Consider the following 123,500-nt stretch of genomic DNA (forward strand, 5'->3'; position numbering starts at 1 on the left):
ATGAACTTGCCTTCAGCAGCTCACGGACAGAGTTCCAACACAAAGGACAGTGTGCACAGACGACTGACAGCTGCAGAAACTCTGTGGTTGCACCCTGTCATTATGTGGGAGGATTTCAATGGCATTTGGTTACTAGAGGGGATATCTGAGGGAGACTGATTATTGTTGTGGGGTTTATGGTCCTCTGGTTCTCCAGGTTTTCCCTTTACCCCATTCCCATCCTTGCCCTTTTTTGTAACTTAACCCTCTTTCCTTTAATACATTTTTTGTACCTTCTTAAACATTGTCTATTCTTTCTCACTCTTGATGCCTAGAGGTCAGAGGCTAATTTATTCACACATCCACCCCCCAAGGTGCAGAACAGCCACTGAGAATCCAGTTTCACTCTAGCCGCCACCAAGCAGAAGGTTGACACTTACCAACAACAGAGGGAACACAAGGGTCCTAGGGCTCGTTGATATTCAAGATGGGTCATGGAGTCACAAGAGAGTAAGAAACGAGCCCTCTCCTACACGGGAAGCGTGGGTGCTCTGTGCATAAGCCCCATCCTGTATGGGGGCTGTCAAAGGCGGCAGCCAGCGAGAAGTTGAGGTCCCCATCCTAAGGAGGGGGAGGGAGACATTCAGCCAGCTATCTGAACACTGAGTAGGTCACTATGTTAAGCTGAAATAGAACATTTTGCCCTTTACTGCTTTCCTTCATGTTGTCCAGACAGCTTTTCACTTCAGGTACATCAAATCCTGAACTTTCTCCCTGCCCCTCTGGACACTCCCAAAATTTTGGAAGACCTTAATGGTGATCCCACAACTGCAGTGAGCTTTAGTAAAGAATTCCCAGCCCCGACTTGAAAACAGGTGGATCCTCAGGGTAGAACGTGACTGACAGTACCGTACAACATTCTGATTAAAAATTTACCACTATACAATGTACAGGAGGACACAGAAGAATTAAGAACTGGCTGACAGATGTCAGAAAGGCGTTTGCCTCTGGGGAAACATCTAATGGGGGTAGTCCTAGGGGAGTTTTACAGGGATTAGTAAGAGGCCTGACATTATTCAATGTTTTCATCAGTGATCTGGAAGTAAATATAAAATTAGTGCCGATAAAATTTGCAGATGACAATGATTGGCAGAGTGATAAATAATGAGGATCCGGATCAATTAGTAAGCTGGGTCCATTCAAACAAAACGGGTTTTAGTATAGCAAAAAATAAAAAAAAAGTTATACATCTAGGATCAAAAATGCAGGTCATCTCTACAGAATACAGACCTGGAAAGCAATGATTCTGGAAAGGGTTCAGGGGTCACAGCAGACAAACAACTGAACATGAACTCCCAGCACCATGCTGTGGCAAAAAGAATTCACGCAATTCTTGGATACATAGAAAGAAGAGAGTAAAGAGATGGTATTTCCTCGGAATAAGGCACTGATCACACACTGGAATGCTGCATGAAGTTCTGGTGTCATATTTTAGAAAAGACATTGAAAAAAATCGGATAAGGCACAGAAAAGAGCCACAAAAATGATTCGAGGGCTGGAGAAAATGCCTTCCAGCGAAAGATTTCAAGAAAGAACTCAATCTGTTCAGTTTATCAGAGACAGGTGACGGCCTTCATGGGGAAAAATATTAAGAATTCTTTAATCTAGCAGAGAAGGTCATAAGAACCAAGGGCTGGAAGTTGAAGCCAGACAAATTCAAATTAGAAATATGACACAGTGAAAGTGACTAACCATTGGAACAAACGACCGTGGGAAGTGGTGGATTCTCCATCTCTAGCGGTCTTCAAATCAGGACCAGATGCCTTTCTGGAAGATGCTTTAACTCGGTGGTCCCAACGCGATGCCCGCGAGAGCCATGGCACCCAATGGAGCATTTATGTGCCTCTGCCTACTGACAAGGGAGCACCCCGCCACCGAGGACTGCGGCCGCCGGACAACCAGCCGCAGAAATGCTGCCGAGAAGCAGCAACGCCAAGATGCATCACCGCCGAAAAGCTGCTGATTCTCGGTGGCATTTGTGCGGCGACACTTCTTGATGACGTCGGTTCTTTGCGGCATTTCGGCGGCTGGTCGTTCAGCGCCCGCCACTCTGAAAGGTTGGGGACCACTGCTTTAGCTAATCAAGTTATTGGGTTCAACACAGCAGTATCTGGGTGAAATTTAATGACCTGGGCTGCACAGAGGGGGACAGATGAGATTTTCTAAAGCAGCAGTTCTCAACCTGCGTCCGTAGCCCCCGCGGGGCCACCTCTGCTGGGCCCTGGAGTTTTTATAGCATATTGGGGGGGGCTTCAGAAAGAAGGCTGCGAACCCCTCGTCTAAACTTCCCTTTGGTCTATAATTTCGATGCCTATATCATGGGACACTACCCTCCAGTGTTTCCCCCTGTGGCACCTCAGGTGAACTGCACTGCACCCACACAGGTTTTTTCAGTCAATTACCCAGACTAAATTGCATCCGAAGAAGTGGGTATTCACCCACGAAAGCTCATGCTGCAAAACGTCAGTTAGTCTATAAGGTGCCACAGGATTCTTTGCTGCTTTTACAGACTAAATTGGTTCACAGCCCTTAGAGGTTCTGAATTATTAAATAAATATATGGAGATATACCTGTCTCATAGAACTGGAAGGGACCTTGAAAGGCCATTGAGTCCAGTCCCCTGCCTTCACTAACAGGAACAAGTACTGTCCCTGACAGTTTTTTATTAGCTGCTCACCCGATTCTCAGTCCATACAAGCATTCTGGCCAGCTCACACTGTGCTTGGGAGACCACCCCAGCCCTCTGCCTGGAGTTGGCGTTGTACTGGGTCACCTCTCACACAGGAGCCCCCAAGCTCTCCTCCTCTGAGCTGGGTTGTAATTTAGCCCATTGTAGGGCCTAAGCTTCTCCTTCACTCTTCAGGCCCAGAGGATTCAGCAGGCCACCTTCTCCTGATGTCTGCACTGTTGTGAGGGAGGAGGTAGTTCACCCCAACTGACTGGGCAAGAGTGGTAGGAGAGCCCCCACCCACTCTGCAAGGCCCATGGCCCCTATCCCATAGGGACACAGTGACAAGACTTATTCCCAGGACGGCTTCCTCTCAATATCGCCTAGGCACGTGTGTATTGGGTGCATATACACGTATCAGACCTTTCAAAATCTTAACGGGTCATGCCTTGTGACAGGGTGGGCTGACCCCCATGGGGCAGACTACTAATTCACACTGTTTACCCCACAAGCACCAAGGATGAGGGATTAGCCTAAGGAAACAAAATCCAGTATGGTAAAAGGAGGCCACAATCCTCCACACTGACAGCAACAGCTGTAATGTTACAGGATAACCAGGCAGATCCCCCACCTGCATCAATATAGAATCACAGAATATCAGGGTTGGAAGGGACCTCAGGAGGTCATCTGGTCTAACCCCCTGCTCAAAGCAGGACCAATTCCCAACTAAATCATCCCAGCCAGGGCTTTCTCAAGCCTGACCTTAAAAACCTCTAAGGAAGGAGATTCCACCACCTCCCAAGGGAACCCATTCCAGTGCTTCACCACCCTCCTAGTTTTTTCTAATATCCAATCGAAACCTCCCCCACTGCAACTCCTTGTTCTGTCATCTGGTACCACTGAGAACAGTCTAGATCCATCCTCTTTGGAACTCCCTTTCAGGTAGTTGAAAGCAGCTATCAAATCCTCCCTCATTCTTCTCCTCTGCAGACTAAACAATCCCAGTTCCCTCAGCCTCTCCTCATAAACCATGTGCTCCAGCCCCCTAATCATTTTTGTTGCCCTCCGCTGGACTCTTTCCAATTTGTCCACATCCTTCTTGTAGTGTGGGGCCCAAAACTGATCACAGTACTCCAGATGAGGCCTTACCAATGCCGAATAGAGGGGAACGATAACATCCCTCGATCTGCTGGCAATGCCCCTACTTATACAGCCCAAAATGCTGTTAGCCTTCTTGGCAACAAGGGCACACTGTCGACTCATCTCCAGCTTCTCGTCCACTGTAACCCCTAGGTCCCTAGTCCGTAGCAGTGCATGGGATTCTTCCGTCCTACGTGCAAGACTCTGCACTTGTCCTTGTTGAGCTAGGCAGCATAGTACACACACACATACCTACATAGGCTACCATATTGTTGGGATGGCAGAGAAGCTGCCATACAGACCATAACTCCACCAGGTTTGGTGTAACTCAGTGAGATACCATGTCATTAGAGGTTGTTTTTTTTTAAATGACACTACAACACAATTATAAAGTAGGACTAAATGTCCCCCTCATTTGTGGAGCTCCAACATCAATTTCAGTAGCCAGCTGTGATACCCAGATCTGACAAAAACTGCCAATTTTCTCTTTTAAAAAACCCGAAGTCAGAATCTGATTTTCCTAATATTAGAAGGGTGCAGTGGATTAGTGGGTATAATTTACTGTGCATCTCACATTTAAGACTGGTTGCGAAGTGGGAAAAACACTAAATTTGAGAAATTACTATGAAACAGCAAACTGTAAAAACTGTAAAAACAGGTTAAAATATTTTGAGGAAGAGGACCTATACAAATCAAATAGTTTAACACAGGATACCAGGCTACGAAAAGAAATTCAGTTTTCAATAAACATTTCCATCAGTGGGTTAAAGCCAAAAGAATGTTCTTAATGAACAATTTAAATGACGCTATTTGCAAATGAGAGTCTAGTATAAAGTTTATTTACAGAAACTTCTTATCTCTCCAGCAATTCATTTTACAAACAAAAGGTTTAAAAAATAAATGTAGAAAATTCTTATCATGCAAAGTGTTGCAGAACAGGTTCTTAGGAGCTCTATTCTCCAATTTCTAAGTAAATAGTCGTAACATTCTGTGTCTGCTTTTATACACCTCATTGCAGTACCCAGCACCTGACAACCACCATGATATTACAAGTCCATAAGCAATCTTACTATCTTCTTCCTATTAGACAAGCCAAGCAGACTCTCTTCCTTTTCCTCTCCTTTTTCTATATGGCTATTTTTCAATATGGCAGATTTACAACAAATGACAGGTACCTTGAACAGTTTAAAAACAAACAAACTATATATACTGCATTTTAATAATCACAAGTTTTGAAACAAATTTACCTAATTTTAGCCTTTAAAATGTCTTGAGATAGTGGTGTGGATAAAGCCAAGTAATCCCAGTTCCAAACTGAAACAACTTTTAAGAAACATCAAGTTGTGCCCAAATGAAATGAACCAACCACCAGCAATAAAACAGAAAATATACATACAATCATATTTTTATAGTAATGGTAAGTGTTAAAGATGATCCTCTATATTATATTTTCTTTACCAATAAAAACCGACTTAAGAGAAAGATAGATTTGTATTTCAGGTGTACTTAATTTATCTCTCATTGAGGTATCAGGGAGATCATGCATAGCTTGTTTTTTGAAGAGCCCTTAGTCATCAAAGGGCCTATGTACCCAAAACAACAAGTTGCTCAAAGTTAATGAAAGCTAGGGATACATTAGCAATTCAAGATAACCCCTCCGCCAAGATGGTACAGCCCACCCATACCTGGTGTTTTATGGCTTGTCATGGAAAACAGATTCTTTTTAGGATCTACGTTTGTTTACTGAAGAGTAAACAATGTGTGTATATAAATAAAATCCTTCCCCGGTAGTACTGAGGATGCTAACAGCAGCACCTCCTTGGGGCATTGGCTGTAAATGCGATTCTGTACAAGCAAGAATGGAAAGGGGGTGAGGGTGACAAAAGAGAACAAGTGGCTTAAACTGCTCACTTTTTGGCCCAAACTAGTCTATAGAAACTACCATGTTTGACATTGAGTGATAGACAGCACATGCAACATTGAAACAGTAGCTTCACTGCTATGGAGTGGGTCAACACCATTCAGCAGCTGTTTAGCTCCTTTGTTGTAACTGGACAGTTTGTTCATAAGTATCGTCAACCCATCCACAGAGCAGCCCTGTAAATCTAACAACCCAACAATATAAATTGCCACATTTAGGAAGACAAGCACAGCAAAGAACAGACACATCCTGGCTCTTGTTTTGGCAGTGGGAGGAGAGGAGAGGGGAAGGAAGAGAACGCCATCCTTCACGGACACAGGTGTCTAGCAGTTAGTGCTTTCTTATATAAACGGATGCTAAAAATTCTCATCTGTCAAGACAACTGGAGCGGTTCTAATCCTTGAGTGCTATGTACCCTTCAACTCCTGAAGTTAAATCAAGCCAATGGATGTCAGCGTCCACTAATCACCTCACCTCTCATGGGAGCCCCAGCCATCTCTCAGGATTTAGCCAAAAGTGACCAGAATCAAGTTCAATCAATATTCTTGCAATTATAACATGATCTTAAAAATAATTTAAAAAAAAAGACTGGAAAAACAGTAGCAAATAAAGCAATTATTTTTCATATAATCAAGCAAAAACAGATGTATCACTCAATCTCTCCTTACTTCCAATTAATGGAAAAGATAATTTTAGCCAGAAATCAAACCAGGCCTCCACCAAAATTATGAGGTTTTTGTTTGCCTTTTCATGACTGAGCCTTTAGGATTCACGTTTTCAAAATTTTACTCCGCAACCACAAGGGCTAGAATTTTTTTTATTAAATCAATAATCTTGAGATTCTCACTAATCACACAAATCCAGGAGCTGGGGCTAAGAAATACTAAATATTACAAGAGCTGGCAACACAGCTATCTACAAAATGGAACATTAACCAGATACTTAGGAACCCACACAGTAATTTGGTATAGCTCACCCGCACACTTTTGGCAGAAGATTCGGTCTACTGAAACATTCCACGTGATTGTATTTTTCCAGTGATAAATATGGCATTCTAGTGTTTCAGAAAAGCTCAAACGTGAGTTCAAAATAATTGTAAGGTAACTTTTTCATCTTTTTATTCAGACTTCACAAATACAGCGGACAGGAAGTCATTTTAAAATAGGTCCGTATAATTATGGACTTTTGGACCGTATCAAATTTAGTTCAAATTTAAGAGAAATACAGACATAATTGAATACAAAATATTCCATGACCAACCCACAGCTTTAAGTGTACTTCATTTGCAGAATAAAACCAAGTACTACTCTGAATACTAGTACATCCACACCATAGTCAAGATCTTTTGAGTGGGATATTACTGTTTACAGTAAACTGCAGGTTCCATCAGGGCTATAGAACCACACTGTTAACAGCACGTAAATTATACATTATATGACAACCCCCCTTCTATTCTTCCAAATAGCCTTCATCTTACAAAAGCAGCTGCTGCAAAGTTACATTGGATCAGGAAACTTCTAAACCAGTGGTTTTCAATATACAGATGACAAGTCTCAATAAGGAATTAGGTCATCAGCAGTTACCTAGGCGGAGTGGAAGGCTGGCACGATACAAAGCTACGCCATTCCATCTCCATAGTACTGAAGTAGATTTGTTCAGACAACTACTTATCCTCAGATGCTAGCAGCATGAGTTCATGTTACAGCACGTCAGAAGATGCAAAGGATTCTAAGGCAGATCTTAAGGAAATCAGTAGAGTGACGTATGGGGGGCCTGAAGTGGAAAATATTGGAGAGAAGTTTTGAGATCTGAACAGATAAATAAGGAAAGTTCCAAAACCCATCTATCCCCAAGGGAAGAGATCATCACAATTAGATGCAAAATCAATGTCTGCACATCTTTAGTGTACAAATATCTCACCAGTTATTAGTGTTGTCTTACTCAGGAACTAATAACCAATTCCAAACAGATTTCTTTTTAAACCACAAAAATAATGCAGCTCTTCTCTTATAAAGATTGAGAAAATAGGAGTCATGACATACTGATATCTAGATTAACAGGTCAGAAAAATTCTACAAAAAGTTACACTACTAAAATAATCCTTTTTTAACTGCTAAATTCACCTGATAGTACATATCAACCTGTTATTTACTGTACTGTTTGGCTCTTGAATTCCAAAACCTTTCTACTATAAGAGATACCACATCTAGAACAGTGTCAAATAAATAATCAACAAAACCAAAAGATACTGATTTTTTGTATGTTTTAAAGCATGTGGAGTGACAATATGCTATGCAAGTTAATTTGTCTCAAATTTCTGGTTTGATGGATTATGAAGCAGTACTCTTCATGAAATACTAGGCACAAGAATAACCAGTTAGGCAGCTTTTCTGCCTAATATAAGAGTCTCTAAAGTTAACATTCTTGGCAATACAACACTATAACTGATATGCCTCTCAATACTTAAGAGTCGCAAAACCATGAAGCACTGTATAAGTTTGTAGCTTTGACGAGCAGTTACAGTTCTGGACAGATTTCTTCTATGATGTGCGCTCTGTTCTCCAGCTGGTCACTAGTAGCATGTGCTGTATAACGGAAAAAAGGAGAGAGATTACAAAACAGATTTAAATATTCATGGTTTGAACCACATGCACTCACAAGGCCTTCCTCGGTTGCCACAAAGAGCAGAAGTAACGAAACATATTTGACTCAGGATATGTCTACACAGCAATGTAAGCCTAGGGTTTGAACTCAGACTCAAGCCTACCCCGACCTCTTCCATCTACATACAAATTATGATAATCCAGGGCCCCAGGACCCCACCAGTGTGGAGGGTCCGAGCACAGGTCAAGCCAAGACCCAGGTTCAAGCCCTTTTACTTTGCAGTGTAGATGCAGCAAATAAGCGTAGATTATCAAGAACTAGGTTAAGAAACCCAGGGTCTGCTAACTCAAGTTCTACTAACCCTAGGCTTACGTTGCAGTGTAGACATACCCTCTGCAACCTGCACTTTTTTCTGGGACCTCAGCCACTACCAAAACCCTCCCAAATAGTTCACTTTATTTTCATCCTAAAATGCTGAAAAAACAGCACCTCTTAGCACATACACAGCATGTGAGAACACAAGATCCTTGCTGCACTATGTGAGACCCTGATATATCCTATAAAATTTCTGAGAAGCTACACATTTGCAGAGCCCAAGATACACAATTCCTGTAACGTAGGCATACTCATCACTTTTTAGCTCAATCCTGGGTGGACCTACTATATAGAGTTTTGCAATGAAGCAGCACAGTACTATAGTGAAAGGTAATAATAATAATAGGAGATATACCTATCTCCTAGAACTGGAAGGGACCTTGAAAGGTCATCGAGTCCAGCCCCCTGCCTTCACTAGCAGGACATAAGTATAAGTTGCATAAGTATAGTTACAATTAACACTTGTCCTCAATTGCCATTTCAGCCTCACCATGCTATATGAATTAAAGAAACTAGCACATCACCCACAACTTCTAAAATTTTCCTTAAAGGTTTTCTGAATCAGACACACCCAAATTTCCGCTCCACACAATATTATGGAAGAAACTTTTGCATTAAACACACACAATACAGCAAAAGAATGATCTTAAGCCAACCCCATAAGTAACTGTAACACCATCTTGCAAATCCCAGATGGCTTAAGAAAATACCAAGAAGCAATGCTTCCCACTTACCATCTTGGCAGAATGCAGTCCTAAATAAGTATTAATTGGTTCAAAGCAACAGTCTAGTGGCTAGAACCAATAAGGAAACTTAGAACCAAGAATAAGGACTTTAGTCTTTGATAAATGATTTGAAAAGCCCAACTTAAAAGGTATCAGGGAAAGTGTCAACAGCCTCCAAATGGAGTCTAAGATACAAAGATAAAGTCTTTTGAACAATCAAATGGGGGAATGATATGATCCTTTGTGGAGCTCATGTGAAGTTCAAAAAAAAAAAAAAAGGAAGGCTCCTCTCCCTGACCCCCTTGCTACAGGAAAAGGATTAGTCAAACTGCCAACGCAGCCACATCTAACCTAAAAAACCATGCTACAGGGCAAAGCTTTCACCACAGTCACTAAACAAAATTTTCCACAGCTGCATGAATTCTATAAAATATAAATTTGTGACTTAGTCCTGAGCAGATTTTAGATCTATAAAATAAAGTTTCCTGTGCTTAATAGGTTATTCAAAACAATACAGTGGTCTATTGTAGACTGACCAGAGTAAAAAACCCACACTGTCCTTCACAGAAAAGTGACAATGCCTCCTATGAGGAGGGCCAGTTTAGCCAACAAAAGTTAGTCACCTAAAGCTTGACGGCCAAATATGCCAGGCTAATTAACCCACAGCAAGCCAGGTCAAGATGATCTCCCCCTTTCAAAGACAGGAACAATCGGACAGACTGGTATCCCACCCAGGGGCAGCTCTAGACATTTTGCCGCCCCAAGCAAGGGGGCATGCCGCGGGAGGCGCTCTGCCGGTCGCTGGTCCCGCGGCTCCGGTGGACCTCCCGCAGGCGTGCCTGCAGAGGGTCCGCTGGTCCCGCGGCTCCACCAAAGCTGCGCGGGACCAGCGGGCCCTCCACAGGCATGCCTGCGGGAGGTCCACCGGAGCCACGGGACCAGCGAACCCTCCGCAGGCACGCCTGCGGGAGGTCCACTGGAGCCACCTGCCGCCCTCCCGGCAACCGGCAGAGCGCCCCCAGCGGCATGCCGCCCCAAGCACGCACTTGGCGTGCTGGGGTCTGGAGCCGCCCCATATCCCACCTGGCCTTTTGGAAATAAGCCTATGTTGTGTAGCAGACGTAAACAGACCAGTGAGAATTGGAGCCCAAACTCAGAGCCTCAGGCTATAAACCTCAGCAAGGACAAAAGCCTGACTAGGGGCCCTATCGTTTCTACAGGGGAAAATCAACGAGCCATTGCACTGGGAGCTGCCTATATGGCACCCAGTTCTATCCAGGACTCCTATCTGCAGAAGGGAGATTTTAGAGGGCACACAGCACAACTGTGGTTTTCCCATTTTATCTCTGGTATGAGTATTTTGGACCCTGAGTCAGTCAAGCCTATAACTGACAAAGGCCACTCTTCAGTTAGCAGGACCTGGGATGGAGCTTGAGTAAGAACAATATCCCTTTAAGACCTCAGTTCTGGTGACACACTTGCCTCACTTTTTGACAATGCAGAAAAAGGACACTAGACAGGTAGGGTTAAAACTCTAGTCTCAGGATAAAACAGAAGGGCAGGAATCCACAAGGGAAGGAAGAGAGCATAGGGTGGTAGTGGTATAAAAAAGGATGACGGGATAGTCATGAACATAATGTCACGTTTGCTAATGGACTCTGCCACTCCCTGGAGTCCTAACCAAGAGGAAATGCTGAAGACACTGTTTTACTCAGCTTTTTCACAAAAGCACAGATGAAAAGTCCAGATCTTCACACCCAAATATAACTGAATCAGCTTCCTAAGATAGAGACTTTAGGCAGCCAAATCATTCCCCCAGGAGAGTAAGATATACTCCATGTTTGCACACCATGGAAAAAGAGAAAAAATTAGAAGACTCTGCTAGATCTATATGCCATCTCAGAGATATGATAGATGAATGAGAAACCTCATCAACAGACTCTCACTGGTATAATGTGAATTTAAAAAAGCCACAGGCTCAACAGAAATTTGACTAAAAGCCAACACAGGAAAAAGTACAGGATGTATCAGTTTACTTACTAGCCAAAACAGAAGATGCCTTATCAGAAACTTTGGGTGGAGACTTTATTATACGGACTCAGATCTTAAGCCCATAAGTAATTACTATGAAACTTAGTCTTACCTCCCACATAACAGGCTACAGAATTTCACCCAGTAAATCCAACAATTGAAGAAGTTAGCCTTCCATGCTATGTAAGCCTAGTATTTGTACGCTATAGAGCCTAACAACTTGCAGCTGAACTAGAGTAGATCTTTTAGAAAGACATCAATGTGGGCACTCTTTTGAAGCTATTTGGACCCTGATCCAGAAGAGCTGTGAAACACTCTTATGAGTCCAAAGATGCAGCCTTGCGAATAACATCAATAGCACTTTGATTGAGTTCCAGAAAGATCTACTCTAAGAAATAATGACCAGTTACCCAACTAAACAGCATGTCTAAAGCAAGGAGATTAACAAAGCTGGTAAAAATTCAAGGATGAAGTCTCTAGAACAGCAGCTATTTTAGCCCTGTGGAAATTTGTCCCAGATTTATGACTCTGATGCACGCAGTTTTCTTGTCCAAACACAATGTTTTAAGGCCATATAGGATGATCTATAGGGATACCATATGCAGTAGGCTCACTTCAACAACATGGGGGGGGGGGGGCGGAGAGAGAGAGAGAGGGGGGAGAGTTATTTTGGACTGAGTTTCTGGAAAAAAACCCAGTTACTTACCTATACAGTAATTGCTGTTCTTCGAGATGTTTGTACAGATATACATCCCACTGCCGATATATGTGTGCCTAAAGCACTGGAGTTGGAGGCTATTGCCAGCAGTACCACTAGGTGACGTATGCGCCACTACTCTCCTTGTACACTAAAATGAGGGCATAAAAGGGGTGTGATTGCTGCTTCCCTGTTTCCGGGCACCACCATCTATCTAAATGTCTGAAGTAGAGGGGATGATGGGAAGGTCATTGAATGTATACGTGCACACCCCGAAAAACAAGAGTTACTGTACAGATAAGTAACAGTTTTTTCTCCTTTGAGTGATTGGGCACATATATATTCCATTGCAGGTGACTCACCATCAGTTCCTTCCCAGGGGGCAGGACTATGGATTATATGAAAAGAGACAGTAACAATGCTTTGCTGAAGTGGGCATCAACTCATGAAGATTGAGTAATAGCCTAGTGTCTTGAGAAGGTACAAAATCGCCAACTCAAGTGCATTGAGTATATACCTACAGTTGAATGTATATGTCCACAATCACTTGAAGAATAACCAAGAGTTGTTGCCTGCCTGTGGACCTATTAAATCTGAAAGCCTAATTGAGAGCTGTCAGTTCTCTTAACATTAGCCTCATTGCAGACAATTTTCAGAAGGTTGGTAGGAATTTAAGACAGGGACAAGACATTTACTAACACAGGTTTGCTTAAAGTTCATTCCCCTTTTATCATTCCTGCTCCCCAAAAAACTATACATATAATCAGTTACTCAAGAGAGAACTTTCAATCCACCAGCAAAGATAAAAATGAAGAGTTATAGGATTTTCAAGAGAAAAATAATTAGGTAAACGGAGCAAAAGTGAATCAGATATTCAGCCTATTACATAGAGATTAAAAGGTGATGAAGTATTTCACTGATTAGGCAAAGTGATAGAAATGAAAGAATAAACTACACTACAGAAAGTTAAGCAACAAGTTCACAAAAAGGAAAACTCAAGCTGAACTAGTTAGGAGAGTTACTGGACTGGTAAACTGGTAAATAAAGCGTTAGAAACGTACACAGTTAATTGGGCACGAGCAGTCAGTCAAGAATTGATAATTACCAGATGCAGCTCAGAAATCAGATTATGAAGCAGGATGGAGTGATGTCAAACAGCAGAGATGGAAAAATGCTGCAAAGGCGTGCCCTTCTTTCCCCTGGAGAGTGCAGCTGGGGAGCGGAGCTGCCTCCCTGCTTTATAGCAGGGAGCAGAAAGAAGATGGCAGCTTCAAGCCATGGAGAAAGGTCATAAAGATGCCTATTGGTGTCCTCCTTTCCCCTGGAGAGTGAAGCTCTAGTAAATAGCCATTATATGTTTTAGAATTATGCATTACTAGGGCCCTGCCAAATTTACAGCCATGAAAAAACACATCACGGACCGTGCAATCTGGTCTCCCCCAGTGACAGGGCCGCCCAGAGGATTCAGGGGGCCTGGGGCAAAGCAATTTCGGGGGCCCCTTCCATAAAAAAATTGCAATACTATATTCTCGTGGGGGCCCCTGTGGGGCCCGGCACAAATTGCCCCACTTGCTCTGCACCCACAGGCAGCCCTGGGAAAAATAAACCTTCTGCATCTCAGCACAAACCCAGTTTTGAGAAAACTTCTTTACAAGATATCACTGGTTCTCAGCATCAGCTAGTGCTAAAAGCCACTAAAACTCATTAAAAGGGTTGGACAAATATTTTCCGTCAAAACTTTCTGGATTGAAAACTAGGGGTTTTTAAAAAGCAGAAAAAAACCACGGACAATGTCTGCTTTCCTTCAAAATTTGTTGTGGTTTTTTAATTGAAAAGCTGAAATTAGTCTGCCAAAACCTGAATATGGTTTGGGGTTTCAGAAGCGTGTGGCCACATATTTGCTGCTTGCTGTGTTTGATTGTTTAAAGAAACAATAAAAAAATTCTGGTGAAAAAAAATCCAAAACTTTTAAACCACCTCAGCTTGTGACCAAACGCCTGAGCCCATCCAGTCAGAGATTTTTCCAGGTTTCTGATACTCTGCTGGCTTCCTTGACTCATATCTGTCTCCATAACTTTGGGTTCACTTAGGTTAGAACATAAAAACAGCCATACTGGGTCAAACCAAAGGTCCATACAGCCCAGTATCCTGTCTACCGACAGTGGCCAATGCCAGGTGCCCCAGAGGGAGTGAACCTAACAGGTAATGATCAAATGATCTCTCTCCTGCCATCCATCTCCACCCTCTGACAAACAGAGGCTAGGGACACCATTCCTTACCCATCCTGGCTAATAGCCATTAATGGACTTAACCTCCATGCATTTATCTGTTTCCTAGAGACTGGCTCCATGGGGTCCCTCACAAACTGGAGACGGTTACTGTGGGTTTGTCTTTAGTATAGCTTATGTACATACTCCACGAACTGAGCATTTGAGCTTGTTCCAGAATCTGGGATGAGCCTATGTTGTGAAAACTGAAATGCTCAAAATAGCACAGGCATGTGAATGGACACAGGGTGCTAAATAAAATTAACCCAGGGGTTCTCAAACTGTGGGTCAGGACGCCTCAGGGGGTCATGAGGTTATTACTGGGGGTTGCAAGCTGTCAGCCTTCACCTCAAACCCCGCTTTGCCTCCAGCATTTATAATAGTGTTAAATATATAAAAAAGTGTTTTTCATTTATAAGTGGGGGGGATCACACTCAGAGGTTTGCTATGTGAAAGGGGTCACCAGCATAAAAGTTTGAGAACCACTGAATTAACCCCTCTGAAGTCTCAGGGAGTGCAGGGGGAGGGGGGTCTCCCTTGGTAGGGTTGGGAAGGATATTGCTCTTCTCATGCTCCCCCACCCACTTCCTGCCCCCTGACTGCCCACCCCCTCTCAGAATCCCAGACCCATCCTGCTCCTTGTCTCCTCACCGTCCCCCAGAGACCCCAGCCCCCACCACCACCCCAGGACCCCACCCCGGCTCCCTGACAGACCCCCGGAATGCCCACAATCCAACCCCCCCATTCCCTGTCCCCTGACCGCCACCCCCAACCTCTGCCCCCTCCCTGTGCCCTGACTGTCCCTGGGACTTCCTGCCCCTTCGCTAACCCCCCCCGGCCCTGGCCCCTTGCTCCCGGTGAGGGGGGAGCCGGGGGTATCAGTGCATCCAGGAGCGACCCTCGACAGCTGCAGCGTGGCTCCGGCAGGGCCTGAGTTCCTCCCTGCTCAGAGCCGCGTGGTAAGGGGGCAGGGCTGCGAGCTCCACACGAAGTGGAGGGAACACAGGCCCCACTGGAGCTCGCAGCCCCGCCCTCTCACCACACGGCTCTGAGCAGGGCGGAGCTCAGGGGTCCCGCCGGAGCCACGCTGCAGCTGTCCAGGGACGCTGAGGCTCTGGGAGAGGGGCGGAGACAGGGTCGGGTGGGGCCGGGGAGGGAGCCTCAGCCATTCTCGTGGGGGCCCCTGCGGAGCCCGGGGCAAATTGCCCCACTTGCCCCGCTCTCTGGGCAGCCCTGCCTAGTGAAATCTGGTCTTTTGTGTGCTTTTACCCAATACTATACAGATTTCACAGGGGAAACCAGTGTTTCTCAAATTGGGGGTCCTGACCCAAAAGAGAGTTGCAGAGGAGTCACAAGGCTATTTTAGGGGGGCTGTGGTATTGTCACCCTTACTTCTGCGCTGACTTCAGAGCTGGACAGCTAGAGGCCAGGAGCCCAGCTCTGAAGGCACAGCCACTGCCAGCAACAGCACAGAAGTAAGGATGGCCTGGTATGGTATTGCCACCCTTACTTCTGCTCTGGTGCCTTCAGAGCTGGGTGGCCAGACAGTGGCGGCTGCTGACTGAGGGCCCAGAAATGCGGGCAGCAGCGCAGAAGTAAGGGTGGCAATACCATACCACGCCATCCTTACTTCAGACTGCTGCTGGTGGCGGCTCTGCATTCAGAGCTGGACTCCCAGCCTGCAGCTGCTGCTCTCCAGCTGCCCAGCTCTGAAGGCAGCACCGCCGCCAGCAGCAATGCAGAAGGAAGGGTAGCAGTACCGCAACCCCCCATAATAACTTTGTGACCTCCCCCCGCCACAACAACTTTTTGGGTTGGGACCCCCTACAACACCACCATGAAATTTCAGATTTAACTAGCTGAAATCATGACATTTATGAATTTTTTAATTCTATGACCGTGAAATTGACCAAAATGAACCATGAATTTGGTAGGGCCCTATGCATTACCATAGAAAGCTAAACAATCAGTGGGTCTGAGAATGATATAAGACGACTCCCCAGGAGCAGTTATTGTGAGCTTTAGTCCCTCAGTAACACATACTGGTACCAAAATTTGTGATTTATAGCCAAGAATTGAAAATAGCAGTTGCCAGTCACCTTTCCTGGGGAGGGTGGGAGCCTAGACCATTTCTGTAAAATTTCTCATTTTACAAAAGACTAGTTTATCCTGTTGGGAAGAAAACCTTCCAAATATCAAGTAGATCTAAACTAATGCAGCACCTTCCAGAGTCTGACGACAGCTCTAGTGCCTCTGCTACTCACAGCTTTGCCAAGCAGCAGCTCAGGAAGGTTAAGACTTCAGATTCATGGCTACTACAGTCTTGCGAGCACCGGTGAAATGGGTGGGGTGGAACACCTCAATTTCATGATGTCCACAGAAGCTGTTTCAAAGAGCTGTGCTGCAGCAAAAGTAGGCACTATAATTCTTAATGGGGAGGACACCCCAAACACAGTTGGGGGGGGGGGGGAGGAGCAGAGGCGTATAGTAGTGCAGACAAGAAGCTTAGCGATAGAAAGAGAAAGCGTGCTCGCTCACTCTGCCGTCCCCCAACAGCTAGAAGTGGGATGAAACTTCATTATTTATAAAAAATTGCTAGCCAGAAGTTGATGCAAAGAATGGAGTCCTGAAACAAATTCCATAAACAGCACCCAGATAGAAATCACAGAACTCTTCCAGCAGGTGAGATGGCAGGGAGGCTGGGCTTCTCAGTGCAGATACAGAAATGTAAAGTCATTTTATAAAACAGAAAACCACATGCCAATGTCCTAACTGCTTAGTTGCAGTAATGTAAGTGGAAGATTTTAGCTAGTATGTTAGAGACCTGCTCTGCTCTACTCTAACACTATATTAGTACTTATGAGGTGTGGTGCCAGCCCAGTACGGCCGGCAGAGTGGCAAGCAAGTGCAAAGAGACACTCCTACATGCCCAGTGTTTATTTTAGTCATCAGTACAGGTCCTGCTCCCACCTCAGTAAAAGTACTGGCAGTTGCTGCAACAATGGTCAGCTTGCTCAGTGGAAGCAAGACTGGCTGTAGAGAACTTCTGAAGTGTTTGAAACACATGGGCTTACTTGTCCATTGTGTCACCATGAAGAACCCCTGGGTCTGAGACATCAACAATACCAATTTGGTGTATTTCTAAAGCTAAGAACCTAAATGTCAAGATGGTGCCTAGATACTACAATGATGGATGCTATATCAATATAGCATAGGGAAGGGGATATTCTCAGCCTTTGTTGCTACAAATTGAGTGGAAAAGAAGGGTAAACCCTTTTGCTTTTCTGCACTTCTGGCAGTTCAAAGGACCGCCATGCTTAAACATTCCTTTGACAATTAGTTGCTCACCAGGTTCAGGGGTTTCTGTACTCATGTTTTCTACATCTACAGCATCGTGCATCTCTTGATCTTCTTCATCATCCTCATCCTCCTCCTCACCATGTAGTTCTTTTGCAATTAGCTGCCTAGCCAATTTGATATTTCGTCCTTCGTTGTAGTGCATTTTTCTCTTCATTTCAAACTGTTTCTTTTTTTCTATGGAAAAAGCAGGAAAATATTCTTAAATATATTCTTACACTAGTTCTTTGGAAACATTCCAACATATCACTGTTTGCCAGGTAGGCGTTACCTCTCCCAGAGTGTATGTAATCTTTATGTCGTTTACGTTACTGTATGTTTTGAATTTAAAATGTTTTCTTTAAGTAATTAGTTTAAAATACTCTATGGAAGGATTCTGTGTTAGCAAACTATAGCTTAATGCTCTTCATTACTAGTCAAACTAACAATTAACAAAGTGGCCATGAAAATTTTGCCAAGTGAAAATAAGTCATCTCAGTGGAGTGGGGCACAACTTACTCCTTCATGCCCTTACTAAGGGGATCGTCTCTGTTTTGGGAAGATTTAGAGATACAGCCCCAGGAAATATGGGAAGAACAATTATTTAAGAATTAGATTTGTTGCCGCTTAATTACCCGTAAACACTTATGGAGGTGATACTAAGAAAAAAATCCTGACGTATTTTAGTCATCTTCCCAAAAGAAGGAAATCTGAATGGATTTGAGGGTGTCTTAAAAGACTGACTGCTACTCACCAAACGTAAGTGACTAAAACTGGACCAAACAAAAACACATGGGAACTCTTCGTTCAGGGAATGCAAAGGCATACCTGCCCCTATTAAGTGACGTAAGACTAACTTCTCTTTAGTCCTATAGAGAACTTGACCAAATCAATGCAGAGGCCAGCAGATTAAGCCCTAGAACTGGCTTAACTTGCTTGCCGGCTAATTGCCAAGAGGCAGCTACCAGGGGGATATTTTCCAAACGTCGAAGAAAACCTCTTTCCGCCCTTCCCTAAGATCCCAGCCTCTGAACATATGCCATAGTTTTTCCCTATGAAATAGTTGCCTGGTTAGGGTATGACAATTCACCACAACCCTATTAATCTTTGCTTCTTGGCAGCCCCAAGAACCCCTCTAGAAGTGGAGAAGTGGGACCAGAAGAAATGAGCAACAGCAATACCTCTCTGCAGTCAACATCAAACACCTGGGTTTGAAACCCAAGATGTTTTACTTCTTGACCATTCTGTTAAAATGCTATAGGTCCAACTTAATTCAGAGTAGTGTCTGCTTTGAAGCTATCCTCAGACAACCTATTGAGGAATCGCTATGGATACCCTGCTAGCTCCCTCTCCCAGCTGACTCATGGAATGACATTGGCTGGAAAGTGTAGCTGCTTTTCCTGCTCATTAAGAGGTAAAAGTGCTATATAGACAGCAACAGACAGGTATTAGTAATAAAGTCTAGGGCTGTGAATTGTAGTTAACTCAAGCGATTAACTCAAAACAAATTCACTTGATTAAAAAATTAATCGTGATTAATCAGTTTAATTGCAAATATTTGTAATAAACGATATAAAGTGAGCACTAGACACTTTGTATTCTGTGTTGTAACTGAAATCAACATATTTGAAAATGTAGAAAACATCCACAAATGTTTAAATAAATAGTATGCTATTATTGTTTAACAGTGCGATTAAAACTGTGATTAATTTTTTGATTATTTGACAGCCCTAATTAAGTCCAACTGAAAAGTGTGGAGATTGAGGGGTAACCTTCCAAAATAAAACCATCTCTGGGTCAATACACTAGCATTTGTGGAAACTACTCCCATACCCTCGTCTTACAAGAGCTCCTGCAAGACAAGTGAGCCTGATCTTTATGAACTTTCTCCCAGACTAGTTTAGTAGCTGTAATTTAATCTAACCAAACTTGGAAGTATCCAAGTGAATAAGGAATCTAAGTCACCTCTAGGGAGCTGTTTCTCCATTTTCAGATCACCGCATCTTTCTGATGGATGATACATCTCCTCCTCCTCAGACATTTCTTACTGAAAGAAACAAACTATTCAACAACAAAAGAGAAAAAATAAAACCTACCTCGTTCTTCAGGCGTTAACTCTTCATCCTCTTCCTCCTCCTCCTCCTCCCTGCACTCTTCTTCTTGAGCTAGAATCTTGGGTCCTTTACCTTCAGCTGCCACTAACCTAATAAAAATGTACACGAAGAAGTGCTGAAGCAGAGTATCAACATCTCATAACAATTAAGTACTTAGCTTGTAGGTATACAAACAAAAAAAACAAAACCTTTGGTATACCATATTTTCCGGCGTATAGGGCGACGGGGCGTATAAGACGACCCCCTAATTTTACAGTTAAAATATAGGTTTTGGCCTATATTCGCCCTATAAGACGACCCCCCCTTCCGAGGGGGGGAGCCCAGAGCCTTTTAAATCCCAGCCGCAGCCGGGAATCAGAGGGCTCTGGGCTGCCCGCTGCGGCGGGGAGCCCAGAGCCTTTTAAATCCCAGCCGCGGCCGGGAATCAGAGGGCTCTGGGCTGCCTGCAAGCGCGGGGAGCCCAGAGCCTTTTAAATCCCAGCCGCAGCGGGGAGTCAGAGGGCTCTGGGCTGCCCGCTGCGGCGGGGAGCCCAGAGCCTTTTAAATCCCAGCCGCGGCCGGGAATCAGAGGGCTCTGGGCTGCCTGCAAGCGTGGGGAGCCCAGAGCCTTTTAAATCCCAGCCGCGGCGGGGAGTCAGAGGGCTCTGGGCTGCGTGCTGCGGAGGGGAGCCCAGAGCCTTTTAAATCCCAGCCGCGGCCGGGAATCAGAGGGCTCTGGGCTGCCCGCTGCGGCGGGGAGCCCAGAGCCTTTTAAATCCCAGCCGCAGCGGGGAGTCAGAGGGCTCTGGGCTGCCCGCTGCGGCGGGGAGCCCAGAGCCTTTTAAATCCCAGCCGCGGCGGGGAATCAGAGGGCTCTGGGCTGCCCGCTGCGGCAGGGAGCACAGAGCCTTTTAAATCCCAGCTGCCCGCTGTTTATACCCGGCGTATAAGACGACCCCCGATTTTTGGGGGTTGTTTTTTAATATAGAAAGTCGTCTTATACGCCGGAATATACGGTATATAAAGATACTTTTGTCCATCATTTAGGACTAGCGGCTCATGTTAAGTTCAAACTTATTCTGCAAGAAGTTTTGTTTTCAATGGTGTCACTTGCATAAGAAGCTACTACTCAGCATGAGTAGTCATGGCAAAAACCTGCTCTTAATAAAAACAGTAACCAAGAAATGACTCGGAAGACAGACAATTTTCAAACTGTCAATTTTCTATTGCCAGCACCACTTACTTTTTAGCTAACACATCTGCTGTTACGGGTTCATTCGATTCTGAATCACTCACTGCATCTTCATCGTCCTCTCCGACCATACTAGAAAGACAAACATGCAAGAGAATTAACTCTAAAATTATCTCTGATAAACATTTTGATCAGTAGTGCAGACATTAGACATCCTTACTTATTTCAGTTCAACTATTCCTTTAAAACTCAATTCCAGGATTTTCTTTTTCTGGTTTAAATATTTTGATGCAAACAGTTTTGTTTCCTGTTACACAGATACTAAGTCTATTCTTTGCAAGACCCTGAAGTGTAATCTACAGATAGAATTCCAAAAATGTGTAAACCTTAAACATTTAAAGCTTCTCAAAATCAGTTTATCCCCATTCAAAATGCTACAAAATATTCAGCATAAGCCTTTGTTTAAAACATGTAAGATACTACAAATGTACCCTAAGTTACTGTTATCTCATCCAATATATCACTAACTCATCACTTAAAATTCAGATGGACTACCTGAAGCCTGTCATGCAGTCAGCTATAGTTCAAGTAGACAGCTTAAGTATGCTGCTAAACTACTTAGGTGTAGTCAAGTATTCCATCACACTCAAGTTATTACTCGAGTTTACCTGTGGTAGGGAGTGCTTGGTTCATCTATTTTCATTAAACCATAGTCCTTGCCTGCTGGATGGTACGTAGCTAGGATGTTCATTTCATCCCACTTTTGGGACTTTTTACTGAAATGAGAAATAAAGAAAGTTAGTTTCCCCATATGCTAAAAGAAATTTTATTCTCTTTTGATAAGGAAGCAGAACATGCAGGTCCTCCTTTGGTTTCCATTCCCTGACATGTACAAATAGGGAAAGGTCAAGACAGATGTGTGCTCCCACCCAAACTCACACTGTTTAGACCTATTTAAATTCCAACCATACTCATGTTTAAAAAAAACTCTGTAAACACAGTAATGGAGTCCAATAACGTAAATCACCAGCATGCCTTTCTACTCATGCCCCAAACACAATCAGTTTGGTTAAGTGAGTTACCACAGTAATTCTCAGTCTCTTTAGATCGAGGAGCCTATCATTCCTCTATTCAAGCATTGCCTCAATTAATTATCCATCCACATGATAGGATTAATGATAGGCTTTTCTTCCATCCCCTCCTCATTCTCCCAGAATAACACAGCTCACAACATAGTTACAAAGACAACTGTTTTTCACTCATCTCCTCACCTGCCCAGTCAGCTGCCATCAGACTCTGCTGCAGGTCCATTGTTAGTAATCTCAATCATCCAGGAAGAAACCATCATACAGTAATATGAACAGCATCCCACCACCCAGTGGTTAACCTAAGGAGTAGGAATTTCAGCTAGGGTTGCCCAAGGATTCATATCATTAGTCCAGCAAAGATTAACATGTAGTGAGAATCAAGCCTTCAAACTATGTTCTTTAGAATTCTCACGGTTTGTACAAGATCATCATACTTTCCTGTACATGTTTAACTACACAAGCCCCCAGAAAGGCAGGAGGGGGGAAGTGACATCAGGTGGTGGACTTTTAATAATTAAAAAAAAAGTGAATCTTTTAGGACTTGTCTATGCATGGAAGTTTGCAGACAGAACTATACTAGTATAACTCCACACGTGGACACGCATTCCAGGATAAGAGTGTTCACTCAGGGAGTTGTACCAGTTTAACTATGATGGTATGATTATACTAGTTCTGCCAGTAAATTTGCACATGTAGACAAACCCAAAGAGAGCGACTAGTACCCAAGGCTCAAGTGGAAAGGATAGCGTTACAGTCACAGTCAGCATAAAAAGGGAAGGACGAACACAGGCTCCATGCAAGGATGCACACTGTTTTAGTTTAGACTAGCCCAAGGATTTAGCTGACATTTGAATGAGTGTTTAAATAATTTGACCAGTTGGTTTAACTGGCATGAGAAATAAGTTTCATTCTACAGAAGCACATTTTCATGGAGAGTGAGAGAGGTTAGTGGGGATTGTCTGCCCTTCTCTCAGCAAGACACACTATAGGCCCTGGAGAACTCTTGTCAGTAAGCTGTCATAGACTCTCAGTATGGCCAATTACATGCTTCATGTGGCATAGGTGAAAGGATTCCAGGGTGTCCATACCAGCGGGATGACGAACGACGAGGTCTCTCACTGGAATCGTAGAACCATAGGGTTAGAAGGGATCACAAAGGTGATATACTCTAACCCCCTGCCAAGATGCAGGATTTGTTGTGTCTAAACCATTCAAGACAGATGGCTATACAGTCTCTTTTTGAAAACCTCCAGTGAAGGAGATTACACGACTTCCTTAGGTAGTTTGTTGCACTGTCCTGCTGTTCTTACAGTTAGAAAGTTTTTCCTGAGATTTAATCTAAATTTCCTGTGCTGTATTTTGAACCACTGCCTCTTGTCCTGCTCTCTATGGCAAGAGAGAACAACTTTTCTCCATTTTTATGGCAGCCTTTCAAGTATTTGAACACTGCTGCCATGTCTCCCTTTAAACTCCTCTTTTCCAAACTAAACATACCCAGTTCCTGCAGCCTTTGCTCACATGGCTTGTATTCCATCCCTTTGATCATCTTTGTTGCTTGTCTCTGAATCCCTTTCAGTTTCTCTACATCCCTTCTATGTCAGTGACCAAACTGGACACCGTACTCCGGCTGAAGCATAACCAGCACCAAATACAGCTGTACTATCACCTCCTGTGACTTGCATGCTATGCCTCTGTCAATGCAATCCAAAATTGCATTTGCTTTTTTTGCAACATCGCATTGTTGACTCATGTTGAAGTTGTGATCCACCACAACTCCCAGATCCTTCTCAGCAGCGCTGCTGCCAAGCCAGTTATCCCCTATTCTGTATTTGCACATTTGGTTTTTCTTCCCTAAGTGTAGCACCTTACATTTGTCTTTGTTGGATTTCATTTTGTTGTCAATAGCCCAGTTCCTCAATTTGTCAAGTTCCCTTTGAATTTTAGATCTATCCTCCAAAAGTGTGTGTAATCCGCACAGCTTTCTGTCATCTGCAAACTTGATCAGTATGCTAGCTATTCCTATATACAGGTCATTAATAAAAAATGTTAAAAAACAATGGATCCAGAACAAATCCCTGTGGAATTCCACTTGAGACCTCCTTCCAACCTGACATCCTTTGATTAATAGTTACTCTTTGTTTGTGGTTTTTTAACCAATTATGTATCCGCTTAATGGTAGTTCCTCTGAGCCTGCATTTCTCCAGCTTACTTATGAGAATGTCATAAACCAGGGGTCAGCAACCTTTCAGAAGTGGTGTGCCAAGTCTTCATTTATTCACTCTGATTTAAGGTTTCACGTGCCAGTAATACATTTTAACATTTTTAGAAGATCTCTTTCTATAAGTCTATAATATATAACTAAACTATTGTTGTATGTAAAGTAAATAAGGTTTTTAAAATGTTTAAGAAGCTTCCTTTAAAATTAAATTAAAATGCAGAGCCCCCCGGTCCCGGGCAGTGTGAGTGCCACTGAAAATGAGCTCGTGTGCCGCCTTTGGCACCCGTGCCATAGGTTGCCTACCCCTGTCATAGACTCATAGAAAATTAGGGTCATCTAGTCCAACCCCCTGCTCAAAGCAGGACCAATCCCCAACTAAATCATCCCAGCCAGGACTCTGTCAAGCCAGGCCTTAAAAACCTCTAAGGAAGGAGATTCCACCACCTCCCTAGGTAACCCATTCCAGTGCTTCACCACCCTCCTAGTGAAATAGTTTTTCCTAATATCCAACCTAGACCTCCCCCACTGCAACTTGAGACCATTACTCTTTGTTCTGTCATCTGCCACCACTGAACAACCTAGCTCTATCCTCTCTGGTACCCACCTTCAGGTAGTTGAAGGCTGCTATCAAATCCCTCCTCAGTCTTCTCTTCTGCAGACTAAATAAAACCAGTTCCCTGAGCCTCTCCTCATAAGTCATGTGCCCCAGCTCCCCAATCATTTTTGTTGTCCTCTGCTGGACTCTTTCCAATTTATCTACATCTTTTCTGTAGTGGAGGGCCCAAATCTGGATGCAATACTCCAGATGTAGCCTCACCAGTGCCGAATACAGGGGAATAATCACTTCCCTCGATCTGCTGGCAATGCTCCTAATGCAGCCCAATATGTCGTTAGACTTCTTAGCAACAAGGGCACACTGCTGACTCATATCCAGCTTCTCATCCATTGTAATCTCCAGGTCCTTTTCTGCAGAACTTCCACTTAGCCAGTCGGTCCCCAGCCTGTAGCAGTGCATGGAATTCTTCAGTCCTAAGTGCAGGACTCTGCACTTGTCCTTGTTGAACTTCATCAGATTTCTTTTTGCCCAATCCTCCAGTTTGTCTAGGTAACTCTGGACCCTATCCCTACCCTCCAGCATATCTACCTCTCCCCCCATCTTAGTGTCATCTACAAACTTGCTGCGGGTGAAATCCATCCCATCATCCAGATCTTTAATGAAGATGATGAACAAAACCAGCCCCAGGATGGACCCCTGGGGCACTCCGCTTGATACTGGCTGCCAACTAGACATTGAGCGGTTGATCACTACCCGTTAAGCCCAATGATCTAGCCAGCTTTCTATCCACCTTAATGTCCATTCATCCAATCCATATTTCTTTAACTTGCTGGCAAGAATACTGTGGGAGACCATATCAAAAGCTTTGCTAAAGTTCAATCCTTGAGGGGGCCACTTAGGGATCTGGGGCAAAAATCAGTACTTGGTCCTGCTAGTGAAGGAAGGGGGCTGGACTAGATGACCTTTCAAGGTCCCTTCCAGTTCTAGGAGATAGGATATCTCCATTAATTTAATTTAAAATTTAAACAAACACATCCACTGCTTTCCCCTCATCCACAGAGCCAGTTATCTCATCACAGAAGGCAATTAGGTTAGTCAGGCACGACTTGCTCTTGGTGAATCCATGCTGACTGTTCCTGATCACTTTCCTCTCCTCTAAGTGCTTCAGAATTGATTCCTTGAGAACCTGCTCCATGATTTTTCCAGGGACTGAGGTGAGGCTGACTGGCCTGTAGTTCCCCGGATCCTTCTCCTTCCCTTTTTTAAAGATGGGTACTACATTAGCCTTATTCCAGTCATCCGGGACTTCACCTGATTGCCATGAGTTTTCAAAGATAACGGCCAATGGCTCTGCAATCACATCCAAAAACTCCTTAAGCCCCTCGAATGTAGTGCATCCAGCCCCATGGACTTGTGCTTGTCCATCTTTTCTAAATAGTCCTGAACCACTTCTTTCTCCACAGAGGGCTGGTCACCTCCTCCTCATACTGTGCTGCCCAGTGCAGTAGTCTGGGAGCTGACCTTGTTCGCGAAGACAGAGGCGAAAAAAGCATTTATCACTCCACCAATCTTTGTGTCTCATCTGTAAACTTTGCCCACAATCATTTTATATTTTTCAAGATCAATAGATATTGAATAGCACTGTACCAAGAACAGATCTCTCTGGGACCCCACTAAAAATGCTGTCACTCAGTAATGATAAGCCTAAGAGGTCCAAAACCCCACAGCAATAGATTTTCAATTCAATCTTTTGTACATATATAAAATCTAGTAAAATTGCTGCAGCAACTAAAGTTGTGATGGCACTAGGGAAAAGATTATCTTTGAATGACATAATTCTCCTTTACCACAGCATCCATTATTATTCCTTGCTTCAAGCATTAGAATCTTAAGAGTGTTTTCATGATCCATCATGTATGTGACAACACTAATAACCTTTCATAAATAAGACAATGGCTAAACAGTAGAAGAACCCTACAGAACAGCTCTATGGATTGTGCATTTTTATTAATCCTTTGTTGTCTGGAATTAAAAGATACTCAGCATCAATACATGACATGGTTTCTTAAGCACCAATGCAACACCAAAAAACCTGAGCCCAAAATGTGCTGGAAAGTTCCCTAGCCAGCATATGAATCACAGAATCTGACAGGGCTGGAGTCTTCCAGGAAGACATAAGCCCAGCGGTTTTCAAACTTTTCAGGTCATTATTATTCTACCAGACTCAAAAACCTTGATTGTACCAACTACTCCCATTCATCCGTGAGCACTCTGATCCGCAGCAGACCTTGAGCTGCTCCTAACCTCAGTCTCTGTTGTAGGCAAACTAAAAGGAAGGCATCCACAGATTGCACACTGGGGCACAGCACAGAGGCACAACCTGAGAGTAAGAAGAGAGAACCTGAAGAACCAGTAGTTAGAAACGATTAATTAGAATCCAATCTGATGCATAAATCATCAAGGACTCAAAAACCTTCACTGCTGTGTACTTATATAACCTTGTCTTGAATGTCTCATAGCCGTGCAGTTATTACTGCAATTCACCAGGTATGCTATTTGTAGGATATAAAGGGTTACATTAATTTAAAAAGGAAAAAAAAGCATGTTTTATGTAGGTCTGTTAGCAGTTGTGGGAAGGCTTTGAAAGTAAATGGCTAATTGGAAAGACTGGACCTGAACAGTAACTGATAAGATAGAAAGAAGAGGAGGCAACAACTACCAGGCACAGTTAATAATAAGGAAGCATTGTGCATGTTGAACCAGCCAAAACTTTGCTTTTAGCTAAAGTTAGCAATTGGCAATGACATCACTCTATGTGTAAAATGGTATATAAAAGGGGAAACTCTTGAGGGGTTAATTGTTAATACCTGCCTGACCAAACTGGAGCCAATCAATATGGGTCTAAGCACCCCTTGGTTTAGCCCTTCGGTAAGTATCTTGATAAATATTTCTGTTTTGTTACTGTATGACTATAACAGGGTGTGTCTACACTACGGGATTATTCCGATTTTACAGAAACCGGTTTTTTAAAACAGATTGTATAAAGTCGAGTGCACGCAACCACACTAAGCACGTTAATTCAGTGGTGTGCGTCCATGTACCGAGGCTAGCGTCGATTTCCGGAGCGTTGCACTGAGTAGCTATCCCATAGTTCCCGCAGTCTCCCCCACCCATTGGGATTCTGGGTTGAGATCACACTGCATGATGGAGCAAAAACAGTGTCGTGGGTGATTCTGGGTAAATGTTGTCACTCAATCCTTCCTCCGGGAAAGCAACGGCAGACAATCATTTTGCACCCTTTTTCTCTGGATTGCCCTGGCAGACGCCATAGCATGGTAACCATGGAGCCCGTTTAGCCTTTTTTCACTGTCACCGTATGTGTACTGGATGCTGCTGACAGACGCGGTATTGCAGTGCTACACAACAGCATTAATTTGCCTTTCCAAGGTAGCAGAGACGGTTACCAGCCCTATTGCACCGTCTGCTGCTTTGGAAATTGGCGATGACGGTTACCAGTCATATTGTACCGTCTGCTGCTGTCATGGGCGCTCCTGGCTGGCCTCGCTGAGGTCGGCCGGGGGCGCATGGACAAAAATGGGAATGTCTTCCCAGGTCATTCCCTTCTTTATGTTTTGTCTAAAAATAGAGTCAGTCCTGCCTAGAATATGGGGCAAGTCTACTAGAGAACCAGAGAGCACAGCCGCTCCAGGTCAGAGCCCCAGATATCCCACAGAAATGATGAGCTGCATGCCATTCTAGGGGGTGCCCCTGCAACAACCCCACCCCTTGCTTCCCTCCTCCCACACCCCTCCTGGGCTACCGTGGCAGTTATCCCCCCATTTGTGTGATGAAGTAATAAAGAATGCAGGAATAAGAAACACTGACTTTATAGTGAGATAAAATGAGAGGGAGGCAGCCTCCAGCTACTATGATATTCCAGGCAGGACATCTCCATTACTCATTAAAAGTGGGGGGGAGAGGAGCACAGCCTCCCACTGCTATGATAGTCCAGAATCTCCATTAGGCATGAAAGGTTGGGGGGGGAAGAAGAGGAGCTCAGCCTCCAGCTTCTATGATGAGGACGGTTACCAGCCCTAGTGCACCATCTGCCAGGACTGAATCTCCAGGACACAAAGCTTAAAGAAGGGAATGACTGGGAGTCATTCCCATTTCTGCCCAGGCACCCCCGGCCGACCTCACCGAGGGCAGCCAGGAGCACTCACAGGATGACGACGAGGACGGCTATCAGTCATATTGTACCGTACCGTCTGCCACTGGGGAGGTGAGGGGAGAGGATGCTACTGTTTAGCGCTGCAGCACCCCATCTACCAGCAGCATCCAGTAGACATACGGTGACATTGAAAAGAGGCGAGAAACGATTTTTTTCACTTTTCTTTGAGGGGAGGAGGGGGGGGGGTAAATTGGCGGCATATTCCCTGAACCACTAGCGACAATGTTTTTGACCCTTCAAGCTTTGGGAGCTCAGCCAAGAACGCAAATACTTTTCGGAGACTGCAGGAACTGTGAGATAGCTCGAGTCCTCAGTCCCCCTTCCCTCCCGCCATGAGCGTCCATTTGATTCTTTGGCTTTCCATTACGCTTGTCACACAGCACTGTGTTGAGTCTCTGCTGTGGCCTCTGGAGATTTTTTCAAATGCTTTGGCATTTTGTCTTCTGGAACGGAGCTCTGATAGAACAGATTTGTCTCCCCATACAGCGATCAGATCCAGTATCTCCCGTACAGTCCATGCTGGAGCTCCTTTTGGATTTGGGACTGCATGGCCACCCATGCTGATCAGCGCTCCATGCTGGGCAAACAGGAAATGAAATTCAAAAGTTCGTGGGGCTTTTCCTGTCTACTTGGCCAGTGCATCCGAGTTCAGATCGCTTTCCAGAGCGGTCACAATGGTACACTGTGGGATACCGCCCGGAGGCCAATACCGTCGAATTGCGGCCACACTAACCCTAATCCAACATGGCAATACCGATTTCAGCGCTACTCCCCTCGTCGGGGAGTAGTACAGAAATCGGTTTTAAGAGCCTTTTATATCGATATAAAGGGCTTCGTTGTGTGGACGGGTGCAGGGTTAAATCGGTTTAACGCTGCTAATTTCGGTATAAACGCGTAGTGTAGACCAGGCCTTAGTTAGGCTTTTAGGAATGTTTAGGGTAGGGGTAGGCAACCTGCGGCACATGAGCTGATTTTCAGTGGCACTCACACTGCCCAGGTCCTGCCCACCACCCCGGTGGGTGGGGGGTGGGCTCTGCATTTTAATTTAATTTTAAATTAAGCTTCTTAAACATTTTGAAACCTTATTTACTTTACATACAACAATAGTTTAGTTTATACACCTCTACCCCGATATAACACAAATTCTGATATAACGTGGTAAAGCAGCGTTCTGGGGGGGCGGGGCTGCGCACTCCGGTGGATCAAAGCAAGTTCGATATAACGCGGTTTCACCTATAACGCGGTAAGATTTTTTGGCTCCCAAAGACAGCGTTATATCGAAGTAGAGGTGTATATGTGATAGACCCAGACCAGCTGGGAACAGCAGAGCAGTATAAGGGAGATATAGTGGCCACTGGATAAGCAGTTTTCTGTTCCCTGACTGACCAGAGCAGGGGCTGCTCCAGGCTAATGAGAACACCTGACTCCAATTAACCTGCTAAGAGTCAGGTGAGGCTGTTAAGCACCTGACTCTAATTAAGACCCCTCTGATGCTATAAAAGGGCTCACTCAGTCAGGCCAAAGAGAGCCAGGGAGGAGGAAGTGCAGCTGAAGGTTAATGAAGACACTCTCAAGTCATTGATAAGAGAGCCCTAAGGTAAGGGTGAAGAAGGGAGAAGCAGGAGAGCTGTGGGGAAGTGGCCCAGGGAAATGTAGCAACTCTAGCAGTGAAAAGGTTGGCTGCCAACAGCTGCTACCATTAGGGTCCCTGGGCTGGAACCCGGAGTAGAGGGCGGGCCTGGGTTCCCCCCAGCCCCCATTACAGGAACACCTCCTGGGAGGGAAAGACAGGCCTCTGTCAGGACAGAAGGCTAAACTGTTTTTGGTAAATTGGCGTAGGAGCAACAGAGACTGTGGGAGTTCTCTCATCAACCTCCTTTCTGGCTTATGGCGAAAAGGGCTCAGTGAGTGTATCCCTGGCCCTAGAGAGAGAAGGGCTACGTGGAGGGTTGCAGTGAGCCTCTGAAGCTAGCATAAACCGCCTGGAAGTGTGGGACCCATGGGGACAAGGTCGGAGCTCTGCCACAACTATTATAGGCTTATATAAAGAGACCTTCTAAAAAGGTTAAAATGGATTACTGGCAAGTGAAACCTTAGAGTGAATAAACGAAGACTCGGCACACTACTTCTGAAAGGTTGCCGACCCCTGGTTTAGAGCAATTGTATACATACTATTGAGACTTTGGATTTAACACAGGAAATTATGGTCAAATTAGTGTTTGGTGGTAGCCTACTTTAATGTTAATAATTCCAACATTATTGGTAACTGCAGCAGGACTCCCACCAACATTAATTTCAGTTGCTCTAAACTGTCAGACAGAAGGGACCAGTACAGAATTCTCTAAGGAGAAATTCAGTAACATAAGGGGAATAGAGGGAAGTACTTTGGATGCCTATGTAGAAGAACTCCTGACAAGCACTGCAAAGGTTACTCCTGGGGAAATTCTGCGCTACTGTGTGTGCACATATTTAATAAGCCCCGCAGCTTTCTAATTTTTCATGCAGGAAAACCCTTGTCAAAATGTTGCTGCAGTTCCGCCTTATGCCCACCAGAGGGCGCGGTGGCTATAGAACAAAGTTGCAGCTCCCTGCAGGGAGTGAGAGAGCTGCTTTCTCAGCGCTTGTCAGACCAAGTCAGCAGACAGGAGCCGCGGGGCGGGGGGGGGAAGCAGGGGGAGGGTCAGAGGGGCTCATAAGGGCTAGTGGGAGAGGACATACTAGGGCAGGGGCTGAATGGGAGTGGAGGCACAGGGTCATGGGATGAGAGAGGTGCAGAGGGGCAGAGCTACATAGGGACATGGGAGTGGCTGAGCGAAGGCACAAACACACATGGGGACAGGGGCAGACGTGCCTGACTGAATGGGAGAGGCTAGGGATCAGCAAGGGTCTGCATTGGGAAAGCTCCCTAACAATCCCTCCCTGGCCTCCACCCCCCACAAAGAACTGTTCTATACTTTTCCCACCCATACCGAACAGCCCTCCAACTTCACACCCAGACTCCTTCCCAGCAATTTACGTCCCGCTCCCTCAGCTCCTCCGTTATCCCTGACTCCCCCAAGCCTTTGCTCTGCTTCTGAGGGGCGTGGGAAATACGGTTCTGTATTGTCGTTTAAATGAATTATTACTGAGAGTTCTGTATTAATATGCCCAGTAAGGAATTTATTTGTCAAAAAACATTTCTTGAATCTTTTGTTGTCATTTGTATTGTTACAGACATACTTGCTGACAGGTATTTTGAAAGAAATGACCAAAAATAATTGAAACTGGTGTGATTATATTGTGTTATTTTCACAAATGAAATATGGAGAATTTTACAGAATTTTAAAATATTGTGTGCAGAATTTTTAATTTTTTGGCACAGAATTCCACCAGGAGTAAAAAGTCCATTGAATGGCACTGAAATTTTAAAGAACAAGACCAATGGACAACCATGGAGAGAACAATAACTGTAGCTAAAGAATGAGTACAGAAAAGCACAAAGATAAGCTCAGAGGCAAAGAAATTGGCTAAGAAATGTGTCACATAAGGAGGTATGTGATTTAAGGAAACAGAATGAGGAGTTAAAGGAAGCATTTACAGAGTGCTAAAAGGATTAAACAGATGGGTGTAATATGGATACTAAAAGCAACATTAGATAAAAAGGGAAAAAGAACAATGAAACCCAATTATGACAGGAAAACGCAGGGCAGTCATAGATTCATAGACTCTAGGACTGGAAGGGACCTCGAGAGATCATCGAGTCCAGTCCCCTGCCCTCATGGCAGGACCAAATACTGTCTAGACCATCCCTGATAGACATTTATCTAACCTACCCTTAAATATCTCCAGAGATGGAGATTCCACAACCTCCCTAGGCAATTTATTCCAGTGTTTAACCATCCTGACAGTTAGGAATTTTTTCCTAATGTCCAACCTAAACCTCTCTTGCTGCAGTTTAAGCCCATTGCTTCTTGTTCTATCCTTAGAGGCTAAGGTGAACAAGTTTTCTCCCTCCTCCTGATGACACCCTTTTAGATACCCAGCAAAACCCTTAGGCCTGGGCTACACTAGCGCTGGGGGGTTCGAATTAAGATATGCAACTTCAGCTACCCTATTCGCGTAGCTGAAGTCGAAGTATCTTACTTCGACTTACCTGGCCATCCTCACGGCAGCGAGTCGACCGCCGCAGCTCCCTCATCGACTCCACTTACTTCTCCTGCCGAGGTGGAGTACGGGCATTGATTTATCACGTCTAGATGAGACGCGATAAATCGATCCCCGATACATCAAACACTACCCGCCGATCCAGTGGGTAGTATAGACGTACCCTTAGTAATCAAACAAATTACACAAAAGGGAGGTTACGTGGTGATGACTACTACCACTAGACTGTGACTGTTCCTCTTGCTGATAATAGCCCACTTTCCAGACCAGCCTGCGTTAATGTCTGTGAAATGCCCATGGTGATCCACAAGCGCCTGGAGAACAAGTGAGAAATACCCCTTGCAATTAATGTCCTCGGTGACTAGGTGGTCTGGTGCCAGAATTGGAATATGCATGCCATCTATTGCCCCTCTGCAATTAGGGAAGCCCATTTGTGCAAAGCCGTCCACAATGTCTCGCCCAGAGTCATGGTCTTTCAGAGCAGGATGCAATTAATGGCCCTGCACACTTCTGCCAACACAAGTCCAATGGTTGACTTTCCCACTCCAAACTGTTTAGCGACTGATCGGTAGCAGTCTGGAGTAGCCAGCTTCCACAGTGCAATCACCATGCACTTCTCCAACAGCAGCTCTCATTCTTGTGTCCTTGCGCTACAGGGCTGGGGTGAGCTCATCACACAGTCCCATGAATGTGGCTTTCCTCATCCAAAAGTTCTGCAGCCACTGCTCATCATTCTAGATGTGCATCATGATGTGATCCCACCACTCAGTGCTTGTGTCCCGAGCCCCAAAAACGGCATTCCTCTGTGGTCAGCACCTCCGTGAATGCCATAAGCAATCTCGTGTCGTAGCTAGTACGCGTGGCGAGATCAATGTCACACTCCTCTTGCCTTTGTAGTTTAAGGAATAACTCCACTGCCACTCATGACATGTTAGTCAGAGTGAGCAGCATACTGGCCAACTGTTTGGGATCCATTCCTGCAGAATGAAGAGGCAGCGCGTGCACTACACAAACCACTGAAAGATGGCGCCAAATGTGGACAGAAGCACTGGGATGCAAAACAATGCATCATGGGGCATTGGGACAGGACCCAGGATGCCCTGCGACCCCCTCCACCTTTCTACAACTCTTAGAAGTAGAAAAGGAAGACATGCTCTGTGGGATAGCTCCTCAGAGTGCACCGCTCCGAATACCACTGCAAGTGCCACAAGTGTGAAGATGCTTATTGTGCAGGCAGCTGACAGTGTGAACACACAACAGCGGTTTCCCTTCAGCGCTCTCTGAGCAGCGCTGTAACTGCTGGTCCTGTAACTCTGCCAGTGTAGACGTACACTCAGGGTTAAATCTATTAAGGAAATACAGTATAATAATATTCAATTTATTTATATGCCAGTGTTATTAACTTTTACCTGTCTGCAGCCATCTAAAGAATTGTGCCAACTTGAATTCGGTCAAAAATGGTTAAGAACTGTTAAAAGAATTTTATGGAGAAAAATATAAACTTTAAAATGCATAATTCTGCTGAGATTGGGCAGCAACATAACGGGAGGAAACTTGACAGGATCAGCACAGGAGCTGAGCTGTTTTAGACTGGTATGTCACTCTGAAACCAAGCTGACACAAATACGCTGGAGGAACACGACAAGGTGTTTCAGTAGAAGCTAGCAGCAGAAGTTAGTAGCATGCACCGAATGAATAAAACCAAGGGCTCATTAATGACACTTTGTTAACTTTATATAATATACAATGTAACTGTTTACAGAAAAGTACAAGATAAAGTTAATTTGCTATCATGTAAGGTAAAAAACAAAAGCAATAACATGCAGTACAGTTGAACCCTGTTATGTCGCCGGCCTAGGGGTTTGCCAAAAAGCGTCGAGATAACCGATGATCGAGATAAACCCCTATCCACCCCCCCACCCCTGAACTCCCCTGCCCTCTCTCCAACACCCCCTCCCTGCCCCCTTACCGCGGTGCCTGCACGTGGCAGGATCCGGCGAAGCGGGACGGGGAAGCGGGGCCGGGCGGCCGTGGACGGGGACCCGGAGCCGGGCAGCCAAAGAAGCGGGACCTGGTAAGCGGGCCGGGCGGCAGGCGAAGCGGGACCGGGTAAGCGGGCCGGGCGGGCGGGCGGCAGGCGAAGCGGGGACCAGGTATGCGGGGCCGGGCGGGCGGGCGGGGACAGGCAGGGACCGGGTATGCGGGGGCGGGCGGGCGGCGAAGCGGAGCCGGGCGGACGGCGAAGCGGGGACCGGCGAAGCGGTGCCGGGCAGGCGGCAGGCGAAGCGGGGACCAGGTATGCGGGGCCGGGCAGGGACCGGGTATGCGGGGCTGGGCGGGCGGGGACGGGGAGGGACCGGGTATGCGGGGGCAGGCGGGCGGCGAAGCGGGCGGGCGGCGAAGCGGGGACCGGCGAAGCGGAGCCGGGCGGGCGGCAGGCGAAGCGGGGACCAGGTATGCGGGGCCGGGCGGGGCCGGGTATGTGGGGGCGGGCGGCGAAGCGGAGCCGGGCGGGCGGCGAAGCGGGGACCGGCGAAGCGGAGCCGGGCGGGCGGGCGGGCGGCAGGCGAAGCGGGGACCAGGTATGCGGGGCCGGGCGGGGCCGGGCAGGGACCGGGTATGCGGGGCCGGGCGGCTGGGGACACGGTGGGTCGGGGACGCGGGGAGCCGGGCGGCTGGGGAACCGCGCGGCTGGAGAGCCGGGGAGCGGGCGGCTGGGGACACGGTGGGTCGGGGACGCGGGGAGCCGGGCTCGAGATATTAGGGTTCGGCGAATCGACATAACGGATGAGAAACCCATAAGACAAAGAGGGAGTTTGGCGGTTCCACTTGTAAAACGTCGACTTAATAGGATTGGCAAGTTAACCGAGGTCGAGATAAATGGGTTCGACTGTATATGGAGGACACATGCTATACAAAGTAAAAGTCGCCTGAAGTGATACAAAGCAAGAAAAAATGCCCTTTTATCACCACAGAGAAGTAAAAATTTGGTACAAAGGAGGTGACACTAATTGATGCAGGAAAAAAATATTGAACAAGGGTCCACACCATGAAGTTACATGTGTGAGGGTGGGGGCGGACTTAAGAGTGTTACCATTCAGAGTACTGGACAGCAATACAACCCATATGGTGGGGAAAATAGTTTGTTCCTCAACTACTGCTGCAAGACAATGAGAAGGTCTGGGAAGCCCAAGACTTTTATTGCTAGTCGCACCAGGTGGACACTTATATATGTCCAGGTACAATGCCTTACAGACAGAGCTGCCAGCATGTGGGTTCACTCTGTGGAACAGTCTCACTTTAGAGAAGAGACAGGAGTCCAGGGTAATGTGCTAAAATGGTTTGAATTCTTCCTAGAGGGATGCACCCAACAAGCAGTGATAGTAAAACTGCCACTCCACCATTAGACCCCCTTATTCATGGGGTTCCACAAGGATCAAGTCTCTCTCCAGTCTTTTTCAGAATCTATATGCAATCACTAGATGAACTGATTAGACAACATGGACTCACGTGCCATATGCAGCTGACACACAGCTCTACCTATCATTCACTATACACGAGCATACCACCAGTGCCACCAAGAGCTCTGCACAATGCTTGATGAGATCAGCTGGATGACGCAGAACCGGAGAAAAACAGAAGTGATGCTGGTGGGCAGAAGAAAGAATTTTGAAGAGTTTGCAGCTATGGTGCACTCCTTGACAGAAAGTCCACACCCCCACTTGGTCAATTCAGTCCATAGTAAATAACTTTTCCTTATTCGCTTTCTCCACACCACTCGTGATTTTATAGATCTCTATCATATCCCCTCTTGGTCTCCTCTTTTCCAAGCTGAGAAGTCCTAGCCTCTTTAATCTCTCCTCATATGGGACCCGTTCCAAACCCCTAATCATTTTAGTTGCCCTTTTCTGAACCTTTTCTAATGCCAGTATATCTTTTTCAAGATAAGGAGAGCTTATCTGTACACAATATTCAAGATGTGGGCGTACCATGGATTTATATCAGAGCAATAAAATATTCTCCGTCTTATTCTCTATCCCTTTTTTAATGATTCCTAACATCCTGTTGGCTTTTTTGACTGCCGCTGCACACTGCGTGGACATCTTCAGAGAACTATCCACGATGACTCCAAGATCTCTTTCCTGATTACTTGTAGCTAAATTAGCCCCCATCAAATTGTATGTATAGTTGGGGTTATGTTTTCCAATGTGCATTACTTTACATTTAGCCACATTAAATTTCATTTGTCATTTTGTTGCCCAATCACTTAGTTTTGTGAGATCTTTTTGAAGTTCTTCACAGTCTGCTTTGGTCTTAACTATCTTGAGCAGTTTAGTATCATCTGCAAACTTTGCCACTTCACTTTTTACCCCTTTCTCCAGATCATTTATGAATAAGTTAAATAGGATTGGTCCTAGGACTGACCCTTGGGGAACACCACTAGTTACCCCTCTCCATTCTGAAAATTTACGATTTATTCCTACCCTTTGTTCCCTGTTTTTTAACCAGTTCTCAATCCATGAAAGGATCTTCCCTCTTATCCCATGACAACTTAATTTACATAAGAGCCTTTGGTGAGCGACCTTGTCAAAGGCTTTCTGGAAATCTAAATACACTATGTCCACTGGATCCCCCTTGTCCACATCTTTGTTGACCCCTTCAAAGAACTCTAATAGATTAGTAAGACATGATTTCCCATTACAGAAACCATGTTGACTTTTGCCCAATAATTTATGTTATTCTATGTGTCTGACAATTTTATTCTTTACTATTGTTCCAACTAATTTGCCCAGTACTAATGTTAGACTTACCGGTCTGTAATTGCCGGGATCACCTCTAGAGCCCTTTTGAAATATTGGCGTTACATTAGCTATCTTCAAGGCACTGGGTACAGAAGCCGATTTAAAGGACAGGTTACAAACCATAGTTAACAGTTCCACAATTTCACGTTTGAGTTCTTTCAGAACTCTTGGGTGAATGCTGTCTGGTCTCAGTGACTTGTTAATGTTGAGTTTATCAATTAATTCCAAAACCTCCTCTAGTGACACTTCAATCTGTGACAATTCCTCAGATTTCTCACCTACAAAGTACAAACCAGTACTGTGTGTGTGTGTATATGATTAAGATTGTGACCTCCTTGGGGCAGAGAACCTGTTTATGTATGTACAGTACCATGCACGCCACTGGCACTCAATGACTTTACAGATCAAGATGGCTTATAAGTGTTCACAGGGCTCTAGAGGTTCCTGGCAAGTCTTCAGTGTATATACCACCTTTACTTTTCAGAAACACTGTGAAACGAAATACGTATAGGAGTTGTTTTAAAAGGACACTTTCAGAATAAACATCATGTATTTAAAGTGAATTCTTTGCCTGTGGTACTAACACCACCTGAAGCAAGACTCCTGAAGTTTAGTTATTTATGTGGTTTGATTTTACACTTTCATCAACAAGAGCATAAAACCCAACCTAACATAAATGTCACCGGGCTGGGCGAGGAAAGCGGGCTGACTGGAGAAGAGTTCACAGGGGACAGTGCCAGCCCAAAGTGCCCACACATCAGCGCCCATGGACCATGGGCTAAGTGACAGGCACAGACTCCTCCAGCCCTCAAGGAGCAGGGGTTGCTGGCCTGCAGCGCCAGTCACACTCCAAATCCTCCAACAACAGACTGGCCCCAAGTCTGCAGCTCCTAGGATGTTGGGGGGCCTCCAGCACCCAGTACAGGCTGCTCCAGCACACCTCATCAGAGGCTGCGGGGGGGGGGGGAGCAGGAGGGGGGGCTCCCGCGCCTCTGAGGGCAGGACTCCCGCCCAGCACAGGCTGCTCCCCGGGGCGGGGGGGGGAAGAGGGCTCCCGCCCAGCACAGGCTGCTCCCTGCGGGGGGGCTCCCGCCCAGCCCAGCACACGCTGCTCCCCGGGGCGGGGACGGGCCCCCCGGCTCTCTGACCCCTGCCCTGGGCTCCCCACCGCTCCGACGGGAGACGGGAACCTGCCCGCGGCTCACCCTTGCTCGTCCTCGAAGGGCCCGGGCGCGGGGCGGCGCGGGGGCGGCGGCGGCGGCGGGGGCTGCGCACTGCTCGGAAGGCCGCCGCCGCCTGAGCCCCGCTTCTTCAGGATGCCTTTGATGGGCCCGCGCCCCGCCGCGCCCGACGTGGAGGGGGCCGGGGCCGCCATGGCCGGGCCTCTCACGCGGGGCCGGGGCCGGCTCCGGGAGCTCCGCGCCGCTTTGCTCAGTTACGGCCTACGCCGGGCGCCACAGAACAGTCGCCAGTGCCCTGCGGCCAGTGCGCATGCGCCAGGGCACCGGGCCTGCGCAACGAAGGCGCGCGCGCCGCAGCCCCCGGCTCCGTCACAATCGGCGAGGGGCGGGGCCAGGCGGGTGGGGCGGAGCTATGTGCGCTCTGACTGCCCCGATCCCGACCGAGGCGGCGCACCCCCGCAGCAATGCACCGCCCGTCCCCCACGTAGCGACCCCCCGCGGGAACGCGCGACCCCCAGGAATCAGTCACCCCTCCCCCACGAGCTGCCCTTGGGAACGCGTGCCCCCCCGTAGCAACGCCCCCCCCACGAGCTGCCCTTGGGAACGCGTGCCCCCCCTAGCAACGCCCCCCCCCACGAGCTGCCCTTGGGAACGCGTGCCCCCCCAGCAACGCCCCCCCAAGAGCTGCCCTTGGGAACGCGTGCCCCCCCAGCAACGCCCCCCCCACGAGCTGCCCTTGGGAACGCGTGCCCCCCCGCAGCACCGCCCCCCCCCCACGAGCGGCCCTTGGGAACGCGTGCCCCCCCCCCGTAGCAACGCCCCCCCAAGAGCTGCCCTTGGGAACGCGTGCCCCCCCAGCAACGCCCCCCCCACGAGCTGCCCTTGGGACGGGGTGCCCCCCCGCCGCAACGCCCCCCCCCACGAGCTGCCCTTGGGAACGCGTGCCCCCCCCCCCGTAGCAACGCCCCACCCTCCCCCCTCGAGCTGCCCTTGGGAACGCGTGCCCCCCCACCCCCAGCAAGGCAGAACTACAGGGTCTCAATGCGTGGATGAGACGATGGTGTAGGGAAGAGGGGTTTAGATTTATTAGGAACTGGGGAAACTTTTGGGAAAGCAGGAGCCTATACAGGAAGGATGGGTTCCACCTAAACCAAAATGGAACCAGACTGCTGGCACTTAAAATTAAAAAAGTCATAGAGCAGTTTTTAAACTAAGGGTTGGGGGAAAGTCGACAGGTGTGGAGGAGCATGTGGTTTGGACAGAGACATCCCTTAGAGGAGGATCTATTAATGGAGATTCTCTATGTCCCAGAAAGGAGGAGAAGATGGAAAATGATAAATTACAGGTAGGATCTGATAAGAAACAGTCAAATGAAAAAAAGTCACATTCAATTACATCATGTAATGGCAGACAGCTAAAAAGTGTCAGTTTTTTAAAGTGCTTATATACAAATGCTAGGCGTCTAAATAATAAGATGGGTGAACTAAAGTGCCTCATATTTAATGAGGATATTGCTATAATAGGCATCACAGAAACTTGGTGGAATGAGGATAATCAATGGGACACAGTAATATCGGGTACAAAATATATCGGCAGGACAGAACAGGTCGTGCTGGTGGGGAAGTGGCATTATATTTGCAAGAAAGCTTAGAATCAAACAAAATAAAAATCTTAAATGAACCAAACTGTACCATAGAAGCTCTATGGATAGTAATTCCATGCTTGAATAATAAGACTATTGCAGTATTACCGACCACCTGACCAGGATGGTAATAGTTACCGTGAAAGGTGCCACAAGACTCATTGTCGCTTTTTGCAGATCCAGACTAACACCACTACCCCTCTGATACTAGAGAGGCTATTAAAATAAATTCAATAATAATGCGGGATTTCAACTATCCCCATATTGACTGGGTACATGTCACCTCAGGAGGGGATGCAGAGATAAAATTTCTTGACACCTTACATGACTACTTCTTGGAGCAGCTAGTCCTGGAAGCCACAAGAGGAGAGGCAATTCTTGATTTAGTACTAAGTGGAGCACAGTATCAGATCCAAGAGGTGAATATAGTGGGACCGCTTGGTAATAGTGACCATAATATAATTAAATTTAACATCCCCCTGGCGGGGAAAACACCACAGTGACCCAACCCTGTAGCATTTAATTTCAGAAAGGGGAACTACACAAAAATGAGGAGGTTAGTGAAACAGAAATTAAAAGGTACAGCACCAAAAGTGAAATCTCTGCAAGCTGCATGGAAACTTTTTAAAGACACCATAATAGAGGCTCAACTTAAATGTATCCCCCAAATTAAAAACATAGTAAGAGAACCAAAAAAGTGCCACTGTGGCTAAACAACAAAGTAAAAGAAGCAGTGAGAGGCAAAAAGGCATCCTTTAAAAAGTGGAAGTTAAATCCTAGTGAGGAAAATAGAAAGGAGCATAAACTCTAGCAAATGAAGTGTAAAAATATAATTAGGAAGGCCAAAAAAAGAATTTTAAGAATAGTTAGCCAAAGACTCAAAAAGTAATATCAATTTTTTTTTAAGTACATTAGAATTAGGAAGCCTGCTAAGCAAACAATGGGGCCACTGGACGATCGAGATGCTAAAAACTAAATGAATTCTTTGCATCGGTCTTCACAGTTGAAGATGGGAAGGAGATTCCCAAACCTGAGCCATTCTTTTTAGTTGACAATCTGAGGAACTGTCCCAGATTGAGGTGTCAGTAGAGAAGATTTTGAAACAAATTGATGAACTGAACAGTAATAAGTCACCAGAACCAGATGGTATTCATCCAAGAGTTCTGAAGGAATTCAAATGTGAAATTGCAGGACTACTAATGATAGTCTGTAACGTATCATTTTAAATCAGCTTCTGTACCAAATGACTGCAGGATAGCTAATGTGACGCCAATTTTTAAAAAGGGTCCAGAGGTGATCCCAGCAATTACAGGCTAGTAAGCCTGACTTCAGTACCCGTCCTGGGGGCCGGAGCCCAGCCCAATACCAGTAAGTCTTTCCTGTTACTTTCACCCCTGCCATACACTCAGTCTGGGGGGGTCTGTGCTGCTTGTTGACAGTCTGCCCTGAGGTTGGCACTCACAGTCATGACCCAGGGTGACAACACTGATTCCCTGATTTAAGATTTTCTGCATACGTAGTACACCGCTACCCCGATATAACACGACCTGATATAACACGAATTCAGATATAACGTGGTAAAGCAGCGCTCCAGGGTGGTGGGGCTGTGCACTCCGGTGGATCAATATAACGCAGTTTCACCTAAAACACGGTAAGATTTTTTGGCTCCCGAGAACAGCGTTATATCAAGGTAGAGGTGTACCAAATGGCCATTACTTACATTGCATGGAGCAGTGCCGAGCAACCCATCCCATGCCCTAAGTCTGCTGCTTATCACTCATTATACATCGTTTACATCACAGTATGTGCCTACGGCTTCAATCAGGGCCCTGTTGTGCTGGGAACTGTGCATATAGGGATTAAAAAGCCAAGCCCAGTGTCAGAGCTCACAATTTAGATTAGACATTTGACACAACAGGATGATGAAATAAACAAAGTATCAGAGGGGTAGCAGTGTTAGTCTGGTTCTGTAAAAGCAGCAAAGAATCCTGTGGCACCTTATAGACTAACAGACGTTTTGCAGCATGAGCTTTTGTGGGTGAATACCCACTTTGTCGGATGCAAGAATATCCGACGAAGTGGGTATTCACCCACGAAAGCTCATGCTGCAAAACATCTGTTAGTCTATAAGGTGCCACAGGATTCTTTGCTGAAATAAACAAAGGGTTAGAGGACGGTGGGGAAGTAACACTAACACAGATACTTTTTTAGCACAATGACACCTGTAACTTGTGACCACTGCCTCTGTACTTCCTAGGACAACCTTGCAAAATTGTCAGGAGAACTAGGGGAGAAAAAACTGCTGATATTTTATGCACTGGCTAAAAGAAAAAAGAAAAAAAAAGCACTTGTGCAGGGGAGCCAGCAAGTGGGATTTTGTAAACCTGTTTTAGGAACCTTTCATAAACCTCTTCCTGGAACCTTTTCTTCTCCATCTCGCCTACAGTCAGTGAAGAAATGAGAGACAAGGAGCAGATGATCACAGCGTCATTTCTTACATTCATTTTTTTAAATATACATTTTCCTGCAAGCAGAGTGGGTTGCAGGCTGCTGTGCAAAGGCTTTTCATCCCATCCCAGCAGTCACTCCCTTCCCCACAGAATTCACTCCAGCTATTCCACCACTCTACTTAGCGAGGAGACCTGACATTAACATCCCTGCATGAGGATTCAGTGCTCTAGATCTCCAAACCCAGCTGCTTACCCTAACAATAATTCTGTCTGGGATGTATATTATAAAGTTTACCTGGTCTCTGGTTCAGTTTGCCCCTGCAGTATCTTTTTTAATCTTCACTCAATTCAAATCCAGAGGGAGCAGACTTCACTCTGTGTCCCCCTTGTTCAACCATGGTCTCCTCTGTAGATCAGAACCAATTCACTCTCGTATTTGCCCTCCACTGGCTCTCTCTTTTATATAGACCTCAAATTTCATATAAGAATTTGCCTATATATAACACAACAACCCTCCCTCCCCCCACTTTTGGCTCTCCTGAATCCTTACTAGATGTTCAGGAACATCTCTTCATACAGACATTCCTTACTCTGGCTGTTTTACACAAAGGATTTAGATGCAGCTATCACAATCTGGAAGTTACTGTGAAGGATTTTTGCACTGCCCAGTACTGGGTTACAATGGTGCCAATGGCACCAGGCCCACACTCAGAAGGGACCCCAGAGCACAGACCATTACCTTGCTCCCCCCCCCCCGCGCTTGCCCTGAGTCCCCACCCCTCCTTGGCCTCTCCCCCCTTAGGCTCCACCCTCTACTTGCTCCCCTTCACCCTCTCCCCTCCATGCAAACAGCAGGTGGGGTCTCAGGGGGCAGAGGCCAGGTGGGACAAGGCCTTGGGGCAGAGCCCGGGGGGGGGGGGCTCAGGGGGAAGAGGCAGAGTGGGGGCAGGGCCTCAGGGCTGAGCATGGTCAGAGTGAGGGGCAGGCCACGATCCAGGCATCAGGGCCCACAAAAGATTATTCTGGCCCTGGCACTGCCTGCACTTATACTGAACAATCGAGATGCTAACGGAGCACTCAAGGATGATAAGGCCATTGTAGAGATGCTAAATGAATTCTTTGTATTGGTCTTCACTGCAGAGGATATGAGAGCAAATCACATAGCTGAGCCATTCTTTTTAGGTGACAAATCTGAGGAACTGGCCCAGATTGAGGTGTCACTAGAGGAGGTTTTGGAACCAACTGATAAATTAAACAGTAGAAAGTCACCAGGACCACATGGCATTCACCTAAGAGTTCTGAAGGAACTCAAATATGAAATTTCAGAACTACTAACTGTGGTATGTAACCTATTGCTGAAATCAGCTTCCATACCAGATGACTGGAGGATAGCTACTGTTATGCCAATTTTTCATACAATGCACAGTCAACCTGTGGAACTCATTGCCAAGAGATTTGTGAAGGAAAAAAGTTTAACTGGATTCAAACAAGAATTAGACAAGTTCATAAAGGATAGATTCATCAATGACTATTAGCCAAGATGGTCAGGGATGCAACCCTGTGCTCTGGGTGTCAGTAAACCTCTGTTTGCCAGAAGCTGGGAATGCCCGACGGGATGGATCACTCGATAATTGCCCTGTTCTGTTCATTCCCTCTGATGCATCTGGCAGCAGCCACTGTTGGAAGACAGGGTGCTGGTTAGATGGACCATTGGTCTGACCCAGTATGAACGTTCTTATACAGACTTTAAACAAAACTTCACTCATTGCAAGTCCCTCTCCTTCTTACCTCCAGTTTTGCATTTATAAATTAGGCTCGTGGAACAGTGCTGCTTGTCACGCGGATACAGCCTTTTGTCCTGCCACATCTGTGGTCAAATGTGTATCGTAAAATCTGAAATGAAGTGGGTACCCTCACGCTAATTCCTGCTAGCCAGTCACATCTGAGGCAGCCCAGTAGGTAGGTTGTCTGTTCCCTTCCGAAAGGCCCAGGCATAGCCAGGGTGGTGACTGAGTATGAAGGTGCTTTGGTCAGAGCTGTATTTGCAAAACCATCTGAAAAGTGATGGACGTGGTCTCACAACTCTTCTGAGAAGTGGGTATATATTATCATCATCTCGCTTGTGCAGTGACTTTCCCAACGTACGTAACAGAAGTGAAAGCACAATCCAGCTCTCCTGACACCATGGAGTGGGCATCCTTTTCCTGAATAGTCGTTCTGGGATCCAGTTTGTAAATGCAGATGAATATGGCTCTAGACTTTGCATCAAGGACAGCTGTGGCAGTAGGAGTTAAAGCTTTCCTGTGATAACAGATTAAACATAGCAGGCATCTCTGATCTCTACAAGATCCCTCCCACTGGAAACAAAATATTTATGCAATGCTGGTTCCCTGCAGCGTTACCAGGACACCATGTACTCCACACCCGTCAGGGATCCTCACATAATGACTATGTACCAGCTTAGCCAGTTATAGCTGATTGCAAAGATGACAAAATAAAACTACTGACAGCTGACAGCCTTGCCAAAACAAATATGTGGGTTTGTTGGAATTACTGAGCTAATGAGTTAAGCTGAACTGCCAGGACTTGGGATCACTACAAAGATTCTGACGGCTGCCAGCCTGCGTTGGCTCAAGCACACAATTACCTTGAAATCTTGTTGGTTGCATTTAGTTTTGCTTTTGACAATAATGTTTTCTTGGCCTCTTCCTGTGTCAGGTTTCTGAAGCTGCTGCCTTCTCAGGTACTCCCCTCAATGGCGCCTGCTTGCTATATGGAATCCTCACCCACTGCCTAGCTGCAGTCCACCCTCAGAGTTTGCTATAGACCTAGCGATGCAGAGTGCTGAATGCCCTGGGTTCCCACTGACTGTGAGTGGATGATACAGAGTGCCTCGCAAGCTTGAGCACACTCATTTGTTTCTTGACCCAAGACCCAATATGTCCTGTAAATATCTCATAAGCAGCTGTGCATTAGCCCCTGTGTACAGTAGTGAATAGATGGCAAACATCGGCTGCTGCTGTACATCTTTAACAAGGATGAAGGCTCTCACAATGCTTTTTCCAGTGCACTAGCTGGTGCTAATATTTAATAGACAAGATTTCTGGAGACTAATTTGACCTGTATTGAATTTTCATTGACACTTCAGCTTCCCCAGAATTCAGATAATTGGCTGGGACATTAGTGTTTTTTCGCTCTTGTCATAGTGGTAGCTTTGTAAACGTACCCATGCTGAGCTGTAAGTGTACACACAATACCTACAGCAGACAGAGTGTGTCACAAACAGCATCCCTGCTCCCTTTCACTGTAGCGGTTCCAGGGGAGAGGCTGCAGCAGCAGTTTGTATCACATACAGTTTGCAGAAAGTCATCTCCTGCCTGAAGGCAGCACCCTGGGACAACTAGCAAAGGTTATGGCCATTTAGAGGGCAAACAGGATGGGGACTGATCACCCTAATTTTAATCTGGAATCCAGAACGTGACCCTGGTTCCCCCTGCTCCCAGCACAGGATGGAATACAAGAGGTAGCCCTTGTCTAGCAGAGTGAGCACACGACTGTCAGCAAAGAAATGTGGGGTCTATGCCTGGTATCACCACTGAGTCACAGTGCGACCTTGGTCATTTAGCCTCAGTGACCTCATCTGTATAAAATATCATCAAAGGGGAGAATTAGGCTTATCCCACTTGTGTAAAGGGCATCTATAGAGGAAACACTGTGTATAGCATTGCAATTATTATTGACAGACACAGATGCTGGGGAAGCAACACTTGGAGAATGAGCTTGAGCCAATCAGGCTGGAGGAGTCCAAGCCTTTTCCAAATACCACCCCACTACATCATCAGATAGGAGACACCTGCTTCTAGCAACAGGCCTTCTAGTGTCTGTCACTGTGGACTTGGCTTTGTATCTTTTTACGGCCAAACAGAAAGGAATCTTCACCTTGGTAAATCTTTCAGCTCCCCTGGAAAACACCTTTTGCATCCAAAGGAGACAAAGACGTAGAGCTAATGACGGCAGAGCCACATAGGAAGGGCCAGAATGGGCGGATACTGGTCAGCACTGTGCCATTATGGGGAGAGGTAGAGTCTGCATTCTTGGGAGGGACTATGCACCCCCAATTCCCCATGTCTGAAGGAAAATAAAAGTCTGTGCAGCTGTAACACAGGTACTTTGGTTTCATTTGTAATGAGCTGTATTGTTACTATGTATACAGAGCTATAACTATGACTCCTGAACATCTATCAGGGAAAAGGTGATGTCCCGGCTACCTCCCAATACAAAAGCAGCAAGCAGGATGTGAACGGAAGTCTTCCATTGACAGGGTGTTTAGGTGAAATCCTTGAAGTACAATATACTTACCAGGCAGGGTTAGGGCTCCATTTGCCTGTCACTTGCTCAGCCTCTAGCAGAGGGAAGATGTTCTCTCTCTCCCTGGTTGCTTACAGCTCTCAGAAACCGAGAGCAGTTTAGGTTAGGACACAGGATAGACGCTGCTCCCTTCTCCCCTTACGAAACTGCTTTCAATGTAGTTACAGATAGGAGAGGGCACATCAGGGCCGCCTGGGGGGGGGGAGGGCAAGAGGGGCAATTTGCCACAGGCCCCGAGCTTCACTCGCTCCGGGGACCCTGGAAAACTCTCGTGGGGCCCGGGCCCCTGGAGCTTCTTCCGCCCCGGGTCTTCGGCGGTAATTCGGCGGTGGGGGCCCCCAGCCGTGGGTCTTCGGGGCACTTCAGCGGCAGGTCCCGGGGCGGAAGGACCCCCTGCCACTGAATTACTGCCAAGCGGGGGCCCCTCACCGCCGAGGACCCCAGGCCCCCTGAATCCTCTGGGCGGCCCTGGGGCACATTCTTAGATAGGGGGGTTGGGCTACTGGTGCAGACGCTCTGGAATATATGTAGCAATCTGAGATTTGGACATACAAGGCCTGATCCAAAGCCCTGTGAAATCACTAAAGAGTTCTGTGGTCTTCGCAGCAGCTTATGCCCACACCAGCAAAGCTGTTACAAGTAAAAATATATTAGAACATAAGAACGGCCGTACCGGGTCAGACCAAAGGTCCATCTAGCCCAGTATCTGTCTACCGACAGTGGCCAATGCCAGGTGCCCCAGAGGGCGTGGACCTAACAGGCAATGATCAAGTGATCTCTCTCCTGCCATCCATCTCCATCCTCTGCCAAACAGAGGCTAGGGAAACCATTCTTTACCCATCCTGGCTAATAGCCATTTATGGACTTAACCACCATGAATTTATCCAGTTCTCTTTTAAACATTGTTATAGTCCTAGCCTTCACCACCTCCTCAGGTAAGGAGTTCCACAAGTTGACTGTGTGCTGCGTGAAGAACTTACTTTTATTTGTTTTAAACCTGCTGCCTATTAATTTCATTTGGTGACCCCTAGTTCTTGTATAATGGGAATAAGTAAATAACTTTTCCTTATCCACTTTCTCAACATCACTCATGATTTTATATACCTCTATCATATCCCCCCTTAGTCTTCTCTTTTCCAAGCTGAAGAGTCCTAGCCTCTTTAATCTTTCCTCATATGGGACCCACTCCAAACCCCTAATCATTTTAGTTGCCCTTTTCTGAACCTTTTCTAGTGCTAGAATATCTTTTTTGAGGTGAGGAGACCACATCTGTACACAGTATTCGAGATGTGGGCGTATCATGGATTTATATAAGGGCAATAATATATTCTCAGTCTTATTCTTTATCCCCTTTTTAATGATTCCTAACATCCGGTTTGCTTTTTTGACCGCCTCTGCACACTGCGTGGACATCTTCAGAGAACTATCCACGATGACTCCAAGATCTTTTTCCTGACTCGTTGTAGCTAAATTAGCCCCCATCATGTTGTATGTTTTGTTGCCCAATCACTTAGTTTTGTGAGATCTTTTTGAAGTTCTTCACAATCTGCTTTGGTCTTAACTATCTTGAGTAGTTTAGTATCATCTGCAAACTTTGCCACCTCACTGTTTACCCCTTTCTCCAGATCATTTATGAATAAATTGAATAGGATTGGTCCTAGGACTGACCCTTGGGGAACACCACTAGTTACTCCTCTCCAGTCTGAGAATTTACCATTAATTCCTACCCTTTGTTCCCTGTCTTTTAACCAGTTCTCAATCCATGAAAGGACCTTCCCTTTTATCCCATGACAGCTTAATTTATGTAAGAGCCTTTGGTGAGGGACCTTGTCAAAGGCTTTCTGGAAATCTAAGTACACTATGTCCACCGGATCCCCCTTGTCAACATGTTTGTTGACCCCTTCAAAGAACTCTAATAGATTAGTAAGACACGATTTCCCTTTACAGAAACCATGTTGACTATTGCTCAACAGTTTATGTTTTTCTATGTGTCTGACAATTTTATTCTTAACTATTGTTTCGACTAATTTGACCGGTACCGACGTTAGACTTACCGGTCTGTAATTGCTGGGATCACCTCTAGAGCCCTTTTTAAATATTGGCGTTACATTAGCTAACTTCCAGTCATTGGGTACCGAAGCCGATTTAAAGGACAGGTTACAAACCTTAGTTAATAGTCAGCAATTTCACATTTGAGTTCTTTCAGAACTCTTGGGTGAATGCCATCTGGTCCCGGTGACTTGTTAATGTTGAGTTTCTCAATTAATTCCAAAACCTCCTCTAGTGACACTTCAGTCTGTGACAGTTCCTCAGATTTGTCACCTACAAAAGCCAGCTCAGGTTTGGGAATCTCCCTAACATCCTCAGCCGTGAAGACTGAAGCAAAGAATCCATTTAGTTTCTCCACAATGACTTTATCGTCTTTAAGCGCTCCTTTTGTATTTCGATCATCAAGGGACCCCACTGGTTGTTTAGCAGGCTTCCTGCTTCTGATGTACTTAAAAACATTTTGTTATTACCTTTGGAGTTTTTGGCTAGCCATTCTTCAAACTCCTCTTTGGCTTTTCTTATTACACTCTTGCACTTAAGTTGGCAGTGTTTGTGCTCCTTTCTAGTTGCCTCACTAGGAATTGACTTCCACTTTTTAAAGGAAGTCGTTTTATCTCTCGCTGCTTCTTTTACATGGTTGTTAAGCCACGGTGGCTCTTTTTTAGTTCTTTTACTGTGTTTCTTAATTTGGGGTATACATTGAAATTGGGCCTCTATTATGGTGTCTTTAAAAAGGGCCCATGCAACTTGCAGGGATTTCACTTTAGTCACTGTACCTTTTAACTTTTGTTTAACTAACCCCCTCATTTTTGTATAGTTCCCCCTTTTGAAATTAAATGCCACAGTGTTGGGCTGTTGAGGTGTTCTTCCCACCACAGGGATGTTGAATGCTATTGTATTATGGTCACTATTTCCAAGCGGTCCTGCTATAGTTACCTCTTGGACCAGCTCCTGCGCTCCACTCAGGATTAAATCTAGAGTTGCCTCTCCCCTTGTGGGTTCCCGTACCAGCTGCTCCATGAAGCAGTCATTTAAAGTATCGAGAAATTTTATCTCTGCATTTCGTCCTGAAGCGAAATGTTCCCAGTCAATATGGGGATAATTGAAATCCCCCACTATTATTGGGTTCTTAATTTTGATAGCCTCTCTAATTTCCCTTAGCATTTCATCGTCACTATTACTGTCCTGGTCAGGTGGTCGATAATAGATCCCTGATGTTATATTTTTATTAGAGCATGAAATTTCTATCCATAGAGATTCTATGGAACATGTGGATTCGCTTAAGATTTTTACTTCATTTGAATCTACATTTTCTTTCACATATAGTGCCATTCCTCCCCCTGCACGACCTGTTCTGTCCTTCCGATATATTTTGTACCCCGGAATGATTGTGTCCCATTGATTGCTCTCAGTCCACCAGGTTTCTGTGATGCCTATTATATCTATATCCTCCTTTATCACAAGGCACTCTAGTTCACCCATCTTATTATTTAGACTTCTGGCATTTGTGTACAAGCACTTTAAAAACTTGTCCCTGTTTATTTGTCTGCCCTTTTCTGATATGCCAGATTCTTTTTTATGTGACTGTTTATCATCTGATCTGGCCCTTACATTATCCTCTTCCGTCCTCTGCTCCTGACTATAACCTGGAGATTCTCTATCATCAGACTCTCCCCTAAGAAAAGTCTGTGTCCAATCCACATGCTCCTCTGCAGCAGTCGGCTTTCCTCCATCTCCTAGTTTAAAAACTGCTCTACAACCTTTTTAATGTTTAGTGCCAGCAGTCTGGTTCCACTTTGGTTTAGGTGGAGCCCATCTCTCCTGTATAGGCTCCTCCCATCCCAGAAGTTTCCCCAGTTCCTAATGAATGTGAACCCCTCCTCTCTACACCATCGTCTCATCCACGCATTGAGACTCTGAAGCTCTGCCTGCCTACCTGGCCCTGCGCGTGGAACTGGGAGCATTTCTGAGAATGCCACCATAGAGGTCCTGGATTTCAGTCTCTTCCCTAGCAGCCTAAATTTGGCTTCCAGGACATCTCTCCTACCCTTCCCTATGTCATTGGTACCTACATGTACCACGACCATCGGCTCCTCCCCAGCACTACACATAAGTCTGTCTAGATGCCTCGAGAGATCCGCAACCTTCGCACCAGGCAGGCAAGTCACCATACGGTTCTCTCAGTCATCACAAACCCAGCTATCTATGTTTCTAATAATCGAATCTCCCATTACTAACACGTGCCTTTTCCTATTATAGATAAACATCTTTCACCGTAGAACTGCCAATGTAAGTAATAGACAAAAAGTTCTCTCAGTAGAGAATCTTGGCTCCCAAATTCTGGCCTCCCTACAGATTCCCTCTTATGTCAATAGGATATTGTTGGAGAGATGATTGCGAAGATGTAGCTCATTGAGCAGTGTGTTGTTAACAGGCATACCAGACATCAAGACAAATACGAAGCAACAAGCTTGCCAGATGCCATGAGAACAGTTTTCCCCAAAGGATATTTGTACGCTACAGCCTACATCGGGGTGGACAAACTACGGCCCGCGGGCTGTATCCGGCCCACCAGCCATTTTAATCAGGCCCTCACACTCCTGCTGGCGAGTGGGGTCTGAGGCTTGCCCCAGTCCGGCGCTCCAGCTCGGAAACAGGGTTGGGGGCCACTCCATGTGGCTCCCGGAAGCAGTGGCGTGTCCCTCCTCAGGCTCCTATGTGTAGGGGTAGCCAGGGGGCTCCACTCCGCATGCTACCCCTGCCCCATGCACCGCTCTTGCAGCTCCCATTGTCTGGGAACCACTGCCAATGGGAGCTGCAGGGGCGGTGCCTGCGGATGGGGCAGAGCGCAGCAGAGCTGCCTGGCTGCGCTTCCACATAGGAGTAACATGCCTCTGCTTCCAGGAGCAACTTGAGGTAAGCCATGCCCGGAGCCTGCACCCCTGAGCCACCCCCTCCCCGTACCCCAACTCTCTGCCCCAGCCCTGATCCCCCTCTGAACTCCATCCAGAGCACTCTCATCCCCAGCCCCATCCCAGAGCCCTCACCCCACCACTCCGCACTCTACCCTCCTGCCCCAGCCTGGAGCCCTCTCCTGCACCCTGATCTCCTCATTTCTGGCCCCAACCTGGAGCCCACACCCCCAGCCAGAGCCCTCACCCCCTTCCATACCCCAACCCCAATTTTGTGAGAATTCATGGCCCGCCATACAATTTCCATACCCAGATGTGGCCCTTGGGCCAAAAGGTTTGCCCACCCCTGGCCTACATCCTCCTGCATCCATTCCTGAGAACTTGTATTGGCCGCAGAACTTCAGAATCGGCACTCAAAGATTTCTCCTCTTCATCCAGTTGTTCACTTTCAGCCAAAGCCTATTTTACTCTGAAAGAACAGTAAGGATGGAAAGAGTTTTGGTATAATTTACTCAGGCTTCTCAAAGTACATGAGAGAGATTACACAGACAGAGTACCAATACTACTTAGCTGCTATCACACAGACATTACAGTCAGTGTTTACAAGCTACCATTAGCAAAAGACATTGTTATTCTAAATTAAGAGGTTTTAATCAACACTAATAAAGCAACAGAGTTCATAACTAGCCTGGACTTCTTCTCCTAAACAGTGGGATCTACATCTCAGGAGGACAATTCATTTGATCAGTTGGCCTAATTTTCCCAGTGTCAATCTTGTAGGAGTGGAGAAGGTTCTTCAGACGTTCCAGAGTTTCTGGCTGCAGCTGTGGAGTTCTTGACAGAATCCAGGCATATTCAATGTGGAAGAGCCAGATAAAAGTAGTGCAGGAATACACCAGGGAGTAGTTTTCATAGTCAGTGGAGAGTACCCAGTAAGGGCTAGAGGGCATGGCTAGAAAAACAGCAGGGGCATCATTAGAAAATATGATTAACCAACATTTGACTGTCCTTGGTGTATATTGAGCAGTTTGAGCAGGGACGGGAAGTCAGGACTCCTGGGTTCTTTCCCAGTTTTAATACTGACTTGCTGTGTGACCTATGAAAGGGCAGGACGTTATTATGTAGGGCTTTTATGTTACACCTGATAGATTCAAGAAAGCCAATAGAATTTTGAACTAAAGACTCAATAGTAGTTATGCTGGATGTGTAATACAGCTAATCCACAGTTAAAAAACAAAACCCACACGCATGTTGGGATGAAGGGGAGTTTGGTGCACATGGGAGATGTGTGTGTCTGTGCCTGAGAATAGACATCAAGGGTACTGGTCACATTGGTAGGCCCAGACATGACCTCACCACACCTCACACCTGGTGCCTGACCCTGCACCCTTAGAGTCACTGGATCAGACTCGCAGCTGGTATAAAGCCATGTAGTGTAATTCCCTTTTCCTGTTCTTATTTCATGAAGTTCAGCCAAAGACACTTATTGCTGTAATTACAGCTGCTGTTTCCAGAGGCAACGCGGGGTGTGGAGGGGAAATGCAGGGTCAAGTGCCCCTCCAGATTGGCCTGTAGGGAGGGAGGGAGAGGGGCTCTGTCCTCCCACTGTGCCTGTCCTCCAACACTCTCTGCCTTTGTCTCTGGCAGTCGGGCCCAGACAGGGAGCAGACAAGGCGGGACCAGACACTTCTCACCGCCAGCCATTCTGGGTCGCTGCTCCATGCAGCGCAGCAGCTGCCTGAGGAAGCCTGGCTGAGGAGGCAGTGGCAGGCTGCCCCCCACCCAGGCCCGGCTGCCAGGAACAGTGGCCAAGCCAGCCAGAGCCCCCTCTACGTAGGTTATAGTAACACCATTTATTCATTGAGGATCTGGCTGACATGCCTAATTCTGCTCTCCATTAGACTCGTCTACATTTAGATTGTTGACTTAAATGGAGTTTGAGTTAGGTCAGGTTGACATGAGTCTGATGGAGTGGAACTTGGTCCAGCGGGACGTACTCGTGAGAATACAGATTACAGGTTTCATCCCTTGCTCCAGGCCTGCTTCTCCACTGCCTTGTACCAAGGAGAATAGTAGCATGTCTCATTCTCACAGTGGGCGAGTGACGTCGTGCACGGCAGCACAGAACTAGGCCTTCCCCGGATCACTTTTTGTGAATAAGAATAGTCTCCCTTCCCACTCCATGCACACAGGAGACATCAGAGCAGCCATCAAACTGCTAACAAGGCAGCAGGAAGGAGTGAGGAAGGAGAGTAAGGGTGGACAAAGGGAATACTTTCTGAAACAGTATTGTGCATAAGGAGAAACGGGCATGTAACGGCGATGGTAGGGGCCTTGATGGCATGATAACAAGTGAAAGACAAGAAAAAAGCCACGTAATTACATTAAAATAAAACAATTGTCCAACTTCCTAGTGACCACAGAAACATTTATCCTGAACCGTTTTTCATCTGGGGGCCTTACCATGGGGCCTTGCTCTCCTCTCATTTAAATCAGTTTTACACCTAGGGGGCTCCACTGATCTATACCAGTGTGCAAGCAGAATCAGGACCCAGTTCTGGGCAGAATTAATGTTGCTACTGAAGTCAATAGCAAGACCCTAGGAGCAGGATTTGGCCCAGTGCAGGGAATGTCTTTAAAGGCTCATCCTGGAAGAAGTTTAAACACACACACTTACCCCAGTAAAAGCTGACTCTAAGCTTGGCCAGCGCACCCTCAGCCTGGATAGCCTCCCCCTCGATTTGATTAATTGTGCCATCAGAGCTAAGGGGAGAACAAGAGGTTTGGAAATTACCGACACAGGTTTGCAATCACATTTAAACAGTTATTTCCAGTAACTCACTCTCCTGGGGTGGTAATCTACATATCATTGGCTAAAATCCATAGTAAAACCCCACATAATGTGCATTCCAGTGAACAGCAGCTTCCCAATAGGCACAGAATCAACTTTCAGATGACATGTTTCAACTTCCAGTAACAGCACACTCTAGCTGCTATGCCATGCGGAGCCATCTAGATGGCAATCTAGGAACATCAGGATTGCCATACTGGGTCAGAGCAGGGGGCCACTTAGCCCAGTACAACCAACTGCCTCTTGGGTGTATTTTCCTGCTTTGTATGTTGCTGGATGAACAGCTTGTGTCAGCAAAATGTCAGGATGTGTTTTGCAAATATACACCCATGGTATGGTGTGCATACAATATATTAATATAAAGAAAAGAAATAAAAAATACCCAAATTGTCATGTAGGAGACGAAGAGAGAAAAAACCCAGGGAAGAGACTGCCCTTTTTTCTGCGTTTGTACAGTGGCTAGCACAACGGACCCTGATCCATCACAATGCAAATAAATAAATAAAATAAAATAAAATAATACTAGGCAGGAGCTGTCCTCTGGGGAAGGAAATGTGTTACTTGTTTGGCACCCCGTCCTAGTGCACAGCCCGCATGTTCTCACATTGTGCAGGGAATGTTTGAGACACATCATTTCCTATTCACTTCTTTCTCTCCGGAATTGAGATCCCAACGCCTGAGCAGGCCCAGTTCTGCTTAAAATTCAGAAATTGTCAGTGTTCTTTCCACGATCCTTCAGATTTCCCTGTCCTGGTTTCCTTACAAAGCTAACTCATAATAAATAGCCTCCAGGGACCTGATTCATAGAATACCAGGTTGGAAGGGACTCTCAGGAGGTCATCTAGTCCAACCCCCTGCTCAAAGCAGGACCAATCCCCAGATAGATTTTTGCCCTGATCCCTAAATGGCTCCCTCAAGGATTGAACTCACAACCCTGGGTTTAGCAGGCCAATGCTCAAACCACTGAGCTATCCCTGCCCCCAATGCTCTACTTCCCTATGCTTTGGGTAGTGGCATATACCTGTGCAAAAAGGGTGTAAAAAGCTACGTGTCTGGAGCATTCAGATTTGACACCACTTCACGCTCATGTTGCATGGATGAAAGAGGCACAGCACAAGGGTGCCAGCTCTCCTCTCACTCACACTGCTGTGAATATAGAGAAACACCACTGAATGGAGAGGCAGGGCATAAGATCAGCGTAAGTGAACGGAGAATCAGGGCAAGTCGGCAGCACACTTCCTCCCCAGGAGTGCTTGCACTGATTTAACTGTCAGCCCGGAGCAGCAGGGGCTGACAGCCAGAACAGACTGATGGAAGCACTGACACTGCGTTGACCTAACTACATCGACCGAAGCGCTACACCTCTTGCGGCGGAATTATTAGGTTGGTATAGTGGGTGACTTACAGTGGCGGGAGCAACATTGTAGTGAGTAGACACTGACAGAGCTAGGTTGATGTAACCGCCACAAACACAATGCCAGGCAGTAGGGATCAGGCCTCTGCTGTTTAAGGGTAGGAGATCCTGACATCCCTCCTCCAAACACCCACAGAACTTGCCCAGCTTCCAGAAATCGTATAACATGATCACACTTGTCTAATTGCCCGTGTCCTACTTAGATTAAAGCATATTATTCTCCTTGCTAATTACATGTCCCAGTTTGATAAAGTAAGATTTGTTTAATTACAGACTCTGAACTATCATCCCAACATCCTGTGGAAGCCAGGAAATAATTAACAAGGATTTGAAGGGATCTTAATGAATGTCAGTTACTTAGCATGAGTTAGGCTAGCTGTGACCCTAATGACGTGAGATTTGTAGAAGCAAGATAATGTGAGACAGAGTGAACTGTGTGAAAAGTTATTACGACCTTGCAATTCAGATAACCGAATATGCAGTCTTGCTTTTTCTTAGGAGTGAGATAAATAAGATAGCAGAAAAGCTTATGTATAAACAAAATGTATTTGTTGCTTTTTACCGTCTGTATTATTGCTAGAAATTGTCTGTAACAAAGGTATAAAGCTTGCTGTAATTGTTTACCAGTTGAGAGACCTGTCCGGGACTGGGGTGACCCTGTGTCCTATGGAACTCTCTCCCTCCATTGTAATTACTGGAGAAATAATAAAGTATTTGATTTTGCTGCACCCAAACAAAAAGCGAGAACTGAGTTTTTCTCCGACAATCCCCACTCAACAGCAAAAGCCCCTAAAACAAGAACTGCCCACTTCTCGGGGCTGGGAAGGGAGAGGTCATGTCGTCTAAAGAAATGAGCATGGGATTAGGAGACAAGAGATCCTGAGCTCTATTCCCTGTTCTGCCACTGACTCACTGTGGCCTTGGGCAAGTCATTGTACCTCCTTGCCTCAGTTTCCCCCATCTGTAAAAAGGAGAAAGTTATAATACTTGCCCACCTGCTTCCTGGGGCCATCATGAGGATTAGTTTGTTAGTGTCAGTACAGTGCTTTGAACATACAAAATGGTAGAAAATGACAAGTATCTGTTATGGTTGCTGCCTTGCCCCAGCAAGAGCAGAGGATTGGAAGAGGCTGAAGTGTGTGAGAATGCTGAGAACGTATGGGTCTGTGCAGATGGCAAAAAACTTCCCTGGCTCCTTCTCATGGCAGCCTCCTCCATCTGCCATTGCATTCAGGAGGGCTGGTGCTCTTTACCTTGAACAGCTCGAGTTATTTTGGAGTCTCAGGATCCTGAACAGAGTGAAGTCATTACATAGACCGTCATAGAATCAATCATAGAATATCAGGGTTGGAAGGGACCTCAGGAGGTATCTAGTCCCACCCCCTGCTCAAAGCAGGACCAATTCCCAACTAAATCATCCCAGCCAGGGCTTTGTCAAGCCGGGCCTTAAAAACCTCTAAGGAAGGAGATTCTACCACCTCCCTAGGTAACCCATTTCAGTGCTTCACCACTCTGAGTGAAAAAGCTTTTCCTAATATCCAACCGTCAGTCACATCACAACCTCCCCGTCTCTTGCAGTTTAATATGGACTCAATGAATTACCCTGCTGTTTGCAGGCCCTTCTTTGGCAAAGGAGGAGAGGAGACAGTGCGAAGCAGATACAGAGGAAAATGGGAACTGCTCATCTGCCAAGCACAAAGAATGGACTGCAATTTTGTGATCGGGCAATGGAACAAAGCCACCATGTCATGCCAGGGACTACAAAGAACCTTTCATTCATTCCCTCACAACAGCGTCCTGTGAAAGCTGAGACTATCTGACAGCACTATAGAAAAAAACATCCAGACCAGTCTCTGCAAAAATTCAGAAGAGCTCTGTGGGCTTGCAAATCACAAGTAAAATACAGCAATCAATCAATCTATTTACAATGCTCATTGATTTACGTGGGTAGCTATTTCTGGTACACATTACACAGCAATTACTACCAGAGCTAAGTGAATACTGCAAAAACAGACTTACAAATACTTGCTTCACTAAAAATGACCATATACTTGAATTGCGTTTGTGGCCCCTTAACTGATATTTTGGTGACATTCACCTGTGAGCAAGGGGCCAGCAGAAGGCCCAGGCACCTGTTAAGCACTAAGTGGTACAAGAGCCTTGTGCTGCCTCTGCACAGGGATGAACGTCACCCTGTGACTAGAAAAGTCACATCAGATTTAAGTCGACGAGGACTGCAGGACAGGAAGTGAGTAATACTCAGCATATTATATTTTACAAGTCACTGTATGCATTGATGTATTTCTTATTAGTTGGTCAGGCTTGCAGTGCGACAAGACATGATAGTGCTCAAAGGGTACAGCACAGAAACCAGAGACCCAAGCTAAAGTGCAAGGAGAAGGATAAAGCACGGCTGGGCCATGCATTAACTCTAACAACAGATCTCTAACTTGTCCTGCCAGCTGAGTTACTGAAACCCTGAGGTGAGTGTCCCCTCTGCCTTGCAGGGTGCCCTCTGGACATGAGATGAGGCTGCGGTGGCAGATATGGAGAAAAATTACACTAACTGGCTGCTATTGTCTAAGAGATTCTCGCTGCTCAGCTGCAAGAAAACTCAAGGCTCACTGGGATCCTGCCGCAGCAATGACACAAGCCTGGAAAAATGTACCTACCGGAGCTCTTGATTTATCACTTTAATCTTCCCATTTTCCTTCAGTGAGTAATTGGCCTGGATGCAGATTCCCTTCTCAAAGCTCGCAGACAGCTTTTCAATTTCATACCATTTCCCAACATACTGAAAAAAAGAAAAAACCCAGAACAAGCCTTGTTAGTGTCCTCAGCTTCACAGGGGTTCAATGGATGTGATCAACAGGCTACAGAGCAGTCTAGTTCATTCATTAACATTCTCCTTATTCTGCTCAGTTCAAATAAACTTTTCTACATTTGTGTGCGAAGAAATACACTAGTCCACAGAAGGGACAGAACTGGCAACCTTTAGAATTAAATGCATGTGTCCCTACAATTTAAGCTAGAAAGCCAGGCTCAGTAGGTAGGAGAGGCTGTACCAGTGTGGCCTAATGGACAGATCGCTAGACTGGGAGTCAGGACACATGGGTTCTCTACCACTAGCCTGCTGTGGGATCATGGGCAAGTCAATGCACCTTTGTGCCTCAGTTTCCCCATTTGTAAAATGGGGATATGGTACTTATCTCCTTTGTAAAGCGCTTTGAGATCTATGGATGAAAAGCACTGTAACAGAGTGCGGGATATCACTATTAGACTCATCTTCTGGGGGTGGGCACAGGGGGAGGCATAACACATGGAGCAGTGAGTTGCAGCCTCACAAAATCTGCTCCGCTGCTCAGCCGCCCAGGCAGGCTGGCTGATCTTTACACATCCTCTTTGCCTTACTTGCTTTGAGCCAGCATGATTTTAGATTTCTTCACACCTTGGTAATATCAAAGTTCTCCTGGACCGGTGGATCCAGACAGCGCCCCCAGTTGAACGTTTGCCCCTCAGTGATGTGGAGGAGACTGAACAGAACTGAAAGCAGCGCCAAAGTCCCTGGCATAGTCACGTGTGGATGCAAATGGGAACCCGACCTAAAAAGAAATAAAACATAGAACGTCTGGTCCCCTGGAGGAGCAAATCTGTGCACGAGGTGACAGCGCATTAGCGATAGGGTGAGCTTAGAACCACAGTCAGAAGAAAAGGAGCGGAAGGACAGAAACCACCAGCACTCACTGTGAAGACTGTCTTCAAACGGCCAATAGACCACTGCCTACCTGTGGCATGGCCGAGCCCCTACCCACTGCTTCCTGGTGAAGCAAACTGCCACGCCTGTCTTTGCACATGGCGAGGAGAGGAACAGCAACCTGGAACCAGTGTGTAGGCACGGCACAGCCCTGAGCAGCAGTGAGATTCAGGGGCGCTGAGGGCATTCAGCAGCTCCCAGCCTGGGCTTTCAGGCTAGTGCTGGGGTTCTTAGGACAAATAATTTGGTGGCCACAGAGTGAGGCCACCAACTCTTGCGGGTGGCCACTCTCACTCTTTTTCCTAAAATACTTAATTGGCTTTAGGAAAAACAAATAAATATGCACTTGTACATGTCCAAATCATTGTAATGTATTTATTACTAGCTAGTAAGTCTGTTGTGAAAAGTGATATTAACGAACATACAGGTATCACTTTTCACAGCAGACTTACCCAGCCCTGGCAAGTTTGGGGTCAAATTAAGCACTGGATGGGGGAGGCAGCTGGGGCTGGGCCCAAAGCCCTGTGGCCAGAGGACAGAGCCCAAAGCCATGCACCCGGAGCCTGGGGCCTGCCGCCACGCAGCCGGATCCCAGGGCTGGAGCCTGAAGCCCCGCGGCCAGATCCAGAGCCTGCTGCCCCGCCACCCCAGGGCTGAACCCCAAAGCTTGAATCCCACAGCCCCTGGGAAGGTGGGGAACCCATAGCTGCCTGCTCCTCCACCGTTGTGCCCCCAGTGTCTCCAGAGGCGGGCAGGGCTCAACCCCTGATGGTGGCCCCAGCAACCAACACCAAGGCAGCGTGTCCAGGAGCACCAGGGAAGGAGCTGCTACTTTGCCACCACAATCACAGCCCGGGAAGCTGTGGCGACAAGAAAAGCCCCTGGTGGCCGCATGCGAGAAATGCTGGGCTAGTGCCCTGCTCCAAGGGGAAGTTCACCAACATTTCGCGTAAAATACCGACTGGCGGTTAGAGAAGAAACCCCACCGCAGCCTGCTCACAGAGCGTGTCAGTGAATGACTTCGAGAGGCTGTAATGAATGGCCCCATCCTGAGAGTGGGTCTGTAAGGAGAGGGGGCTTTGCCTTTGCTGTCTTTGGGCCAGACGCAAGCAGACAGGAGAGCTAGTGCAAGAGACAGAGCAATGGGTGAATAAAGCCCACTCTTCAGTGCCACGTTTCCTGGTGTTTCCCCTCCTGCTGGCTCTAGCTGTCCCCTTGCTGGGCAGGCACCCACAGGAGCGCTAGTGTATTTCCCTTTTCTCCCTTTAACACCTGAGCACCTCCACCAGGCACTGGAGGGTGTGCATCTCACTGGATCTTCAACTCTAGACCCTCTACCCGCTGACAGGCAGACAGCCCTTAACCTTTCCTGACTGCCCCATCACACTGCCGAAATATACAGTACAAATAAATCCAACCACAGCATTTTGGGATTGCAAGCAGGGGCATGAATACAGACCCCACATTCAAGCATTTCCCCTACGTTTGTAAGGAAAGCCTGATCTCTCCCCCGCCAACAAGAGTCGCCAACAGCCCCTTATTACAAGGGACGTCCTGTCTTTGTTCCAGCACTCCTGGAAGAGATGAAAAATGTGTATAGTGGGGGTGCTGAGAGCCATTGAACCAAACTGTAAACCCTGTCTAGAATGGAAACCACTTCAAGCCGGGGGCAGCAGCACCCCCAGCACCCCTAGTTCCAGCATCGATGATGTCTTCTGGACTAGATTGGGAGTTGCTGAGTGCTGCAAAAAGCAGCAAGAAATATCCCTGGCAAATGCAGGTGAGTCCTGCTAAGGATTAATAATAAAAATACTGGGAGGGGGTAGGGCAGGGGTGCTAAGAAAACAGTCCCTTCTATTTGAAATAGAGTGTCAGCTCCCCTATCTACAGGGAACGCGAGAACCCCAGGGCACGAGAAAGCAGCTCCCATTTTATACCGATATGCACCTTCAATCAATGAATTTGATGACGTACCTTTGCTGAGAAGGAGAAGCAAAGCGCTCAGCCATGTTAATAGAGGCCTGGGCTATCAGGAACAGCTATCTAGCGAGTTGCCCTGTCTTATTTTATAAGTGTGCTGAGATCATCGTTGCTTAATGCTAGCACAGGCCACACCCTGATCCCTGACACGCTTGGTTTTTGGAATGCAGCTCAGCTGGCTTAAATCTGCACCCGATGCAAAACTGCAGAGACTTTCTGTCTTTCAGCGGCTCCCTGAAGGGAAACAAGGGACCATGTGTTTCTGCGCAGAGCACTTGCAGCTGCAGCTCGATACTTTGCAGCTCAGCTCAACTGTATGGCAAGGGGCTGTCAGCGTGTAGGCGTGTGCTGTTGGGGTCGCCCCTCTCTGGGGTGGCTGGGAGCCAGGCCGCCTCACTACACAAGGCCAGTGAGTCGGGGCATTAGCCTGGTGGAGCAGGAAACAAGCAGTTCAGGGCTCAGGCCCTCGGGCAGGGGCTGAGCAGAGAGTTCTATTCCAAGCCCGGGCTCCTGGGCCTGAGCGTCGGGGCGAGGGGGAGATGTCACCCGCGAGTGGGGTGGCAGGGGGGACGCAGACCCGCCCACTCCACTGCGTCCCAGCCCGGGGCCCTGACAGCGGCAGGTGACCTGCTGCTGTGTCAGTGGGGATCCTGGCCGCAACACACCGACATCGGCTCTGGGGGTGCCACAGCCAGACTAGAGTCGGCTGCCTCCGGACTACTTCCAACCCCCACCCCCAGCAGTACCTGCGTCTGGTCAGCATCCTCCACGGCATCGAGCACCATGGGCTCCTCGGGGTACTCTGCGAGCGGTAAGCTGGGCAGCTCCTCTGGGTCCCTTCGTACCGGTCGGCTTACTGGGTTCTCTGGCGTCTGGTCGGCGTCCGGCCTCAACGGGAATGGCCGGTCCTCGGGTTGGTCGCAGGCGGCAGGAGTCTCCCCAGCAGGAGCTAGGGCACCAGAGTCCGGCCTCTCCAGCGGCCAGGCAGCTTCTGAGCCCTGGGGTTGGGCTTTTATACTTCCTGTCCTGCACTTTGACCTCTGGGGGGCGGGCGCAGGCTCCAGCGGCTCCGCCCATATTGGCATCCGGAGGGGCTCATCCCTCTCTGGGGTGGCTGGGAGCCAGGCCGCCTCACTACACAGCGCTATTGAAACAGCCAGTTTTAAAAGGGTTGGTTTAAATGTTGCTCTCACTGGTGGAGCTGCTCCCAGCCCAGCTGTGGACTGGAGATCAGGGGCCAGCTTGTGATCTCAGTTACGCCAGAGAAGGCCAGTGCAGTTGCTCTGGATTTATGCTGAAATAACTGGCTGCTGATGTGCTGAGACCATTGCCCGTCATGCTGACCGATAATTGTATCACCATTTCCTTGTGCACCTCGTCTGTCTCCATCTATTGTCTCATGTCCTAGACCAGGGGTGGGCAAACTACAGACTGCAGGCCAGATCTGGCCCATCAGGGCTTTGTATCTGGCCCATGGGATTACCACCCAAGCCCAGAATCCCATCTCACATAAGAATGGCCATACCTATCCAACCACTCCCTGTCCCCTGACTGCCCCCCGAACCACCGACCCATCCAACCCGCCCTGCTCCCTGTCCTTTGACTGCCCCAACCCCTCTCCACACCCCTGCCCCCGACAGGCCTCCCCCCAGAACCCTGACCAATCTAACCCCCCCTGCTCCCTGTCTCCCTGCCCCTGTCCCCTCTCCATACCCCTTCCCCTGAGACCCCTCCCAGAACCACCGACCCATCCAACCCCACTGCTCTCTGTCCCTTGACTGCCCCCTCCAGAGACCCTGTCAGGGTTCCTTCCCCACTCTGAACTCTGGAGAACAGATGTGGGAACCCACATGAAAGACCCCCTAAGCTTATTCTTACCAGCTTAGGTTAAAACTTCCTCAAGGCACAGATTTCTTTCTTGCCTTGGGATTGCTGCCATCACCAAGTGATTTAACCAACAATCAGGGAAAGGACCACTTGGAGTCCTATTCCCCCAAAATATTTCCCCAAGCCTACACCCCCTTTCCTGGGGAAGGCTTGAGCATATATCCTCACCAACTGGTTACAAAGGGACTACAGACCCAACCCCCTGGGTCTTAGAACAATGGAAAAATCAGTCAGATTCTTAAAGAGAAGGATTTTATTTAAAGAGAAAACGGTAAAAGAATCACCTCTGTAAACTTAGGCTGGTAGTTAACCTTACAGAGTAGCAGAAGATTCAAAGAGCACAGAGGAACCCTCTGGCCTTAGTTTCAAAGTTACAACAAAACATGGATAAACCTCCCTCTAGCAAAGGGAAAATTCACAAGTTGAGAAAACAAAGAAACTAATACACCTCGCCTGGCTGTTACTTACAAGTTTGAAATATGAGAGACTTGTTCAGAAAGATTTGGAGAGCCTGGATTGATGTCCTGTCCCTCTTAGACCCAAGAGCGAACAGACACAGAAACAAAAAACCCCAAAGCCTCTTCCCTCCCTCCCTCCCTGCCCCACAGATTTGAAAGTCTCTTTTGTCCCCATTGGTTCCTTTGGTCAGGTGCCAACCAGGTTACTTGAGCTTCTTAACCCCTGACAGGTAAGGAGGAATTAGGCTACCCCTATGGTTATGACAGACCCACTGCCCCTTCTCCAAGCCCCTGGCATGCTACTGCAGACATGCTGCTGGCCTCACTGCCCTGCGGATCTCACAGCCCGGCCCCCGCCGTGCTGGGCTGCAGGAGAGGGAAGGAGGAGGAGGGGAGGGGATGAGCTCTAGAACTGCCGAAGGTCCCTGATGCGAGCGACCTGGCAGGCAATCTGGGCTGTGGGGGGCACGGCTGCTCCCTGCTAGTGGCACCACCGCCTTTGCAAGGCTGCTGCCCCCCTGCGTGCGCCATGCCATGCTGGCTCCTCCATGGCTGGGGCTCATCGCTGCTGCAAGCACAATGCTCTGGCTCTCGGTGCCTCCAGAAAGCGACTCCTCCCTGTCGAGCTGGGCAGCCGTGCCAGCCGCCTGGGAAGCCCCGGTGCAGCAGGGGCCTCTCGGCACCCCGGGCAGGGCACCGCTTTTTGGCACCCCCCAAACCTTGGTGCCCTAGGCGACCGCCTAGTTCGCCTAGTGGTTGCACCAGCCCTGCCCTAGCCTCTGTTCGTCAGAGGATGGAGATGGATGGCAGGAGAGAGAGAGATCACTTGATCACTGCCTGTTAGGTTCACTCCCCTCTGGGGCACCTGGCATTGGCCCCTGTCGGTAGACAGATACTGGGCTAGATGGACCTTTGGTCTGACCCAGTAGGGCCGTTTTTATGTGAGATGGGCTTCTGGGCTTGGATTTTAAATTGCAAGGACTTCAGGGCAGGGAACAGATCTCTTGTACTTTGTAAATCACTGGACACACTTATAGTGCGATAGGAATGATGCAGCATCATTGAAAAAGGTACAGTATTTCTTGGAGTGCAACTGCCTGCAGCTTCCAGTCTTGTAGCGCTGGCTGTCAAATGTGTCTAATCAGCAGACTCCTCTTTTCACTTTTCCCTCCCTCTGCAAAAAGCTTGCTGAGAATGCCTCGGTTTGGAGAACTTCAGTGTTTGGTTCCTCTTCTTTGTGTGCGCGTGTGTGTTTTTGTCTGTGTTTCTGCACATGTGGGTTGAATTGCTCCCTTGGACAGTCCTTCCCACTCCCCAAAGTGACAGCTCTGCAAGGTAGTGGCTCAGAGCAGCCATGCGAAGGCTCCCGATCCATCCTCCCCATCCCCTAAAGCCCCCCGCCTGCTGCCATCCCAGGTATCACCGCAACAGCACCGCGGTGCCACTGTTCCCTACACAGATCTCCTTTAAGCCCTGACCCACCCATGTTGCCGGCCCAAAAGGCCTGAGGCAGCAAACAGTGGTTCGTTGCCCGGTGTGCTTCGTTCCAATAAACACACCAAGGTGGAGAATGCAGAAAAAGTTTATTTGAGCCCAAATAAGGTGCAAGGGAGACATAGCAATCTCAAATCCTGCACACAGACATAAGCTGTGTGTCTCTTCTTATACATGACTTCAGCTAGGCATCTCTATTACCCCCACTACCTACCCCCCCTTCTTCCCTTTAGTCCCCTCCCATATAGTAGACACATTGTATAGCTAGCGATTACATTAAACAGGTTAAATCATCCTTGACAGCAAACAATTTATCTTGTTAGTAACTTTTCAAGGCTGTTACCTTGGTTTACTTTCGGATTTATTACTTTGCCCCCCCTCCCCTCCTCCTCCTAAGCAGATACAAGTAGGCCCCTTTTTACTATCTCCTGGTGCCAGTGTTGCACTGATAAGAAGCTTTTACACATTCCATTCTCAATTCTGACCTGTGAGTTCGACTAGAGTTTAACATAGAGGGACTCTAGACAAGCATAAAATAACGTTGGTTCATTCAGGCCTAGTACAGAAAGGCTTCATTAACACTGTGGTTTTCCACCCTCCTGAGTTACCTAGGGTTATGCTTAATGACACCAACACCCATCCCAACTGTTTTTGGACAAACTGGCCATTTGTCCCATTAACTCTTGCCAACGGATAATCAGCTGGCAAGAGCAAACAGGACAAATGCCCAGTTTTGCCAAAAAAGTGGGGTGCGACCCCTAGCGGGGTACACAGGAATGTGTGGGTGCAGTGGGAGAGAGGTAACGCCAGCCCTGAGCAGAAGGGAGGGAGGGCTCAGGAGAGCAGGCTGGGCCTGGCCAGCCCCACGTGGGCAGGTGGCTTCAGGCTGGCCCCATGCAGGGGGCCTCGGGCCAGCCCCACATGGTGTCCCATTTTCCCTTTGAGAAAATATGGTCACCTCACTGCTTGTTAAAGCTCTTTTTAAAACTCCCTGCCCCGCACGCCAGCATCTTCACAGCAATGCACCTGGAGGAGGGAGATGTTCCTACAGCTCTCCATCTGCTTCCAGGCCTGGCACTACATTACCCCACTCGGTATCTTGTTGGGTCATTTTGTGAACTGTGCGATTAATCGTCATTCATTTTTTGAATCGCTTGACAGCCCTAAAATAAACCTCTAGATATTAGATACTAAAGGACTGGCAATAGCATGATTATTGGGTAAGATCTGCATTATATATTGACCTGGGTATGGGATGGATCTTGAGATTAGAAGAACCGTCTGATGAAATTGATTTTAAATAGCCACTCATCATTACGTCTAGTGTCTGGGTTGTGGCAATGGCTGGGATTCCTAAGGATACTGCATGCCTGACTTCTAGTCAGCCAGTGCGGTGAGGCAGAAGTTTACTTTTGCTACAGGTTTGGTACAGCTTGTGGAAGAATAACCACCACTTTTGGGTGCATTCGCCCTATTTCTCAGCACTTTGTCCTGAAGCTGGCATCCTCAGCATGACCCACTGAGGCACAGTGACAACTGGAGACTGGGGAGCACAGCCCAGTCTGCTGGCAGATGGCCACTCATCCACAGCCTAGGGAAAACCCTGTCATGCCCTGTGCCTGCACACACATGCACAGGATAACCAGCCCCTGCAAACCATGTGTTGTGCCACCGCTCCCTGAGGCACACACTGAATCGCAGCCTGGCCAACACCAGCAAGAGCCAGTGGCCACACTAGTGGAAAGATCTCAGTCCTCCCATCGGCAAAGGATGGCCACGGACACCATTTAAAACATGCAGCACTCAGCCATGCCCAGTGTGCCCATGCTCCACACCCCAGCTCTTCAGCCACCCCTCATGCTAATCCTGGCCAGTTCTGCCTTATTCCTGCCTGCAGCCACCAGGTTGCCCTTCCCACACAAAGGGAGCAAACCCCTAGTTCTGCCACTGCAGTTGCCTGCACATCACAGCGCTGTGCAGCAGAAACCAGTACGCAGGCTGCAGCCCACCTCACAGCACGGCGCCTGTGCTCTGCAGAGAAGCCAATCAGGAAGGTCACCCCCCCACCCCACCCCACCCCACCCCCGTACCCGGCTGGGCCCGGCCTATGGCAGTGTTGCCGGCCCAAAGGGCCCGAGGAGGAGCAACAGCGGGGTTCGTTGCCCGGTGTGCGTCGCACTAATTAACACACCAGGGTGGAGAAGCAAACCAAGTTTATTTGAGCTCAAAAAAGGTGCAAGGGAGAAATTACAATCTCAAACCCTGCACACCCACACGCAGGTGGGGTCTCAGCATTTATACCCCCCTTGTTTTTCCCCCTTTCTCCCTCCCCCTTGCAACAGTTACACTTAACACTGTAATGTAGCTTGTTAGAACTGTTCTCATTCGCATGTTTATCTACATGCATGCAGACTTTCCTCCCCCTTCTCCCTCGTCTTACTGCCGCTTTTTGCTGTTTTGAGCTGTCCTGCAGCTGCAAGCTAAGACAGCTGACAGTTACACATTTTGCTTGCTGTTTATTAGCATCTTAGGCTGGTTAAAGTTCAGAGCATGGAAGAACTTTGGTTCACTCAAGCCTACAGTCACAACTTTGGTTCACTCAGGCCTAGGGACACCAACAGCAGTGTATGGCAACGGGCAGCTGTTTAGTTCCCCAGCGTGGGTCGTGCAACAAGGGCTGTGGCACCTTCGCCCATGCGATGGCTCTCGGCCTGCTGGCCACACACCCAGGCCACCATGGCAATTGTGTTCCCCACATCTAGAGCCGGGCACCAAAATGAAACCAGCCTGAGCTCCAGAGAAGCAGGGTCCCTGCAGCACCCGCTGGCTCCACAGGGCTCAGGGTGCTCAGCATTTGGCAATCAACATGATGCCAGACTGTGGCATCTCACTACGCAGCATTGGCCTCCTTGTGTGCTCACAACCATGGTAACGCACCCCTGCGCCGGGGACCTGCTTTGCCCTGGGCCCCTTGGGTTATGAGCCTCGTTTAAACACACACAGGTGCCTGCCAGAGCTTAGCACTGGGAGAGCCAGAAGCCTTGTCTGTGACCCGGCATGGCCCTCATGACCACTGTCTAGCGCAGGAGTCAGGAACCGAGCCAGAGGCCAGAACCCAGGTCGGAGTTGAAGGCAGAAATCAGGGAAGTGCCAGGACTGGGTTACCTGGTCTGAGTCAGGGCTCGGGACAGACAAGCACAGAACCTCTTCCAGCTGCAGCAAACACCGTGAGCAGCTCCTGAACCGCTCCTGCTTAAGAGCCGTCTGCTGCCTTCTCCAACCAACCGGCTGAAGCCAATCAGGGAGCCTGCTACAGCCAGCTGCACTCGTTAGGTGGCCAGAGCCTGACTCTCTGCTGGGCTCTGGCCAGTGCTGCCCTGCACTGCTCTGTCTGCCATTTGCCTGCATGCTGGGACATGCTGCGCCGGCTTTGAGACCCTGACACTAGCATGAACATACCTGGGACCGGGGAGCCCTGGCCGAGCGCCAGGCATTCCTGGGATCAGTCCGTCGTGTGCAATGGAGCTCCTGCCTGTGGATGTCCTCTACTGGCAGCTCATGAATGCTGTGCTGTATGCTCAGTGTGGGGCATCTGCTCTCACTGGTGCTGTTCAACGCTCTGCTCCGTGGGCTTGTTGCTCTGTGCCAGCCACCACCTGCACCAAGAAGGTGCTGTCCCGGAGACCACCACCAGCTCACTCTCTGACCACGACCCTGCCACGCTGGAGCCTGCCCCCAGCACTGTGCCGTATGCCCCTGCCGGTGCCATTCCCTCCAGAACTGCACTGCCCATGGCCACATCCTGTGTCCAGACAGCAGGTGCTGCCCTGTCAGGACCCCGTCAGTCAGAGTCACTTGTGATGGATTCCTTGGGGCTGCCACCATCCCTATATTCCCTTCCTGCATCTAGTCAGTCACATACCCCCAGGGTCACCACTGACCGCTCCGGGAGGCAGCACTTCGCAGCCCCAGGGCCAGAGTGACAGTGAAGTTGCTGCTCCAGATTGCTGCCGTTTGCTCGGGCTACAAGGCCTCCTCTAGGCCGGTATTGATATTTCAGCCTGGCCTCTCAGTGGCTGAGCCTCCTGCCACCTGCCCCCCAACAGCGCCCAGGTGTGTATGTGTTGGGGAGACACATAATGCTAGGCTCACCCCCCTGGCCTCACCCCCTTCTGCCCCACAGGGCTCTCAGCCTGAGCTGCCCATCCTGCTCAACGCAGGAGCGGGGGCTGATCTTTCAGAGGTGCTGAGGCTGTTTCACAGATGTTGCTCTTATTTGCCATCCTGGGGGCTCTGCCCTTCGAAAATCTGGCCTGAGGGCAGGATCATGGGACTGATTTACTCCCCCCATGTATCCTGTGCTGCTTCCCATAGTATGGGGCACACCGTCTGGTATGCCTTTCCATGGGCACGCAACCCCCATCAGGTTGATCCACCTCCCCACGTGGCAAAGAAATCTACAGGAGATACAATGGGGAGTAGGGGAGACACCGATTGTGGGAGTGCGTTGCCCTCGCTGCAGGGCCAACTGCTCTTTTGTTAAAGCAGAGTTCTGCTCCACTCTGCTAGAACAGCAGCTGCTTTCCAAGTCGTATTTGGGCCATGCATGCATGCTCCAGCCTCCAGGGTGCTACCTGCACATGGACAAGGATTTTGCTGCAAGCTGAATAATTTGTGGCATTCCACAAAATCCCTTTTTGTTTAGCAGCCCTGCCGCCAAATGTGTCATTAGCAGCAGCACCTAAGCCTGCATCATTTCCAGCAAACACTAATGTGTGACTTTGCCTGTGGAATCTATAACTCCCGCTGCACCAGCCTCTGAATCACACAGCATTCAAACAGCTCTGCTGTGCAGGAGACAAAGGGAAGTGCTGCATGCCAGGGATCTGGATTTGATGGGCTCCTTTGGGGAGCAGGGGAGGTTGCAGCCCTGGCTGAGCACGCATGTAAATCTGCTGAATCATACACGCTCGTTTGTTTAATGTGGAGGAGACAAAGGCGGATGAGTGTCCAAATGGACACTCGAGCTCAGAGCTCGAAGCGTGGGATACTGGGACCTGATTAGGAAACAGGTTTGTGTTCTTGGTTCACTGGATCTGGAGTGTCAGTTTGCTGAGCTTTCAGCACCTCCCTTTCCAGCTTCACACCGGCAGGGTGATACCCAGTGGTGGTGTAGCCATGTCACTCCCAGGATATGGGGGAGGGAATATCTTTTATTGGACCAACGAAGCTTTCGAGCCATACAGAGCTAAGGAAGATAAAAGACATACCTCACCCACCCTGTCTCTCGAATGGTCGTATTCATGACGTATTTTAATTAATATCTGACCTAAATCAGCTCTGCTGAATTCGGTCACCAGGGCCCCAGCTGCTCCTGGCCCCTGGGGCTGGGTGCACAGTTCACGTCAGCCAAAGAGCACCAAGCCCTCAACACGCATCAGAAGCAGGGCTTGCCCCAGCCATCATGGAAATGCAGCAGCCTCTTAGCAGTGCTCAACGTTCCCACAGCTGATACCATGCAGCCTTCTGTGAGCAAAGCCCGGTGCACATGCCCCAAGTGACGTGTGCCTCACAGAGTCACTGGGCTGCACCCCCAGGGCCTGCAGGCTGATGGCTGCAGGGATGTGCCACCAGACACTGGAGAACATGGGCTCCCAGAATACCAGCCCTTTTGTTTCCAGCTCCCCTGGCAGCCCCGGGGCCCACATCCACCACACGTGACCTAAGCTAGCCCTGCCAAGTTCTGCTTGCCTGGACTTTCCCCTTGCATCAGCCCACAAGCAGGCAGAATCTAATCTCTGCATGAGCTGCAGCAGCTGGCAGCGTCTCCCCAAGAGACAGCCACAGAGACTGGCCCCCAGAGCCAGCATGCCCGTGCAATCCTATGCTGCAGGCAGCCCTGGCTGGAGAAGGCACCTGCCTGGACTCAGAGATGTGGGGCTGAGTCAGCCCCTTAGTGAGATCCCAGCCCACCAAACCAGAGCTCACCTCACGTGGCATGTAAAGACAGTGAGAAGCTCACAGTCCCCTGTGCCAGGGTCAGTAAAACCCTCAGCCAAAGGTCACGACAGCCCCAGGCTCACCCGACAGCAGGACTTGGTGATGGACGAGGCAGGAGAGCGGGAGATGGCCGGGAGTCTGTGCACTGACTTAGCCAGGATCCTCTCTCCTTCCCCCAGAGAACCAGGGACACAATGGGGGGAGCTAGCAGCCATGGCTCAGAGCACCTTGGGGTGACCTTCTCTCTCCCCCAGCAAAGGCCTCAATGGGACCCCCAGAGCAGGCTAGAAGGGTGCAGGCAAGAGGCAGTTAACACCTGCTCTCAGCTGGAACCCATGTGGCCCAAATTAATCTCCTTGACCAGGACGGAGGAGCGGGGGAGCTGGTATGTATGCAGGCTGCCCCAACAACCCACGGGGGAGGGGCTTTATGTGCACGTGCTCAGGGTTCTCAGAGAGCGGGACAGACGCATGGCCCCTTGCTGCAGCCCGCATGCAGTGACGCTGTGACACAGGATTGGTTTTCTCACAGCCAGGGCTAGACAGAAGCAAACAGCGTGTAATGTAATATTTTTCTATATAATAGGATTTGTAGCTGTTGCTCATTGTCAACCAAAGCACCATTTCTGTTCAGAAGCCCAGAGGGTGGGTGGCTAGGATCCCTTGGTTCTGTACAACAGCATTAGATATTTGTTTCATGTTAGCAAAGGACTGAGTCCACGTAGAAGATTTCACTACTCGGAGATTCTCTCTCACTCGCTCAAATGCCTGCGTTGGACAAAGAAACACACAGTCACTTTCTTGTATTAAACCACTTCCTGTAACGCTTGAGTAATCAGACCTAGGAAGTGATTTTACATGCAGTGGGCCAAGCTTTCAGTACTGGCTCCATGCAGCGGCGGCTCCAGGCACCAGCGCTCCAAGCGCGTGCCTGGGTGGCAAGCCGCGGGGGGGCGCCCTGCCAGTCCCTGCGAGGGCGGCAGTCAGGCAGCCTTCGGCGGTGCGCCTGCGGGAGGTCCGCCGGTCCCACGGATTCAGCGGCAATTCGGCAGCAGGTACATAAAATCCGCAAGACCGGGGACCTCCCGCAGGCAAGCCACCGAAGGCGGGCGGGCGGCCTGCCATGCGTGGAGCGGCAAAAAAGCGAGAGCCGCCCCTGGCTCCATGTACATACAACAAACAGACACGATCCTTGTGCAGCCGCACGTGTATTCAGTCAGAAATCCCCTGGATGCTCTGAAACCAGAGATCAGTCACCTCCTTGAGCCAGTGCAATGCTTGTGACAGGAGCTAGGGTCCCTGAGCTGGACAGGCAGAGATCCAGAATTCACACTTTGAGCTGTTACAGTGACACTAATGACAGAGAAACCGAAGCCAGTGTCACGGGTCAGTGCAACTGCACTTGTATTCCCCTTCCATGGTATGTACGGTAATAGGGTGACCAGGTGTTTGGTTTTTTACCAAAAAGTCCAGTCGACAGTGCTGCCTGGCTAAGGCAGGCTCGTCCCTACCTGCTCTGACACCGTGCTGCGCCCCGGAAGTGGGGGGGCCACGGGGCTCCACGTGTTACCCACGCCCCGACCACCAGCTCCGCACTCCCATTGGCCAGGAACAGGCCAATGGGAACTGAGGGGGGGTGCCTGCAGACGAGAGCTGTGCAGAGCCGCCTGCGTGCCTCTGCCTAGGAGCTGGACCTGCTGCTGGCCACTCCAGCTGCTGGTGCGACAGATCAACACCCCTCACACAGCCATGGCCCTGCGCAGACCGTGCGACAGATCAACACCACTCACGTAGCCATGGCCCCGCGCAGACCGTGCGACAGATCAACACCACTCACACAGCCATGGCCCTGCGCAGACCATGCGACAGATCAACACCCCTCACGTGGCCATGGCCCTGCGCAGACCATGCGACAGATCAACACCCCTCACGTGGCCATGGCCCTGCGCAGACCGTGCGACAGATCAACACCCCTCACACAGCCATGGCCCTGCGCAGACCGTGCGACAGATCAACACCCCTCACGTAGCCACGGCCTCACACAGGCCGTGCGACAGATCAACACCCTTCACGTAGCCACGGCCCCGCGCGGGCCGTGCGACAGATCAACACCCCTCACGTAGCCACGGCCTCACACAGGCCATGCGACAGATCAACACCCCTCACGTAGCCACGGCCCCGTGCAGGCCGTGTGACAGATCAACACCTCTCACCCAGCTACGGCCCCACACAGGCCGTGTGACAGATCAACACCCCTCACGTAGCCACGGCCCCACACAGGCCGTGCGACTGATCAGCACCCCTCACCCAGCTACGGCCCCACACAGACCGCATGGCAGATCAACACCCCTCACGTAGCTACAGCCCTGCACAGACCGCGCAGCAGCTCAACACCCCTCACATAGCTACAGCCCTGCACAGACCGTACAACAGATCAACACCCCTCACGTAGCTACAGCCCTGCACAGACCGTACAACAGATCAACACCCCTCACGTAGCTACAGCCCTGCACAGACCGCGCGGCAGATCAACACCCCTCACATAGCCACAGCCCTGCGTAGACCGCACGGCAGATCAACACCCCTTATGCAGCCCGCACCAAGCCCGTGGGGGCCGAGGCAGCATATTGTACATGGGTGCTGGGCGCATGGAGGGCATGCAGGGCTCTCGTGCAGGGCGCCCAAGGCATGCAGGGGGGAGGGCCTCAGGGCACACGGAGAGCAGGTGGAGAGGCGTCCAGGGGGCCACACGGGGCTCTCATACAGGGTGTGCACGGGGGAGCTGAAGGCACGTGGGGGGCTCTCATGCAGGGAGCCCAGGGGGCTCACGCACACTGGCCATGCAGGGCTCTCTTGCAGGGACTCTCAGCAAGCTGACAGCAGGGCTTGCGTGTTGACAAGCCCATACGCCTGCCACAGCGAGTGAACCAAACCCGGCCCCTCAGCCGCCCATAGCCTACCTCATGGCTCCACGTTTGACACAAGAGCTTCTCGTGCTCAGCGGTGGGTTGTCCCAGAGACAGAGAGCGGCTGGCCCTGCGGAGACAAGACGGTGGCCGCGAGGGGAGGCCACAGGGACAGGACTTTGTGAGCGCAGAAGATGCACTTGTCAGAACGGGCCTGCGCAGCCCAGCCATCGAGCATCGTCCCAAAGCGACCGGGTTCCAGCGGACAGGAGTGGACTGCCCTGCTTCCCTGGGCCCGTCCCTAGAGAATGAGCCCTGCGTGCAGACGTGGCATGTCCCACTCACTCCGCCATGCTCACCCCGGCGCCAGCGGCTGGGATCCGACCGTGTATTAGAGACGCCCGACTGGGTGAGCGAAGGCACATTCCTGGCTTTTGAGGGACACGGGGTCTCACTCCGTTTTGTTTGGCTTCCCAGGTGCTACAGGGTCAGGCAGCTCTCCTGCCGCCGTGCTCTCTGCACTGGCTCCTGGGGCAGACAATCTCTTGGGGCAGGGAAGGCTGCACTAGCAGCACGTGCCCACAAGCTCCTTCCGCAGCCGGGGAGGGTCAGCCTAAGCCAAGCGGTGGGCAGCCCAGGCCAGGAACTCGCTCTCCTCTGCTAGCCGCACGTACCTGGAGATCACCACAGCCATGGCATAGATGTCAATGGCAGCGTCGGCCACGCGTTTCAGATGAAACTGTTGGTCTGGGAGAAGAGACTTTGGTGAGAGGGGGCGTGTGCGCACACGCGTGTGTTACGCTACTGAAAACTAACAGCAGCTCAGCAGAACTTGCACGGAAGCCAGCGAACCGGCTCTCACCACACAGATACATCAGCAGGCCAGAAACTGCTATGAAGACCCACCCACCAACTGGAGACCCTGGGTGGGGGTATGATGCCGCCAGAGCCTGGCACGGGGAGCTCATTTGGCGGATTGGCTCTAACACACAGACTCAGGGAGCGTTCTCCTGAGCCAAATGCTCAGCAGCACACTGCTGTGCAGCCCCAGCCCCCAAAGAATTAAACAAACCGACAGATCCACCAGCCAATCACTTCTGGGGCCCCTGTGGGGTCCTGGCGCTCTCGGGTGTTAATGAAACGTCATGTGCATGCTGAGGGCAGGGTATGAATAGTGTACAGCTGTTCAGGAGGCCGTCAGGATCAGGGCTGCGTGATGCTGACCAGGACACAGACCCTGGCCGGCGGAGCTTTGTGGTGGCTTTTGGCTGCAGAGCAGGCACACAGGGCCACTCGGACACCCCAGCTGCACCGCAGTCCTGCAGCCCAGCGGCGCTCCACGCTGGCACGGGGGGAGCTTTCACCCCAGCGTGCCGCAGTGAGGAGACCCACATCGATCCCCAAGGGATGCATGCCACCTAGGTCTGTATTCATAGAGCGGTGCGGTGGGCAGAGCAAGGAATTCAGAAGGGAAATGGGGAGAGAAGAGAGCATTGCAGGAGGTGACAGAAGTGCTGCTCCGGGAGCACACCCTGCCCTGGCTCAGCGCTCAGGTGACGGGTTTTACAAGTGGCGGGAATGTCCTTTACGTCATCAGGTAGCCGGTTAGAAGCGGGCTGACAGCAGCCGCAGAGGCACCCACCTATCACCTTCTCGCCGTACTTCAGCAGGAGGCTCTCAACAGCTTCACCAAACAAGTCAATGGCCTTCGTCACCTTTACACGGACACAGAAGAGCAGTTTGTTTCCTTCCCAGGACAGCTGTAGCCTCTCAGCAACCACGGAGCCTGCTGAGCCCTCTGGGGGTCGGGGAGCAGCGCTGGGGAAAGCGCGTCCAACACCGGGCACTGGGCTGGCTCCTGGGGGCCAGTCGCGGGTGCTCGGACCTGGAGGCGAATTGGCACGAAGCCACTTTCCAGCCCCAAGCTTGGAGCTGGTTCAGCCCTCAGCACAATTTTGAGCAGCCTCAAAACTGCCCCAACTTCCACTGGCAGGACTGGCCTCCAGGGGGCACTCTACCAGCCGGGGATTGCTGGAGCGCGAGGTGCTCCTGCCCCGCCCCGCCCCCATACCATGAGGGCTGGGAGCACGCGGTATGACGCCAGCTACAGCTGCTCTACAACACCCAAGGATTCTTTTGGCCAAGGCATTCCCCAGCCGCGCCCTGGAGCAGGCCATGTGCTTTATGCTGCCTGAGCGACACAAAACACCCAGGCGGGCGCTGGGGACTGGCTCTCTGGGTGTCACTGAAACTCAGAAATCAGGCTTGGGCTGGGGAGCTAGCACTCAGGAACCAGCTAGGGAGAGCCCTAGCTCTGGCAGTGACATGGGACGCCAAGCTGCTGAGGGGTTTGGGGTCCTCTGCAGACCAGAAACCACCATCACAACTGGGCCCTTGGGGAGATGCTCAGCAACGAGGCCTGTAAAGGAATGGCCCATGGAGACAGAAAGGCCATCTCGCCCCTCAAGGGCACAGCTCAATCACTTTGGCAGGGAAGTATGCACAGGTGCTGGAACTAGGGGTGCTGGGGGTGCTGCCACACCCCCTGGCTTGAAGTGGATTGGATTATATAGAGGGTTTGCAGTTTGGTTCAATGGCTCTCAGCACCCCCACTGTACACATTGTTCCAGCACCCCTGGCAGTACATGGGGACGCTTGTCTCCTATACTGGCAGCTTTGTCTTGTGGGTCTCCGTGTGCGCTTTGCCTACAATTTCTTTTATCTTAGATGAAGGGAAAACAACAAGAATGAAGTAAAGCAAAACCCCCAGGAGAAAGTACAGCCCCTACAAGAAAACAGAGAGAGAGAGAGAGAGTGTGTGTGTGTGTGTGTGTGTGTGTCCACATTCATGTGTGTCCATTTGTGTGTGTATCTCTGTAGCACTGTGAGTGATGTAATGTGCTTAGAGATCCACTGATGTCAAATGCTACTAAAAATGCAAATTATTATTATTATTGTGCCAGAGATAACAAATCTGACAAATCAGAAGGAGTGAAATGACAGCTGGGCAATGGTATTTTAAAAGTGAAAATGATGTTTCAGGCTGAATCGGAAAGTTCACATTTAGCAAAGCCTTTTTACAGAGCTAACACTTCATTCAAAACAGGCTTTCAGGTTCATTCCTAACTGTAAGCTAGAGAAACATTCCTTGCATGAACTTTGTCTAAAGCAGATGCTAGACGAATGCTGTGAATCACAAAAACATCATCATTGATGAGCAGACTCTGTCATGAAAATTATTTGCTTTAAGGCTAAAAATGCAAGAAACATACAAAAGAATTCAGATCTCATAAAACAACAGACTATGTAAAGGTCAGGCCCTGCAGCACTGGAGATGACAGCAGTTTTACCAACAACTCCAGCAGCTGCAGGGTTGGGCTCTGAGAAATAAATCTTTCAGAAAGAATTCCCTTACCAGGTATGCACTGTTGTCCAGGCCTGGGTGAACGATTCCCTCCAGAGACAAACCAGTGGGAATCCCAACTTTACTGCAAAGGGAGAAAAGATGAGCAAAAAAGTGAAAGGACAAAGGGTTTAAAACACAACTCAGCAGCTCATCCAGGAGCACCTGCACAGCAGTCACTGGGGACGACTCTGCACTACGAAGTTAGGTTCGCTTAACTACCTCACTATGGGCAGTGAAGAATTTACACCCTATGCGATGTAGCTAAGCCGACCTAAGCCTGGTGTAGACAGCGCTAGGTGAAAGGAAGAATTCTTCCATCGACCTAGTTACCGCCTCTCGGGGAGGTGGATTTACTACAGCGAGGGAAGAACCCCTTCTGTTACTGTAGTATGTGTCTTTATTGATGCTGCCATGTTCCTAGTGTAGACAATCCCTGGCGCTGGAGGTAAAGCAGGGATGAATCTGGCCCAGTATCATTTCAACAACTCATCTCTAAGGGTAGGTCCATACTTACCCGCCGGGTCGACGCGGAGAGTTCGACTTCTCGGAGTTCGAACTATCGCGTCTAATCTAGAACTATCGCGCCCCCCCCCCCCCCCGTAGTGTAGACCAGGCCTAAGGTTCACTCCTACCATAAGAGTTTGAGTTCAAACAACTCCAGCTAAACCCAGCAGTGCATGATCTCCAGGAAGTGCCCATACCAAGGTCAGCCTTTCTACATGAACAGTTTCCCCCACCTTTATAACACGATGCATGCAATGTGCCATGCACGCCATTCTGGGCACAGGACGTTAGGTCTGGCCTTGCAAAATCCCACTGAGGTAGCAAAGTGTGAAAACTTAAATGGACACTTGGCCAGACCACCTGGTTTAACACCCCAACCAGGGGCGCCAGAACCGTGGGGGCCAGGCTGGCAGCTGGAGCCTGGGCAGCTGTGGGGGAGCCATAGACCCTCCACCTGCCCTGGGGGTGAGGACACAGGCTGGGAACAGCTCTCGGGCCCTGGGCAGGTGGAGCAGTTTAGTTCAACGGCTCTCTGCACTCCCGCCATACACATACATTACTCCAGCACCCCGCCAGCAGAAGCAGCGTGTTATTTTACACCACTGGAATTGAAAGGCAAACTGTGACAGGTTCTCTGTGTTGCTTACCGCTTTGCTCTCATCCCGATATCTTTTAGGATGGTCTCAGTTTTCCCTGATGGATTCATGATAGTTGTTCGCAGATTCTTTAACTGGACCCCAGCATACTGAAAATGTTTAAAAAATGATGAAAGGAATTTAACTACACACAGTCTTAGGGTTATACCTGCAGACGGACATGTTCAGGATGAGACAAGGGGATTATTACAGCAGGTTCATAGTTGTACCTGGCATCTCTGGGTTAACTATACAGAAGCGCAGGGGTTCTCAAACTGTGGGTCGGGACCCCTCAGGGGGTCGCGAGGTTATTACATGGGGGGTTGCGAGCTGTCAGCCTCCACCCCAAAGCCCACTTTGCCTCCAGCATTTATAATGGTGTTAAATATATAAACAAGTGATTTTAATTTATGGGGGGGTCCACACTCAGAGGCTTGCTCTGTGAAAGGGGTCACCAGTACAAAAGTTTGAGAACCCCTGCAGTAGCGAAACATGAAAATCTACAACTTTATTTTCTGCAACTAAACTATATTTCAGGGCCTTAGCTCAGTGAAACAGCTTGCTTGGATTCATGAAGAAGCATTTTTGAATTACAACATTACACAGGTTTCTGTCCATCCTCTTAAGTATTTGTATATACTGCACTCACAACAAGGGCTCCAGTAACTGAAGAAGAGAACAAAGTCTATAGAATTACAAATTGGGACGGGGACATGTCTAAGATAGGTGACAAATCTGAAGAACTGTCCCCTATTGAGGTGTTAACCGAGGAGGTTTTGAAACAAACTGATAAATTAAACAGTAATAAGTCACCAGGATCAAGTGGTATTCACCCAAGAGTTCTATAGAAAGTCAAAAACAAAATTGCAGAACTACTAACTGTGGTATGTAACCTGTAATTTAAATCAGACTTTGTACCAGATGACTGGAAGGTAGCTAATATAACACAGTTTATTTTAAAAAGGTGCCAGAGGCGATCGTGACAATTATAGGCTGGTAAGCCTAACTTCAGTACCAGGCAAATTGGTTGAAACTACAGTAAAGAACAGAATTATCAGACACATAGATAAACACAATATTCTGGCGAAGAGGCAACACAGCTTTTGGAAAGGTCAACCATACCTCACCAACCTCTTAGAATTCTTTGAGGGTGTCGACAAGTATGTGGACAAAGATGATCCAGTAGATAGAGTATACTTGGGCTTTCAGAAAGCCTTTGACAAGATCTCACACTAAAAACTCTTAAGGACAGTAAGCAGTCATGGGATAAGAGGGAAAGTCCTCTCATGGATCAGTAACTGCTTAAAAGACAGGAAACACAGGGTAGGAATAAAGGGTCAGTTTTCACAGTGTACAGAGGTAAATAGTGGGGTCCCCCAGGTATTTGTACTGGGAGTAGAGCTCTTCAACACATTCATAAGTGATCTGGAAAAGGGAGTGAACAGGGAGGCGGCAAAGTTTTCATTTGATACTAAATTACTCAAGATAGTTAAGTCCAAAGCAGACAGTGAAGAGTTACAGAGGGATCTCACAGAACTGTATGACTGGGCAACAAAATGGCAGATGAAATTAAATGCTTATAAGTGCAAAGTAATACACACTGGAAAACACAATCCCAAGTACACATACAAAATGATGGAGTCTAAATTAGCTCTTACCACTCAAGAAATATGTTGGAGTCATCATGGATAGTTCTATGAAAACATTTGCTCAATGTGCAGCAGCAGTCAAAAAAGCTACCAGAATGTTAGGAACTATTAGCAAAGGGATTGATAAAAAGATGGAAATTCCATATTGCCACTATAAAAATCCATGGTATGCCCACACCTTGAACGCTGCATGCAGTTCTGGTCGTCCCATCCCCCAAAAAATAAATTAGAATTGGGAAAAGTACAGAGAAGGGCAACAAAAATGAGTATGGTTCTAGAACAGCTATGAGAAGAGATTGAAAAGCCTGGGAGTGTCCATCTGGAAGAGAGACAAGGGGGACATGTAGAAAATCACAAGGGTGCGGAGAAAGTGACTTAGGAAGTGTTATTTACCCCTTCACATGGGAGCAGCACAAGAGCCGGGTACATTTGTTATTATTTAAGTCAATGGGGCTGAATAAAGAGTGCAGAATTTGGCCCATACCATCAGCAATGGACCTTTGCCACAAAATTCAGATAAGGCTCCAAGTTCCAAAACATCCCCCTGCCCATCCCCCGCCTCTCCAGTCACAGCTCCGGGTGTTCAGATGGAGGGTTTGGTTCAGCCAGTTTCATACGGCTCCCTCTAGCCATGAAGTCTGGATCTGGGTTTAGATTCAACCCCCAGTTCTGGGACTGTTCAGATCTGAGCACATTTGATTCAGGCCAATCGCTACAGCCCATACTTTACCCTCCCATGCGATTTCGGAGAGGGCTTTCAGCAGCAGTGGCTAACGCTCTGCGGGTGAGTGTGAGGAGGCTGCACTGCAGCTGCAAGGTTCATAGCTGACTCCACTAGAATCCCTTCCCCCTGGGGCTCCCAGGAAACATTCTCTGCAGAGGCAGCTCCACCAGCCTTTGTGCGCCCCCCTGCATCCAGCCTGCCCAGCTGGCCAGCGTGGGGCAGGGGCATAGCCCTACCCTCACCCCACTCTGGCTTCTCCCCACACCTTGGAGAGGCTGTTGCTGGTGGAGGCACTAGTAGAGTGCAGGGACTCTGCTCCTAGCCCCAGGGCAGATTCCTCGCCCCCTCTCCCAGCTGTGCAGTGCCAGCTGCAACGTGGCCCCGCACGCTCACTCTGTGCTGGAAAATGCCAAGGCCTTTAAGGGGAGGTATCTGCCCACAGAGAGCCCCTTACCTCAATGCCCGTCAGTGCCACAAACAAGCGAAGGATATCATTGGTGCCCTCAAAAATGCGGAAAATCCTCAGGTCCCTCAAGACTCTTTCAACACCAGTTTCCTGTGCAAACAAAGACCTTAATAGACTCAAGTGATCCCAGCAAGGGGAGTGCACGCAGCTGCCTTGGCAGAGCACTGCAAGCTCCTGAATACAGCCTTAAAAATGATGCATGTAGTTCTACTCTTGGTGGATGGAACCAAGCTCGTTTACCTTCATGTATCCCATTCCTCCAAGGACCTGGATGCACTCATCTGTGACGTACCAGGCTGCTTCCTAAAGATAAAAACATCACAGTGCAATAGAGGGGAATGTTTCTAGTCTCGATGTGATAACTCAGATGTGTCAGCATAATAGCAGTTAGCACAGCGGCTCTGGGCAGTCCTAGGGGGGCCTGCATTTGTTAGAATACTGTGATGGCAACGGTGGTTACCTGTTAGTTATCTGTGCTGTATCTTATGATGTGCTGCACGTGTCCATCCCACTTCAGGTGGGTGCACACCCAGGGCACCAAAACCAGAGACCTTTTTCCCCTTGCAGAACCCCTTGCAGCAGCCCAGGCGCACGCTCCAGGCTCGTGTTACCAGGTGACGGTATAAAGGGAGAACCATCCTGAGCCTCCCTCCTTTCTGTCTTACTGGAAATCAGTGATTTTGACTCCAGTGTAGAGGGGAAGAAGGTGGGTTGTGGGATGGACATGTGCAACACACCTCAAATGACAACAGTCACAGAACAGGTAAGTAGCCATTTTTTCTTCAAGTGATCGCACATCCCCATTCCACATCAGGTGACTCACAAGCACTTTGGAAAGGATGAGGGTTTTGGAGTCTGTCTGAGCAAGGACTGCAACACCGCTCATCCAAACCCAGCATCATCTCTCAGTGCCTGGGAAACAGCTTTGTATCTACTGAAAGGAGGCACCAACGACCAGGCTGCAGCTCTGCGAATATCACTAATGTGCACCTGACCCAGGAACGCAGCTCATGCTGCTTGAGCTCTTGTAGAGCACACAAATTCTCCCAGGCAGAGGGACCTCAGCAACAGCAGAGCACAATAGGGTGCAGGACGAGATCCAGAAAGATATTCTCTGCCCACAGACAGGGTGACCCTTCAGTCTGGCAGACAAAGAATTGAACATCTGAGGAAACAGCCTAAACTGTTTGGTCTTGTCCAAGTAACAAGCCAACACCCTTTGGACATCCCAAGCATGGAGCCCTCCTCATCCTCACGAGGCTTCAGAAAAAAGCTCGGTAAGTAGGTAGGCTGATTAAGGTGGCAGTGCGAGACAACTTTAGTCAGAAATGTAGGGTGAGGATGCAAATCAACCTCATCTGGATAGAAAATTACATCTGGAGGGTCAGCACCTAATGCATGCTGCTCTGCTACCCTGCTGGCAGAAGCACCAGGAATGATGCTTTCATGGAAAGATGGAGCAAAGAATGTGGAGCCATAGGTTCAAAAGGTGGAACCATTAGAGCCTGCAACAGCTGCAGGATAAATATGACATTAAAGAGTTGGCATTACCTTAAGTTTGGTTAAGGAAATATCTGTGCTATGAAGAAAGGCCCTGACTAGCATGTAGAAGGAAGGCATTGAAAAGAATGAGTGACAAGGACAGAAGGAATGAGGGAGGGAGATTCAAAGAATAACTGATGAAATAGGAGGAAGGCCTTGGACCGACAGAGGTGGCTGCGGATGTGGATTATAAAGGTGTGCTCCTGCCCGAGTTTGCATAACACTCTTGGAATCAGAGGGACGGGATTAAAGGTGTATAGTAGCTTGTCCTTCCATGACAGCAGGGAATCATCTGGGCTGTGACCTGCTCTGGAACAAAACAGGTGACACTTCCGGTTCAGATGAGTAACCAAGACATCTATTTCTGGTACCCCCATGACTGAAAGATGGATCTTGCAATGTCCGGTCTAAGGGACCACTTGTGATTCCTGCTGAATGATCTGCCAGGCAATTCTGAACACCTGGTAGGTGTGAAGCTTTGAGTGTGATTGTATTTTTGATACAACCCTCAAACCCCCATAGATCTACAGCCTCTGGGCAAAGGCGATCCCACTTGGCACCCCCCTGCCTGTTCACACACAACACAGCAGCAGTGTTGTCCATGGGGACCTCTACCGTGCATTCCTTGATGTGTGGAAGGAAGGCTTGACACGCCACGTGAATAGCTTGTAGTTCCAGAACATTTCTGTGGAAAGAGAGTTCTTGATCTGACCAAAAACCCTGAGTCTGACTGTCTCCTAGGTAGGATCCCCACCCCAGGGATGAAGCATTTGTGACCAATGTCGTGGAGAGCAGAGTCGAGGAGACAGGAAACTCTTTGCATACATTGGCAGGGTCCACCCACCAATCTAGGGATGACGAGATGCTTGCAGGTACGTGAGTCAGCATGTCCAATGGATGATGAGATGGTCAGTAGACTGACTTCACCCGCCTTGCATGCCTCTGTGGTGAAAAGGCTGCCATGCTGAGTCACGTATGTGCAAGCTGTCCTGTGCCCCAGAAGTCTCAGGCAATTCCTTACTGTTGTGCAAGACTGGGACTATGGAACTATGGGACTTTGAGGTCTGCACAGAGGTCCTGTATTGCTTGGACTCTGGCCAGGCACAAGTGCCCTCTTGCTGAAGTCGAGTCTAGATCTGCTCCAATAAGCCTGATTTTTTGCACACGGATGAGTACTCACTTATCCTTGTCAGAACGAAGGCATCTCTGGATATCGTTGATGCCCCTGAATCAACCAGTCATCCAGGTACAGGAATTCCTGGACATCTGGCTTTCTGAGATGAACTGTCGCCAGGGTCACACACTTTGAAAAGACTCACAGGGCTGAAGATGGACTGAAAGGCAGGACAGTGAACGGATAATTAATGTTGGCCATGATGAACCTTCCTCCTGCAGCTCTGGTGGATGACCTTGTGGAAATCAGTCAAGTTGAGAGTGGCAAACCAGTCATTGGGATCTAGAGATGGATAACAGAGGCTAGACTTACATGGGGTAATTTTATCTCTATGTATTTGTTTAGCTTTTGCAGGTCCAAAATAGGTTTGAGTCTTCTCTCAGAAGTAATGGGAATAGAATCCCTTCCCCCAATGTTGAGGAGGGACCCCTCTGGCTCCCAGCTATAAACCAGACGGTATTTCTTGGATAAGAAAAGTCTTGTGAGATTGGCCCCTGAAAAGGGACTGGGGCTGGGTAGCTAGGTACCCTGGCTAGGTACGGGGAATAGAGACAAACTGCAGGGAATAACCTAGTTCCACCGTGCTCGGTATCCAGCGACTGACTGAAATATGGGTCCAATCAGCTAGGAAATGGGATAACCTGCTGCCAAATGGAGTGATAAGAGAGATGAGATCCAGACACAGTGGTACTCTGGCCTCAACTAAGAAGTCCAATAGGCTGCTGAGAGGTCGAACACTATCTTGATGAAGTCGAAGCAGATGGAGGAGGAGGTGGCCTTGTCCTATGGAATTTATGTCATCTCTGCTTGATCAGCCTGTCTCTGAGGGTAAAATGGAACCACTGGGTTGTCTGAGGATGAAAGTGCCTGAAGGTTCCTTCCCAGTGACGTAAGGGTTGCCCTAGAATCTTTTAGGGAATACAGCGTTTCATTGGCTTTCCCTGTAAACAAATTAGGGCCCTTAAACAGAAGATCCTCAATTGTCGTTTGGATCTCCGCTGGAATCCTAGATGACTGCAGCCACAAAGAGCGTCACATCATAGGCACAGATGCAATCACTCTAGCCTCAGCCTATTCAAGACGGCTTGACGGGAAGTTCTGGCTACCAGACAACCCTTGTTAAGGGTTGGTTTGCCACTCTCAACTTGACTGATTTCCACACAATAGCAGATCTTAAGGTGGCCATCCTGCAGCAAAAAAACTTCAGGACCAGACTTCAGAGAGAAACTGCTGAGCTTCAGTTCATCTGCAAATTTGACACCATCAGCTCAGGATTAAACAAAGACTGTGAATGGCTTGCCAACTACAAAACCAGTTTCTCCTCCCTTGGTTTTCACACCTCAACTGCTAGAACAGGGCCTCATCCTCCCTGATTGAACTAACCTTGTTATCTCTAGCTTGCTTCTTGCTTGCATATATATACCTGCCCCTGGAAATTTCCACTACTTGCATCCGACGAAGTGGGTATTCACCCACGAAAGCTCATGCTCCAAAACGTCTGTTAGTCTATAAGGTGCCACAGGATTCTTTGCTGCTTTTACAGATCCAGACTAACATGGCTACCCCTCTGATACTTGTTAATCATGGCTCAATATTCCTGTCTAACATCTTCTGGCAGTTTGTCAATAAAGTTAGCCCTGTTACCAGAGACTGGGAAACTGCCAGGAGAAAGAAATCTTGCCAGGAGAGCCTGGTGATTTATTCTCTTGACCTGTAACCCTGACATTGCATAAATGTTTCTTCCAAAAAGATTTTGCAGTGAAAGAGTTTTTTGGAGTCATTATTTTGAAGTGGATTTGGCATGACCTTGGCGTGATTTCTCATTTACTGCAGCCATCACCAAGCCCAGGGTAGGGTGAGAATAGAAATGTTCATGACGTTGGAATGGCACTTGGTATCTGTTCTCTGTTCTCTTGGAGTGGGAGGAAGCGATCCTGCTGTTTGCCATATAATTTTTGTAGGCTCCAGGATGGCTTAATTAATCAGTAGAGCTACTCTACCAGGTCCTGAGGTATGTAAGACCTTTCTCCAGACATTTCTCCTTGTCTCAGAGGTGACTTAGACAAGTGAGGTCCTGGAGAAGTACGTAAAATAGATGGTGTGCTCCATGGGTTCCAGAGGGCCCATGGATAAGTCCTGGGGCTCCAGTGAAAAGTAGTCCATGGCCTCTTGTCTCTAGACCTGCCCCTGAGAGAGCCCTGGTACCAAGAGCTAGATCACTGCAAGGGGATAGAGAATTATGAGATCTCCTATAATAGGACTGAGATGCATAAGATTCCTTGGAGGCACAGTACTCCGTGGTGCAGGTGACTGGGCCTTGTGGCTGGATGTGGCAGTAGTGGGACAGCAGGGTGGCTGACCCTGGGAGAGTACCAAGTGTTTGAGTTGCAGCTGCTCATCGTAGGTACTGACATTTGCTGCGCTGAAGCCGGAATCGAATGGTACGTCTCTGATGATGTAAACAGTTCCAGAGCTTGTGAAGAAGTAGCTGCTACCAATGACTCTAGCTCTTGTACAATCGGGGAGTTTGGTATCAAAAGGCAAAGCAAGTCTCTAGCTGCTGCATACAGGCTGTTGTGGGTGTCGAGGATGCCATGTGTAGCCGCGTACTGGCGTGCAGATGATACAGATAGTCCAGGCCAAGGAGTTGGTCTCAATGGTACAGAGGATGGTACCAGAGTCAAAGAGCTCCCTAATGAGGAAGATCTGTTAGGCTTAGAGGCATGTGGGTCACAGGATTCAGCTTCTTATGGGATCCTGGGGAGGGAGAACGATGCCTCCCTTCTGAACCTCTCTGAGGAGGGATAACGGAGACACCCGGTGGTCACCCCATGACGGGGTAGAGCCCAAGGACTGCGTGCAAAGCAGCAGGGCTCGGAGGGAGGACACAAGTCAGCTTGCATCAGAACACAACAAAGTCTCACCTCCTGAAATGGTTGGGTCCTAATTTTGAACCCCCTACAAATCAGGCACCTACTCCGAATGTGGCCCTCCCACAAACCCTTCGGCCACCGGTCATGAGGGTCACGGACAGACAGAGACTTATTACAGCCAGAACGTTGTTTAACACCTGGGGACCTAGGCATGCCCTGGCACCGCGTGTCAACAGGGCTAACTACAAGTCTGAAAACCCAACAGAAAATGGACTGAAATGAGCCATTATCTAACCAACGAACCCAACTATTTACATCACTTTACACACTTCTCTCAGCGGAAAAGGGAAGATTTGTGCAAGCAGGCACACACGCCCCCTACCAACCATGGGTGGTGAGGAAGAACTGAAGTGGGGTCGGGGTGGCTCTGCCTCGTTATACCATCAGCTGGTAGCATGAGCATGCAGCGGTCGCGTGTGCCGCCCTGACAGGTACCACTTGGGGGGAAAGTTCTCCAGCCTCAGTGCACTGGGCGTGCAGATAGCTGACGTGGCCCGGCCACGTGCAATCACTCAAAGAACTGCAGGCACTGAATTGCTGGGTTCTGCTGCTGACTCCACAAGAGCTGCTACAGCGTGGCACTGCGGCAGCAGCCGGGCAGTCAATGCAGGCAACGCTGGGGGAAAACAGCCTGGTCTGGATAGAGACTTGTAGGGAAGCCAGCTCCAGTGGACACTGCTTAGTCACACCTGCCTGAGCAGTCTCCCTTTGCATTGTCCATGCCCAGCAGTGAGAACCGGGTGGTTTGGGGTGGAGGGATCTTCCAGGAGAGGGGTGGGACAGGAACAGGCTGCCTGCTGGAAGCAGAAGAGGCCGATCGCAGTCCGGGAGGGAGCTGCTCTCTGGCTCCAGGGCTGATGCCTCAGTTGGGGTTCCTGCGGGTGCAATCCCTGGGATGCAGTGCCACCCGGGAGGAGAGAATGCCTTGCCTCTGCAGCACGCCTTTCCCTTCCAGCGGGAAACCGACGTGGCAAAGCCCTGATACCTGCTACTGCTCAGCAATGGGGCAGCATGAGCCCAACACTGACAGGCCATGCTTGCTCTGACCCTCCTCGCAGAGACATCTCGTGCTGGGAATCAAACACACTTACTGAGGCAAAAATCTTGCTGATTGACGCTTCAAGCTTGTAATCGGGCACCTTCATGTCCATGTTGGCGCTCACCACGTAGGCCATCGACTGAAGAGAAACCAGCCATTTGCCTTTGGTTACCCTGTGTATGTGCCCAAGACCCATCCCACGCCCCAGGGCAGGCTGTATGGAAGGTCTGGCTTGGCTTGGATCCATCCTCTCCCTCTCTTCTGGAGCAGGCACTGCCCACCAGAGGTCTCATCTCAAAATCTGTCCCGTCCATGCTGTCCCCTGCAGGCATAAGGCCCATTCTGACCTGATTCATAAGGGCACTACCCTCTCTTCCTTCCATCCCCCCTCAGCCCAATTCCCTGCCCTGCACATGAGAAGCCAGACAGCCAGTGAAGGACAGGCTGAGGGCCAGGAAGAAGCAGCAGATTTCAAGTCTGTGTAACCCTGGGATCTTGTCATCATTAGCCTCATCCCGCTCCCCCCACATACCGCCCAGGGATCATTACACTCATTTGTTCTACCTTATTTGCAATTAGGCTGTAAATGCTGGGGCAGGGACCGGGCCTTCCCAACTGCTCAGACAGCACCATGCACAAGGGGACCGGATCCTGCCTAGGGCAGTTGGGCACTGCTGCAATACCACCAGGGCTGCCCCTCAGCAGGTGTAAACCAGCAGAGCACCACTGGCTTTCATTTACTCGCAGTCACGTCAGTGGAGCTCTGCTGGCTTCTGAAACCAGCCCATAACAGAGACTGCTGCTAGTAATCCTGCAGCCTTCTTCACCTGCGGCTAGCACACGACTGCCTGAGAGGGCACACAGCTACTGCCAGCTCAGCAAAACGCCACAGCAATTAGGGAAAAATGAAATATGCATGTTCCAAGTGATAATGGGAGGAAGTTGTGGGGGTGGGTGAGAGAAAGAGATACAGTCCTTGCCCATTGAAGTTCCTCCTCTCTTGCAGGGTGAATTCCCCGGGATTGTTAGTTCCTGGATTGGTTGGCTTGCTTTCGGTCAGGGTGGGAGAGGGAAGGGGTGTTTTGTTTGTGTTTTTTTGGGAGGACTGGGGTTGCTTGTTTTTTGTAAACCCAAGGCTGCTTTCAACCTGCAGGATAGGAGGAATTACTCAAGCTGGAATTTGGCCAGGGTGCTGAGGTTACACAGCCCCAGTCCTATGAACCCGTCTATGGGAACATTGCCAAAACTCAGCACAGTGCTCCCAATACCACTCTGGGACACTGGCTCAGAGTCAGAGGGCCTGATTCTTCCCAAATGCACATGGGTTTCACGCCAGCTTTATGCCAGAGTCTTTATGGCATGACTCCCACTTTCCAGCAGTGTAGGCAAGCACAGAACCAAGCCCAGAGAAATAAGGGCTGCCCAGTGATTTGCCAACGACACCTGGAAGTCTCATCCAAACACTGAACCAACCCAGCCTGCCAGCTCAGCCTACGAGATATGACACCAGATCAAACTGGGATGGCAGCAGGTAAAATATGTTCTATTTGATATAGATGTTTATACCATCTGCATCACCATAGTTTCTGAGTGCCAGCCACTCATGCATTAAATAACATCTAATATCAAGTGTGGGTCACTATCTCTCATCCAATCCCCAAGGCGAGAAGTGGGTGTGCAGCGGACTCTTGTTTTTTCGTTATGTTTATTTATATGACAACACTGCTCTGTGTTTATATCAGAGAAGACAGGTCAGATAATGTGCCTGGGACTCGAGAAGGAAGAGGGGAGGTTTGGGATGGTTCTTAGGCCATGGTGGAGTTCATTCCACAGTCTGGGACCAGCCCCCCAGAACTCCCTGTCTCCTGAACAGACAAGCTTTACCCTGAAAGTCCTGCTGTGCCTGTGCAATGGAGTTGTTGACCATGGTCTTTACCCTGCAATCAAGAAGAATTTCTCACCTCTGTAACATAGTGGAGCATGGCCATCCGTGCAATCTTCTCCTGAATAGCCCCATAGTTGCTGATCTTGTCTCCAAACTGCTTACGATTAGCAGCATGATCAACCTGGTGTTACACAAGAGTCCATGATCACACCAAGAAGCTAATGTAATACAGACAAGAGGAATTTTGTCTGTGTCCGAGCTGCAGGATTTGGCCATATATTTCAATTTTAAACAAAATCAAGTTAACTGATGTTTATAGGAGTAGCTATACTAAGAGGCCGCATCCTACGTAGCTTGTGTCAGCCAAGCTTGCTGCACACCTCAGGGGTTCCTGGCATCTCTCCCATCCCCACAAGATCCCTGTGTGCCACCTTCCTACCCCCTCTAGTTCAGGGACTCACTGCAACCCTCCCATTCGCTCCCCTGTGCCAGGGGCTCTGTGTATATTCCATTTCCCCCTTTCAGGTTTTCCAATTTCCACCAAAATCAATAGGGTTCTGCCCAGTGATGCCTAAAAAATTTCTGAAATTTTGCAATCGATTGGATACAGCATTCCAAAGGTATCACATTACATCCAACCAGAAATGCCACCAAGTTAATTCAAAGGATCTTGTAAGCTCAGACATCAACTTAACTCCAGCCCCAGAGTCCGAGCCCTTAGCCCAATCTCATCCCATTAAACAAAGAGAGAACAAAAAGAATTTCTGTCTAAAAGACTAACCAACATATGCAGCTAAGTAAGCTAAGGCCCCAAATCTGGACAAGTCTTACAAGCATGTGGAGAATCCCAGAGAAGCCATCAGGACTACACACATGCTTAAAATTAAACACAGACATTTAACTGTAATTCTATTTGTCTAAGTGCAGATCTTTGACCTGTTGGCTCTTCCAGTGTCAGCTCCTGTCTCTCTCCCTGGATGCACATGTAATATGGGTTTCCCAGAGCTGATCCACCATAGGGATGTCTCACAGAATAACTGACCACTGCGTCTCACTGACTACGCTCTGCTAACATGTGGGACAGCTGGACAGTCCATTTTCAATTGCCCTGAACAAACCTTCCGCACTATCTAATCCTGTTTAAAGAACAAGAACGTACAGCTTTGACGATTACTCCACGCATGGTGCCTGCCAGGGCAGAGGCCATCCCAAAGCGCCCATTGTTCAATATGTTCATGGCGACCATGAAGCCTTTTCCGAGCTCCCCAAGCAGATTTTCTGCTGGCACTTTCACGTTATCAAAGTGCACTTCAGCTGTATTGGAACACTTGATCCCCATCTTCTTCTCCGGGGGGCCACTGACAAAACAGAAGAAAACCAGAGATGGCTTCAACCCGACTGAGACCTGTGGACATGCACACCTGTCTGCATGTGAAGTTTCTGCATTTGTGAATGCAAATAAGCATTCTCACATACATGCTGGTAACTGCATGCCCTGGCCCTGACCCTGCAAAGGCCAAGTGCCCCCTAACTCACAGTGAAGTCAATGGAAGTTGAGGGGACTCAGCTCCTGATAGGATCCAAGTTACTTGAGCTACATGTGATAAAACCTGGCAGTGTGCAAAGGTGGGTGCACGTTTACGTGTGGTAATTCTGTGTGCAAATTTTGCAATCGATTGGATACAGCATTCCAAAGGTATCACATTACATCCAACATTGTTAACACAATGTCTTATGTAGAAACAGGGAGCAGTTTAAACATAAAGTAAATTAAATAACCATTGCATCTTTCTAAAGGCTCTGGAACGTTACCTTGTACCCTATGCCAGACCATGTAGCTGTATAACCTCAAGCACTGTTCCCCTGGTAATGCCAACACTTCTCTCCTAATGTTTGTCATACTCATTGTAGCAAATCGCTCAGCAGAGGGAAGTTTAAAGGAACATGGATTATATTTTGTTATAAATAGAAAGTGAAAGTGGCGTGTGAACATAATGGTCTAGCACCCTCTTGTGGCTAGAGACCTGGAAAGCACATCCAAGTATCTCTGGTTAATGTCCCACCCTATGGTTCTTGACCCTACAAGGTGCTGAGTCCCTCCAGGATCAGGCATGACATTTGGCATGGCAGGATGGTGTGGTCAGATGTTTGGCTGCATATGTGTGTTACCCCAATGTGCTGTCCCAGCTCTGCACAGACAGCTGGCACAGCAGACCTCGAGTGAACCGTTAAAGTGCGAAGGCACCCAGCCATGTTTATTGTCAACAGCACGGTACTAGGATCCCGCAGACTCTACCGGACCATTAATACATGTATGCCCATAACAATGGACCAGTTCAGTGAACGGCAGGACTTTCTGTTCCTCTCTAGACTAGACAGAGACACTCTCTTTGAGGCTCCATTTTATACATCAATACAAAAAGTTATGTATTGCCCCTCTGACATAGCCAGTTACGCCCCATCACCTTGTACATCTTTATCCATTACACTGTTATCCTGACCTTATCTTTAGGATGGGATCAGTGTGCTCCTGTTATCTTCAGGGATGGTGTTGGTATCAAGGTGTTCTGGTACCACCCTTCTGGAATGTGTTTGTGCGAGTGCTTTGTGCCCAGCATCTCTTAGGAATGTGTATTTTGCAATATCAGTCCTGTTCTTGCCAGATTCTGTGAGCAGGGCCGGCCTCTAGCTCACAGCCTGATTTTACTTTGTATCAGCAAAGTTTTGACTGCTACTTTAGCCCAAGCCTCTGATACAAGGACTCATGTCTCAGGCTCGCTTCCTGCTACATTCCCCCACTTTTTGTTTTTTTATGGGGGAGGATGTTTACCCATCATCCCGGAAAAGCATAATGCATGGGCTGAAGATGACCCAGTGGGCTAAACACTGTTATGTGGTTACTTTACTTTGCCATTTATACCTCATCTGTCCCTTAGTTTGCACATTCCCTTGTACGATTGATGGACAGATTTTATTTTTTAATGGTGTTTAGTTTTTTATGGTGGGCCTGGGAATGTCAGGCCTGGGACCAGGACTGAGGAATGTAGTTTTTTGATTGAGCTTTGGGGGCACTTCTAGATAATTAATATGTGTGGATAAAATGGATATGGTGTATATATTTGATGTATAGTATATATGTGTTGTGACAAAGTTCCTCCTCTGCCTTGGTGGGTCCTGCGCTTACTGGCAGATTTGCTCACCTCAGTGATCTTCTCCACAGTCTGGGTCAACCCCTCCTGTGTCTGATCAGGAGTTGGGAGGTTTGGGGGGAACCTGTGCCCACCCTTTACTCTGGGTTCCAGCCCAGGGCCCTGTGGATTGCAGCTGTCTATAGTGCCTCCTGTAACAGCTGCATGACAGCTACACCTCCCTGGGCTACTTCCCCATGGCCTCCTCCAAACACCTTCTTTATCCTCACCACAGGACCTTCCTCCTGGTGTCTGATAACACTTGTACTCCTTAGTCCTCCAGCAGCAACACACCCTCACTCTCAGCTCCTTGTGCCTCTTGCTCCCAGCTCCTCACACGCACTTCCACTCCTCTGGCTCCTCCTTGCCTGACTGGAGTGAGCTCCTTTTTAAACCCAGGTGCCCTGATTAGCCTGCCTTGATTGGCTGCCGGTGATCTAATCAGCCTGGCTGCCTTAATTGGTTCTAGCAGGTTCCTGATTACTCTAGTGCAGCCCCTGCTCTGGTCACTCAGGGAACAGAAAACTGCTCATCCAGTGACCAGCATATTTCCCCTCTGCCAGACTCCTGGACCCCACTGGTTTGGGTCTGTCACAGTGTACATATGACAGCACTTTATATTTAAGCATAACAATTTTTTTCTAGTCTGAGTGGTGTAGTTTGGCCCTTGTGGTACTGCAGATAGCAACATATTTTTATTATGGCAATTACAATTACCACCTGTATTACTATGTTTTGAAATATTGAGATAGGCATTATTACAGTCTGTTTCACAGGGCTGTGTATATGAGAAGTAAAACAGAAATCTGGAGTAGTGACATTACAAATGAGGCCTTTTTATATAAATGTTTTGTAATTAGTTATTGTACCATGCTGTTCATTCATGTTATAGGTTACTCTTACTGCTGGTTACCTTTTGGTAAACTCTATTGGGCAGGAAACAGGAATGATAAGCTTTTTTGTTTGATTGATTGCACTGCTTTGTGATAACCCACTAGCTGATATAGATTTAGTTGTTTTTGATGGATGCTGCTTTTTAGATAACCTACTGAATGGACAGTAACTAAATATAATTATCAAATATCGCTGTGTTAGGATTTAGTATTGGTACCCAAACACTGAACAGTATTGTTTTGAATAACGTGCTTTATTTAGGAGGCAGTGTTACTGATCCCAAAGTGTGACTGGTACTACCAGGGAATTTGTTTACCTAATTTGTAGTTACTGTGTAACTTCATTTTTTTAATTAGGGTTTTTTTGTTTGTTTGTTTTTTCTTCCATGTTGTTTGCTGCCATTTGTTTGTTGATTTTTGCCTGTGGGTTGGTTGAACAGTTTAGTAAAGTTATGCACATTATAAATGGTACAGCAATAAAACTGTTGCTTTTACACAGTAGCTAAATGTAAATTAAATGACAGTTTATTTTGGTCCAGCCAGTAGTTTGTAGCTGATTGCCAATTTCATTGTCCATATATGGTAGATTGAAGTGTAGTTGACCAGTTTTTTATTATAAAGCACTTAATTTTTCTTTTTTTGATGCTTGGGCTTTTTGTTTGTTTTTTAACTGTATGCAGATATCTGGTGTTTTTGTGGTATTTTTTTTTGGTGTTTTTGGTTTCTAGGATGCAACCTTACACAGCTTAAGTTAGTTATCATAATGAAGTTTGTGTTTGTTTGTTTGACATTTTTGTAAATGTGTGCAGTACACGTTTCAGACAAGCTGCAATTCAAGGTCACTGGGAGAGCATCAGCTGGATGATGACTTAGTTTTAATGCTACCAGTCTGCTAATCTAATATCCAACCAGCAGCATTAATATCTGCCGTTATCTCTTGGCACCTCACTCCAGGGCTATGAAAGTTCAGTGGTATCAGTAACCTTTACAAGCCAGTTCAAGAAACCTGCTCAGATGAGAGCTGTGACTAACTCCAATATTTTTAATTGCACCAGTGAAATCAGCCTATAAAAACACTCAGTCAGGAGAGGAAGGCTACTCTATTCTCAGCTAGTAATGAGGAAAATAACAATAAATAACAACACTAATATTTATTACACTTTTCACTGTTAAAAGTGCACAAACTAGCCAATGATAACACCACTTTTGGCTGGCAGGGAAGTGTTGCTATTGCCCTTGAACTGACAAGGAAATCAAGGCATACAGTGGTTAAGAGACTTGCCGAAGAGCATACAATAAGTCCGTGCTAGAAATACAGATCCTGGATTTAGTCCTAGGCTGAGCCATGTAAACATAAGGACATAGGAACATAAGAATGGCCATTAGGGTGACCAGACAGCAAATGTGAAAAATCGGGACAGGGGGATGGAGGGTAGTAGGAGCCCATATAAGAAAAAGATCCAAAAATCGGGACTGTCCCTATAAAATCGGGACATCTGGTCACCCTAATGGCCATAGTGCAAGGGTTCTCTCAAACTTCATTGCACTGCGACCCCCTTCTGACTACAAAATTTACTACATGACCCCAGGAGTGGGGACTGAAGTCTGAGCCCGCCCAAGCCCCACTGCCCTTGTGCAAGGCCGCCCAGAGGATTCCGGGGGCCCGGGGTCTCCGGCGGTGGGGGGCCCTTCCATTCCTGGACCCGCCGCCGAAGTGCCCCGAAGACCCGCGGTGGGGGCCCCCCCGCCGCCGAATTACCGCCGAAGCGGGACCCGCTGCCGAAGCGCAGCCCGGTCTTCGGCGGTAATTCGGCGGGGGGGGTCCCCGCCGCGGGTCTTCGGGGCACTTCGGCGGCGGGTCCCGGAACGGAAGGGCCCCCCGCCGCCAAATTACCGCCGAAGACCGGGCTGAACTTCGGCGGCAGGTCCCACTCCGTCTTCGGCGGTAATTCGCCAGCGGGGGGGTCCTTCTGCCCCAGAGCGGAAGGACCCCCCGCCGGCGAAGACCGGGAGCGGCAGAAGCTCCTGCGCCCGGCCCACAAGAGTTTGCCGGGCACCCCAGAGCGAGTGACCCCGCTCCAGGGGCCCCGAAAAACTCTGGTGGGGGCCCCCGTGGGGCTCAGGGCCTGGGGCAAATTGCCCCTCTTGCCCCCCCCTCTGGGCGGCCCTGCCCTTGTGGGGAGAGGGGACAAAGCCCAAGGGCTTCAGTCCCAGGTAGGGGGCCTATAATCAGAGCCCCAATGTCCAGGGCTGAAGCCCTCGGGCTTTGGCTTCAGCCCCAGGCAGTGGGGCTCGGGCTTCGGCTCGGGGCCCCAGCAAGTCTAAGCTAGCCCTAGTAACCCCATTAAAATTGGCTCACAACACACTTAGGGGTCCTGACCCACAGTTTGAGAACTACGGCCACAGTGGGTCAGACCAATGGTCCATCTAGCCCAGTGTCCTGTCTTCCGACAGTGACCAATGCCAGGTGCCCCAGAGGGATGACCAGAACCGGGCAAGTATCGTGTGATCCATCACCCAGTTCCAGCTTCTGGCAGTTAGAAGTTTAGGGACACCCAGAGGGTGGGGTTCCATCCCTGCTCATCCTGGCTAATAGCCATTGATAGACCTATCCTCCATGAACTTATCTAGTTCTTTTTTGAACCCTGTTATACTTTTGGCCTTCACAACATCCCCTGGCAATGAGTTCCAGAGGTTGACTGTGTGTTGTGTGAAGAAATACTTCCTTATGTTTGTTTTAAATCTGCTGCCCATTAATTTCATGGGTGACTCCTGGTTTTTGTGTGATGTGAAGGGGTAACACTTTCCTATTCACTGTCTCCACACCAGTCATGATTTTATAGACCTCTATCATATCCCCCTGAGTCTCTTTTCTAAGCTTAACAGTCCCAGTCCTTTTAATATCTTCTCAAACCTATTAAGTTATAAACTTTCTTACCTGGTCACTCCCCCAAACGCTCTCTCCACAATGAAGGCTGAGATTTTGTCCTTCACTTCCCCTGTTGGTTCCTTTACTGGGGTCTTGGCGAACACTGTGAAGATCTCAGCTGTCCCTCCATTACTGGAACCCAAACCGATTAGGGAAACAGTGAGCCCCAGATCCCCACCACCTATAGTTAATCAAGTATTCTCTTTCCCACTCAGGGATTTCCCTTTTTCCATTACATCCTTTTACACTCACTTTTTACTGCAGTTAATAACAACAGCAGCTAGCCTGTGTGTAATTAGCCCTAGGACAACACTTCACACTGTCAGAGACAAACAATAATTCATCTTCCTCACCTCCTGGGAGGGAGTGATTAGACTGCATTAGCCAGAGACAATTCAGAGGTGATGCAGATGGTGGATAAATTACACACCCTGGTTGAATGAGTGCATCCCACGCACCAAGGCTTGCATGTATACACAAGTTGTAGTGCTTTACCCACACCGGTCTAGTTAAAGTGATACAGCCCCTAGTACAGACACTACAGGAGGAGGACTCAGCTATAGTGTCATCCGGCCCCTTTATACCGATATAGCTGAGTGCGTACCAGAGGTTGTACCAGTGAGAGCAATTTGGTAAAAAGTTACACCCCTACCTGACAAAGTTATACTAGTGCCAAACCTGTGGGGGGAGCAGGCCTACAGGGCAGAAGAGGAAGGCTGTCGCAGGAAAAGGAGCCAGGGATGGGTAAAGTAAAGTTGAGTCCCTTTCTTTTAGCTAAGACCTTGTTATACCTTCCTGCTGGTTGTCTTCCCTAATATAAACCTGCTCTTCCACCCCTTCACCATAACTTTCCCTGACACCTGACATACAGCTGGCACTGCCCATTACACACCTTAGAACATGGCCTAGAGAGACAAGGGACTTGCCCAAGTCATACAGGCACTCAGTGGCAGAATGGGGGCTAGAACTCAGGAGCACCTTGCTCCCAGTGTGGTGCTCAGTACACTCTACCTCGCTGCTTCTCCTTGGCCTACAGGAAAACATCCTGATTCAGTCACTGGGACCTAAGCACATGCTGAAATGTTGTCTTGGCTCAGGACCCTAGTTAGCACTGGTCACAGATGCTCACTAACATCTTACACCCTAACCAGCAGGGGCAGGGGAGCTGGTTCAACCGACATTAGGAACCACCCTTCTGAATCGTCACTCCAGCTCTGCACATAAGGTTTGGAGAAGTCCCACATCTCCCCCTCCTTCCAGGCCCACAGCTGCCTCTCTGTAGTAGGGTCTGGAAGATCCCAAATGACCCAAGGAAGGCTGCTCCCAGGAGATGTCCATCCTGGTGTGCAGGACAAGAGACCTGGACTGTTTGGATCAGGTTCTGATAAGCCCCAAACCCTCTGAAAACTGCCAAAAGATCAGAGGTGCCCCCCACCCCCAGTTAGCCAAACCATCTGGGCTTTTGCAGAGAGCCCTGTGGCCGCGGACCCAGCTGCCTGTTCTCTCCCGGGGTGAAGGAGGAGCAGCTGTGCCCGTGTAAAGTTGACATGAGAGCAGATTCATTTCCCAGTGGGGGTGCAGACCTGCACAGTCTAGGCAGGACAGTGGCTGGAGGGAAACACATGTGTAAAAGGGGTTTCAAAGACTAGCCTACAATATTTAACGCCTTTGCCCTGTGCTGTAGTGGGGCCGAGTCGCACTGGAATGGCATAAAGTATCAGAGGGGTAGCCGTGTTAGTCTGGATCTGTAAAAGCAGCAAAGAGTCTTGTGGCATCTTATAGACTAACAGACGTTTGGGAGCATGAGCTTTCGTGGGTGCATCCGACGAAGTGGGTATTCACCCACGAAAGCTCATGCTCCCAAACGTCTGTTAGTCTATAAGGTGCCACAAGACTCTTTGCTGGAATGGCATAGAGGCACTTTTGCCGCACACAGGATACTCCACATGGTGTCACCTTGCACGCATGGTGTGTGTGTCAGGCTACGTGTGGGGGTCTTCCGGTAGTACGGACATATGCACATTCAGGACTACACCCCAGCCTTCGGCATGAGCCCAGCCCTCTTGTTTGGCTTCCGGGGGGGCTGCTGCACATGCTGCCCGGCTCTGCGATTCCATTTCAGAGCAGGTCACATGTTCCCCGTTGAGCTCCCTGCTACAAGCCTTGTTCCCTCTCACAGGGTGCAGCACCCATCTCCAGGAACAGGCTTCCCTTGGGAGTGACTGGGGCTAGGGGAGAGAGAGACTGAGGATGGAGGGGCAGGGCCAAGGGGCTGTGACTGCCATTGAACAGGGGGAAGGGGCAGCAAGAGGCCACGACTGGTGCTGGGTAGGAAGCTGGGGGGCACAGGTTGGCGCTGGGTCAGGCGGGAGGCTGTGACCGCACCATGGGAGGTGGAGGAGCCTGACTGACACCTCAGGGGCGAGCACCAGAGCAGCCAGGAGAGGGAATTGCTGCCCTGTGAACAAGGCTGTCCCACACTCGGTGTCCTCGGCCAGCGAGCCGGGGGGGAGGGACAAGGAACGGAGCGCACGGCTCAAACTCGCCAACGGACTTCACTTCCCCACTGAACACTTCCAACAGGGGAGGGCAGGCAGGAAATGCTGACCCCAAGCAGGGCTGGGCCCAGGCTGCAGGGCTGGCCCCGGCCGAGGACCCCGGGCCGGACCTCGCAGGCTTTGGGAGCCCCATTCGAAGGGCATCTCCTGCTGTTATACTGAGCACGAGCTCTGATGGCTTTGGGCACTTCCTGCGTCACTGGGGCCTGCAGAAGCTCCTGGCTCTCACGGGACCCCGAGGAACCTTTCGGCCTCCCGGCTTCTCTCACCTGATCCATATTTTCCCACCGTTCAGCGTGTAGAATTTCCCACACTCGCTGAGCTCGGCGAGGGTTTTAATAGACGCCGCGTCTGAGCCACTAGATGGCTCTGTCAGGCAGAAGGCAGCCATGGTCTCTCCTGCAGAAGGCAGAGAAACGGTCACCAATGGCACAGCCTTTAACGGCACAGAGAGACAAAACAACCCACATGCAGCCAGGGCTCAGCAGGGGGCCCAGGACCCCCACTGCCCTGAGGGCTCCCCCACCTATGCAGCAGGGAGTGAGTCCGTGGCAGGCAGGCACATAGGGAGGGATCAGGATGGGGTACATCCATGTGCACCCCAGTGCGACCAGCTGGCCGTATGTAAACGGACAGCTACAGAAAGCTGCACTTTTCTGCAACTCGGCTGGTGCTAGCAGGTGGCTGCCTGGCCTTGGGCATCCTGCAGATCCCCTGCTGGCACAGCAACATGCCAGCCTGCAGTGTGAGCTCGAAGGCTGTGCTCTGGAGCAGGGCTGGAACTGCGGGGCCCAATTCGAATACCTGGCGGTGGTCCGGGGCTTCAGTGGCACTTCGGCGGCGGGGGGGTTCGCTCCGGGTCTTCCGCGGCACTGAAGGACCCCCCCGCCCGCTGCCGAAATGCCGCTGAAGGCCCGGAGCGGACACACACACCGCTGCCGCCGAAGACCCAGACACCACCCCCAGCCGCCAGGTGAGTAAAAAAACTTTAAAAGGTGCCTAAGGTGCGGGGCCCTATTAGGCGTGGGGCCCGATTCTGGGGAATTGGCCTAAAGCCGGCCCTGCTCTGGAGGGGCTTGAGGGCTCAGTGCAGAGGAGCTTGCACAGAGCTTGCCTGTGCTACACCTAACTCTCCCCACTGCTGTCAGCCGCCCGCTGTCACCACCCCTCCCCACAGGTCTGCAAGCTGTCTGCAAGCAGAGTGCTGAAAGCCCGGCTCAGAGCAGTGTCTGGGAGACCTGCAGAAGCCCGGAGGGTGGGTAAAGATCTACATTATACCTTGCATAGGGCACAACAGCGTGAAGAAAACAGACCCTGTTCCCTACCAGATGCTAGCTTGGGCAGGTATTTCTCCTTCTGACTCTGGGTCCCAAAGAGCAGGATTCCCTTAAAGCCGATTGACTGATGAGCACCGAGGCTTATGCCCACACCAAGGTCGTGCACTCCAACCACCTCCACAACCCGAGCATACTGAAGGGAAAGCAAAAGAGAAGTGGTGGGGACAGGGATTAGGTTGGAACTGCTGCCCAGTTTGACCTTCAGATGCCACAGCTTCTGGGGACTAGCAAACACTCTGCATCAACACCAATATTAGCACTGCTCCGCATCTGCTCCGCCTAATCACCCCTGCCATGGCCCAATGCAGGACACTGGGGGCACAGACCAGTCATCAGGAGCCTTAAGACACTCTCAGGCCCCATTCAGCTGTCTGATCCCTGCACCGCACTGTGCCTGGCTCACAAGGGCAAAGGGGAGGAGATGGAGGAAGGGTTGGGTAGAACTTTTAAAAAGAGGGAAAAGAAACCCCACACCTAGCGAAATATGCACATTGGCGATATTACTGATACATTATCTGTCTACCACTGTGTCTGTCTTGTCTATTTAGGGAGTATCTCTGACTGTTTGGCCGAGCAGCACCCAGCCACCAGAATCGATAGTAATGAATATTTATTGATGGAATTACTAGAAAGCAAGACTCAGGGAAGTGACTAGACTACTGTCATATAGCAAGAGGATACCAGGCCTGGGAACAGAACCTGGTTCTCCTCGTTCCCACGCTGGTCCCCATCCCACACTGTCTCACCTCTGAGCTATCCAGGTGATACTTTCACACTCCCTAGCTACTATAATGGGCACAGGATAAAAACCTAGCTGGAGGGATGGGTGGAGCTCAGCACGGCAGCGGGAGGCTTTCCAGCGACTGTTGGTCTACTGCCTGTAGGAACAGCCCTGGTCTGTGTGGGGCTGACAGGTGACATGGCTTCAGAGTTCTCAGATCTTCCAGAGGGTTAGGCCGGGTGGCTAACTGTATTTTCTGTGCTGTTACGATTAAACTCTGACAGCAGTAACGCTTGGACGCTGCATAGGGAGGTGAAGCTTGTCCGCACACACTGACACATAACTGTATGTGGCTCATTGGTGACTGACAGCATGCAGCAAGCTGGATTCATATGCCAGATGCACAGGACCCCAGTAATAGTACCTCACTCACTTCAGCATATGGCCACCTCTCAGATTGAGCAAAGCCACGCTCCCCAGGCAGGGCTTAAATTGGAACGAAACAGGTGCTGGGGCTCCAGCAATTTTTTTACTTTCATAACTGATGAAGCAGGCCCAAAGGTGCCGGGTCTCTGAACCGCCAGGCCCGGAGGTGCCGGGGCTCTGAACCGCCAGGCCCGGCGGGGCCGGGGCTCTGAACCGCCAGGCCCGGAGGGGCTGGGGCTCTGAACTGCTCCCTGGCACAAATGAAGCACTGCCCCTTTGCCTCTGTATCACGGCCACGCTCTTCTCTGCTCCCAACCTCCTCCAGGAAGTGACTCTACCACATTACAACAGTAGGAGCCGTGGGCCAGTGAGGAGAGAACAGGCCTGCCTGACCTGGCAGGTCAGGACAGCTCTCACACTCTGAGTCAAACCCAGGGGACGCTGGATCTGAATTCCATGCCTGGCCCCACCCATCACAGGCCTGAACCAGACACCCGGCTCCAAACTCTCGACCTGGCCCCTACTGTCCCCTCAGGCCTGCAACCCACAAGGCTCCATCTTACCTGGGTGTTCGTCAGCCCAATTCCCCCCAGCTCCTCAGGAACCTGCAGCCCAAAGGCTCCCATCTCCTTCAGCCCTGCCAGGGTGGCCGTCTCAATGCTCTCCAGTTTCTCATTCTCCGCAGGATCATTAACCTCCTTCAAGTAATGAAAGGGAGTGAGTGAAAGGCAGGTGCAGAGCCCAGGTGAACCCTGCCCGGGCTGCGTGGGGCAGGGCCGGAGGGGCTGGGAAGGCTATATTTATGCATTGCGTACCTCCGTGGCACCAAGGAGCTGCTGGATCCTACAGCAGGACAGCTGGGCGCTGGTGTGTTAGTGTCCTGCTGTTGCTGTGCGATTAAGCCTGATGGTCAGTGTGTGTGTGTGTTGGGGGGGTGGGCCTCAGAGTGGGCGATCTATGCCCTGATTTCCCTTCCCCTCTGCCCCCACCCCACACTCCCTTCCTCCTCCCAACCTGCCCTCTGTCTCTGGGGAGAGCCAGGCCAGGCAGAGCCACCCTGCCCTTCAAATATCCCTGCAGAAAGGCCTCCCACATGAGCTCCTTCACTGCCAACACCTGAACAGCTAACCCACGCCTTGGTCTGACAGACTGGTGGTGCTTTGTATGAGACATGGGCATTAGAGGAACTCGGGAAATCACAATCAGGAGAAGAACGTGGATGTGTGCATGCACATCTGCATCCTCCAGGCTTCAGAAAGAGGGTGGATTCCCCAGGAGAAGTAATTTTTTACATGGTGGTGAGGGGGGCCATCCCATGTCACTGTCTGAGGAAGACAGAGTCCTTTTCTTTTGTTTACCACACACACTTCAGGCTAATCCATAATCAAACAGGCAGCAGACTGCCACTGACCTCAAAGAAGCGGGTGCAGGGATCTACCAGGGCTTGCAGGGACTGCATCTGCTCCATGGAGAGCACTAAGGAGGGACAAAGATGCAGCTGGATTAGCAGGATGTATCTAACCTTCATCACTTTATTACATGATTTGACACCAACACCCTTATGTGAGGAGGCGCCTTCAAAGACTGGATGTTTGTCTGAGAGATCTGCTGTAGTCCAGAAGGGAATTCTTTCAGGGAAGTTCTGTGGGCTGTGTTATGCAGGAAGTCAGACTAAAGCCGTGTTGCTCAGCCTTTTTGACACCATGGACCAGCTTGCTTGCAGGGAGATCTCAGGGACTGGTGCCAGTCCAAGGACCGGTCATTGAGAAACATTGGACTAGAGGATCATAGTGGCCTTAGAATCTATTCGGCTACCTGTAGGGGAAGAACGGGCTCAGTGGAATGGCAACAGGTGCTGGCTAATGCGTCTCTTCTCTAGGCTGCTGGTTCAAATCCTGTCCCAGTGCACGGGCCTTTGAATCATCTCAGCCTACTTCCAGTTGGACCAGTGTCCACACCACAAATGTCACCAGCGTATTTGTCCCCCTGGCCGGCTGACTGAGCCGAGAGCTCCAGGGTCCATGGAAACTGAACTAGCCTTTCACTGGGGGCAGGAGGAGCACATGACTTGTGTTCTGTGACTTTGGTGGTTTTGCTCTACAATGCCATTAAGCCAGCATATGTCACCATTAGCAATAAATCTGTAAGGAACATTTAAATAAAAACATCCTACCTGAGGGGAAAGGAAAAACATTGTCAGGTACAAACTGCCCGTTGAACAGGTTCATGACAAAGGATGTGGATTCCTGGAGGAGACAGACGATAACAAGAACATTTACACAAATGAGCCCTGCAGAGTGGCGTGGTACTAGGAGATGGAAGTTCATGGTCTGCTTTCTGCACAGCTCAGAGGAGGGGAGTTCAGGAGGAGAACCACTCCTGTGGTGACTGCAGAACCATGGCACCCTGCAGGACATGCTGAGAAGCACTGTGAAAATGTACGGAAGTGAAGAGGGTATTTTTGCCTTTGCGGAGATCTCTGGACTGTGGTGCACCCAACTCCCACAGAGAGGTTCCATCTCTTCTTAAAGGCTCATAGCTCTCAAGATCACTGACAGCTGTTCCGATGATGGCATCCTTCCACCTCGTGTTTCATTGGCTGAGCATATTGTCACTCTGCAGTGTAGCCTGTTGGGAGAACTGCCTGCCCGGGCTGCCAAGACCCCCCTTTATTGTCATTGTGAAGCAGACTTGGATGCTGTTAAGAATTGAGCTGCTTTTCAGATTTTCCTCCCAGTTCTTATTCGCACACTTGCCTCAAACACAACATGAGTCTCATTAGAGGTAAGGCCTCCAAGCTTGTATTTTTGGCACCATTACAGTGCCATGCCCATTATGTTACCGTAGAGCCAGCAGGAGAAGCCTCAGGCATTGCTTTATTTTCTTCTTTGGTGCTTTATTGCTACGTCCAGCTGAAGTCAATGGGAGCTGAGAATCAGGCCCACAGTATCTATCAGAGTACAGAGGAGTCCCCCCTGGGGAAAGCGGCAGTCCCAACATCAATCAGTCATTTAACACAGTCTGGGACAAAGCACAGACCTGCAGCCACTTCCCAAGGCTTTCAAAGCAAAATTATACAAGCACCGTGACTTACCTTGTTTGCTTGACTTGAGTATCCCTCTTTTTGATGTGTTATATAGTATGGAGGCGATGTCAGCCTGGGGAAAAGAACAAAACTGCTGTGACATCACGCAAGTGCAATTTTCACTATCGGTCACAAGCATTTACTTGGGTGACTGGCAGCAGTAGAAGGCATGCGTCTGCGGTTTGGTGGTCACTGCACAGCACCTTTAAAGAGAGCCTGAGAGACCACCTGGAAAACTGTAAACGGAACCTGCTTTCATGGCATCTCCAATCTCCATCTTTACTACCAGGGATTTTGCACAAACGCAGGATCTTCGGTTCTTTCGCCAGCTGGTACTTTATTGGGGAAAACAGGCAGATGGGAGTTTGTTTATTAAGAGTAATTAATTACTCAGGCTCCCCAAACAGAGATGGATCTTGTGAACAAGCATTGGAGTTGGCTTTTTAGGGTATGTCTTCACTGCAAAAAAAAAAGTGTGTGTGTGAGAGAGGGATGTTCTTAACTCAGGTTAGGTAACCCAGGGTAAAACAGCAGTGAAGGCACAGCAATTTGGCTTTTAACTTGGGTTAGCCAGTCGAGTTAAAGCCGATAGGAGAGCCTGGGGTTGACTTGACCTGCTAACTGTGTTAAAAACAGAGTTGCCATGTCTTCACTGCTATTTAAATCCAGCAAGCTAACCTGAGTTAAGCACACACTGTTCTTGGAGGAGTGGGGGGCGCAATGAAGACATTCCTCTAGAATCTAACTCCCTCTCTCTTGCTGCATAGGTATTATGGTGCTGGGCACACTAATAATACTTAGATATTTGAAGTGTCAGCCTCTCCACAGCTAATGCTAGAAACAGCTTCCATAAAGCTCTCCTTTAACTATGTCTTATAAGATAAGTTTGACCTGAGACCTACCAGATACAGTCTGAAGCCAAAGGAGACTGTTTCTACACACCTTGAAGAAAGCTTGTCAACCTGTTCCTGAGTTACAGGGCTTTAAAGTGCCCTGAGGTGAAGCTCTGACTTCTCTAATATTTTTTGTTCTTAAATCAAACACAGCTGGTTTGGCCCCTGGGAACTTGCTGTAGAGTTACAGCTCCTTGGAGTGCGGCCCTAGCCAGCTTTGAAGAAAATAGGTTGCAATTTAGCAAACTTAATGATGATTATTTTTGCGCATAGTTTTGGGTCCAGTTCTGCTCCCACTGATTTCGATGGAAGTTATGGGCATGTGTGTTTCTTTGTCCTTTATAAGAATAACATATCAGATTGTTCTGTGCTGTGAATGATGGATCAGTCTGCTCCTCCCTCTGCTTCTGTAAACAATGGGTCAGTCTGCTTCTCCCTCCCTCCTGCAAACAATGGGTCAGCCTGCTGTCCCCTTCCTCACCCCCCATAAACAATGGGTCAGCCTGCCCCCCAAATAATGAGTTAGCCCGCTCCCCCCTCCAGACAAACAATGGGTCAACCTGCTCCCTCCTCCCCCTGAAAACAATGGGTCAGCCTGCTCCCCTTCCTGCAAACAATGGTGAGCTTGCTCCTCTCCCACAAATAATGGGTTAGCTCGCTCCCCCACACACAAACAATGGGTCAGCCTGCTCTCTCCTCCCGCTGAAAACAATGGGTCAGCCTGGTTTCCCCTCCCCCTGAAAACAATGGGTCCCCCTGAAAACAATGGGTCAGGCTGCTCTCCCTCTCCTCAAACAATGGGTCAGCCTGTTCCCCCCCCCACAAATAATAGGTTAGCCCACTCCCCCCCACACAAACAATGGGTCAGCCTGCTCTCTCCTCCCCTGAAAACAATGGATCAGCCTGCTCTCCCTCCCCCCAAACAATGGGTTGGCCTGCCCCCCCAAACAATGATGAGCCTGCTCCCCCCCCCACAAATAATGGATTAGCGTGCTCCCCCCCACACAAACAATGGGTCAGCCTGCTCTCTTCTCCCCCTGAAAACAATGGGTCAGCCTGCTCTCCCTCTCCTCAAACAATGGGTCAGCCTGTTCCCCCCCGCAAACAATGGGTGAGCCTACTCCCCCCCACAAATAATAGGTTAGCCCACTCCCCCCCACACAAACAATGGGTCAGCCTGCTCTCTCCTCCCCTGAAAACAATGGATCAGCCTGCTCTCCCTCCCCTCAAACAATGGGTCAGCCTGCCCCCCCAAATAATGGGTTAGCCCGCTCCCCCACACACAAACAATGGTCAGCCTGCTCCCTCCTCCCCCTGAAAACAATGGGTCAGCCTGCTTCCCCCTCCCCACAAACAATGGGTCGGCCTGCTCTCCCTCCCCACAAACAATGGGTCAGGCTGCTCCCCCCCAAACAATGGGTTGGCCTGCCTCCCCCCCGCCACAAACAATGGGTCAGCCTGCCCCCTCCGCCTCTCCCCTCCATCCCTGCCCTGCAGTGCTGGAAAGGGCAGGAGGGGCGAAGAATCCCTGGAGCTGCGTTTTAGCTCTGGCACAAGGACAGAGCTGGTACCTCAGACACTCATAGACGTTATGGCCTGAAGGGACCATCATGGTCTGGTCTGCACGTCGCAGGCCACAGAACCTCGCCCACCCGCTGCTGTAATGGACCCCTCACCCCTGGCTGAGTTACTGAACTCCCCAAGTCATGGGTTAACGATTTCAAATCCACCAGCTGTTCTAATAAGTTGGGCTCAGTTTACTCTACCTGAAGTGGGGCGTAGCCAGAGCTTGTGCCCAAAGTTGCCTCCACCAGCTGGCACTCAGTCTGGTGCTGATCAAACGAAGCATTCTCTCTGCCGGTGCTGCTCAGCTCACTTCCTCTGTGGAAACAGGAGGAGGGTGAACACAAGACAAGGTGGACGCAGCAATTTATCCCCAAATCTGAACCATTTCATCCCTCCAGTCGAGGCCAACATCACCAGGGGACCTACCTCCCTTCTAAACAGCCTTCCCCCAACCCCTCCTTTTTGGGCTTGATCCCAAATAGCCCCTACCAGGGCTTTCCTGCCTCCATTCTATGGCATGTGTAGCCTATATGGGATCTTCACTATTTCCCATCCCAAAATTCAGCCCAAATCCCGTAGTGGGTTTGTGACTTACTCCTAGAAAGCCACTGGGAGGAGCATCTTGCTGAGTAGATTGGCTCAGAGCTTCTCTGCTGTGGAATCTTGATAAAGACGTGGTTGCTTCTGCACTGTGACATCATTGCTTCAGGGGTGATGTCACTCAGAGTATTATGATATCATCACCTGTATTATCTATAGTCTATTATCATCCAGGGGAACCAATCAAGGATTAAAGCCTCATTACGCTAGGTGATGCACAGGCATACAATAAAAGGTCAGCCGCAATGAGCTACCAGTCTTGGTAATCAGACACAACAGGTAGATAAGCAAAACAAATAGGGAGGAGGGGTGAGGGGAAGATGAGGTGACAGTGAAACAAGCAAGAAGTTATCCACGATACACAGCAGTCTCATCGCACCACCTGCCCACTCACTGGTAACTGGTCATAGGCTGACAGCGGGGGAGAGTTTTAAGGAGGAGGAAATAGATCTGGGTTCACCTTAGGCCCATCTCTCTCCACTAGTAACTCATCCAAGCATGGTTTGATGCTACCCAGTGACATATGAACATCCGGAACTTTTCCAGATCATTGTGAGTGAAGAACACCCCAACAGAATGGAAATGCCTGATAATTAACATCATAAACTGTGCTCCTAGCTGTACCAGTCCAGAACAGGATGTGAGAAATAAGCAAATGCTGCATTTGCTGCATTTCCTGGCTTGCTCCTGTGGTTACAGCTGCAGAAAGATTACTGCCTCTTGTGATGCTATTCACATTTGCTTTGCAGGCCTGAGTTTGATCCGTAGAAAATGGAGTAGGAAGCCAGGCACAAGGTAGTCACAGGAGGGTTGAAGTATAGACCATCACAGTCATCATTACAGGGTTAAACTCAAACCTTATTTGCCAGAGGTGTGGCTGTGGAAACCTCACATAGCCAGGTAGGATTTTATTGTTATTTACACGCTGACATAGGGCGCATGATGCCTTCCACACAAAAAGGAGACCAAAGGGCAAAGCTGGATTTCATTTACACCTGTGTAAATCTGCAGTCACTGCATTAAAGGTAGTGTACACCAGGGTAGCACGTAGTAGCATGAGGGCCCAATCATGCCCTTACTGAAGTCAGTGGGAACATCCCTACTGACTGAAATGGGAGTACAATTGGGTGCAAAGGGGCCACTTCTGCAACCCCCTTATTCACATAAGTAATCCCACGAGCACAGGTTTGCAGGATTGGGCCCTTTATCATGACTTCACAAGGAAGGTACTGAATATTGTGGGAAGAGAGAATGGTTACAGCAATGCGAGTATATAGTGGCTTCGGTTATCAGTGCGCGTAGCTTAAATTCCCTGAACGACACAAAAATAAGAAACCAAGTTAAATGGAAATTAAAAGAAGCCGTCACAAGGGTGAACTGCCTGCAGATTGCATGGAGACTATTTAAAAACACCATATTAGAGACTCAAACTAAATGCATACCCCACAATTAAAAACAAACAAACAGTAAGAAGACTGAAAGATGCAGCGTAAAAGAGGCAGCTAAAGGCAAAAAAGCATCCTTTAAAAATTGGAAATCAAATCCTCCCGAGGAAAATATAAGGAGCATAAATTCGGGCAAGTCAAGTGTAGAAGTGTAATAAAGCAGCCAAGAAATGAAGAGCATCTATCTAAGGACACAAAAAGTAACAGCAAAATGTTTTTTAAGTACGTCAGAAGCAGGAAGCCTGCCAAACAGTTAGCAGGGCTACTGGGTGAAAAAGGTGCTAAAGGAGCACTCCAGGAAGACAAAGCCGTTGCTGAGAAGCTAATGAATTATTTGCATCAGTCTTCATTGCAGAGGATATGGGGGAGATTCCCACACCTGAGCCATTCTTTTTAGGTGACAAATCTGAGGAAGTGTCCCAGATTGAGATGTCAATAGAGGAGGTTTTGGAATGAATTGGTAAATTAAACAATAATACATCACCGGGACCAGATGGTATTCACCCAAGAGTTCTAAAGAAACTAGGGTGAACAGACAGCAAATGTGAAAAATGGGGATGGGGATGGGGGTATAAGCTCATAAAAAGATCCAAAAATCGGGACTGTCCCTATAAAATCGGAACATCTGGTCATCCTAAAAGGAACTCAAATATTAAATTGCAGAACAACTAACTGGTATGTAACCTATCATTTAAATCAGCCTCTGTACCAGATGACTGGAGGGTAGCTAATGTAATGCCTATTTTTAAAAAAGGTTTCAGAGGAGATCCTGACAATTAGAGGCCAGTAAGCTTAACTTCTGTACCGGGCATATTGGTTGAAACTTTAGTAAAAAACAGAATTATCAGACACATAGATAAACACAATATGCTGGGGAAAAGTCCACATGGCTTTTGTAAAGGGAAATCATGCCTCACCAATCTACTAGAATTCTTTGAAGGGGTCGATAAATATGTGGACAAGGCTGATCCAGTGGATATAGTCTTGGACTTTCAGAAAGCCTGTGACAAAATCCCTCACCAAAGGCTCTTAAGCAAACTAAGCAGTCATGGGATAAGAGGAAAGATCCTCTAATGCAGGGGTAGGCAACCTATGGCATGAGTGCCGAAGGCGGCACACGAGCTGATTTTCAGCGGCACTCACACTGCCCGGGTCCTGGCCACCGGTCTGGGGGGCTCTGAATCTTAATTTAATTTTAAATGAAGCTTCTTAAACATTTTAAAAACCTTATTTACTTTACATACAACAATAGTTTAGTTATATATTATAGACTTATAGAAAGAGACCTTCTACAAACATTAAAATGTATTGCTGGCACACGAAACCTTAAATTAGAGTGAATAAATGAAGACTCGGCACACCACTTCTGAAAGGTTGCTGACCCCTGCTCTAATGGATCAGTAACTGGTTAAAAGATAGAAAACAAAGGGTAGGAAGAAATGGTCAGTTTTCACCATGAAGAGAGGTTATTTACCCTTTCTCATGACACAAGAACCAGGGGTTACTCAATGAAATTAATAGGCAGCAGGTTTAAAACAAACAAAAGGAAGTACTTCATATAACACACAGTCAACTTGTGAAACTCATTGCCAGAGGATGTTATAAAGGCCAAAAGTATAAGTGGGTTCAAAAAGGAATTAGATAAGTTCATGGAGGTTAGGTCCATCAAGGCTATTAGCCAAAATGGTCAGGGATGTGACTCCAAGCTCCGGGTCTCCCTAAACCTCCAACTGCCAGAAGCTGGGACTGGATGACAGGGGATGGATCACTCAAAGTTACCCTGTTCTATTCATTCCCTGTGACTCTTCTGGAGATGGGGCAAGAGCTATGTTATTAACTGTTGTGGTATGTGACATTTTTCTAAAATCCCCAGCTCCTGAAGGCAAGTTATTAGGTGAGAATCTCAGCTTGCATTTTTTAAAGTAAGTTTCTAGCTCTGGGGATTGCAGCAAAAAGTTGAACACACATATCTGGACACCTGACCCAGAAAGGTGGGGTTGCGTCATTTACAATGGAAAGACACAAAGGATCAAAACCCAGAAAGCAAATCAAAACCACCCAACATTTCTTAGTTTAAAAAAATCTCCAGTTTTAAAGCCAGTCTTGTTCTGTTTGGATATGTCCACACTGGAATAAAAGGCTCGACACACAGCCATCGCTGGCCCAGATTAGCTGACTCAGGCTCAAAGGGTTATGGGCATAAAAATGTCTGTATAGACATTTGGGTGTGGGCTGGAGCCCGCGTTCTGGGACCCTCCTCCCTTGCAGGGTCCCAGAGCTTGGACTCAGGCTGACTACACAGAAATCTTAGAGCCCCGCAGCCCGAGTCAGCTGAGTAAACGTACCCTTTGGGTGCTTAGGTTGGCAGCGCTGCATCCCCGGCTAACTCCAGCCATAAAGCTGGCTTGCTTCTCCCAGGAGGATCAGCTCCATGTACGGGTGCTCTGCAGTGGCATGGAGCCAACCGAAGGGCTCTGACACCAGACACCCTTCCTGCTGCCAGGGAGTGTGGAAAGTGGGTGTGGCTGGGGCATCCCTGCACTATGCAGAACCTCGGCTGTGTTCTCCGACACTTGTGGCTATTGTGGTGTGGCCTAATTTACAGCAGCCCCCAGGCTGCTCTGAATATAGCATAGGGCCTGGCTCTGCACAGTCACTGCTCTAGGCACAGGTGTTTTGGGATCTGGCCGATAGTCTAGCGCTTGGTGTCTACTGCTCATGAAGACTCCATCTATACTGAATTGTAGCGGAGCCACCAGTAGAGGGTGTTACACTTTAGCAGTTCAGAGTACAAGGACTGAAGCTAGCATGATCTGGGATAATCACATCTCCTTCAGTCTGTGCATTCTGCTCTCCTTGACACCAATGCAACCCTAGAGTAACTGCATTGACTTACACAAGAGTCTCTTGAGATGTACACGGCAGAACATCTGAATCTGAGCCAAGTATCACTATAATGCTTGGCTCCATGATGTATAATTAAGCTTTGGTTTAAAGTCACATCAAGTGGATTTACTTCGTTTTGATCTTATCTACTTTTTTCAGAAGAACCATTTGTATAAAAAGTTTAAAGTTTGACTTCAGTGGGGTTATTTATGGGCTTACAATTAACCAGGCACTTAAGGGTATCCAGAGTGGTCAGCTTGTTGCAAGACCAAGCTTGTAGTCCATTCCCTGCCAATGAAGGATTGCCAATGGAATCCTGAATGCTTTGTCCAGTTGAGTTTTAACTGTCCCAAGCAGTGCAGTGAGGTTTCCAACAGGTCCCTTGGGAGACCACTGCACAGCCAGATACCACGCATTTTATTGAGTTTTCCCTCAGATTCATTGAAAGTGGGATTTTTGTTTTTTGGCTTGGGTTTAATTCCATCCTTCCCCTACCCCCTTGGTTCCCCCATTCTCCTTCCCAGGATTGTTTTGCTCCCTTCACCTACAGAGAGATGTTTATTACAACCCTCCCATCACCATCATTTGGACATTTTGTTCTTTTAACCTTTCCTTACAAGTCAATCTCTCTCTACCTGTGGCTCTTCTCTGATTTCCCTCCAATTTGGCAGCATCAGCCAATGACGAAGTCTGACATATAACTGTAGACACTTTTCTCTATTTTAAATAAACAGCAGCTCTATTTAATGGACAAAATGTATCATTAATTATCTGTGTTATCACAGAATCTCGGAGCTCCCTTGCGAAACTCCCTGTTAGCAGCCCCTGTTCGCATTGTGCTAGGCATGGTGCAAACACAGAACAAAGACGATCCTTGCTGCAAAGAACGTGCAATCTAACTATAAGACAAGAGACAGCAGATGGATACAGACAGATGGGGGAGTCCAAGGACCCAAGGAAATACAGATTGGTATGATGGGCTATGGTCACCGCTGTCAAGTTTTCTGTGGCCATCACAGCAAAGGAGAGTTTTGAGAAGGGATTTGGAGGAGGGTGAGATAGCTTTGTGGCTGTTTATGAGGAGCTCCTCCCAGGCATGAGGAGCAGCATGGAAAAAAGCATGACGGTGCCTGTTTGAAAATTAAACAGGTGGTCAACAGTGGCTGACTTCATGGGCTGACGGGAGTTAGGAGCTGATACATGGATAGTGAGTGAGAGATGATTGGTAGGGTGGGGACAGGCTGTGACGGCAAAGACGAGCAGCCTGTGTCTGATGTGAGAGAGCAGGGAAAGCCAGCAGATGGATGCAATAGGTGATATCTGTGCTTCTGGAAGTGAGAGAGACGGTGTGGAAGCTGCTCTAGTGGGTGAGAGCACAGACTATATGGCCATCAGGAGAGAGGCCTTTGAGATTACACTGCTGTGGCCTTCTAGAGTGAAGAGAGTCAGGCTCCCTCCATGATGGCCAGCAGTAAATGCCAGAGTGGTACGTATTCCAGAGCTGCCCTGCTCCTGGAGCTGTGGATGTGCGCGGAGGGAAGAGAAGACCCTTGAGACGGGATGGGGGAGAAGGGACCCGAGGGAGGATGTGGCTGAAAGAAAAGGGAGACAGGAAGAAAAGTAAGTTAATTCTTCTGGACTCAAAGCATCCACACCGGGAGTTAATCAGCAATAACTAGCCTGCTTTCAATTCCCACCTACCTCAACCCTGTGTAGATAAATCCGAAAATATGTTCAGGGACCGCATTGGGGCCTCTGCTTTAAATCACTGGTGTAAGGGAAGGGGCAGGATGAACCAGGGGTCTGTGCAGCCCAGGTGCGCAGAACATGTAATCACAGGCACAGGCTGGCTCAGCCATGGGTAGGACCCTTCCCTGCACCAGAGACACCTGCTGGTCCCTGCATACCCAATGGGACCAGGTTTTTACTGCTGTTGTGCAGGATGTTCAGACAATGAGTCCAGCTCCCTGGCAGCTCAGCTGTTCCTCCCCTCCTCTCCTGGACAGCACTGCAGCGGGTGGCTGTGAACAGAGAGGCCCGAGCGGTTAATTTCAACCCTGCTTAATTTGCACAGAAGGGACGGTGCCAATATCTACAGCCTCAGAGTTGATGTTCATTTTGGCACCTTGGTTGACTGAGTTTCTGGCGCATGCTGTACCTGCCATATCAAATATTTATGCAGAGGAGTACGCAGCGAGCTCGGTATGTTAAACTGCTGAGACAACAAACACAGCAGCGTCAGAGAGCTGTCCCTTGGGGACCCTGCAGTGAGCAGTCTTTGACAACGGACATAAATGCACGTGCTAATCTCCATGAGGGGAGTGGGTCTCCACCCTGGTGCTGGAGGAGGGAGAGTATGCCAGGGGTGTCACGGGTTGGATGATCTTTGAGCATCCTGCTTTGGTGCACCATAGTGCTTCTGCTAAGAGCAGGCACCTCCTGAGCGTCTCTCCCACACATGCTAGCGAGCCAAGGCCCATGATGTTATAACTCGAAACACTTTCATCATGAGGTATCTCGAGAATCTCAGAAGTTACATGGGGTATGTTACCATGTCTGTCAAAGACGTATAAGTCAGTAGGTGGTACTAGGCACTCAGATGGGTAACATCATTTAGCTAGAACAATAAGAGATTCAGCCACTGTATGACTGTAGCGCACAAATGCTGCCATTTATTGAGACCTCAATTTCAATCTTAGCTGAGCCCTCTAGACAGAGGAACACAGCAGCACTTGCTAGTATTTTGGCACCACTATGTTTTGTTTGCTTGCACAGATATAACCCAAGAACAATTCAGAGAGACAGACAAAAAACAGGGAACTATGTTGATTGGTTATATTCTGAGCTTCTAACAGGAAGTTCATCACAGCTGACAATAAGCATTTCTCCATGTTCTAATGCCCACATGTTAAAATAAGTGTAAGATATAGCACTGTCTGTAACATCACCATCCGGTGACTCCCAATAACCTTACATAATTTACATTCAGTATTGTACAATCACCATTGTCCTAATTCTCACTGAAAAAACGAAACTACATTACAAGACTATGGAGAAGGGGCAACCACAGCCGCTGTCTGTCTGCTGCCTCTCTCAGTACTTTGATGCTAGTTTCTAGAAATAGAAACCATGTCATCAGTCTGCCACAAGCCACTTCCTTTGCAGTTCCAGACACCTAGAAGAGCCTCCTGCGCTCATGATCTTTGTTCACATCTCTTCTGAACACATCTTTTCTCCCCTGTGCATTTTGATTTCTCCTGTCCTTTGGTGTGACTTGTTATTTCACTCTGGGAAGTCCTGGAGTTATGGCTGGAATCACAGCTGCTCTGGGGTTCAGAATTTTGTTTTGTGGTTGAGTCAGACAAAACCTGAGGCTATTAACAGTGCACCAGGCCGTCCAGACAGATGCACCCAGCTCCCTGTTAAAGATTCTGGGAGGCCTTTCCTGCACTGAGCAGAACTAGAGTGATCCCTAGGAGGAAATCTAAACACAACGAGTCCCATCACATTCCCCAAGATCTGTGCAGAAAGGAGAGCCGGGGGGCTCTCCACAGGGCAGCATTTGTGAGCGGGGCAGGGGATGTGCATTAGTCCTCTCCCTAGAGCTCTACATGGACTACCTGGAAAAGTTAATCTAGTTCCACGGGGCCTTGTGCACTGGGCAGCTAAGACGGACCATGGGGAATCTCTGGCAGCCCAGCTCCTTCAGGGCTGCGCTACCCTGGGCCTGGTGGGACCCCACAGCCAGATGGGAGGCAAGGGGCCTCTGCATAGCTAGCCCAGTGTTTTCCTGCAGCCTAGGAGATCTGTAAGGTTTGGGGTCAGAACCTCCCAGCAGCAGGGTTTGGCAGGAACTCTGCAAGGAAACCTCAAGGAATTTTCCTTCACCTGGTCCCCTCGGGCTCTGTGTGTATCTGTGTTACCGCTAGAGAGAGAAACCAGGGCCCACCCCTGCAGCCCTTGCTCCAATGAGGAGTCAGGCCCTAAAGCAGCACAGATGCTCTGTGGGGAGGGTAAGAGACAATGTTTCCTCCCAAGGGCCCCATCCTGCTCCCAGCGGTAGGTTCGTTCGCTGCTGGAGGGCAGAATTGGCCTCCACGTGTGCTGCTGTGTCTGCTGCGGAAAGTGCCTTTGGCGTGTGCTAGACGAGGAGTGTTACACAGCACAGAAACATGGTCAGGCTCAGACTGACACGGGGCCCTTTAAACATTAGAGTGTGTGCATGGGGCAAAGCTCGGCGCCACCACAGACTGGCACAGCTGCCCACCATGACATGTTTCAATGTGGTCCATTAGCCGAACTAACCCATTTTGAAATGATGATCAGCTACATAATTTTAAAAACATACTCGTCCTGACAAACTAAGGAAAGACAAGAGCTGCCAGACTGACAGCAGGAGCGGATTGGTCACTGTGCCCTCGGGCTACAGCAACCCATGGGAAAAATGTGCCCTGCTAACAGAGCTTGATCAGAGACTGCCATGATGTGACTTGTGTGTGTGTGTGGGAGGGGGAAATCAGGATGCACAAGCTAATGAGTATCAGCAAATGCTCCACCACAACGAGGAACCACTTCTCGAAGTGAAACAGCATTTTTCCTGTACAACAGTTGAGGGAGTGCATTTCGGAAATGATAAATACCACAACAGCTCAGAAGTATCCAGCATCCAGCTGAAAACAGCAGGGGAGTGCAGAGAGCCAGCAACTACACAACTGGAATTTGGCCAAGACACTTGGCCAACTCACCTCTGCTTGCAAGATGTTTCATGGGCTCTAATAACCACAGGTCACCATGACCTCAGTTTTCTGCCTCATCCAAAAGAAACTTAGTTTTTCTGACCCATTTCAGGGATTTTTGCCCTCTGGCTGCAAGAGATTTCTGCAGAAGTCACTTTCTTCTCACCCACTCTGATTAAAAATTGGGAAAGAACATAGATAAATTGCAGCTGTGTAAATAGCTCTCAAATTTCCTTAACAAACCAAGGTGGATTAAAAAAACTTTGAGCCTAACAGGAAAGTAACTGATTTATTTGCAGAACAGGGCAAGTCTAACTAAACTGCTCTGACTTAGGAGCTGACGAAAGGCCAGCCAGCTCTACCCACCTGCTTTAAACTCATTTCTCTGCAGTTGGTTAAGTATTTTCTTATCTGGTATGAAAAGCTTCACGGTGCAAATATTCACAAGTGCCTGTATCTTTACAGTTGCAGTGATTCAAGCTGGTTAGGAATAAATTCTCTTTTATACTGTGTTTGCATTTAATAACCAGAGACTAAAACAAATGGCCAGCTGCTGTAATTGCTTCATTTTCCATTAACCTTCGACAGATTGTCTATATCCAGTGAGCTTCCATGTTTGCATCTGCAGGGGTCTCTTTAGTGCAGGGGTTCTCAACCTTTCCAGAGCCTCATTTGTCTTGTGTACCCACAAGTTTCACCTCACTTAAAAACTTACAAAATCAGACATAAAAATACACAAGTGTCACAGCAGGCTATTACCGAAAAATTGCTCTTTTTCTCATTTTTACCATATAATTATAAAATGAATCAATTGGAATATAAATATTGTACTTACATTTCAGTGCGTAGAGCAGTATAAACAAGTCATTGTCTGTATTAAGTTTTAGTTTGTACTGACTTCGCTAGTGCTTTTTATGTGGCCTGTTGTAAAACAAGGTAAATACCTAGATGAGTTGATGTACTCCTGGGAAGCCCTCTGATTACCCCCAGGGGTACATGTGCCCCTGGTTGAGAACCACTGCTTTAGTGTCTTTATGTTACCTACAGTTGATCATATAACAGCCACTACTGTTCTCATGCTATTGCTATTAGAACCCTCTGTTTTCCCATTATTTTTCTGTCCTGCTTTCCTCTCTGTGCTGTTCTCCAGATCTGACCCTTCTATTCGTATTTCACTTTTTCATTACAAAGTGAGTGTAAATTGCAAAACTCCTTTTAATTCCAAGAAGTAGCATTAGGGATTCAGATCAGAAACATACCAGGCCTTGTGCTACTCAGATACCTAGCAGAAGTATAAAGAGCAGATTCAATAAGAACTACAAGGAGTTTTTGGCTTCCACAGCTTGGTGCCTGGCTCCAGTTGGTGACAAAGGAGAACATCCGACGAAGTGGGTATTCACCCATGAAAGCTCACGCTTCAAAATGTCTGTTAGTCTATAAGGTGCCACAGGATTCTTTGCTGCTTTTAAAGGAGAACAAGTCACCTTCTGGTGAACTCTAAAAATTGAAGGTCTGGAGCCAGATTTTCAAAGTGCAGCACATCCACCAGTGAGCACACCTTTGCACACGCCTAGTCACTCATGGAAGTGCCCAGTAAACCCACCCAGATCTGGTCTTTGCATGGGCACAGGACCAATTATGTGTTCAATTGCACTAAAAGAGCAAGCTGGGTGCACACAATGGGATATTTGTACATGTAAGTTAAGTGAACACAATGGCACGTGGCTAGCTCTGGAATTGGCCTAGTGTAGGACCTCTCCCCTCATCTTAATCCATTTTTAATTTTAATAAGTCATTTTCATTTAATTGTAGCTTTTAACTTCCTTATCACGCCCATGACTGTCTGCATACATAACTATTACATACTCCCACGTTCAGAAAGAACCGTCAGTCACTGCCACCGTACGTGAGGAGGCTCAGCAATGAGCTCCATAACAAGAACAAAAGTTTAACTGCATGGCATACTGTGACTACCAGCAGAATCATGAACCCAGGGCTGGAAAGGAGCACTTGGGCCAGCTTGGCATCGCTTGCCTGCTCACAGTTCACATAACTCCCTCCATTGTTAATAAAGAAGTATTTATCTGATACTTGCTATTCCAGAAGCGCAGTGGTGGGAGTTTGTCTGCACACAGCTTTCACCCCAACAGGAAGTGATACTGGTGATTGACAGCTCATCTGAGAGTTCTGAAAAGGGTGGAGAAGAGGCATGCAGCAGCAGCCCAAGGACAGGCTGGGGACCCAGAAGTGCCTAAGTTCTAATCCTGGCAGTGACACCAGCTCCTGCTGCCACCTTGGGCAAGTCATGTACCCTTTGAGTTTCAATTCTCCATCTGTGAAAAGAGGATAATTCTATCTGGCCTGGCAGCTCTGTGTGCGTGTCATTGTCTGCAGAACGCTAAGCCAATGAGCAGTGCTATAAATGTGCACCATTCGTCAGCCTGAACGGCGTGGTTCTGAGAAAATTGCACCATGGAAATAGGCTTACCAGGTGTCCATTTTTCAACCAGAACGCCCGGTCGAAAAGGTACCCTGGCGGCTTCGGTCCGGCAGTGAGTCTTGGGTGCTCCTGGTCATCTTCGGTGCCAGTGAATGTTCTTCCTACCTGCCCTTGCTCTGTGCTGCTCCCGGAAAGCAACCGGCAGGTTCCTGTGGCCCATAGGCACTGGGGTGGCTAGGAAGTGGGAGGCTCTGAGCACTGCCCCTGCCCCCAGTGCCAGCTCCGCAGCTCCCATTGGCCAGGAACCGCAACCAATGAGAGTTGCGGGTGGCAGTGCCTGCAGACACCAAGGCAGTGCACACCGCGCAGAGCCACCTGGCCACCCATGCACCTAGAGGCTGTAGGGACCTGGCGACCACTTCCTCAGAGCCATGGTAAGCGCCGTTGGGACCCCACACCCCAACCTCCTGCCCCTCATCCCCGGGCCCACCCCCCTAGCCAGAGCTCTCACCCCTCCACACCTCAGCCCCCCTCCTGCACCCCAAATCTCTCATCCCCAGCCCCATCTGAGCCTGCACCCCCAGCCCAGAGCCCATATCCACTCTCACAACCCCAACCCCCTGCCCCAGCCCAGTGAAAATGAGTGAGTGTGGGGAAGAGCGAGTGATAGTGGGGGGTGGAGCAAGTGGGGGCGGGGGCTCAGAGAAGAGGAGGGGCAGGGCAGGGGTGTTCAGTTTTGTGTGATTAGAAAGTTGGCAACCCTACATGGAAAGTATAAAATAAAGCTGCTGTTCGAGTTGCTGAGCTTCCTTGCACACTGATGGAGCTGTTGCTTAGTGATCAGCTTCATCCCCACCATCAGAGATCAAGCAGAGACAGTGAAGCCGGGCAGAACGTTTGCTTGCTATCACAAAAATTAAACACGTTCCGCCAACAAGAAATGATTCCCAAGCCCAGCCTGGATGTGGATAAAAGACTCGGAAAGCAACCCCTTTTGCCTCTATCCATAACATGGCGAAAATAATCCTTACTTTGTTTGTCTTGCCTATGCAGACCCTAAGCTTTGTAGGGCTGGGGACCTCACATCTGCACAGCACAGCACCCACCACAATAGGGCCCAGATCTTGGATGTGGCCTTCAGGGGCAACCGTAACACCACTAAATCAAACAATAATGAGCTGAATTGGCTGGGGAGCCTGTGAACTGTGGCCCTCGACTGATGGACGCTGACCTGCTCTGGAGTTTGCAGCCATGCGTTGGGGGTCTGTCAAGAGCCTCAGTGGTGCTGAGTGTACAGCAGCATTTGTTCAGTGCATGGGGGGAGTGGAGGTGTGGTACCACGGTACCAGTGCAAGCTACATACCTCTTCATCATTCCCTCCATATTGGCACCAGAGAGGGCAGGTCCGTTTCAATGACAGAATATGAACTCCTATGATTTTAAAAGCCACATAGAATTCAATCCTGGAGCCCTTACTTACCTGAGTCCCTTTACTCCAATGGGGCTACTCAGGTAAGTAAGTGGTCCAGGATCAGCCTGTGATAGACCTGGCCATATCCTGGACAAACCTTATTGAATTAAACGTGTGTGTCATTGTGGGCCAGGGGCTGTCTGTAATTCCACAGGGGAGGGAGTCCGCAGGTCTCCAGGAACTAAGAATAGTGGAGGGCAAATTCACTCACGTTGTAACAACTCCGGCCAGGCACCACTGCCTGAAAAGGCTCACGGATACTGGTTCCAACTGGATTCTCTAGATTATCCAAAAGTCCTTTCTTTGTTGGTTAATAGCCAGCATCTAAAGTGACTCAGGCCTGCTTTCTGACCCAGCACCTGGACAGGCCCTTCTAGCCACGGGAGGGGCCCCACTCCTTTCTGAGCAGGGCTGAAGGGTCTCATGGAGGTGCTTGTTCTGAACCTGTCCCCACAGGAAGACCCCGGTGTGGGATTCGAAGGACTGATTCCAACCAGAGCCGGTGCTGGGGTGATCACTGGTAAGCTCTTCAGCATGTGTGTAGGTTCTTTTATTGTTTTCAGTGTTTTCTTTGTCCTGCTTTCACCTCAAGCATGCCCTTGCTTAGAAAGGGCTGCGCAGTAACTTACACCTATGGATAATTACGCTGTTGAGAGCCTCTGAGGGGAAGCAAAGCAGTTGGCTCAGGCAGTCTGACAGCTGAGGAATTCACAGGCAGAGAGCTGTGCCGCTCAGTAGGGAGAGAGACACAGGTCTCCACCTAAGAGAGGTAATGGCTGAGGAGCTGGGAGCTTGAGAGCGACTGCTGTGCTTGACCAGAGACGCCCTGATCTGTGACAGAGCCCACAGAGAAAAAAAGAGAAAATGTAAAAAATACGAGTATTGGAAAAACCATGTT

The 123,500-nt window shown here is 48.6% G+C and overlaps 3 protein-coding genes across 4 annotated transcripts; all 3 read right to left on the reverse strand.

The window, feature by feature from the left end:
• Nucleotides 1-446: 446 nt before the first annotated feature.
• On the reverse strand, nt 447-39,617 carry PPP1R2 (protein phosphatase 1 regulatory inhibitor subunit 2). Of its 2 annotated transcripts, XR_006582202.1 has the most exons (7): nt 39,332-39,617; nt 21,757-21,864; nt 21,140-21,220; nt 19,900-20,006; nt 17,816-18,001; nt 7,352-8,353; nt 447-600 (listed from the first exon to the last, which is right to left on the reverse strand). XR_006582202.1 is itself a non-coding variant. In XM_045030297.1 (6 exons), exons 1-6 carry the CDS (start codon nt 39,499-39,501, stop codon nt 8,286-8,288), a joined length of 720 nt encoding a protein of 239 aa, XP_044886232.1. In that variant the 5' UTR covers nt 39,502-39,617; the 3' UTR covers nt 6,572-8,285. The 2 variants fall into 2 exon arrangements, 1 of the variants encoding a protein (XP_044886232.1); XM_045030297.1 differs by lacking the exon at nt 447-600 and having other exon boundaries at nt 6,572-8,353.
• Nucleotides 39,618-53,217: 13,600 nt separating this feature from the next.
• Nucleotides 53,218-62,851, reverse strand: APOD (apolipoprotein D). The gene is made up of 5 exons (XM_045030943.1): nt 62,722-62,851; nt 60,442-60,595; nt 59,666-59,787; nt 55,406-55,491; nt 53,218-53,680 (listed from the first exon to the last, which is right to left on the reverse strand). Exons 1-5 carry the CDS (start codon nt 62,754-62,756, stop codon nt 53,445-53,447), a joined length of 633 nt encoding a protein of 210 aa, XP_044886878.1. The 5' UTR covers nt 62,757-62,851; the 3' UTR covers nt 53,218-53,444.
• A 6,288-nt stretch (nt 62,852-69,139) lies between these two features.
• Nucleotides 69,140-110,105, reverse strand: LOC123378047 (very long-chain specific acyl-CoA dehydrogenase, mitochondrial-like). The gene is made up of 20 exons (XM_045031509.1): nt 109,620-110,105; nt 109,225-109,339; nt 106,575-106,638; nt 105,654-105,726; nt 104,892-104,956; nt 104,044-104,178; nt 102,322-102,466; nt 101,266-101,395; nt 98,448-98,570; nt 92,588-92,786; nt 91,505-91,609; nt 89,596-89,682; nt 83,096-83,158; nt 82,844-82,945; nt 80,029-80,126; nt 78,887-78,959; nt 77,114-77,186; nt 76,146-76,218; nt 75,526-75,601; nt 69,140-73,333 (listed from the first exon to the last, which is right to left on the reverse strand). Exons 2-20 carry the CDS (start codon nt 109,305-109,307, stop codon nt 73,196-73,198), a joined length of 1,905 nt encoding a protein of 634 aa, XP_044887444.1. The 5' UTR covers nt 109,308-109,339; nt 109,620-110,105; the 3' UTR covers nt 69,140-73,195.
• Nucleotides 110,106-123,500: the final 13,395 nt, after the last annotated feature.

This window comes from Mauremys mutica, chromosome 9 (assembly GCF_020497125.1).
Source record: "Mauremys mutica isolate MM-2020 ecotype Southern chromosome 9, ASM2049712v1, whole genome shotgun sequence".
Taxonomy (NCBI): domain Eukaryota; kingdom Metazoa; phylum Chordata; order Testudines; family Geoemydidae; genus Mauremys; species Mauremys mutica.

Bases quoted from the DNA above. Each gene is read 5' to 3' on its own strand.
- LOC123378047 (XM_045031509.1), bottom strand. From the start codon at position 109,307: ATGCTTCGTTTGATCAGCACCAGACTGAGTGCCAGCTGGTGGAGGCAA. The intron at 78,960-80,028 runs GTAAGCAACACA...CTCCCTTTGCAG, and splicing joins ATCGGGATGAGAGCAAAGCG to TAAAGTTGGGATTCCCACTG. The intron at 77,187-78,886 runs GTAAGGGAATTC...GTCCGTGTAAAG, and splicing joins TGGACAACAGTGCATACCTG to GTGACGAAGGCCATTGACTT.
- PPP1R2 (XM_045030297.1), bottom strand. From the start codon at position 39,501: ATGGCGGCCCCGGCCCCCTCCACGTCGGGCGCGGCGGGGCGCGGGCCC. The intron at 21,221-21,756 runs GTAAACTCGAGT...TTGTCTTTCTAG, and splicing joins CCAAGCACTCCCTACCACAG to TATGGTCGGAGAGGACGATG. The intron at 20,007-21,139 runs GTAAGTGGTGCT...CATTTTTATTAG, and splicing joins GCAGATGTGTTAGCTAAAAA to GTTAGTGGCAGCTGAAGGTA.
- APOD (XM_045030943.1), bottom strand. From the start codon at position 62,756: ATGGCTGAGCGCTTTGCTTCTCCTTCTCAGCAAAG. The intron at 59,788-60,441 runs GTGTGAAGAAAT...TCTTTTTTTCAG, and splicing joins AGAACTTTGATATTACCAAG to TATGTTGGGAAATGGTATGA. The intron at 53,681-55,405 runs GTAAGTGTGTGT...CTGTTTTTCTAG, and splicing joins TAGAGTCAGCTTTTACTGGG to CCATGCCCTCTAGCCCTTAC.